The 130,020-nt window shown below is 45.6% G+C and overlaps 2 protein-coding genes across 3 annotated transcripts; one reads left to right on the plus strand and one right to left on the minus strand.

The window, feature by feature from the left end:
* Positions 1-30,915: 30,915 nt before the first annotated feature.
* KLHL25 (kelch like family member 25) lies at positions 30,916-48,391 on the plus strand. 2 transcript variants are annotated; one of them, XM_026036327.1, is made up of 3 exons: positions 30,916-30,959; positions 40,894-42,718; positions 48,306-48,391. In XM_026036327.1, exon 2 carries the CDS (start codon positions 40,909-40,911, stop codon positions 42,676-42,678), a length of 1,770 nt encoding a protein of 589 aa, XP_025892112.1. In that variant the 5' UTR covers positions 30,916-30,959; positions 40,894-40,908; the 3' UTR covers positions 42,679-42,718; positions 48,306-48,391. The 2 variants fall into 2 exon arrangements, with proteins under 2 accessions (XP_025892112.1, XP_025892111.1); XM_026036326.1 differs by lacking the exon at positions 30,916-30,959 and adding an exon at positions 37,595-37,634.
* A 10,329-nt stretch (positions 48,392-58,720) lies between these two features.
* Positions 58,721-121,558, minus strand: AKAP13 (A-kinase anchoring protein 13). The gene is made up of 29 exons (XM_026036306.1): positions 121,450-121,558; positions 114,298-114,379; positions 110,699-110,835; positions 104,580-104,950; positions 95,992-96,175; positions 94,676-94,784; positions 86,540-86,582; positions 85,488-85,593; positions 80,242-80,413; positions 77,644-77,711; positions 76,793-76,859; positions 75,103-75,238; positions 74,297-74,409; positions 73,115-73,261; positions 72,267-72,517; positions 71,537-71,662; positions 71,324-71,441; positions 70,560-70,808; positions 68,641-68,717; positions 67,215-67,396; positions 67,050-67,132; positions 66,567-66,746; positions 65,651-65,803; positions 64,279-64,349; positions 63,800-63,844; positions 62,513-62,563; positions 61,741-62,190; positions 59,824-60,136; positions 58,721-59,386 (listed from the first exon to the last, which is right to left on the minus strand). Exons 1-29 carry the CDS (start codon positions 121,528-121,530, stop codon positions 59,337-59,339), a joined length of 4,215 nt encoding a protein of 1,404 aa, XP_025892091.1. The 5' UTR covers positions 121,531-121,558; the 3' UTR covers positions 58,721-59,336.
* Between the last annotated feature and the right edge of the window lie 8,462 nt (positions 121,559-130,020).

The following is a 130,020-nucleotide window of genomic DNA, read 5'->3' on the forward strand; positions in this document are numbered from 1 at the left end:
GCCCAGTAAACCGAGCACCCTCCAGAAGTGCTTATCTATCTCTACAGGTTTTATGGGATGCCTAGGGCAATTGGATTTGGTAGGAATGAATCCGCTTGATCTCCTGGGGACGCAGGGTACAGCCGTGAGAAAGAACATGCATAAGGCACAGGAGAGCAGCTGGGCTGAGGGTCTCTTCTACGCAGGCCAAAGAGCCTCTGCCAYGACAGCCACAGCAGGACACTCCTGAAGCCACCCAAGTGACAAAAAGAGAAACTCTGACTTCCCATGGATTGACCTTTTCCAAGGCAGAATTACATCTATCAACCTCTCCCTCTACATTTTCTACACACAACATGACAGGTCCCAAAGACTCCTTTTTCTCCTGCTTTGTATCAGTTCCTAGCAGAATTACCATTGCGCAGTTTGTGCTTTTGGTCTTCTCCCTTCCAACGCCTCATAGCCTTTGGTTATGTGGTTCCATTAATGCCTTGCTTTCACACATGAATGCAGGTATTTTGCGAATCTCCTTCTCTCCAGGGACAAGGATGACTCCTTGTTCAAGATGGAGACGCATATAAACAGAATATTTAATGAAATAACTGTAAGCAGTAGTTATATCTGAACAAAGAGCTGCAAAAGGCCCTGTAATGTGCTTTATACTCTCTTCTTCCCTAAAATTGCGCTGCAGGCTATTTACAATTCACAATTCACATATTCCTGCATCTGAAATGTCTTTCTTTCTCACTTACTTCCTGATTAAGTGACAGTGTAATCTCAGCACAGTCTCCAAAGTCACAGTAAAAACAAATCTTCCCAGAGATAACCGAAATAGCTGTTTTATTTATTTTCATTCTTTTGCAACTTAATATTTGCATGTTAAAGTGGTTATTAGGGGGAGGAAAGTCACAGATGCAAATTTGACATTCAGATGTCAGCTCTTCCATAAATAAGGTCAACTGTGATGAGGACACTTGCTAGTCTCCAATTATAGGGCTCTTAATGTGTAAATAGCGCTAACGCATGGCATCTGCCATCAGAGCACAGACTTTTAAAAGAGACACCAATAGTAGCCAACCTGAGTGAAAGTTGCTCTCTTGCTGTTTGCTGGCCTTCTGGCTCCCAAGAGATTAAGAAGTTGACCTGAAAGCAGGTTGAATCACCCAGCTGGGTGCTGAGCAGCCCTCCCGGATCAAGATGTGTGCCGTGTCACCTTCTCCCTTTGCTGGGCACTCTTCCCAGCCCAGACTGTGAGTGTCCTAATTTTATGAACGAGGGCTGAACCCAGCTCAGGTTGCGCTCCAGGCCCTGCCACCTGCAATTCAATCCTTTGGGATAAAGGATCTTGGCCATTTCCAAAGAGGACACCAGCCACTGCTGCGAGGACATATTCTCTCATCCCATCCTCAGGAGCTGGCGGGGTGGATGACACTTGAGTGCGAGGCCCGGTGTGTTGGAGATGGCTGACATGGTCATTGCTGGGGCCTGGCTGACGCGCCACTGTTTGACCTCTCGCTGTATTTTCTCAGGCAAATAGCTCCCTGAGGGGATGTGGGTTTCCAGTTACATAACGCTTGTAGCTGGAGTTAATTGGTGACTCCTTTTTATCACCTCTCCAGTATCATCTGGATAAACTGGCTCTATCACTCTACAGCCCCAGCAATGTGGATAAGGTGACAGAGGCTGAAGATGAGAAGCCAGGGCTGGCTGCCAAATGCTTCTGGGGCTTGTTTTGTGGGCATCTTGGTTTCTCACTAATACTTTTATCCCCCACCCCATAAATCTCTGTTTGCACCAGGTAGATATTTCATGCTTTTTTTAGAGTAGCACAGTGGCAGTTTCCCAAGCTGGGAGGCCTGGCACAACCTTCAAAAAGAAAATGAAAGGCTCCCAAAGCCAGCACAGCCAAGCGGTGTGGGCAGACACATGCACAGGAGCACTGGGACACCTGAGTTCTTTGCCTAGTTTTGCCYCAAAGCTGGCTTAGAGGGGAACATATTCAAGCTTTTTATGCCTCAGTTTCTCAGGAGCTGCTTATCTTACAAAGCAACTAAAACTCTCAGGAGTATCTGTGTAAGATACTTAAGRCTTTTTGAGTGGGAGATATTGTATAGCAGCAAAGGCTTCCTAGTGTCCGTGCAATACCTTGTCTTTCTCAGAACAGGACAACAGAGAGAAAGGCAGTATTGGTTAACATGAGGAAATAACTGACTTCCATATGGTACRACAACTTCCCTTGGGCTTTCATCCACCCCTGCCTCAGTAATCTCCCCTTTATTACCCTTTATATGACTTTCAAATTCTCTGGCTGCAGGGGTTGGCAGGGAGCAATGTGGAGCTGCTCTTCTGAGACAGCTCCTCTGGCTTCCACCAGCCTGTCGACTGCAGGGTGGAGTTGAGAGCAAAAGCTGCGGTGAGAAATCTGTGCGAAAGGCAGGACTACCCACTGCTCCCCAACCTKTGCCCATCCTCCTGGCAGCAGCAACAGGCACCACTGAGGCTGGAGTTACCAAAATGGGCTCCCCAAAGCCAAGGCAGAGCAGGGCCTGGCAGAGCAGCAGGTCTGCAGGGCAGGAACGGAGGGCAACATCAAGGCAGGAACTGCCTGGAATAACAGACCAGTGGGAAGAGAGATTTACAGCTGAATCCTGCGTACCYTAAGCACTTTTAAAGCATTGTTTACAAGCAGTGATTGAAATTGGAAAGGAGGGATTGAAATTTGTCTGTGGAGTAGCTAAAAGAAAGAAGCATTGAGAGCTGGTGACCCCAGCGTCAAGCRGAGCCTTCCAGGCTTTTACTGTCCTCGTTGATAAGGTGTTTAGAAGCTGCTGCCTAAGAGGACAGAGGTGAGAGGCATCTGGATAGAGAAGGAGCACACASGGGAAAGAAGAATTTGTGGATTTTTTTGTTGTTTTTCATTTTTAAGAAACATCAGTGAGTTTTGAACCATTTTGAAGATGCTTCTCGCATCTTMACCTCCCTTCAGTGTCATTGGGAGAGCCTCCCTCAGCACACTTGATCCCAGCCTAAAAGTCATCAAAATTCCTAAAGTCTTACACAACGTAATTTGCTTGGCACTCTCAGGCCCCTGACGAACTGGTCATCATTTGCTCTTTCCCAAATGTGTCCTCTATTTGGCACAATAGTGAGAAAGCAATTTGTTCCTCCTCTTATCTCACTCCAAACCACCAAGGTAGTTAGGTGTCCTATCTTCAGGTAGCAATGTCACAGAGATTAGTGCAGATGTCAAGCGATGGGAAGGGCAATGACAGTCTGGAAGGATAGTTAAGAATTTGAGCATGATTTCAGGCTTCCCCCTAGATCCAGAGCCTCACCTGAGATTTCTCTGTTCACAAGCAAAGTTATCTATGGAGTTACCCCATTCTCTGGGAGAGCAGCTGCCTGGTTAATCTGTTTACTGTAGCCATGGTGTTACTCTAAAAAAGGCAAGAAATGCCAACTTTAGAAAGGAGTAAAAAGTATAAGTGAGGAGTCAAGATGCCCACAAAACATCTCTCCCTTCATGGCMGTAAGATATGCACAGTTGTCCAGTGGAAATCTGTCTTCATCACAACACTGAATAAGAAGTATTAGCAATGTTAAATAATAATTAAAAAAAMCCACCCTCACAAACAGCAGCCTAAAAATAACAAACAAGAGCAGCTCACACCCTGACTGCAGAGCCTGGCTATGGTCTTTGCAGATGACCGAAGAACCTCTTGCCTTATTCCAGTGCTTTTCTAATTAGCAGCAGTTCACTAGCACAAAAGGAGCTGCTAACAACCTTCTGATCACAAATKTCCTGCTTTTGTATTAAATGCATCACAGCAAGTGGGAGAAGGCAATCACATAGTAGAAAATGTGTTAATATACCATRGTCTACTCATGTGTAATAGGATCTGCTTATTGCTCTAGTGCTTGATTTATTTTAGTATGCAAGGTGCTGAGTGTTGTGTGCCTTGCAACTGCTTGAGCGCAATTATTGTATTGATTTGACATGGCAGTAGCTCTGTGTTTAAGGTAGTTTATGTTTTTTTAATTTGCAATTAAATAAAATGATGTCTGCTCCCTAAGATGGCTTGAAGTTTTTTATACTCTGCAGCGGCTGATAAAGCAAACTTTTATTCAGCTTCATAAAACACACTTGTTCTGTCACTCTGAAACACATTAGTTAGGTTTCCTASATAGTGAAAGATAAAACTAAATTACAATTTATTTTAAAATAGGCCAGGTAACAACATCAGTGTTGCGATGGGACTATAACAAAGTGAACTAGCAATATTATACTATTGATAAAACTAATAGTGATAATATCTTATATTTCTATAGCATCTTTCATCTTGAAGGATCCTAAAGTGTTTTCGATACTCACTTGCTCCCTTGTTCAGTCCTGCCTCTCTTTCAGTGTGTACATATAAATACAGAGAAATTTAATTTAAGCCCTCTTCTTCCTCCACTTCTTATATCTTCTTAGGGAAAGGAAGGAACTTGACATCTGTTTAAAATCAAACACTGCACAGCACAACAGCTACAGAGGGTTTGCTCCATCATCCACACCTCCAAAGGAATAAATCTCTGAAGGAAGATCAGTATTGCCCCAGGAAGAACTAGATACCTCTTTATGGTCATAGTCTGCTATAGTCACAGATCTAAGGTGAGGCAGGAAAATAGAAGGACAGYATTTCCTCTCTGAAAATGTGTGTTGTTGCTTTATAGCTTCCATCAGTGACAGAGTCATAGATATGAGCTAGATATTTCTGTGGGTCGGCCCCTTCTCCAAATGTCATAGATGATGAAGGCAGAGGAAAACTCATCTTCCTGCTATGCATACCATAACCATCTCACCTACTCCTCTCACCTCTTACCTCAAAGTCCCACACTTAAATGTGGGAAATTTCCCCATCATGGTYGGCAAGAAAAAGTCCCCAGTTCCCTTGAAATCCTTGATTCATCACCTCTTGAAGCCAAGAGAAGACTTTTTACCATCTGCTGTATCTTTGAATTGATTCCATTTTAATGCAAAGACAACATATATTTGCCACTACCAGATAGTCTTGGTGGGACTATCACCCCAGAGTAGGTTRGTGCCTGCTACGCTAACAGGTTAAAGTTAACTAAAGAACATTTAATTCCAGTACATGTTTCAAGTACAGATGAGGCCTAGTCTTGCTGACCTGTCTCCAGCTGGACTAGGCCCAGAGCTTTAACTTCCAAGAGATGTGGTTGCCATTTCTCCATTACCTTCTTCCTTCCAAAGATTCCTGCGCACATGAACATGGAATGCAGAAACACAAAACACCAGGAGGGTCAAATGTTTCCAAATATTGTATAACATGTCACTCCAACCTCAGATGGTCCTCCAAAAATTCCACGGATTCCAGGCCATCCATTCATCAACCTAAATTGAATTCTTGTGTTTATTGGGCCACATGAAACATGTGTTGATTAGTGGTTGATATACTGTAACTTACATACTAGCGGGCTGAATTTCTGCATCATTTTGTGTTTGTTCAGACAGAAATGGTACAGAAAATAATTTATAAATATCAGGTCAGACTCTGAAAATTGATTTGTTTTGACTGCACTGGTGCCATTTTTACATGAACATTCCAGGAAGCAATTATAACAGAAACGCTGTAGAGACAAATATTATTGAATAAGTCCTCCAAGGTGGCTATTAAATTTGTCATCATGTCATCGTCTGTCATTCAGTCCAGAGAACTGACTTAATAAGTTGGACCCATCCAATGAGGGAACCGATATGTGCTGTGTGACCTCAACGTCTAGTGCAAACAACCAAAGTAATAAATTATGAATATCAAGTATGCCAGACACTGCTCACAGCCAACCATTTATAAGCAGCCTATGGGGTAACAAGTGCACTCCCTTGACTGATCAATTTTTAGGGCAGACAGGACAGGAGAGTTACATCATCCACATACTAGAGAGAAGGGGCCATAATATTTCAGCTTATCCATTTTAAGTAACATGGCATAGACTGTCATCCCTATGCAATGCTCTGTTGATATTTGTGCAGCCTGGTTTTGGAAGTAGCTGAAGACACACGCATCAGGGAGTTGCAACCTAGAGACACATCGCTGGCAAGTTACACCATCTGTTAAAGTATGATTAAAAAACACATTGGCTCTGCAAAGGGTTGGAGGTGGATTGAATGCTCTGAAAGCCAGCTGACCAACATAAATGACTAACTGGGGAGTCAGTTATGTATACATTATTCTCAGTCCATTTTGATCTTCTTGCTTAATACCAGCCCTCTTGATTTTGCAGTGAGTTTGGAGAGCACAAGAAGAACACTTAAGGTGTCCAAAATGTAGATGTCCTTTATTGCAGAGTAAGAGTAAGATTGAGAAAGCTAATTTTATTCCACCTTGTGTGGAGCCTCTATTCCAAACTCCATTATAACAACAGCCTCCTCTATTAACAACCAGTGATACTCTTAAATGACATCTTTTAGAGACAGTAATTTTCCAAATCTTTCATGTTGTTCATAGTTTAAAGCACTTTTGAAGAGACACTTTAAGATTTCATGTATAGTTGAAAAGCATTTTCCAAAAAAAGCCCATAATGCATATGTATTATTCTTTTCTTAAATGAGAACAGGTTTTCAAAATATTGCAGCTTACATATTTTTTGAATTCCTTGGGGTACTAAAAGGTACTACATGTGTGTAGGCGAATGAGAAAATGTTGTCTATAAAACAAGCAAATCAACACAAAACTGATGGAGCAGACTAGCCACCAAAACCAGCTCTGTGAATTCAGGGGCCCTGTGCTCTCCTACACAGTGAGTTGCAGCCAAGAGAAAAGGGAGACTTTTCTTGCAGGACTTTGCAAGCATGAAGGGATTTTTAATTTGCTTTTCTTGCTCCCTTCTTGGCACTGTATGGCTTGGTGGAATCAGCCATTAACCCTCTTTGTATCATGAGAAACAAGGAAAACTCCTTCACCTGTCAGTCCCAGCCTGAAGCCTCAGATAAGCCAGGGAGTTATGGAATGTAGCTCAGTGAAGAAAAGGTTGGAATGAAGAGGAGCACCAGAGAAGCAGCTGGGCTGTTATGAAGGAGTAGGCAGCAGGTAGGAGAACGTTTTTCTGGGTGTGCCGTGTGCTAGGGGTGTCTCTGAACCACCAAGCCTAGCAGTGTGCAACAGATTGCACACACATCATTTCTGTGGCAGTTCCTTTGGGAGCAGAACTTGTATTTGCAAAGAGATCACAAAGACTGGGAGTGATTTTAACCTAGAAAGAAGAGATAATAAAGTTTGAACCTGCTCCTATTGCAGTCACTGGGTGTTTTGCCTTTAATTTTAATGAAAGCAGGCTCAGACTTTAAAGCAGGGGGGTTGGCAGTTAAGGAAGAAAATGAGCTCTGTGGTGAATCCTGACCTAATGCTCTTCTTTTACCCTCATCCTAGAGTGGGGAGAGGATATTTGACAAAGCTAAAAGGCACATCATTTAGCAGCAATGAGAAGAAAGGTGTTATTTTTTAGCACACCTCAGGCACCCTGTGGAATTAGCTGTTGAAGCAGGTCAACAAGTCAAATAATTTGTAAAGATTCAAAGTGGCTCAGATGGTCTTAGGAGGACAGAAAATGACTGGTGGCAGCACAACACCCAGCTAAAAGAGATATGGATAAAACAAGCTGTGTCCTTCAGACCCAGATTGTCAGCCACTCTTGCCTGCAGAGAAGAGGAAGGAATGGCTACTCCTGCAACAGCATGGTGAAAGCAGCCTCGGAGAGGAAGGATGAGACTATTACAGTTAGTTACTATGCTGCTAACTCTGACCACTGTGCCTGTTCTCCTCTCCCTCTTGAGATGCTCCCAGTCTTAGCCTCAGTGGTTAATATAGCTCTTTAGGAGGTAGAAGTCATGTTCATGGGAAATATTTTTATATAGGAAAAACAAATAAAGTTTCATTTGGAAGTACAAAACAAATTGTTTCCCCATATCACATAAGACTTCTCCCACATTAACATTTTATTTCAGAGCAGGAGTGGGATTTTGAAGAAAWCTCCCAGTCATCAATTCACCATGTGTTGGTGGCACTGTTCTGCAGGAACCTCCTGGACTGTCTGTTCCTGGCTGTGTGATTATCCCCGCAGGGTGGYTGAAGTCCCCCGTAAGGACCAGGGTCTATGATCGTGACACTGCTTGCGTTGAGGCCTGTAGAAGTCCTCATCCACTTCCTGGTCAGGAGGCTTGTAGTAAACACCTGCCACAGTATGGCCCCTGTTGGCCTGCCCRTTAATCTTCACCCACGGGCTCTCGATTTGCGCTCTGTCCTGCCCAAGGCAGAGCTCTATACACTCCAGTTGCTTTCTCCCATAAAGAGCAACTCCACCACCTTGTCCTTCCTAAAGCCTAAAGCCATCCATGGCCACWYTGTAGTCATGAAAGCTGTCCTAACATGTCTCAATAATTGTGATGTGACCATGGCCCTACAACTACACACACATCTCCAATTCCCCTTGTTTATTCCCCATGCTGCATGCGTTTACTTAGAGGCATTTGAGTTGGACTCCCAATGTGCCTCTCTCTCTAGCTGAGGCAGCTGTGAGTTGACTATGTGGCCTTCAGTAGCTCTCCTATTTTGCTGTTTTCCRTCTCCAGGCTTCAGTCATCCTTTGCTGGCTGTAGCATTAGGCTGGTGTGAGAGGCAGCAGTGGTTAATAGTCTGTGGGTTGAACCATGCTTGGAAGTTTCTTTAACCTAGGCCTCAGGAAGGTAGCAGACTTCTGTTAGGGGAGAGTCCCTTCTACMTATCAGACCCTCTATTCCCTGTATTGAGGAATCCCCCATGACCATAACCTGCCTATTTTTACCTCTGTCAGTGGTTTAAGTACAGAGGGTTTGCCATTCTGACTGTATTCATATTTTGGAGGAGAGGGACTCATGCCTTCATCYTCCATTGTTTGCCCTTCATCCTTGAGGGCCTTGTTCTTGTTGGATAAGGGTACCTGCTATGGTGAGATGGGAGAAGAAGGATTTCTCTTGCCACCTTGAGCCTGGACTTTTTTTCTATTCATTATAATCCTGATTTCCCTAGTTTTGGCTGGGGGATGGAATCTGTAATTTTTTTTGTTGTTGGGGACTTCCCAGTGCCTGCCTATGTTTTTTGGAGGCCAGAGCCTGGCGCCACCAGTCTGTCTTCCTCTCTTGACTTCCAGCTTCCATTCTTTYGGGCTATTCAAAACTTTAAAGCCTATATGTTAGTCTTAAATGTTTTTCTAGACTTGGGTCAAATTCATCATCTTTAATCCTTGGGGACTGTTGTCCTCTGATTTCTTCACTCAATTGCCAAATCTTTTTCCTTAACAGAATTTAAACATTTCTTCCAATACCAAAGGAGAAACTAAATGGTCAAAGCAGTTAAAAATATTTACTTTAACTCATAAGCTACCAGTGAGGAAGACCACTGTTGTCTGTGCTTTACTTATTTATTGGAAATACTGGCAATCCTAGCAAGAATGGATGCAACTTCAGGAACAGTGTTGCTTGTTTGTAAGCAGGATGGAGCTTTAATGGTCAAATCAATTGAAAAGATGTCTAGTGGTTAGTGCACACATTGAAAAGGCGCTTTCTTCAATTGCACTTTGGATTAACATTTAAGAAATAGGTATTTACTGTTTTTTCTCTGCCAGATTGCAACAGTTCAAAAGCAAGCCATATTTTGACCCCCCCTCCCTTCTTCCATCTGCTCAAAGAATAAATCTGTTGCTCTTGCTTCACGTTGTGAGTTTGACCCACAACAGAGTGATGGTGATGGTTCTCCAGCGTAGGAGCTAACTTGAGTACTATATTCCTCTCCCTCCAATGCTGTTCTCCTAAGCAGAACAGGACAGAGCTGGTTCATTTCATTTTGGGCATGGACCCGAACCCCAGAGAAAGGCTTGTTTTCCAAACGCAGAGGTGTTCAGCACTCAGATTCCAACCTCTGCCTCATCTCTAATGTGAAACAGTTCATGTATTGCTTTGCACACAAAGGGAATATTGCCCAGCTTGACCTCCCTCCAACTTTATGATTGGAAGAATGATACAGAGGAAGCAACATCTCCAGACTAAAACACTGCCAGAAAATTCCCCCACTGAGCATGAAAATGAAACACACAATTGGATTTCAACCAATTTAAAGTTTTGGGAAAAATAAATGATAGACTACAGATACAGCTTTAACCCTCTGATTCATTCTGGCAGCTTGATCAGGCTGGTCTCATTAGCTCCAACATAGCAATATGAAAATCTGAAAATTCTCTCCAAGGCAAAAAAGAGGTCAATGAAGAGGAACCAGCACCGCATGTGAGATGTTCCACTGATGTCACTACTGATGTTTTCTCTGGGAGATTAAATAGGATTTACTTCTCCCCTTCAAGATCTTTCATGCTACCACCAAACCTGGATTTCAGACCTAAGCTTGACTTAACATTGAAGAATTTTTCTACACAGCATCGTCATTGAATACCTCCTGCATGTTCCTTGTGTTCCTGGAGTTCCTAGAGTAACATGTTCCTGGAGTGTTCAGGGATATAAAGTATATTAAAAATAGAAAGTGCTGTTACTCTCTTAGTTACTAAGGCTTAGTTCAGTTCTTCCTGATAGCACAGGTTACAAGAGCCAGTATCCATCTTTTCAGTTGAATTTAATCCGTACAGTAAAATGTTGCATATTAGACTAGATATTTATTCATTTGATGCAGGRCCCAAACCAGGACTAGCTCATGCTGTCAGGCTACATAGCAAGAGTGCCTACTTTGGAGTAGAAGTGAAAAGAAAAGAAAAATTAATTCTCTGGTAAAATTCCACCCATGGGGGAGCTGTATAAACTTATCCAAAGACGGAAACCAAAAAGAACYCAGCTGCGACTGTGATATAATAGTGGAAGAAAGGCAGGAATTTGCAATTAATTTCCTGCAAATCTGACTCAAATCAGGATTCTTAAAAGGTTGTTTTGCCTGACAACAGGTCTAGCTAGTACTGACTACCTCAATCAAGCCAGTATTAACAGTCTTGGCATGGGAGACCAATGGGGCTAGTCAAGAGGAGGCTAAGCCTGAGGACGGGCACCCACATGGCAAGAGGCAGCCCTTGGACTTAGCAGCTGGAGTGGCATCAGCAGCAGATCAGGCTTTAGGATTGGTACAGCATGTGTTGCCATGGGTCATACCTGGGTGCTGGACAGGCGCAGAAATGAAATAACTGTGCAGGAGAGGGCAGCTTTTTGCCTGGACAGAGCAGTGAAACTGAGAGGAACTAGCAGCTAGTGGCTTTTCTCTTTAAAAGAAGAATCTAAGCAGCCCCTCTGAATATTTTTGATTATCTCAGGTCTTCCAGAGCCATGAGTAAATTGAAATTTCTTCCTTAGTGTTTGCCCATTGCCTCTTCAATGGATACAAGCTTCACCAAGCACCCACACTAAATCTGCCAAAACTTATTTTCCACCATCTGCATAGTAATTGCACTAGGAGCTGAGTTTAATATCCTTAAACTCCTATTTCGACACGCTAAAAAGCTCCTGGCGCAAAAGGTGTAAGAAGGTTACTTAGTCTCAAGTTACTGACCTAGGATGAGAGCTCCAAGCACCAGCTTTCCTCTCCCCTCTTCACTCACCTCGGTGGCTCAGTCAATCAAGTACTTGCTGTCTCTTCAGCGAAGAGTGAGTGCACTCACCCTCTTCTTCTTTACTTAGGAGTTCTCCTGAGTCCTTCTGTGTTTGCTGCACGGGGATCAGTTGTGGATATTTTCTTTCCTGCTTCTCTTTGCCGTGGACGGYATGTCCCTTTGGTTGCTCTCAGTGCTTCCCCACATCAAAGGAACAGAGAGCAGAGAGCAGCTGCTTTGCGAGATGAGTTTCACAACCAACCATCTCTCTCTGACGAGACCAAAGGCTGAACAGAGTCTGAAATTTTGTAGATTGGGAATGTCTGTTCGTAGCTAAAAGSAGGGTTTGTTTCTGAGGAGGGCTCCCTGTGCTCCCACCCAAAGCAAGCACCCTTGGAGTCGGTGAGCAAGGCTGCTCTTCTGGCGGGTGAAGGTGGGATGGGAGCTTGGCGTAGATCCTTTACTGATCAAGATGTGGTTCCTTCATATCTGTGAACTACCTGGTTAAGAAAATGGACATGCAAACTTTTTGACAAGTAAATTCAAGAGGATAACTCTGATTTTCTGTCTGAGTGGTCTGGATGATAGTGAGACGTTACCAGCTCTCCCATTTCCATTCCGTGCACTTCTCCAAGGGATTATCTTGGTGTGAGTGGATCACAGTTGCCTCTTTTCCTGCAATGCTCATTGCATGGAAGCTCAGAGACAGGCCCAGCTGCCTCAACATGAGCTTGTGTGCAATTGTGTGGGCAAATGGATGCTATAACAATGACTGTCCTACGACTATTGCTATAGGTTTTGGCCCTGTTTGTATGCTACTGAGAAACAAGTCTGGATGTAAACATATTTTTCAACCTTCCCCAGTGGAAACAACGCAGTGACATAACATGGAAAACTATTCCTTTGTGTGTGGGATCTCCCTTGTATATGCACTGGGCATGGCTTGAATGTGGGATCACATTTATAGAAGGCATCCATCACATTAAATACRGGAGCAACTCCATTAGCACTAGCATGCTGTCATCCTTTATGTAGTCTAGCAACCAGTGGGGAGAACAGCAACCCTTTTGTGCATTCATTATGTGTGGGTGTCACACACAACACCCATAGAAAGCTCTACAGGGAAGAAATCTGGAGTAGGAAATAGAAATCTGCAGAGCAGGGACAATCRGAAAGGAGAATTTGGCACCAGGCTGCAAAATAGATGGAAGGCTGTGCTGTTCCTCAGAGTAGAGGTTAACATAAGCCTTTTCAAAATGCAGCTTTTCTTCTAAAGCATGAACATTTTTTTTTCTGTGCATGGTGAATTCACCTTCACTGCAGACATCAGACCTTACAGCAGATGGAAACAAAAGACTCTACACTGTATAGCACGATTTCTTTTTATAGCTTTTTTCTTTTTTATTAGGCTTTGAAAATTATGCAATGCAACAAAAGCATTTAGTTAAAATAAAAATGTAGTTAGTGTTAAAGTAGGCGATAAAAAACACTACAAAGCTTACACTTTGCTCAAGATTTAATAAACATATGGGYAAAGCAAAAGCATAGAAGGATTTTGCATTAATGCAAAGTATTATTTATTTTTTGTCAAGGGAGAGTTTTTCACTAAATGTTTTAGCACACATCATTACCCATTAGAAGGAAGAAACCTCTTTACATTTTTGAGAGTTAAAATAGCTTGTGAAATGTTACAAAAATAGTGAGTCTCTCATTYTACAAAATCTGTAGTCACTTTTAGTGGCAGGAGTTGCATGTACACATCCTGAACAGAAGATTCCATTTTGATTTGGAGAACCAAGTGCAATAGAATAGCTGAAAACGAGGAGCAGACACCAAAACTGACACAAAACAGGAACCAAGGCAGGTTTCTCAAGTGTTGTAGCTGACTCAAATGCATAACTGTAGAAAGAGAGTAAAAAAAAAGATCAGTGTCTGCAAATGGTCCCTTAACACTCAAAAAAATAATTTATTTAAACTACACATTTTCATCTACCCATCAAGTTAAGCAGTACTAACTGTCTGTGAGCAGTACATGTGTAAAGTGTTATCATTCTGGGGTGAGAGGAGACCTTATTACTGTTAAGTTTAGCCCACTCAGAATTCATTGCAATTCTTAATCACAAGTAACTTCCACGTTCACACAAGCCTTGGGAGCCCACGTTTAGGATTCAGGTCTCAGAAGCCCCCCCTTCACTTTTGCATACAGTGTAAGATTTTCCAGAAACATATGGGAAAGCACATCCAAGGGCACAGAGCACTTAAGCATTCATCTTCCTGGGTAGACTTCTGCCTTCTCCCATCAGGTTATGCATGTACTTGAATTCACATAAAGTGCTGTGGCACAAATAAATGCTGATCCTACCTTTGCAAATTGGAAACGAAGTGCATCTATCTAATATCTCTGCTGATGCAGTGAAGAAGACAGAGGACGGATTACTCAGGGGGTTCCTTTTCTCTTCCAATGTATGCAAATTGCATAATGTATCGGTAGTTTAATATTGGACCAAAATCATTATTATGGAACTTATTGTGACTATCAGGCTCTTGCTAAGCATTAACAAGCCCCCAAAGATACAGTTAAATGTGTCACTTCAGCTTCAAATAAAAGCTTATGGTTTTTAATTAATACATAGATATATATGGACATAGCAGAGGCTGCCATTAACTCTCCTATGAGGTTGGGGAATGGCAGGAATTCCTCCTGGGCTCTGGCTGCGAGACCATAGTCTCCTTTTCCAAACTTGGAAACCAGTGTACAGCCATGTGCATAATGAACAAAACCAGGCTGGGCTCTAGAGTGCAGAGTACACTTAATTAGACCTTTCATTTCATCCATGTCTTTGATTTCAACCTCCTCATTCCCATAATTTGGTGGTTTTTTTTTTCTCTTGTTCCCATCTACATCTGGATCCAAGGGTGACTTGTAGGAGGGCTGATGCGGGCAGGAATTGCAGGGGACAGCAATGTGCTTTAGCTGGCTCATACATATGAACCAGCTGCTGGCTCTCAAAGGAGTAATGCACTGCCAGAAGATGGGAAGGGTGCAGTGCTGGCATCCTCAGGATGTTCATTACTCTCCATCCTCTGGACTGATGCCTCACCTGTTGTATATGGGAACAGGCCTTTGGAGGTCAGAGATCATTTAGTTTACAGGAGGCAAAGATCCACCTTCTAATCTTCACATCCTCTGAAAAACAGCTTCATTTTCATCGAAAACTGACTTGGCTGGCTGTGACACAGATGCATGTCCTCCCCTGACCATATAAACAGGAATTTGGTATCCAGGCCCTCCTTCTTCATGGAAAGTGGAAGACTTGCAACCCTCCTGACTTTGCTCCAAAGCAGTCAAGGCTACTAACCCCTTGGGCACTGTGCCCAGCATGTGGACTTCCTCTGGTCTTTGCAGACCAGGAAAAAGCTGTGAAGAGAAACATAAAGATGGTTATCTTTGATATGAGCTGTTGCTGGAAAGGTGAGATAAGCTGATTACAGAGCACTCAAGGTATAATTTTAAATACTAGAGTACTTAGTGCTCATATCAGGATGCTTCATTGATCATGCATCAAGAGGAAGTAAATACATTAAATAAATGTATTTGAAGTGAAGTATATTGAGCTGGTAAATGGATACAATCTGATAACATGCAAATTCAGATCAAGCAGCAGGAGATGATATTGCTTACAGTTACTATCATGCTGCAGTGCCTCTAGCTAAAGACAGCAGTGGGAGAAAGCTGATCCTGTTCCTTCCCACCTTTGCCATTGGGCTTTTCTAGTAATGTCATAAACCCTGCTGTCTTTCAGATCTAGACTGGCACCCAAAATGAAGGGGGAATTTGCTGTTTGCTCTGATCCCAGTATTTGTGGATCAAGATCATATGTGCTCTTAAGCAAGTTCCTCAGTGCCATTTGACATATTTCAGCTCTAAAACTGGGGAAAAAAAAAAAAAGGAAAATCCCTAGATCCTTAGCTGAAAACAGAAGGCATCATTAGCTCAAACTCTCTAAGCTCCAGTAGGTTACAGACCATTCAGTTCCACCCTAGTGCTTTTGTTGAGTACAGGGATTTGTCCCTGGCTAAACTGACCTGGCCTCAGAACTGAAGAAAATCTTAGATGAAGAAACTACAGCTTCCCTTGAAAGTTCGTTCCRGTGGTTAATTGTCCTCATTAGCAAATCGTATGCCTAATTTTGCATTTGAATTTGTCTGGCTTCAGCTTGCAGTCATTGAATCTTGCTGAGTCTTTCTGTCCTATATTAAAACATCCCTTTAATACTAGCTGTTTTCTTCCCATAAAGGTATTTATATACTCARGTCACCTTTCACTTTTCTCTTTGATGACCTAAAAACCAGAGCGTTGTATGGCTTTCATTAGATGATACTTTCTGAAGGCATTGAGCCACCTCTGTCTGTCTGGATGCACTRCGTCTGATTTTTCAGATTACCTGGTTGATAATATAGGCATTTAGGTAGTAGGATTCAATAACTTAAGTCCCACTTATCATTTCTTTCTGGTGGATGGTGGGACTTCAGGGGCACCTGTTCAATAGATATATCCTCTGTCCTTCATTTTACATTTATTTCTTTTTGTAGATAATTTCTTACTTCATTGCACTGGGTATTCATCTTATTTGTTCATTCTCACTTCAAGATCCCTTTGCAGTCCCTGCTTTCCTGGAGACACTGCCCATACTGTAGGTTGGGTTGTAGTCCTTGCTGTAGGCGTGTTACCTGTCACATGCCTGGGTTGAAAAGGCAGATTGCAGAATCAGTTTGAAAAACAGGTTTGGGGGAAAATTGTGTAAAAAGAAACATCAGAGATGAGAGGGGATGAGTCACTTCACAACTGGCTGAATATTAGCCCAGTTCAGCTGATTCAGCCTACAGCCATATCTCTACCTCAGATGATCACCACTGATCCATCTTGATGTGTTTGGAGGACTCACATGGCTTAAAATCTGCCCTCTCTTATGAGCATCAACCCCAGTAGCTCCAAGCAGGCCAGGAGCTGYGTGGTTTTGTCAGTCCTCAATGCAGAAATTCCAAACAAATTTTAATGTGTGGAAAATACCCCATCCTGCTCTGTATTCCCAAGGCTCACAGGATACCAATGCCTTCCTGCATGCATGCCTAAGTCAACATGCTGCATCATATGTTTGCTGAATGCAAACAGCTAATTAGGAGGCTGACATTTCTGATTGCAGACCAATATGCTCAAAGTGTGGGTATTTATATATGTCTGTATCTATGCTGAAATGGGTTAGGAAATAGAGTCCTTCATACTCTCCTCCATAGAATTTAACTTGTCAGACCAAGAAACCACTTTGGATTTGCTCTGATATCCGTTTAATTCCTAGTTATTTCTCTCTGACACGTGCAGCCTGCTAGTGCCAATTATGTAGGCTTTATCTCTGACAACTTTGCTGCGATATTGTCTTTAATGCTTAATATGCTTAAGTGCTGCCGGTGTGTGTGTGTGTATGTACTGCCCTTTCCCATTTTGAAACCATTGAAACAAAGAAATCTTATGTATGGTATTTTGACTAGGGAATGAAGTTATCATCTATGAAGTCTAATGAAGAAAGGGAAATCTAACCCAGAGAGGAAAATTAGTACCGCAATTTGCCTAAACCTCCATGTTGAGAACATTCGAATGTTTTTAGGGGTGTCTTTTCCTAGGATCAGGAAGTAGGAATTTAATTTAGTCATATTTGGGCCCATTGGTTTAAGCTTCCAAATTTTGCAAACAGTTGCAAAAACACTAAGAACTGTGAGTGGAAGAGATGGGTAATTCATGGAACTGTATTTCCCTCTTCCTCTTCCATCAGTGTCTAGGGATAATACAAAGTAGTAAGGAGAAGGCCACTAATTCTCTCTGAGATTATCTCCAGCTAGACAGAAAAACCTCTCATTGGCTTCCAAGAAGGGAAGAAAAAGACATACCAAAAAAAAAAAAAAAATTAAACCAGGAAGACATTTTGGGAGCATGAGGGAGCATTTATTTTCAGTAAATTTCATTTATTCCAGTTTTTATTCCAGTTATAGTAATAAAATTCCCAGTATACTGCTACTTCATCTATAGTTCATTGAATTCGTCTCTGATAGGCACTTASTTGCAAAGGATCCCTTTCATTATGGGAGGAGAGTAAGAAAGRGATTCTTTGTCTTCAGAAAGAAACCATTGCTGCTTTTGAACTACTTCCTTCAACGCTGATAAAAAAAAAAAAGCCTTTCGTCTCTTTTTCAAGTGCATCCATTTTAAGCTGGAGTCAGAAAGCTTTTCAAACTTAACAGAACTCGATCAAAACTGAGTTTGGCTGGAAACTGTATATAACTAGGATCTGATGTTAGATTAAGCAATCAGGGGAAAAGTACAATGAGGAAAGTTCTCTCACTCTTCAAGTGTTCCTGGGATATTTCAACGCATAATTTCCTGATGGTCTTTCAGAGAATTTGCAGAGAAATTGGAGAAAAACCCATGGGTTTTCCAGGGGGCTGGGAGGAGGAGTTGTAATAATGCTGCTGGAAGAGTCCATGTATTTCAGATCTTAGTGACTCCTTCATCCCTATTTTCTACAACATGGGGTTTTTTTTAAGACTAATAGCATACAGAAAGAGCTAAACCAATTTCCTGTGCTTTTGAGGTAGTTTACTGAACCTTTCTTTAAGAATGGCTAGCACCTATATTTTTAGTGGCAGAAATCTCTTCAGTGTCGAGGCTATAATTTTGTTGCAGATTCTACTGTAGCTTGTATGTATTTACGAGGATGGAGATAAACATATAGTTAAGGTTATCGCCTGAATTATCAGGTGTTTTTCTCATTTATGTGGCCAATTCCTGCACTAAAAAGTGACTCCCAAATCATGGTCTATAAGATAATCCTGAAATCACAACTTCTGAACCACAAGGTATAAACTGCCCTGGCTCAGAAATCCTGCAATGCATTTCAACTAACCCAGAGATGTCCAGMGAAGCAGTGGGTTCTTCAGCTTCAGCTGACTGCCCTGGTCCTGTCACACGTGCTAGAAGGAGACAAGCTGACAGTTAATGTAAGCAGAGATATTTTCTTTACTTTCCATGCATTTTCAGGGAGAACAGTCCCAACTGCAAAATCATGGACAGTGATAAGGAGAGAAAAGTCCTAGTCTATCTAGAGGGGACCTMGAAACCCCTCTCTCCTCTCTCTCTTCCCCTACAGAAAAGATCTAGTCTATCTAGAGGGGTCCTAGTCTCTAGATCTAGAGAGGCTCTGGTGACATCTCTATTGCATTGCTGAGATTTGAGGATAAAATATAGCTATCAAAGGCATAAAAATATAGCTATTAAAGGCATATCTGCACTGCAATCATGCAAGCTTGCAGCAGCAGCTCTCAGTCCATAGGGAGACTGTTTCCAACAACCATGTTCTTCTCTTCCACCCTCCTAGCACCTGTGTCTTRCTGGAGCAGAGCTTGGCCAGCACTGTGGCCACAGCTGTCAATCCAGCTGCATGACAGGGACATGAGTGATGTGCTAGCGGCGACTGCCATCTTGTGGACAGCCCAACCATAAAGCATGAACATCCAACATGAAAAGCTCTAAAAGTAGAGACCATCCTCGGAGAGGACTATGTGAAGCTGTGGACCTGTTTCTTGGCTTGCTTACACCTGCTCGGTGCCTGTCTGCGGTGCAAAGCAGCCAGAAAGGTGACTTGAGGAGATGGCTGAGGACTTGGTGCAAAGTTCAATCCATGATCCTCCCTTCTGCCTCAGTGCAATGTGGATAGTGTGAGCAGGGAAAGGGAGGCTTGAGGCAGGCTATGCTCTAAGCACATGCTCTGTCCTGATTTACTAAAATTAAGCATGAAGGAAAAAATCACCTCTGCTATAGTCCAGCCAAAGTTGCACTAAGTTGCCAAATTTCCCATCTTCCCATTTTCATTTAGTGTATCTTTCACCTACTTCATTAGCTATCCAAAAACACAAGGTTTATAATATATTAATAACAGTCCGCTTTGAGTTTAGGCATGCAAAGAGCCAGGATGCCTTTTAGACAGAGGTACCTCGATGTCACAAAACCCGCAAGGATGGATGGCAAGAGTTCTTACCAAATTCCCACKACCACTGCTCTCCAAGGCTCAGCCAGTCTCACTGTGCCCCCGTATTTCAAGACACATTCCTTAACCTGGAGTATGAGGCCTTCAGCCTTAAAATACACTATTTCAGGTTTTTCACTTAGAGAAGTCCTAAATCTCTGCAATATTGGGGCCTAGGAGGACTAACCTGCTATTTTTCTTTTCTAATGGATCTCACATTTCAGTGGCTTTGCTCAATAAAGATGAGATCCTTAATTAGTGGCACATTTCATAGCACTTTGGCTCCTTTTTGCTTCCAACTGCAATTGTGTATGCACTGCAGTTTGCAGTATCCTCCATTACCAGTGTTCAAAGAGATCAACAGTCATTCCCCACTTAAGGCAGGTCAACATGAAGAAAAAAAGATAAATAAATAAAATCACAGCACAGAAAGKTTAAGTGACACACACAAAGTCATTTAATGAGTCATTGGCACTGTGACACAAGGGAGCTCACTGCCATAATTGTGTAATACATTCCCATCTACTCTCCATAACATCCAAACCAAATTCTACCATCAGGGATATCAGTGCAACCTCATTAAAATCAATGAAGTTGCACGGATGTAAATGAGGATAGATTTTGAGCAACTCTCATTCTATAGCATTTGTAGATCTTTCTTTATAGGCAGCTTAGCTGCAATTTCACTTTAGTGCTGAGCCAAATGCATATCTGATAAAAGCTACGCTGGGCAGCATCCCTAAACATGACAGAAAGAGATCTACTTTAAAATGTTTGTAATACATGCATTCAAGTCTTCTTCCACCAAAACCAGAAGACTTCTGCTTTCTTTGAGGTGCTTCTCTAGTTTGGTTTCAAAAAAACAAAACACTTTCATCTGTAAAAGATTCTTGAAGTCCTCAAGAACTCAGTAAACCTCTGCTGCAGTTTTCTTTGTGAAGTCTGTCTCCCCATCACATTTCCACCCTAAGTGAGCTGGCTCAACCCAACTGCGAATGAGAAACATTTGTCCAGCTTCTAGTGGGGCTAAATTCTCAAGAAGCCCCAGTTACAGACTCCTGCTTCCCACAGGGTTCTGGGAAAATCCTGACCCTGCTGAAGTCAGTTGGAAAATTAGCTTAAACCTCAAAGGAGGAATTAATCCTATGTATCTTCCTCCCTGTTGAAGTTTTTTTAATGTCATTTACCAGGACTGAGGTTGTCCATTTTCCTAGCCAGACCTCTCAGTCTCATCACTGTCTACCTTGACTGCTATCCAACAACACCAGGAGACATGGAGACAGCTTACAAGTCTGCTCCATTTTTAATTCCAATCATTTTAATTCCTCCTTCCCGTCATCCTTTCAGAAGGCATTGGTCCCACTCCGCTGCTTCTTCAGGGTGTTTCTTGTTTTCTCTGAAAGGGTGTTGTGCTGACAAGCTCACTGTGCGAAGCTACACGTTCTTGCTATAGGTGCATTGATGCTTTCTTGTCAGGCACAGAGTGTTTCTTCTGTGCACACCAGCTGTAAGGCACTTTGCAATTCTGTATGGGGAAAATAAGACATTGCAAAATGGTGAAAGCATGTGAACAGGGAGTCTAAGAACGCTATTCTCCCTGCAGCTTCTTCCCTATAGGGAAAGTTAGCCTGGGAATATACAAAATGTAATGAAGACATAAAATGGTTTCTAATGCATGACTGGAATCATGACACAGTTAGCTTGGTGTTGCATTCTGATCAGTGAGATGGCAAGGGCATGCTTCATTTAGCCCCACGGCACTCACTGCGTGATGCATACAAAAAGATAAGTTGAAGGGAGAGCAAGAGAAGGCCGGTCTTCTGGTCCAAAAGACCTCTATGGACCCTGCTGCACTCACAAGAGGGATCCTGAATAGGAATCCAAATAAGCCTGAGGAATATTCATACACTGTTAATGTACCGTGACTGCTGCCTACCAGCTCCAGATAAGTTGGATTAATAAACTGCCTTTCGTTTGTGACATCTCAGCATGAATTTTGCATTAGGCTCAATTCAGTAAAGTTCACAAGTGACATGGTTCCCTTTATGACAATTCTTTTTGATTTTTTTTTTTTTTGCACTCTCATAAAGATGTTTGTGCTGTTTCTGGCAGGGAACTGCCTTTTATTTTGAAGAACAGCTTTTATAACCCACTCATGCCTATAGCATTTTTGAATTAAGTTGGAAGGCAGAGTCCCTAGTCCGTTTATACTATTAACAAGACAGGGATTTTTTCAGTGTCAATGGAAGCAGTTAGGTGCTTGCTTCAATACTGGGCTTGTCACGGTGGAAATTTTCAGTGCACTGGGGATGTGGTTGATTAACACACAATGTAGACATGAGGTGATAAGATCAGCAGACCCTTTTGGACTTATTAATGCAATGCAAGTAGATCATGTCCACCCATTAGGGCTTACATCGTACTCACTGAATTTATCAGACCATCTTCAGGAAGACGTGAAGCTGTTCTTCCTTCAYGGATAAGCAGATGGTATGGCTGATCTGTGCACAGATTCCACGAGGAGAGATAAAAATGGAGGGATGGAGGGATACAAGGAGGGATCATCTGGTCATGAGATGTGTTTATCTCTTGATGAGGAGCTTTAATTAGCTTTCAGTTCTCTCAGCAGCACCTACTCAGGACAGAGATCATGTGAAGGATGGATCTGGATTGAAATTGGGTGATAATGTAGGGTATGRGTTAGGCCGTTATCCAGTGTTGCAGGCTGGGTTTGGAATTTGTTTGAAACCCGTCAAAGTAAGAGAAAACAAAGCAGGGCGGCTGATTTACATTCCCAGACTAAGATGCTGGCCCAGAATCTGTAGACAGAACCCAGTCTTGCAGATACGTATCTAACTGATCAGCAGTTACCTCCTGAACATTTTCACTTATTAAACAGGAAGATGGGAGATTATTGATCTATTAAAAAGCTACGGCTTCACACAAGGCTCACAAGAGTGCACTGATACAATCAGGAATTATCGGCTATTGGAAGAGAAAGGATGCATCAATGCAGGAGACCTTTCTTGGCTCTGGCAACTTTCCAAAAGCCTGATCCGGGCTTGTCCCTTCAAATCATCCATGGACCTTCGCATTACGAGTGGCTCCTTCCCTCCCTCCCCTAGAACCACTATGCTCTGGTTGCTCTGCTGTTTCCATAACAACATTTAATTAATTTAAGCCCCCTGCACAGTGCAGGTAGCGTCTGCTATGCACATTTAACAAGAAATAAAAGCAGGAGTTCAGGCAGCGAAAGGCCTCGCTCCAGTCTCAAGTGTATTGGCAACAGGGGGCTGTGCCTGCGCATCAAGGAGAAGAGAAGATGCTCTAGCTTTTAATTACATGAGAAGTGCACAGCAGATAATTAAAGAGGAGCAGAGTCTGGAGCAGCGTGAGCTTCCAAGCTACTGATCAGCACCATTACCTGATGCACCAGGTCATCTATAGCCTTCAATATCCCCAGAGTGGCTCTCTGCCTGCCCCAGCTGGCCCCACTGTACTCCAGGAGGTTGAAGGGGGAATATTTTGGTTTATCAGATGGCGTACACCACCCAGCACCACTCCCGGCCTCACGGGAGCCCTTCTAGCATCTCCTGATGAAATGCAGTGGAGAGCTGCGAGCTGCAGCTGCAGTTGGACAAGCAGTTCTTGTCATTTATATGAACTGCAGATGTGTGGAGACTTTTTTTATGGTAAATTCTGAGCTGTAAATGGATTGGATATCTGATTTTTTGGTTTGCAGGGGTAACAAAACCCTCTATATTTTTTGCTTTTGCTGGCAGAGCACTTTCACAGCACACTGAATCCAGGGAGCTAGGAACAGATGAGAAGATACCTGCATATAGAGAAATGTTCTCTCCTAGTGCACGGGCTCCTGCTCGCTGTGGTTTCATTATTAGTCTCATTTAGTATGGAAGTATCCCAGAAGTCATCTCAAATGATGTCCCCTTGAGGGAAGACAGTTGGTGAAGCTGTGAAGCCCTGGGGATCGCAGAGGGTTTAGGGTGAACCTCTCTGATTACCCTGCAGCCTCCAGGATGGCTCCATTTCAAAGGCTTCCTCCCTCTTTGTGTTGACTGGGAGAGGAATGAGCTAACCAGCTGGCAAGGACTAGTGTTGGAAATACCATTTATCATTCCCAAAAATCAGAAAACAAAGTGAAATCACAAACTGTGGAAGCCTCATGGATCCTAGAAGGAGGAAGCAGGGATCTGCCCCCCAGACATCTCCAGGGGTGATGATGTCTGGACCCATCTCTAAAGACCATGCATTTCTCAGTGGCCTCAGCTGGTGATGAAAACACATTAAAAGCCARAGAACATCTGTCTCCCCTCATGATATGGCTTTTATTCGTGTCCCTCAGGCTTTCTGGTCTCTTCTGGGAAGACAAGAGAAGCCGTAAGCAGCAGGAGATCCCCACCGCTGTCCACAGTGAGTCTTCAGCACCTGAGSAAACGAGATCTCCAGCTCCCCAAGTTGTGAAAGGGACTTTCTCTGGGTCTCAGAACTTGAGTTTTATCTTGGACTTTAAAATGAACCTCTTAAGAATGTCATTTCAGTATCTCTTGTCTATTCTAGTTGCTCCATCAAGACTTGCTGCCCATTATCTGTTCCACTCCTGAAGCCTAACTCTTGTATCTGTTAAAAGGATATCATTCATCTGATGAGATTTATTTTCAGTGAACAATTTTTGTATAGAGGGTGGATTTGAAGTGGAAAATATAAATATATATAAATAACAGTTCTTGTTAGAATTTCTCCATTTGAAAAAATGAAGAAATTTAAACCATAGGAAAAGAAAAACTAATAATGGTATTTAGAGGCAGCCACTGAACCAAGTTTCTGGTCATCACAGAAATTCAGCAKAAGGTCAGAGGAAATTTTCATTAGCACTGCACCTCATTTTCTTCAGTATTTTCTCTGGTGTGGAGAAGTGTGGGTGGAGGGAAGGGGGGAGCTTTCCCACTRAGAGGCTGCAGTTCCTGCTCTCCCAGGGCCCTGGCAATGGTCTCTTTGTTAATCCCCTTGTGAAAAGCCACTTTGAAAGTGCCTGGAAATTCCCCTTTGGGCCACAGCAAAAGAAAAAAAGCAGCCAGACAACAGACCCCAGGGGCACATTTCTGTAGTAGAAATGACACTCTCAATCTCTGTTACTTCAGCTTTATGAAGCCATTATTATTTCCAAGTACGATATTATTATTTATTGGTACAGTCTTTGGATGTGGAGCGAAATAGAAAGTATTGCAGGCAAGCAGGGCTGATAGGCRGCTGGCAGCACAGTTTAAGTTTAGTGTAAGCGCTTCTGTAATCAGTCTAATTAACAGTGACACCACCAGTGAGCATCTGGACCCCACGGAGACATTGGCAGAGATAAGCTTAAATCCTTCCTTCTCCGCAGAATTATTCAGGAAGGAGTCTGTGCTTACTGGTGGGACATGAGGCCTGAAGAAAGAATAATTAAAGCAAGTCGGTGGGAACAGAAATGTGCATTCAAACACAAACCCGATATTGCAGCGTTTGTCTGGAAAAAGCTTAGCAAGTAGAGAAGAGAATCTGACCCCGCCGAGAGATGAAGCTAATTGCATGAATATATGGATGTGCACATGCTGCATTGCAGGGGAGGTGGTGGGCTCTCCTGCCTGGACGTATTCACAACTCAGTGAGACCAGTCAGGAGCAAACTGGTCTTGCTGGGCCTGTGCTGAGCGGGACGTTGGACCAGATAAGCGTCTGCRGTCCCTTCAAGCTTAAATTATTGTGTGTTTCGACGTTATTTTTATGTGCTGGCTCAAGTGCAGAATAAATATTGGGCAGGATAAATGAAGATTTTTTTWAAAAAAATGTTTTTTCGAGCTTCAGTCCTCTGAATTGTTTGGTAATGTGAGAATAGTAGCACTTTAAAAGGCAGCAGCCTCAAGTCTGCTAACAATTTTATGATCCTTTTTATTTTTTTTCCTCTGGTCTTTTTGTTGCTTCTTAAATTAAACAGCCTGTCAATGACTAGCGGGTTATCTCTAGCAGATGCTAATGCAGCTCTTCCCGTGTAGAAGAACGAATTCAAAGGGCAGTATTTGCAGCTGATTATTCAAATGGGAGGGGAAAAAGACTCTTATAAAAGAAAGAGTGTCCAATTATTTGGCTGCAGCATGGGAGAGCATATTTTGTAGTGAAGTCTCAGACCTTTGTAAGATTTGTTCCTTGGTTCTGAAGCAGAAATTGAATCACAGTTCAGAAGAGCTGGGCCTGAAGGGTGAGAGCTCCATGTGGACATGATTGCCTCATTATCAGGGGGAATATCCTGTCAAGGGTAACGCTTTTCTCTTTAGCAGAGTGAACTCACAGCAGGCAATAGATTTTTTTYCCTCTCTGTCACATATTCAAATTGCTGCTGCAGCCTTTTGCTCAGACCTCAGTATGGCTTTTGCATAAGGCCACGTCCTTGGACTGATAGGACCAGGAATAAAATAGGCTTGGAGACAACATGGGAGGAGACATTCTGAAGAGTGAATAGTGAAGAATACTGAGCAGAAATTACTCAATTTTGAAAGCTCATCTAAACTCCCCTGCTTTCTACCAGCTGCGGACAGAAGGATTTATCTCACTGCTCAGAACCAGAGCCGAATCCTGGATTATTTCACATTTGGTGTTACGAGGCTGCCAGAGACTGAACTGCCCTATGCTCCTCAGCACAACATCCTGCGCTGCCTAAACGGTTCTCGTATGGATTTTAAAATGGAGAGAGTTTGGGCATGAGGCTGGTGGCATTTCAGTGCTATGGGTTCTTGTTCTTCCATCCTTTCTCTGAACAATAGCAGCAACAGAAGCCAAAGGGGGAATTTCCCAAGTTTCTAATGTATGTCAAGCTTGGACCCACACATCGGGAAGAGCACCCTCCAGATGTGGATGGAAAATAATACTGGGAAGAGAATGAGTGCAGATCCGAAATAAATTGTATAGGTGCATTGAGGTAGAATATTTGAAATCTTCTGTGTKTTTATTTTACATATAGCTCTTCTTGTGTGTGCGTTTTTGTTGAGGTTGAGTTCACCTGGGGACTTGCCTGGGTGGTGAGTGACATGTTCACCGCTAGAGGACTCTACAGCAATAGTTAATTGTCCTTTTTTTCTTAAAAAAAAAAAAAAAAAAAACCTCTCTTATTTAATCCTTTCTGATAGAAAGTGCTGGAGTTCTAGACACTGGCCTTGGCACCACCAAGGCAATGTGTCCTCCCAGCCCAGCTCTTGCAACAAGGACATTGCTCTCAGTCAAGGTCAGATTCGAATCTTGGAGCTTGCCTTGTCTAATGAGGAAAAAAGTGGGAAAAAAAGTGGTTCCAGTGATGTCAAGACTGACCCTGAAATGCTGCTCAGCTGGGAAGGAGGTTTCTGAGGTGCTCCTAGGGTCACCTCTCCATCAGATAAGGCCTTGGTTTACAAACACCTCTGTCAGGTCCAAATTAAGGTGCCAGGAGGGGACACATTTAATAATTGATTATTTAATGGGGATAAGTTGGGGAGCATTTTCCAGCACCYTCTTCTTTTCTCCCCTTGCCCTCAGTTTCCCTATGGAGGGATCAGTTAGCCTAGGCCAGGGTTGAATTATTGGTCTTCCCAACTAATTATCCCCACTTCTGGTGCTTGCTATGAAGCTCTCAGCTAGCCTTTCATCTTGCCACGCCTCAGAGAATCAAAGAGCAGGGAGGATAGAATCTGCTTCCAGTTCAGTGGTAGAACTGCTTTGAAACAAAATCTCTGACCCCTTGGAAATGAAATAACATAAACCTTTGCCAATTGCATTTTTATTTTGAGTGGCTTGGAAGGATTTCAACAAGAGGAAATTCTCTGGGTTATGCCATCGCGTTATGCACTGAATTTGGACTTGGCCCAGCGAGGCTCTTTGGTGCCTTCGTATCTACTTCTTYGCGTTCTCCAGGAAGGCACACACGTGGGCCCTGTCCCAGGGACAGGCAACCGTTCCCCCTGAATGCCTAATTAAACTCCGATGAGCATTTCCTATGGAGAGCAGATGCACGTTTCCAGCCCGGCAAACAATGCCATCTGTTGTTCCCTTGCTGTAATTTCCATCCGAAAGTGTGCTCTGCTTCTATATTTAAATGTGAAGTTTCCTGCTGCCAGAAAAAAAGAAGTAAGGTTGTGTAAATTTGGCATCGGAAGGAGAAGGATGAGGGCGAGGAATCTGCCTTTTTCTTGCTGTTGTTGCTGCAGGGAATGTACCTTGACCTAGTCTCAGTGGCAGCTCTGCTGTCTGTCCCCCTTGTAGGACAAGCCAAAGTGTGAACACTTCTATCAAGCTTCCCWCTGCTACCTTGCGTCATCTCCTTGGCCTCAGGAGTGCCTCTATGGGGACTCTTTGGAGGTGTTTTCCTACCTTTGCTACCCCAGCCTCCCTAGGTGAGTGAGAGGTGTCAGCATGGAATTGCTCCTCAGACATGGTGCTGTGACCTTCTCTGAAGGCTCCTGGCATTCACAACGGGGGAAGTTATTCACCAGCAACCTTGTCTGTACTTCTAGCCTCAGGGAAGTGCTGAATTTGCATGGCCTCCTCAGTCCTTGACCAACCTGCTGMGACTGCCAACGCGGAAGCCACTTGGAGTGGTGATTTTTGGGCATCTGTCAACCAGCAGCTGGCTTCAGACCCAGTAAACTGATTTCATACAGACCACTTAGCAGCCATTAGCACTTATGGCATGTTACTGACCAGCAGTGGACTGAAACCAGGCACCTAGAGGGGAGAACACTGAATTTTATTATTTAACCTCTCAAAGAGTTGGTTTTTTTTTTTTTAGAATGGAAGTGCTTTAAGAAAAACAAAACAAAAAAAAAAGTAGAAAAAAGAGGAAAAAAAGAGAAAAAAAGGAAAAGGGTAGTGAAGGGGAAAATATCAGTCAACAGTTTTCCAGTTTATTTTCAAAACACAACAAGTTGCAGGATTCTGTACCCTACTTTGCTAAAATTGCCTTCACATTACGTACATCAACCAAAGGCCAAAGCAGGGCATGGTTTGTTTAATAGTGCAAGAGAATTTCCTCTATAAACTGAAATTATAAACATAGTGCTAGTCCCTTAAATACCCTCAGGGATGCTTGAGGCCAGTATCATATATAAGAAGGTGGTATTAACATCCATCATAAACTAAGCTTCTTTTCCCTACACACTCTTAGTACTTAAATCCTCTTAAACAAGAGGTTTATTTTTTCACAATGCACTGTTAAGTTTTTTCCCTTRCTGTTAACCATGTTCACTATGCTCCCCTGCCTTCCCAGATGCCTGGCCCAGCTTCCCAGCGAGAGGAACTGGTTGCCAGTCCCTGTAGATCCCATGTGCCCATCACCGCAGCTCCAGCCTTATTGCACGGCCCAGTGTTGCTCCCCAAAGCGTTACTGCTTGCACAGGCAGATTTCTTCCCATCAAAGGATGGTGTTGGATGTGGTGTTGAGTGATGTCAGCACGCAGTGTTGAACACAGTGGTGCTGCTCCCTCAAAGCACCAGCTGGTGTCCAAATCCCACCTCTATATCCCCGCTCCGTGTGCAGCCAGTGCCTAACGCGAGGTGTGGGCGCCCCTGCAATGCAGGATGCAGGCGATGCCCCGTGTCAGACACATGGGAGTAGCAGACAGCAGTGTTTAGACAGCAAAACTGTTGCAAACACCCAGCAAGGCAGAAAACCTCGTTGCCTGGCCCTCAGCAGCGTGGTGACCGAGCTGCTGATCACCCGAGCGAGTGGCTCCGCTCATCGGGATTGCAGCCACAGGAGTCCAGGGTGGAATTAGTGGGAGTCAGGATGATTGCAGGGAGATACAATGAGTTATCCGGCTGGAAAGCTGCTGGGCGGGAGATTTCGTGCCTCAGAAGCATCCTTTCAGCTTTGACGGGCAGCGAGCTCCTCCAAGCACCGCGGGCCCTTTAGCCTCGTCCCGAGGCCGGTCCACATGCACGRGCGGCTGGGGACGGGATCCCGCTGCCGCAGTCGCGGTCTGGGGCCTCGGTATTAACAGACGTGACCTCGTGCTCCCGCACGGCGCTTTGGGACTTCAGCGCGGCTGGGTGGAACTCGGCACGCCAAGGGAAAATCAATCTTCTCTTTCATGTYGGTGCTGTTTAACAGATGCATTTCGGAGGCCGCCACACCCTTGTCTTGCACAAATCCCTGTTGTCTTCCCGAGCAGCTCATTAAAGTTATTAACAGGCCCCGGGACAATTTGTGGGCCTCTTAAGAGCTCGTAGCTGGGAAAGCAGGAGCAGCCGAAGGGTTAAGGCGCCGGGTCCGGGTCACGGCACTAATACAGAAAACAGGAGTCTGATGCAGTTGATGTGTGTTTGGTGCAACCCGTTATTTACCAAACACAGAGCCCCCTGCCAGCTTCTGCCCCACCCTGGGCAGGTGAGAACGGGAAGTRTTTTTTAATGCAGCGTTTAACCGAGGTTGGTGTTTCAAGGAATCTCCACTGCAACCGCTCTCCACCTCCTCCTGTGCCCACGCTGGATAAAATTGGTCGCAGCAGCAGCCCTTTACAGGAGTGTCGGTGGCAGTTTCTTCAGCAGGAAGCTTAAGAGATGGGTTTTATCGGGCTGCCCAGAGGCTCCTCAGCGCAGACCCCCAACAGCCCCTCACGGGAGTGCAGGGGCTTCCACACCTTGGGCCCGGATATTCCCATCCAGGATGGATATTCCCATCCAGGTGTCTTTTGAGGAGACACAATTAATAGCTCCTCATGTCCGACTTGTGTATTATTTCTGGAAGCTTGTGATGGAGTACAGGGGGCAAAGGAGTCATGGGGGGGGCGCTGGGAGCATCACTTCCTCGGTTTGCCCCGTGCCCAAAACTAGTGATGGGCTTTTGGGTAGGATTTTAATTTTTTTGGTAGCAGGAACACCAGTCCAGACACCAGATAATTTCAAATTTCATCCTTTTCCCAATAAACCCCCCGCCCGCGGCGCACGAACCAACCCACCCGCGACCCGCGCGGGGTCACGCGGCGCCCCCACAGCCCGGCCCCGCCCCCCTTCCCCGGCCCCTCCTCCCATTGGTCCGCGCCGCGCTGGGTCCCGCCCCCCCGCCATGCGCCGCGCCGCCGCGGGGCGGGGCGCAGAGACCGCCCCCCCGCGTGCGTCACGGGCTCGGCGCTCCCTGATTGGCGGCGGCTGAGCGGCGGCCCCGCCCCGCGGGTTCCACGCGCGGCGCCGTTCACCCGGCGGCTCCTCGGGACCAGGGAGCGCGCGGGGCCGTCCGGGCCGGGCCGGGCGCGCCCGCGGATCGCAGCGTGGGCCGGTGAGTGCCGCGAGCGGGGCCGGGACCGGAGCCTGAGCCCGCGCGGGACAGCGGCCCACGGGGCGCGGGGGCGGCGCGCGGCCCTCCGCGAGGGAGCCGGGGCAGGGCGGCTTCCCACGCGGCGGCGCCCGCTTTGCCCGGCGTGGAGAGCAGCTCAGCACCCTTAAAACCCTGCTGGCCGGCCGGGCAGCCCGTGGGTGCCCCGGGGCGCGCGTGGGCGCTGCCAGCCCCACCCCCGGGCGCCCGCGCGGCGCTGCCCCGCGAGGCAAAGCAAGGGGAGCTGTGGGGTGTTCATATATATAGATATGCATGTATGTGTGTGTATATATATATATATATAATGTGTGTCTATATGTAGTGTGTGTGTGTGTACATATATAATGTGTGTGTGTGTGTATATATATATTATATGTGTGTGTGTATCTATAGATATATGTAATCCATAGGTTATGCCGTGGCAGAGGAGACCCCGTGCGCTGCCCGGGCAAGCGGCTCTGTCGCTCATCGTGTGACTTGGCAGCGCGCTGTTTCCTGCCCAGGTTTCACCCCCTTGGAAGGTTGCCCTGGCCTGGCCTATGGAGGGGGGCAAAGGGCTTTTCTCCTTTTTTTTTTTTCTAGAAGTACAGATACTTTTCAAAGAAAAATCTTAATAAACAAACAAAAAAAGACCTATGCAAACAAACAAAAAAGCCTCAGAAGTTGCCGTTCCTATAGGGAAGCAAATCTGGAAGTCGAGCGTTGTTGCTGYGCTTGCTGTGTGTGGATTCCTCAAAGGCCTCATCTGTGGTTTAAGGGATGCAGCTCCTTGTCTGCAAGGAAATGAGCTGCAGAAACCATGCTCAGAAGCTTAAATTTTTTTTTTTTAATAGTGGCTGCTCAGAGCTGGAAACAGGAAAAAAACAGTTTCCTGATGCTCTGCTGCCTTTACAGGCCCCTTTGCGTTTCAGAGCTCGCAAGCAGAGGTTTCCCCCTACTTTTTTTTGTTATTTTTCTGAGATGCACCCGCTGTTCCTGCCAGGCTGCTTGCTTGTGTGGTGGGTGTTTTTGGGGGCCGGACCCAGAGTCCCCCGTCCACAGCCTCTCCTAGGGAGGCAGCTCAGCGGTGGCCTCCGAGCTTTCCGTGTGGGGAGCCCCGACCTCTTTCCTGCTTTCCCTCCGGCCCCGGGAGGCTCCGCGCGGATCCCTTGTGATCCGCCGGGGCGACCGGCTTGGCCGCTGCGTCACGGGCCGTCGCGCTCGGGCCCTTTCATCCTYGCTGGGACAGACGCGTCGTGTCAGTGCAGACAAACAGCTCGAACCTTTCAGCTGTGTAAACCTCCCTGCTGCTCCCCCTCCTTCCCGCGTCCTGCAGCGCTTGTTTTTATCGAGGCCGCCTTTGGAGCGACCCGCCGTGTTTGCAACGTGCCATGCAGCAGCAAGGTTAGTGGCTGGGTTATTCGCTGCCGCCCTGTCAGAGCCCCTGCAGCTCCCGGGGCTCCCGCTCCCTCCCATCCCTCTGTCCATCTCCCACAGGATCTTTCCTGGACAGGAGCCTTGTTGGGGCCWCTCTTTTTCCCTTCTCCTTCATCGCTGCCTCACATCAAGTCRTACCGGAGAACATGTTTTATGTCCTGTGTCTCTCACCATCTGCTATGGGATATTTATCTCCACAATAGGGCTGCATTCAGCACAGTGCTTGGGAAAGAGTTTGCAGAAGTTCCCTTTGCAAAGGGAAAGTTTGGTAGGGGCACAGGATTCTTCGGGATAAAACCTGGGAAATTTGTGGCAGAAAAGCAGTCGCACTGGGATACAGGAGACTGTTAAGGAGCTACAGCACTGGGAAATGTAAATTTCTGGTCCTTTTTTTTTGTTCATTTTTGAGCTTTTTGGCTTTTGGGAGTGTAATCCGTGTTCCCTTGGGCTCGTCACGCTGGTGGGTTGTGCCCTGGGATCGCCTCGCAYGCTGCCTATGGGGCAGGTGCAACTGGAAGGACGAGGCTGGCGCCGAGTCCCTGATGTGGTTTTGCAGAGCAGAGGTGGCCACGCTGAGAAGGTGCCACGGAGGCAGGTGAAGGCAGAATGTGTGAAACGGCGAATGTGTGAAAATGGGCACGTYTAGGGGTTTGGAACATGCACCCTGGAAGGAGGGCGGCTGGATGCGCTCCTGGATGCTCAAGGAGGAGAAAGGACCATGTGTGTATCTATATGTACACACAAGTGATGATACTATCCGTGTCCCTGTAGTGGCGACCACCGCCACCCAAAGCACCCAAAGACAGTGTTGGATTGGAGCGCACGTGGCCGGGCTGGCTCCAAGCRGCAGTGCCGGGGGGGCCGCCTGGAGAGCGCCTGGCTGGAACAACCCCCCCAGCCCCGGCACGGCCTTTAGCTGCCGACACATCAGTCTGTCTTTGCTGATCAACTTTATAGCCCTTCAGGGGCTGCTAGCGTCACTCCAGCCGCTAAAAGCTGCTCTGTCTCCTGTCCCGACCCCATGCAATCCTGGGAATGTTGCATATCCCGTAACCACAGTCTGCTTGCTGACCATTAGGCTTTGCAAAGTCTGCCAGACTGTGGTGAGGCCGGTTTTGTTCTGGAGCTCGCTCTGGTTTGCTTGGGAGGGACGCGGGGCTGCAGGATAGGCTGGGCTGCTGCAGGGCTTCTGCTGTGACCTGGTCACCTGCAAGCACCCGGGCTGATGCTACCCCAGCCCTGTGTGGTACCCCAGCAGGATAAAGTCCCCTTCAAGCGAGCCCGACAACTGAGCCTGACCCAGACCTCCTGCCTGGGAGAGGAGCAGGGTGAAACGGAAGAAAACCAGGTTAAATGTCCGGGCCCGACATTGCATCGTGCCCTGGACGCCGTCGGTGTGAGCGCGGGCAGCAGGGACTCAGCAGCCGAGCTCTCCGCTTTGCACCTCCGTGCKGGGCGCAGAGTGCAAACAGTGGCAGGATCTGAGCAGGTTCCCTGGAGTCAGCAATGGCAGCGCTTATTCTGCCATTAGTTTGACATAYACCACATAGCCTGCAAAGTCTGGGAAGTGGCATGTGGCTCTGCTTGCCTGTATTTGAAGTACTGAAGCCCTTTTGCCTTTACAGCATATTTGCAAGCTGGCTTGCTTGAAAGGGACTTTATCCTGCCCGGATGGGGTTGGGAGAGATATTGTGATTGAGTAGATGGTTTCTATTCCGCAGCCTTTTTGAGTATTATCTGGGAGAGGAGGGAATGGAAAACTCGCTAGCTTCCTCTGCAGCCCTGCATTCATTCTGCAGACCTGCTGTGATTGATCTGGCAGAATGGAATTTATTCACCAGCGAGCCGGASGGCAGGCCCGGGGCACAAAACCCGGCAGCAGCCGCCGAAATGAATCGCGGGCTCTGAAAAGATCCACTGGGGCTAAGGCGTAGTAATGAAAAGCTCTTGTCTGGAGCCCGAGCTGCGGCTAAAAGCGTGGTTTATCTGGGCTTGGGTAGCGCGGGAGGGTGTGTTGTTCCCAGGAGTGCAAAGCCCACGTGCCGAGGGGTGAGCGTGAACTCTGTTTGTTGCCTCCTTGTAGCTTACGGAGCTGGAGGGAGTTGTGCAGCTGCAGACCCGCAAGTCCGGTATCTGCCTGACAAATAAAACTGCATCTATTGCATGCAAAGCAAACTTCCTACAGATAGTTTTCTTTTGGCTGGAAAGCAGCCTCCTTTGGCTCGGGTAGTTCTGTTCGTTATAGATCTAAATGAGCGTTGCCCCTTTTGCCAGTGCTTTTGCAAGATGGAACAAGAAGCTAGCTCTTTGGTATAGCCTGAAACGCTGCTTTTGATTTTTATTGCAAGTGGCGTTCGGTGGATTCTTGCATTGCCTTCAGGCTCAGAGAGGGGCACGGGGCTCCAGGGGGTCCTGCTGAGCCTGGGACACGGAATGGTGACGGGCAGAGCAAGTTCCCGAGGTCAGATTTGCTTGAGTAAGCAGGCTGAAGATCAGATACGTGCCCGGACCTTCTCCAGACRATCTGATCTCCTGGAGCCTATGGAATTGGTCTTGGAAAACCTCCCAGTTTCAGTCTGAGCCAACAGAGCAGCCTTTCACATGGTCTCTCTGTTTTTGGTGTAGGACAGAATAGAAAATAAGGGGAGAAGAAACAGTAACGGAGGCCTCCCACCCAGAAAGGTTGGGACGGCATTGCAAATCTGGGGTTGGGGCATTGAATTCCCTCTTCCTTTGCTTGCCTGTTTGCAGATACGATGAAAGGAGAGTTTGTCAGGAAGGCCAAATCCGGCCGTGTTGCAGACGTAYCTGCTGATTCAAGGCAGAATTACAGGGTGCATTGCAGGGTGAAAACTCACGGTTGCATTTCCAGCACGTTAGTCATCCTGTTGAGCACAGGTATGAATTTGAATGATACGGGCAGATTGCTGAGCTTGCATTGCTGCTGGAAAACACCCCTTTTCTGTGGAGAGCAGAGCGTGCCCCTCCAGCAGGCAGAGCCCAGAGCAGCGTGTGCCCCAGGGAGGTGCAAGGAAGGTCCTTCGCTTCCYGCTTGGCAGCCTAGTGTTGTGCTCGGTGCCAGGTGCTATTTTTACTCCTCTCATCTTGGGCAGTCTTTGGAAAAAGGCGTTTTTAGTGCTGGGCATTTCTGACAGGTCCCTCTGAGCTGCGTGCTGGTAGTCCATGTGCTGCCCTGCCTGTGCAGGGACATGAAGAGGAGCTGAGAACCTGCTTGGGTCACTTCCCCACCATCTCTGTGTGTTTCTGCTGTTTTGTTCCCCCTTTAAAGCCCGAGCTGCACGCTCGAGTAGGTGACACCTGCCTGATGGGGAGCTCCCTTGACCTTCCCTTAAGGATGCACTTTGGAGGTGTGAGGTTGATGGCGCATTGTTGCTCCGCTGTCTCCTGAACGTCTTTGCAGGAAAACTGCCCTAACGCAACAGTGGGGGAGTTTCCAGGTTCCTAGATTGCTGCTCTGCATGGTGGAAGGAGAATTGGCTGCTCTGCAGGGTGATTGTGCCCTAGCCTGGCTTGGCTGGCCCAAGCACCAGGCGCTGAAGGCACGGGAACACACAGATATTTGGGATGAGCGAGTAAGGGGTGACTGAATAGGCTGAACATTTATCCCCTGCATCCAGGGAGAAGCTGAACTTTGTCTGCATTCAGGGCAGCATTTCACCCTAAAGCACCGATATTGTGAAACCAGAGAGGAAGGGAAAAACACGAGCCTCACGGCTGGCTGGGGGCAGGTCTGCCGTGCCTTTGGCCCATTAGGAGCTTCTGCTGCTCTGGTTCATGTGGATGTACTGATTTATTGCATTTGTATGTGGGCAGGTAAATATTCCCCCTCCTCTGTAATGCTCCCCAGGTCTGAGAGATCACATGGATTGATGAAAGAATAAGGCCCAGAGCAACAAAGGTGCTTAAGGGCTCCTCATGCCATGGGGCTGTTTTAATCATCCACCGCCTGGTACGTGTGGATAGGTGGTAGCTGTTGTCCTTGTTGCTCTGCAGGCTCTGAATTCGGAGCACCAGCTAGGTCCCACGTGGCAGGAAAAACAGAAGCAGACGAAATGAATTGGAATAAATGAAAGAAAGTATAAGATGAGAGCTCTCCTGGGCCCAAAGCCTTTGATCTCCAAATCACGTGGTGAGCATTTAAATTCTAATAAAACCCCGAGCAGAGAGCACACAACGTCCTGTGCATAAGTCACAACAGCCAGAAGAACTGGAGTCTTGTGGGGAGGACGGTGGCTTTGCAGCCTGTACTCCTGCATAGCAGTTTCTTCTAGGACTTATAAATGGAGCCAGTGGCCAACGTAACAGCTTATTTATGTGCTTTAATAATTCTTGGCTGAGCGRGACAGAAAGAAGCTGTGTTTTGCTYGCTGCTTCTCGTAGAGTCTGACTGGCAAACAGCGAGTACCAGGTTCAGCTCATGGGCTCTGGGCTCTTTGTTGGTGCTCAGACAACCATTATGGTCTCGGGAGAATGCTGCTAAATCCTGTCGTTTTGCACTTCTAAGCAGAAATGAGTCTGGAACCCCAAAGTCTCATTAGGGAATGTGGTAATTGCTCCCAGGTATTGTCCTCTTGAAATTAAGCCGTGTCTCAGCTGTCTGATCTGGGAACAGATGCAGCACCATGCAAGTTGTTGGGTCAACGGCAAGCACATGTGAGGAAGCTCTGGAAAAGTCACCTCCCAAGTGGAGAGCTTGGCCGGACCGGCTGGGAATTCCCTGCTGGAAGATCATGGATAGTCTTCTGGTTTAAGGATAGGGTGGGAGATGGAAATCAACCCTACGTAAGCAAATAGTTCCAACTATAGTAAGCACCAACAGTGCTTCCTCTGACATGCAGTTTTCTTGTGACTGGAGACCTGACTGAGGTTTTAAACAGCAACTTGGATTTTATGAGAGACAGAAGAACCCCAGGAGATACTCTAATATTATCTGTACCAGCTGCCTGAAGTGGAGCTTATGAAAGAGCAACCTACAGGCCCATGAGAGAAGGCCTAGGCAATGGTTCAGATAGGAGAAGCATGGCTGTTGTTGGAATGGGGCATGTGGCCAACTCTGGTTTTGACTTCTCCCCTTGTTCTCTTTGCCAGCTTTGTCCTGTCCGGAGCTCGCTGAGGCATTTTCTTTGTAAGCTGAGATCAGAGGGGTCTCTTCTGCCTGGSCCAGGTTTACCCTTCCCCTGAGTTGCTGTCTTCCACGTGTGGGTGAGTGGAAGGATTTTCCAAAGCTTCCTTATCTTGCCATGCTGGAAAAAATCCTGTCTTTCCTAGCTCTGCTATATAAGGGCTGCGGCGAGCCCGCAGAGTATTACAGCTAGCAGAAAACATTGGATAGCTGTCAAAAAGCTGATGCCCTATGCCCTCATCCATATGGAATAAGAGTTATCATCTGCCTCTGCATGCAATAAGATCCTCTAAAAGGCTATGCAGTAGACATTTATTTTTTTTAATAACTGCCTTGCACAGGGGGAAAAAAAATGACTACAGCATGGAGAAATCCCTGACCCAGTTTGTTGAGGTCTTGCCTTCTGCTGTTCTCATTGACGCTTSCTGCCCAAGGGCAGATGCAGCTGCGAGCTCAGATAACCCCCGAGCTCTTGCAGAGCAGGTGGGAGCGTGGAAAGAGACACTGACAGGCTTCTCTGTGCAAAATATCCCTCCAGATAGCCAAAATATCCCTCCAAAATGTCCTGCATGGTTCTGTTTTTTCCCTTTAGTTCAGTAGCTGAATAGGAGAAAGCAGGAAMGTGGCAGAGGTCGAGTTCTGTCCTACGTGCAGCCACTTCTGCGAAGCGCCACAGAGAACATGTCAGGCGTCCAGCCCTATTTGTCACTGCAGTCAAGTATTGCTTAAGTTTAAGTATGCATTTGTGCACAGTATGTAAAGTATAGAAGATCCTTTCAGCTTCAGGCTTCTGAAGTGCAGAAGGCTACCGATTGTGCAAGAAACCCATCAGATAAAAGAGCTGCTGCCTGCAGTTTCTGTTCATCCGATATGTGTGGGATGATGCCAAAGTCTCTGGTAGATTGTGAGCTGCAGGGGGGTGTGGGTGGAGGGAAGAATGAAGCCCTGCTCGTGCCCAGCTCCAGCAGGACTCGAGAAGGAGGCACATTGCACTGTTTGCCCTCAAAACAGGCTCTTTGAGAAGTGCCAAAAAACGCAGGGCAGGCCTTGCCGATGAGATGGCTGCGCACCCAAGCTGAGAGGCTGCCTGAGTTGATCAGGGTGCTCAGCCTGGGAGATCCAGAAGCCGTGACAGGCTTGATTTCATTTATTTATTTCTATTTTTTAATACTCGCAGCAGCTCTGCCRCAGCTTTTATATAGACGTTTCTCATTTCTAAATGACCTGCCCTTGCCTTTCTGAGTAGCGGCTTTTCTATTCTTAGTCTCGGGGAAAAAAAATAATGATGCTGCCTTCCTGTAATCTTTTGTTTGTTTCCCTAGCTGTCCTATATAAATTGATTAATTTTCTATGGATAAGCAAATCAAAGGTAAACAGCCGATACCTGAGCGGAGCTGTGGGCAAAGAAAGCGCTCGCCTTGGCGGGGTGATTTCTGAGGTTGCAGGCCCCGGCACCCTAATCAATAGCTTTTAGCAGACTCATAAATGTTTCATTTGTATTCCTCAGTTCAGCGCTATGGGGCTTTGACATATATTGAATTCATATAACCTCTTAAATGAGTGTCGTGCCTGGGCTGGGCTCTGGAAAGGGTTTTCTTTGGGTGCGAGTGCAGTCTGGGCCTAGCGTTGCCCTCCCTGTCTTGGCAAAGGAAATGAGTTCAGCAGCCACAAAGGTCCGGAGCCCACGGGCCATACTGGGAATGTTGGAGGCTCTGGGCTGGCAGAGCTTGGGAATGGAGCCCCGTTTGCTGGGATGAGGCGGCGTCTGGGAATGTCCAGGGCCACATGCAGCGGATGCCGCTCACTCATCCGCGCTCTGTGTTATCCCTCTGGGCCCCGGTGGCTGTTTTGGGGGGGAATCCATGTGATCCCGGCCTTCCCGGAGGTGATGAGGCAAGGAYGGGGCTGAGCTGTGACCCTGCATGTGCAGGAAAACCCCAGGGTGAGGGGGAAAGGCCCCAAAAGAAAAAATCGGGCTGCAAAGAGCGAGTTTAAAATAAATAAACTTCCCCAGCCGTATCTGCTTTGTTAATTAATGATTTCTCAGGGATTACGTGGCTGAACCCACRGAGTGGGACAGCGTGGGGAGGGGGGCAGCCCTGTGTCTCTGGCCTCAAAAGCAGAACTGCGGTGTTTTGTTTTGGGGCAAGACAAATAGGGAAGAAAAAGGGTATTAGAGAAGGGGAGAAAGACAAGCAGCGTTGGGTGAGAGAGGGGAGGTCCAACCCAGCCAGATACTGTTTCTCACACAGCATCTTCTAGCTTTTTTCCGTTAAATGGGCTGCCTTTCCTCAGAGCCGGCGCCACGGGAAGCGTTTCCTTCTGCGTGCGCTTCCATGTGTTTCACACTGAAAAACCACACTCCTCATGTACGTGTCCAGTTCCTTCCAGGCCCCTGCCTTTGAAGGCTCTTTTTTTCTATCCTCAGGGCAGTTTTGCTACCAATTTCTCCACTTTGGCCCTGGCCTTTTAGTGTGTGAGATACACTGCCTGCATATCCACGTGCCTGCTTTTTTCCCCACGTAAAGATTGGGCTGGCTGAACTATTTTAGAGCAAGTGACTTAGATGCTATCATCTAGATTCTGCTAATTTGACTGGTTTAAAGGCCTTCCGCTCCACAGATATTAATAGGTATGAGGCCRTGCTTAAACAAAATAGTAGTTAATAAAAACATCCTATTTGCATCTTCCTGCACATTTAAAAAGTGCAAGTTAATTCTTTTGTCTTATTCTCTGATTACTGTGTGTACTGCAAAGCGGCTGTCAATGAAGTGTCCAATGAGATTTATCAATCAAGACTGCAGTGCGAATGTTTTGGCTTGTGCTAGCAGCTCTGTATTTCTTAAATAAAATTAGTAACCATTTACTTTTCTTACTTAAGCCTGCAATAATCTTCATGCACTTAGAAACCAAACGTGACTCCTGCCGAGCCAGGAACACACTGGTGCCCTTTGTGCTGGACAGACCCCTCTCTCAATGCTGTTTGTGAAGGAAAAGAAACTCCCCCTCTAGAGGCTGTTGAAACAGCTTACCAGCAAGCCTGGGTTTGGGTTGCTTCACCTTGTTGCTTTATTGCTGAAATCAAAGGGCAGAACTTCCTCTCCCTCTGTTTCCACCCTGCTCGGCCTCAGTTAAACCTCAGGGTGCTGAATGTGAAGCAGGAACAGGCTCCTCAAGGTAGGGCACTGGAGCAGCCCGCGCTGCAGTTTCAGCCGCTGCTTTGTGTTTGAGATGTGCTGGCTGCGTTGTCAGGGGCAGATGTGCTGCTGCTGCTGGCTCCCTGCCCCACATCATAACGACAAGAAAATAATCAGGTATTTTCTGTTTGTTTCTCCGCAGGCAAGAACTGTCATCATGTCAGTCAGCGTCCATGAGAACCGTAAATCCCGGACTAGCACCGGCTCCATGAACATCCTGCTGTTTCACAAAGCCTCCCACCCGGACTGCGTCCTGTCCCACCTCAACACGCTCCGSAAGCACTGCATGTTCACCGATGTCACCCTCTGGGCAGGAAACCGGTCGTTCCCGTGCCATCGGGCAGTGCTGGCGGCCTCCAGCAGGTACTTTGAAGCCATGTTTAGCAACGGCCTTCGTGAGAGCCTGGGTGATGAGGTGAATTTCCATGACAGCCTGCACCCCGAGGTGCTCGAACTGCTGCTGGACTTCGCTTACTCCTCCCGGATCATCATCAATGAGGAGAATGCAGAGTCGCTCCTGGAGGCCGGAGACATGCTGCAGTTCCATGATGTCCGAGATGCGGCAGCTGAGTTCCTGGAGAAGAACCTCTATCCTTCCAACTGCCTGGGCATGATGTTGCTCTCGGATGCTCATCAGTGCCGGAGGCTCTATGAGCTCTCCTGGAGGATGTGCCTGGTCAACTTTGAAACTGTTCACAAGAGTGAGGATTTCAACAACCTCTCCAAGGACACTCTTCTGGACCTCATCTCCAGTGATGAGTTGGAAATTGARGATGAAGAAAAGGTGTTCAAAGCTGTCATCCAGTGGGTAAAATATGATCTGGACGAGCGGAAGGCTTATCTCCCAGAGCTTCTGAAGAACGTTCGTCTGGCCTTACTTCCTTCTGAATGCCTCAAGGAAGCCTTGGCGTGTGAGGACCTGATCATGGTTGATGAAAGGAACAAACTTGTCTTGGATGAAGCTATTCAGTGCAAGAAGAAGATCCTCCAGAATGATGGAGTGGTCACCAGCCCCTGTGCCAGGCCTCGCAAAGCTGGGCACACCTTGCTCATCTTGGGAGGGCAGACYTTCATGTGTGATAAGATCTACCAAGTGGATCACAAAGCAAAGGAAATTATCCCCAAAGCAGACCTGCCAAGTCCACGGAAAGAGTTTAGTGCCTGTGCCATTGGCTGTAAAGTATACATCACAGGAGGCAGGGGCTCAGAGAATGGAGTCTCCAAAGATGTGTGGGTGTATGACACTGTTCATGAGGAGTGGTCAAAAGCTGCCCCAATGTTAATAGCTCGGTTTGGCCACGGCTCAGCTGAGCTGGAGAACTGCCTCTACGTGGTGGGCGGACACACTGCAGTGGCTGGGGTCTTTCCTGCCTCACCTTCTGTTTCCTTGAAGCAAGTGGAGAAGTACGATCCAGCATCCAACAAATGGATGATGGTGGCGCCTTTGCGAGACGGAGTGAGCAACGCGGCTGTGGTGAGCGCCAGGCTCAAGCTTTTTGTCTTCGGCGGCACCAGCATTCACCGGGACATGGTGTCCAAAGTGCAGTGCTACGATCCRGCCGAGAATCGGTGGATGATCAAGGCGGAGTGCCCGCAGCCCTGGCGCTACACGGCCGCCGCCGTCCTGGGCAGCCAGATCTTCATCATGGGGGGAGACACGGAGTTCACGGCGGCGTCCGCCTACCGCTTTGACTGCGAGACGGACCAGTGGACACGCATTGGGGATATGACTGCCAAGCGCATGTCCTGCCATGCCTTGGCCTCGGGGAACAAACTCTACGTGGTGGGGGGTTACTTTGGGACTCAGAGGTGCAAAACGCTGGACTGCTACGACCCGACGTCAGACACGTGGAACTGTATCACAACGGTGCCTTATTCGCTCATCCCCACAGCTTTTGTCAGCACCTGGAAGCATTTGCCCTCATGAGAATTAGGACTCTGGGGCTGAGATCCAGGAATACAATAAGGTAAGGGTCTCTACTGCTAAAGCTGAAACTTCTTATCTTTCCTCAAATGGGTTTCCACACCACGCTGAAGCCAAGGCTCAGGTCACCTTACCCTTTATGAGGAGGGTACATTTGAAGGTGAGAGGGATGTTGTAGCACTGGAAAAGAATACAAGTTCTGTGATGCTAGTCTAGCTCACTAACTGCTTTCTCATGTTTCAAGATGACACCCTCAATAACCCAACAGGCCCTTGGCTCTGTAGCTGTGTAGATGGCTGTGAGTAGACCAGAACTGCTTTGCTCTTCTATCCTAGCTGGTTGTGCCAGTCTCCATCGTTCTGTTTGTGTTATAATAACTCCTCATCTAAGCTAGCTGCTGTGTGTGGGGGTATGGGAGAGCAGATCTGTCCCTGCCGACTCAGTTGGCTTTGACCTTGGAATATGTCTCCATGTGGTTGAGGGAGATGCAGTTTAAGATTTCTAAATGCRTCTACACTTGAGATCTGGAAGATACTTCAGCAGCAAGTGCTTTGGAAAATTTCTCAATAGTTTGTTATTTTTCCTGAGTATTGGTGTGATCCATCCGGTGTTGATGAGTATGTAGGCAAGTAACCCTTGGGAGACCGGATGATCTCTTTTTAAGCTGTGTATTTACATCTTAGTAGGTTAGATGGGTAGTGGGCTGCAGAAGTGGAGGCTGAGAAGCCATGGTGCATTTGATGGTCCTGGTGTTTGTTTAGCATCCAAACAGTTGCTTATTAAATCAGAACTTCTGAGACTTCTATGTGAGACATGAGTGGGAGGGAAGGRGGTTGGTAACCAGAAGAAGAATGTGTTTCAAGGTGTGTGAGAATAAGAAGGTTGCTGGAAACTCACGATATCCTGTCCTGTTCTGGTGCTCTSGTTCTCATTTGCTCAGGAAAAGTGTTATTGCAGAGCAGTAGGACGGGGACAGCAGGCCTGGTAGTTGATTCCTCCTCTCTCGTCCACAGCAAGATGTTTAGCTGTCCATCTGGTTACTGGTTTTGCTCCACTTAGGCTTGCTCATCTGACCGATCTGTGCCAAAACACAGCTGGACAAGGAAAGGCAGAAATCTCATCTTGCATGGTGAGAACAGCTATTGATATGGGCACGTGCATAGTACCATCTTTGCAAGAAATCATAACACCTTGGCAGCCCCTGGTCGCAGGTTTCACAGTGTGTGCAATACATGCTGCCCTGCTTTGGTGGTTGGAGGCTAATTACCAACCAGCTGGAGGAGCCTGGAAGCTCTGGCATATGAGGATGAGATAGACAAGCTTCACTTAGGGTTTTATTTGGGAGGTGGGACCATGGGGAGAGTTCTTCCTCCCTATCTYCACTAAAATCCACTTAATACAGGGAAGAAGAGTTGCTGGGAATCCCTCAGTGAGCTGAAATCACTGCGGTGCCCTGGCATTTCCCAGGGATGATCTTCCCTGATGCCAGCTGGGAACAGATGAGGCTCTCCTGGCACATCTAGGCTTTCACCCAACGTGACCACCTGCTTTTTCAGGCTCTTGGTGGGAGAGTACAAAGCACCCTAGGCCTTAATACTGGTCTTCAGTTTGAGAAACATTTCATTTTAACATGGCCTGGCTCAMGGAGAGGGTGCTGTAAGGGTGGAAAGGGTTAATTCCTCCGATTTCTCTGAGCCTTTCCAGCCCTGGAAGACAATGGCCTTTCCAAATTCTCCTTCTCAGGCGTTGCCTAGCATCTGTCACAGTGGCTCAGTAATCTAATTAACTGCCACTCAGCTATTAAATATTGCAGCAAAGAGTGTGAGGACTCCATCATTTTCAGCTCAGGTCAATGAGGCCTCCCCTTAAGAGCCATCCTAGAGCTGAAAATTAATTTTTCTCTGGTAGCAGATGTGTCTGAATATTAAACCTCAATGCCAGCCGCGCTRCTGGGAATAGGAATAGGGAATATTTTGAGGTGAGAGTTGATTCTCAGCAGCCGAATAAAAGCTGATCTCCAAAAATACACAGCTGTTACCTTCCTCGCCTCCCTTTTTCCTCTGTGTGCAGGTTTTGAATTGCCCAGACCTAAATAARCAGCTTTTGAGGGGATACATAGATATTTTCCCCTGTAACCTGGAGCCTGGCACAGGCACAAGCGAACTTGGAGCTCAAATCTACCAACCTGCAAATAAAGCTGGTGAAAAGTCGCTGTATAAAGGTTTTATCTGCTTTTTGGCTTCATTTCCACTTTTTGGTTGAAAGAAATATTTAAAATATACATGAGCTCTTGCCAGAGAGAATGCCTTTTGACCTCATTTTTATGGATTTTTTTTGTGTTTTTTTTTTTTAAATTTAAAATTAAGTTTATTGTTATGGCCTTGGCCCCTGACAGCTCCTTAAATCAAAGCCTGGAGACTGGTGAGCGAGAGGCAGCTCGAATGCCTCCAACCTGAGCCCGCGCGTTCACCTTGGCTCTGCGGAGAGGGAGCCTGGCCTTGCTGCACGTCTGTCCTGCTGGACTTGGCYGTTTGGAGCCTCCTGCCTGCTCCRTTGCCCTGCTGGGGTTGTGMCAAGGGGTTTTGGCCCCATGGTGTGAGGGTCTGTGCTGCAACACCCCACGTGGGCCCTACGGGCTCCTCCTTCAAGGATGGGCAGCCAGCAGGCAGCTTGGCCAGCCCTGCTCCCCAGGGATCTGCTCCGAGCGCTGGGGCGTTTGGAGGAGGGAGCCGGGCTCTGTGTCAGCTGCACAGCCCTAGCTCATCCCATGGGGCATTCCCCTGAGCCGGAGACAGCCCAACAGAGAAGGTCCAAGGTGCCCTATGGAGATGGGCAAGCTGGGCTGCCTACGTAAAGGCCGGGGCCGTTGCTCCGTAGCAAATAATATTCTATACCTTCAGAAGCCTTAAAACATTGCAATAAAGAAACTATTTCTCACCCATAAACTAGCAGGATTACATTCATACAGGCTTAGAAATCTAAATAATCTGTCCCTGAAAAACATTGCTAATAAAACACCCAGCTGCCTTTGCCATGGAGCGTAAAACCCATCAGCTGGGAGCGCTTCCCGGGGGCCTGGCCCGTGCCCGTCCCAGCTGGAGCTGGGCCCTGCCGGGTGCCAGCTCACCCTTGGGCAGCAGTCCCGCTGCCCCTGCCAGGAATGCGGCGTGACCGGCACGGAGCACGTGCTGCCYGCGGGAATGCCGGGGATCCAGCGTGCGGAGCAGGTTCACAAGTGAAAGCCCGGCCTCTTCCCGCGCGGCGCCGGCAGCCCGCCTGCCTCCAGCTGCTTGGGTGCTGCCTGGCACTTGCTCTGCTCCCTGGGCCTTCTCCAGCTGTGCAAACCTGCACCTGGCCTCGGCTTAAGGCACCCAGCTGAGCTAAAGCTGGTGTTTAGCTCTGCGATGAGGGCGCCGGGTAGAACTGGCTGAGCCAGCTCCGGGGTTCCCACAGGAATTGCAGCGTGAGGAGGCGACTGGTTGCAAAAGGGAAATGCAATACCCAGCACGCTGCGAAGAAAGCCCCTGTGTGTTTATAAACATAAGCAAGACCCAACAGGAGCTTGGGGAACAGCGCTGCATGGCCTGTTCTGTCCCAGACTAATATCAAAGCACCTGAAGTGACAACTGATGTGGGGAGTTTTGCATCTCCTAGGAGGTAATTTCAGGCTTTATCAGGAGCAAGTTCTCCCAGTGCCTGTCTCCGAACGCTATGACCCCTGTGGTGCTCTCATTTTGGGGGTCCAAAGGACAAGAGTCAAAAATGGACTTGAGCCAGAGGAGGAGTGAAGAGTCTTTAGCTGGGATTAAGAGCAATCACTTGAGAGGTGGGAGCCACGGGGTGTGGTGCTCTGCTATCYAAAGCAGAAGTACAAGTGAAGGAGCTTCAGAGGAGCACATTGGCGAAGGGAGAAACRTGTCCCAGCGTGTGCAGCAGTCGGGTGCACTGAGCACCATCCCAGGGCAAGAGGGGCTCCTCTCTGCCCCAGGTCGGACTGAGGTGGGATTTGGCACAGGCTTCCTGGAAGAATGAAAAGCAGGAGGGTCTTTCCTTCCTCTTAGCACCTAGCTGAAGATCTGAAGCGAAGTTGACAGCCAGGGAAGATTAAATGAAGGACCAAGTGGCTGCATCCCTCCACTCTGGCTCCTGGTGTGGGAATGCGGCTCCGGAGCTGAGATGTCTGCACTCCCAGGAAGCCAAGCAGCACGGCGGGCAGCGCGGTCACTGCACGAGCAGGACATGTGGGATCCCAGCCTGGATCCACCCAGCCTTGCCGCCCTGGGTCAGAGCTGGGTGGTGTCGGCAGCGCCGAGCCGCTGCTGCGCACGGCTGCTCCCCTTCACGTGAGCGCCGAGGCGCTGCTCGGTKCACCGGCCTCCCTGCAGCACGGGCTGCAGAGAGCCAAGGCCGGCGGCCGAGCTTTTGTTTCTGGGTCACCTGGAAGCAAAGAGTTGACTTTGTGACGCTCTCCTCAGCCCTCTCGCTGGGTTTGGCTCCTGCAGACGCTCTGCTGCGCGGAGCCCCTTGGGTGGACACTGCAGCACCCACACAGGGTGAGGTTGCGGCTGCTGGACTTCGGCCCCGCGGTTCCTATGAGTATTTATGCGCTGTGCCAGGCCCAGGCGATACTCTGATCTGCCAGGCTGCGGGCACAGTAAACGTCGGATCTGTTCAATGACTCTTTTTCTGATTATTTAATTGCACCCCAGATAACGAGCCTTTTACAAGCAGGGCTTTTCTGCTCCCTGGTTTGGCTTCACTTCCACGTGGAGCAGAGCTCGGTCAGGTTTTACCTTGCAAGAAGCTGCAGGTTTTTGCTGCTGTGCATCGCTCCGCCTCCATCCACRTGCAGAACCCCTCGCCTTCCCTTTGCAAACCCACAGCTGCCTGCAGACACTGTTCAGGACTTTGGTTAAAAACCTCCAGATAGTCTCCCGTCTCCTTGCTGGGCTGGGTGCTGGAGACCTATTACAACCTCGTTGTTGCTGCTGGACAGTCGCGGCCGGAGCCTGTGCGTGGCTCCGGGGGAAACCCATTGCAGGCGCTGCAGCGGGGCCGCACGGGCAGGCGCTGCCTGCAGCCGCCAAAGCCAGTTTATCAAGCAGCGCTGCGAGGGAGTGGCTGGCCTGGGGAGCAAAGTCAATGAAAATCAGGCTTTTCCTACCCCTGGGCAGATGGCAACATGTGCAGTCGGAGCGCTGGCCCCRCGCTGGGTTAGTCAACCCCTTGGAAGCGTCGGTTGTGCAGGTCCTTTTGGAGGAACTGATGGGAAAAGAGGAAGGGGACCTCCTCAAGGTTTTGTTTCCCCTCCTGCTGACTCTGAAGATAGCTGAGACTCCAGAGGCTTCACACCCGTGTCGTTCTCCGGAGGTTTCCTCGGGAGCCTCCCGGGATCTGCACAGAGCAGAGTCCGCTGAGCGCCAGCCCGGCTGAGCTCCCACTCTGTCCTCTGCTGCAAAACCCAAACTCATCCCTGACCCAGCACAAACCAAACCAAACCAGACGCTTTCCACCCACCCGTGGCGGCAGCGCTGCCCCGGGGCCTGGTAGCTGCTGACACRCCAGTCTCTTGGTTGTGTCTCAGCAGGCTGCGACGTGGCCATTAACCAGCTTTGCCTTTTCCTCCCCAGATACCAGAGCGGCCTCCATCTCCCTTGCTGTCCGCCGGAGCTGAAGCGGCGACCGAGCGCCCTCCTRTCCTGCCCCGCTCTCCTCCGAGGCGCCTTCCGCATCCCTTCCCAGCACCAGGAGCGACGGGGGGGACCGAGCCGCCCCACRGGCCGGAGCCACCCCAGGGCCAACCGGTGCCGTGGGGCCAGGGGTGCCGCTGCAGCAGGCTCTGCCTCCCGGCCTCGTCCTRCGAGGGCGCAGCGTGAGGTTCCTCTCAGGTGCTTTTTGTTGTTGCTTTAGGGGAAGGAGGGCTGAGAGATTTTTAGTTATTTTCTGGAGGTGGCGGCTCTYGGTGCCGCAGCGTCCCCAGTGCAGCAGTGTCGCAGTGGAGCTGCTTGAGGGACATGGAGGTTTTTGGGGGACACGCACGGTGGCTGGGGAGGGGACAMTGTTTCGGGGGGATGAGGCCATGGAGGCTGCAGCTGTCCCGGAGCTGGCAATGCCGACACGTGGGAAGGCCGGGCAGCTGGCCAGGCTGCTCGGCGGAGCGGGGCAGGTGCCTCTGCCTTTACACTGTGGAAGGGTCTTTTATCCCCTTCCTGGCCGCAAGCGCCCGTGTTTGGATGGATGGAGGCCGGGCTTCTCCGTGCACGCAGCTGCGGGAAGAGCAGGGCCAGGAGYGGAGCGGCTGGCCGGGATACAGCTCCCGTGCGCTCGGAGCCGCGGCTCTTCCATGGCCCGGGAATGGCCCGGGCTGCTCCTGCGGACGCTCCCAGCTCGCCCTCCTCCACCGGCTCCGGTTAATCCGCGGCCGGACCAGCTGCAGGATGCAACGCGCTGGGAATCCTTCCCGCTGCCGGGGACAGCAGAGACAGCAGAGGCCTTTCTTGGAGCAGGTGCCGCGAAGCAGCCCTGCGAGGCCCCGAGTGACGTTTATTTACATTTTGTAGTGGTTCTTCTTTTTTTTTCTTCCAGCTGCCTGCAAACTTTAATAAAAAATGATGATCTGGGAAACCGTTTGTGTGCTTTTCACAGGAGTCTGTGCTCCGTTCTTAAGCAAGCTGGATTTAAGTATAATAACAGGGCCAAGGAATAATAACAGGTTTGGCACTCGGTGGGGCGGTTCGCAAACAACCTCCTTTTGCAAACAGCCTAGCTGCAATTATTATTGCTTCAGACCTTGGGAAACTGAGGCACGCTGCAAAGTGCCTCATCCAAGGCTGGTGGCAGACCTGGGAATAAAGTCCAGGGCTCCTAGTGCAAATTCCGAGGAGCTGAAATCCCTGTTTTCTGAGCTCCTCCTGGCCCCTGCGCAGGGGCGCAAGGCGGCGGGAACGTCCCAGCTCCGGGAATCRGGCTCTGCCCCACGTTGAGCCTTGCTCCGGGCCCTGCGACATCTCTGCAAAGCGGCTCTCAGCATTTATGAACACCAGGCGAAACAGAAACCTCCAAACTTATAAATATTTTGTAGTCCTGCTAGAAGGCACTTGCGGGAGGAGGAAGCGCAGCTTCCTATGAGGTTTCAGGGTAGTGTTTTTAAGGGATTTGGTGTCTGGCTTGCTCAGTGTTAAAGAAGGCTGAGGATGTCTCTCAGCCCCCCAGGGAGACGGGTGGGTAGCTGCATTAGTTGATATTAGCAGGGCAGATACTTAGGTAAGGATCCGTGGAAGCAAGCTCATAAAAGAGTCCTATGGGAAACCAATTCAAGGCCTAAAAATTGCCATTTGATGAGAGGGAAAGTGAAAGGAAAAAAAAAAAAAAAAAGCGAGAAAGAGCATGTGAATAAAAGCCCTTTCAGTTCTGCTAATTCAGATTGTATATGGGACTCTGGGGCTTTAAAAACAAGATTGCAAGGGTTTGCGACTGGGTAGCTTTGATATGAGCCATGCAAAAGAAGTGCTCTTTTGTATTTATTCTGGAGCTTGCCTGAAAGACAATTCAAAAGCAATCACCAGCTGCTGCGACAGCAGCAACCTGTTGCTAGGGAATTAAATGTGATGCAAAACACAAAGGTTTCTTAGTCAGAAACCACAAAGTAGAAGGGGAGTGGGAGATGGAAGGGGGTGTCGCGCAGTCAAAGCCGCAGCTAAAGCAGTGCCGGTTTTTACCCGGGAGCTGTGGGCAAAGGCATCCAGAAGGGGCCTGTTCCGCCTCTTTTAAAGGAGCTTTTTTTCTCCCTGCTCTGGGTCACACGTGGCTCTGGCAGGGAGTGCTTGGGAATGGGTTGCAGCTGGTACCTTTGCATGGCTTATATGTTCTTGCAGTCTATGCTTGGTGCCGGGTCCGGGCTGGCCCTGCAGGCCCCGGCGGGAGCAGGGAGTCCTGCAGCCTCCTCCGTACGCCCTGGCCCGTCTCCTTGCACCGCGTCCTGCCCTGCGCACCGAGCAGGGCTCGGAGCAGGGCTGGTTGTCTGTTCCTCCTTCCTTCGGAAGCCAGCTCCTTGGCTTTTCCTGAGGGCTCAGGTTGCCAAACTGCCAGCCCAGGAAACGCTGGTCACTAATGTAGTTACTTTCCTAGAGCAGGAGAAATCATTGCTTCCAACTCCCTACAGGGAACTGGAAATTYAAACCGGTCTCAGTCCCTCTTGCTCCAGCTCTGAGCGTTAGTCTCGTGTCCTCCAGACCCGGCTGCAGSGAGCACCAGGCAGGAGACTCCTGCCCAAGGGAAGAGCAGCCGGAGCTCCTTTTTCCCCCCACCTCGCTGACAATCTCCCTTTTCTTTCCATTTCACTACCTCTTCATTGGATGTCGTCAACTGTTGTGCAAAACCCTCAGCGCTGTTTTCGCAGCCCTGTGACCTACTTCGTGGTTCCTTGCTGACTTCCTAGCCGGAATCACGAGCCTTGAGGCCACCCAAGCCATTCAGGGCTTCTCGGCTGAAGAGCAAATCCAATTAGGGGGCAGAAAGCCCAGCTTTCATCCTGGCTCCGACATCTCCCTCCCTTCTCCCATCGCAGCAACACCACGGACGAGGAGCCGCCTGTGCCTGCCTGTCACTGCCCCCACGTTCCTGGCCTTCCTCCTCCTCCTCCTCCTCCTGCACCAACACCCCGCGGCGCTGCAGCCTCCAGGGGCTAACGGCTGCTCCCGGCTTTCCCAAAGGGCCCTGCTAATGACTCACAACTTCCCAAGGCTCTAATTAGACTCTGGTCTAATTAGACCTGCCAGCGTCACTGAAAAGATGAGTCCGGGAAGAGTCAGTGCAATGCAGGGAAGGGAGGACGGAGTGCAGGGAAGGGCGGATGGAGTGCAGGGAAGGGCGGATGGAGCGCCTGGGGCCGGCGCTGGCAGGGACACCGGGCTGCAGCGAGGGCAGGGATGTGGAGCTGGAATACATCTGTGCGAGGGACAGAGTGAAGAGCAAGGTGAGAAGAGGCCCCTCCGAGCCCTCAGCTCTGCCCCGCRGGGACGGAGGGCAGGGGCCACGATGCCATTCACCAAGAGGGAYGGTTTCCACGCAGAGCCTTGTTGAACATGTCCTCGTGGTGCCAAAGGGAGCCCCGTGGTGCTGGAGGGACATGGGAAGGAGCTGGGCGGGTGGTGAGGAGAGAGGCGGCCCCGAGGCTGCAGCTCCGAGCCCATGGGAGAACRGGCGGGAGAGCAGGCTCTGAAGAGGTGACCATGGGGTGTATCTAGAGCTGCTGTGGTACCACAATGGGTGACAAGGAGCACCTTGGGCTTGTCCCAGCACCACACCAGGGTGCTCCCCTTGCAGCCAAGGAGGGTGCAGTGTTGGCGCTAGGATCCTCCCTCCAAAGCAGCTTGGAAAAGCCAGRGGAGGAGCCGTGTTTGCACGGAGAGCACCTGCCTCCAGGTGAGCAACCTTCCCTTACTGCTAAAACCCAGGGCAGCGCAGCCACCGAGCGAGGGCTCTCACACGACAGAGCAGCGCCCCAGGGAATGGTGCCAGGAGTTACGTTTGCTGTCGCTCCATTTATTGCACCATRGCCCTTGCTTGCTACGGAGCCAGGAGGAGGCCTGGGGATGAACAAGCAGGTCCCAGTGTCAGCAGTCTCCATACTGCTGCATTGCTCCTCCCTGCACGGGTAGCCCAGAYCTCTCCAAGGTCAAGGCGATGCATCTCGCGTATCCCTTGCAAAGTCAAACACTATTTTCCCCTGAATTTAAACATGCTCCAACCTTAAACAAATCAGCACATTRCAGCACTGCCATCCTTCCAGGTAATTAGCAAAGCCCAGGTGCCCTCTGTAGTTACTCGTCCCTTTGCTGGTCACCTTGTGTTTGAACGCAAGGCAGCTCATGCTAATTAATTAGGAGTTGCCCTTTTCTTCTATTAGCTTAATGARAACTCCAAGCATGAAGATCCTGTTGGAGGCTCCAGTGCACCTGCTGCCTCCCATGTGGATCCTACTGCAGGGCCAGCTCYAGGACGGGGACTCTGCAAGGCCAGAAAGGGAAATGCAGGTAAGGCTACAGGAAAAGGCGTCACTAAACCCCATTTTAGAAGTTGTCACGCACCTATCCATGCTCTTTGTAAGGCTGATTAAGTGCAAGGGCCCTCTCTGAGCACAGAAACACGTCACTCCTGCTTGGTGATCATCTAAACAATTGAGTCATGAAGAGAACATTCATGAGTCATGAAGAGAACCCAGCATTGCCCAAGGCTGCTGAGGAATAACCCAAGCCCTGCCAGCAGCCTCGGGGCTTCCATGGGCTTCGCTGCTCCTCCTCAGGGGGCCCCTCTCGTTCCCATCTCACTGAGCACAGGGCAGCTGCAGMTGCAGAGCAGGCAGCTCGGCCGATAAAAGATAAGGATGGAGCGACACAAGCGCCGTGCTCCTCTGTGTGGGCWCCCTGACCCGCGGCGCTGGCTCACGCACCCTGGCACCGGCCTCTGGCACCCTCCTCTGCCCGGACCGAGGCCTACAAGCCCTGGGAACAAAACGCTCCCTCTCCCCCCATGGGAGCRGTGGCCCTACGGCCCCTAGGGCCGGCTGGAAGGCGTCTGTGGGGACCTGCGGCCGCTGTGTGGGGGACGCAAGGCGCTCTCCTCCTGCCACCAGGCCTCGTGTCACTGCTGCTCCCCGCCAAAACGGGGCCTGACAGAGCCCTGCGGCCCRAGGCCGCTCGCTCTCGGCTCCGGCATCCAACAACGGGACAGGCTGCGGAATMCATCGGCCAGAAGAACCACAGGCACCGGCCCGCCGCTCACCTCCATGTCCAAGCCCAGCTTTGAGCTGGAGCGTCCGAGATAACCGCCTTGAGCCTGCCTCTTCTTGTGAGGAGAGGAAAAGCCCCATGTATGTGTGGGGAAAAAAACAAAAAAAGTTAAATATCACTGTGGCCAGATGCCCTTAAGCAAAATGTAAACCCTCTAAGAGAGTAAGTTAGGCAGCCTGAGAGGTGTGCGCTGGACTCCAGGGATAAAARGGAAGGGGAACATTCAACTACAGGTAGGGCTGCAGCTACTCGTTCATGCAGCGGAGTCAGCAGCAGAGCCAAAGTGCTGGAAATGAATCAGAGAGAACATTTCAGACTTAAAATCAGATTTATTTAGAGGAAAAATGACTTTACAAGAGGTTGATAACTAAAAAGGAAGATAAATAAAAGCTTGTTACAAAACCTAATGGTTTCTGGCAAGTTACAGAAAAAAAACTGAAGAATTKTACAGTCAATAACCTGCTCACTTTTTACATAATTACAAATTAACATACAGCAATTAGGTTTTACCCTTTTTTTAAAAAAATCTTTTTTCAATTTTTAATTTTTTTAAACTTTTTTTTTTTAATGGGTTCAACATGAAAATGCAAAGCATTTCTTTCTCTCTTTTTTTTCCTTTTTTTTTTTTCCCTAAGAAACAACCCAAAAGCAGAGGCATATTCAGTTATTACAATACACCTCCTCAATGTTTGGGGCATTACTCAAGTGCATTCCATCCTAGTACAAAATAAACACCAGGCTAAACGTTAACCATAGGCGAACTGAACTGGACGTCGATTTTTTTTTTTTTTTTTCTGAGTCAGTGTTTAATATCGATAAGGAAAATAGCAAAATACTTAAGAGCGTGGCAACGATCGATACCTATAGACAGTTTAAATACATACGAAGCTCATAGCTGTATGCAAAGCGGTGAACGTCCTCCTGGTCCCCCCACCCCCCAGGCGATGGAAGCAGAGTACATTTGGGCGAAGCATCGGTGAGAGCTGGGTGGGAAGGAAGGGCAGGGCGCCGGCGTCGCGCTCCCCCGACCCACGAGCCCAAGGTGCAGGAGAGGAGCCCAGTTCAGCTYGCCTATCCTTAATGCTTAGCTGTGCTGTCGGATCAAGAACATCGACCGCTGCCCCTTCTGACGAGCGGGGCGAGAGGGGAGGCTGATTCCAAAGGGTGCCTTAAATTACGCAAAATTCCCAAACCTGGCCAGCAGGCAGAAAAACTTTCCAGGGTTCTGGTTCTCAAGGAATGTTTGGTTGGATTCTCTCAGGTTTTCTCCCATGCCCCCTGCCCAGCCCAGTCCATGCCACGGGTGTCCCAGCAGCTTCCCTGCGACTTTGGCACCTGAGGAACCTCTCCGAGGCGGTGGCGTTTGCAAGGGCTGGGTTTGGGTGGTGGTGCAGCAGCTTTATGGTGTTCTCGTGCTGCGAGGAAGCTGCTGAGACTGCCAGGCTCTGTGGACACTCACACCTGGGAAACGTGGGACAGACCTGCTGAAGCTCAGGGCATCCCTGTGCTCCTCTGTGGTGGTCAAGCTTCCAGAAGGGGGGAAAAAAACCAAGCCACCTGCCTGGGAGGTCTCTGAACAGCTGTACAGCAGTAACTTGGAGCATGGGAAGAGTCTCACTGCACTGCGCTTGGCTGCATCCCCCGTCTCCTTGCTCTGAGTTCCCCCAAGGCAGGAGGAGCTGGAGCTCCCTATGGGAGCTGCCTATGGGGCTGCCCTATGGGCAGTGCGTCCTTGGGCTGTCCCGGCAGGATGCCCCAGCACATGGAGGGACCAAGCGATGGGCAAGCGCCCCGCGGGGAGGCCGGGGTGGCTCCCACTGTCTGTGGTGGGACTGTCCTCATGCTCACACCCACGCTGGTCCAAAGCTTGTCCCTTGCTCCCCTTCTCCCCCGGGCCGTGCAGAGCCAAACCAAAGGCAGCTTTCCAAAGGCATATCCCTGCCTTCAGCCGAGATGCAGAGCGGGAAGCAACTGGAAATCTGATCGCCTCCACGTAAGCAGAGCGCAAAGGGACGAGAGCAACTCCAATTAAAGTGCTTTATAGCATCAAACTGACAGCAAGTCACACGTTGAGATGATCGCTTCATTGGAAAGAGCCCAGGACCAAGCCCTCGCCCAATTCCTTCGTGTCTCAGACTGCTGCTCTCTGCTCCCTGGGGTATCCTGACACCCTCCGCTACTAGTGGTCGCTCTGCTTCTTCATCTGAGACCACGTCCTCATTGTGCTGCTCACTGGACCCCTTTCTGGTGGGTGGTCATGAGGACTGGGCAAAGCAAAAGCCCGTGGGAAGAAAGTCTGATTTTCCCCTCTATGAAACAGTAGCACAATAAGCTTTTAGGGCCTGTGCGTGGTCCTCTTCTCCCTTGAAAATGGGCTTTTCACAGACATTTTTAAACCCACCTGTTCTGTGCACCAGGAACCCAGGGCAGAAAGGGGTGATTTCAGTACTCGGAATGGATCAGGGGGCTGGCCGTGGCAACCAGACCAGGCCTCAGGCTGCGCTGAGGAGTATCATGTTTTCCAAGGAATAACATGTTTTCCAGAACTGCAAACGGGTGCCAGGAGACTGGGGCTGTTCTCTAGCAGACAACCCTAGGCAATGTGCAGGCATCAGAGTGGAACTCCAACTCCAGGAACCAAAGCCAAGAGTATCCAAAGAAATCTGGAGAGAAAAAAAAGGGCTAGAAAAATAAAAACAAGCCTGTACCTTCCTAAAGGTGAAAGGAGAAGGAAGCAGTGTGGGAGTCTCATTCAAATGAGAGCACTTCATTCAAACACAAAGTGAATCATACAGGACTGTACATCCCCCAGGGATGGCGGATGTCTGCCCACCAGAATTTAAGGCAAAACCAGCTTTGATATGCAATATTTCTGCTTGGTATATTTTTGATTCAAACAGTGACAACCATGGAAGATCTTTTAGCAAAAGCAATTTTTGCTTAAGGCACTGAATGCTCTTTTTTATTTACAYGGGTCAGAAGAGATACTTCAGCCTGTCAAAAACTCAGTCCCACTGCTCAGGATCATGTCTCCCTTTTGATGCTCTTCTCAGAGCCACGGGACATTCCCCAGTTTCACAATTTGAAGCTGTACTGGGGAAAAGACAGCAGGATGAAAAGAAAAGCTCACACTGGCAAAGGCTGTTACAGACTCAGAGGAACTTTCCAAAATATCAGGGAACTAATCTCTGTTTATACAACAGTAAATGAGCCATGCACTGGTTTGGAAACCAAAACTTACAGCTTGGTACGTTACTTTTTGCAGATGGACAAATAACAGGGCAGAAGCTATTTYGTTCTATCAGTGTTACTTTGTTATATCAGTGTTTTCTTATTAAAAAGATAACACCACAGCATCAGCACACGCCTCCTTCAGCTCCTTTCACGTTCAGGAGAAGACCTGCCTGGAGCACCGATCAGACCCTCGCCTCACGGGAACATGCTCCGTGCTTGGCTTTGCCTCTAAGGTATGAGAAAACCTAAACAAAATAGTTAAGGAAATGCGCCCATAGCAGGAGGCCTGTCTGAAGTCACCACCTCTCCTTCCAGTTTTGTTTGGGCCCCAAAACGCTCCACCTTAAAGAAAGCTCTCAGCAGAAACCCCGTTAACTCTGGGACTGGTGCAGACTGCTAAGCAGCGCTGCCCAGACACTGTTTTTGTAGGAACCGGAGAGACAGGAGCATTGCATTACCAATCTCTTGGTATAAAAAAAACAAAAAAAAAGGAAGAAAAAAAAATCCCCCAAGCCAATCCTCAAAACAAAGGCAAAATAAAGTAAAACTAAAAAAATAAAACTAAGAAACTAAAAAAATAAAACTAAGTTTTTTTTAAAAAAAAGCTCTTTCAAATAAACAGAAAGATAAATATTCTTGCAAGCCCTGCTTGCAATTAAGAATAAGCACCAAACAATATTAAAAAAAGCAAAATAAAAACAAATCCCGTGTCTCTCTGAATTCTTCCTTTTTCGAGTCTTAATAGTTTAGAGAGCTTGGAAAGCAAGTGGGCTCTTCAGGATCCTGTGCTGCTCCAAAGACCAATTCAAGGACCCATCTCCCTGCCACTGCTGCTGCTGCTCCTTAGCACTGAACTCTGAAAACTGCTGCCTGGGACTAGTTTGTGATCAGCTAAAAGGCAAATTGAAATGATAGTACAAGAAAAAATGTTTTTTTTTCTTTTTCTCTCTTTTTTTAAACAAAAACTGGGAGGAAAGGGAATGCAGTGACACCTTCAAACTGAGCAAACCCTTGTGCTAYGTGAAGCTGATAGCGTCTCAGAAGCCTCTGCAAATCCGCTGGGGGAAGTCTCCAGTCTCCTGAGAGAGTTTGGAAGAACAGTAAATTTGGAAAAACTGTGGCTTGCTGCTCTGCTGTTCCCCTGCTGAGCACATCCATCCCCCTGTTCAGCAGCTGTATGAACACATTGCTCTGGGCATCCCAAGGGCCTCCTTGCAGGGACACTGCCCACCAGAGACCATGCAGCAGTGGACACGGACCCAGCGKGGTGGCCTTTGGAGCTGCCACACGGTGCTTTGCCCACAAGAATGGATTTTCTCCCCAGAAATGGTTCCTMAGTGCACAGTACTGTATAGGGACAGTGGACTATACCTTGGACTAGACGATCTCTAGAGGCCCCTTCCAACCTTGAACATTCTGTATRGGACTAGCAGCTGTCTAGACCTAGGATGTCTTTAGTGGAGTGCTTGGAAATTGCTCCCGGGCATTCGGGGTTAGAAAAACAGCTAGAGATGAGACCAAAATCCAAAGGGATATAAGCCCAGTCTTAACATACAAAGCATGGGAAGAAAAAATAGTGATAACAGAACAGAGACCTCTCAAAGCATATTTTTGGCCCTTTCTCTAATAAGTCATCAGGTTTGTATGAAGAGATGTCAAATGCAGAGATGAAGAGATGCAGAAATAAATTTTGGAAAAAAAAAGAAGAAAAAAAAAGTCTTAGAGAGTAATGGGAAGGAATTGCATAAAAAAGGCCACTTGGAGCTGCTCCCACCTGAACACCGCCTGGCTCCCCAGGGCTGCCTCCTGAGCTTAGCAAACTTCTCTGCATCATTTTAAACACACCCAAAGCCATTCTGCTTGATTGTGGAAATGGCTTAACATTTGCTGCTTCTGCCCCACTGAATTCTTTTGAATTTTTTTTCCCAAATCCTATATGTTTCCTGATTTTTTTTTTTTTTTGTTACTGCTTCCTGGTGTAAGGTACCTTTCTGAATTGAAACATGCCACATCCCACGAGCACAAAAGGGGTGTGCGAGTCAGTGGAGTTACAATCTGAGTAGCAAGGGCAAGATATTTAATATCTATGCGCTCCCTGAAAGTCATCAGGTATCATCTATCCCCACTGGCCGAGCTAAGCTTGGCTGTACAGACTGTAGGCAGATCCCAGGGGATACATAGATACATATATGTATATATACAGTATATCTATATATGCCAGTGTGTACGCACCATTTGTAGAGTCCTAATCTTTTGCTAAAGGCTTGTTTTTGGTTACGTTCCCCCAGAAAAGGGGAATTTGAAGGCACAGACCCCTTAAGGCTACGTTCTCTGATCCCAGCTGTGTTCAGTCAAGGTTTGCACAGAAAGGCGCTGCTCTCTGCGGCGCCGTCAGCCTCCACAGACAGAATTCATGCAGAAACCAAAGGAGAGAGGCCTTTTCCCACCACGTACAGACCTTTACAACACGTTTTATTTAACCCCCCCCCGGTGGCTTGTCGGCTGTAGGCACCAGAAGGGCGCGGGGAGATGTCCTCTGTACCAAAGCTGAGCAGGATCGACGTGCAGAGGAGGCGCCGTGCGGTCCGGCCGCAGCGTGGTGCAGGTGAGATGCAGTCCTGGAGACCCGTGGGGCGCTCAGCAGAAGATCTCCTCGCCCTCCGGTGGTGCTTCTGACGACTGGGAGTCTGCCGAGGGAAACGGGGCGGGAATCACTATGGGAAGAGCGAGGACGGATCGTGCACTCCGGAAAAGCCCAGCCGTGCTGTAGGRCACAAGCAGGAGCACCCCACCTAGAGCTCTGGGAGCAGATGTACTGAAGCGGGGAATTTTCCCCTTGCAAAACTGGCTCCTGTCACAGCCCAAAGGAGAGACACAGCCCCTCAGATAACCCTCTGCTTCCTTCGCACAGGATGACACAGAGAAGCTGGCTTTAAGCTGGGAACTCCACTCACCACAGCTCATCCCTCAAAGTTACCTCTTTTCCAAAGTGACTCTTCTCCATCCCTCAAAGTTACCATCCCCACTCAAAGCTAGACTTCATGGCCTCCTCAAACTCGCTGAGCGGAGGCAAAAGCGAGCTCAGGGGTCCTGCAAACCATCTATGATCAGCCCTGACACTCACCAGATGGTTGGGAGCGATGTCCTTTGCCCTTTTTCTTCTTTTCTTTTTTCTCCTTTGGTTTGGCTAAACTGAAGAGGCGGGTGGGCATCTGGGGCTGTCCTTCAGCCGCCTTGTTAGTCTGGTTTGTTGTGCTAAGCAAATGGAAAGTGCTTTTCTCTTTGTGTGTCCTTGAAAGACTATTCCTTTTAGGAGACACAGACAGTTCTGCATCAAAGTGCCCCTGTTTGGGAAGGGGAGGGCTCTTCTGCTTGGAGGAATCCTCGGTGCTGGGCAGGGAGGGGATTCTTGCAAGCTTGTCATGTAGAGTGGAAACCTGTGAAAGAAAAAGAGGTGTTTTATCGGGGCATGAAATGGGCAAAGAGGAAACATCCTATTTGCTGCAAAAAACAGATGTTTGCAAATAGGCAAACATCTTCCTGGAGGTGCTATTAACAACACCTAGCCCCATTCACCAGCTTAAAAACAGTCTCCTACCCAGGCAAAGCAACGACGATGCTGGCGCTCATCGGGGAGGCTTCTCTYAAGGGCAGCCTTCCCAAGCAAAACATGAAAGTGAAACATTTTCCTGTTTTTTTTTTCCTAATGTTTGTCTCAGGATGTAATTGAGCCTTTATGTATTCAAAGGGAAGATCAAAACACGAGCTCAATAGAGCCYCACCAAACCCACTATTAAGAGCTCTGAAGCATCAGTAAAGTATCTGCTTCCTTTGCTTGATCTACCAGGCTATTTTACCTCACAGCCTTCCCATAGCATCCGTGCCCCTAACATGCAGGTACACGTGTGATGCTGAAGCAGCTCTGTTTTACACCAGGACAGTTCTGGGCTTGGACAGTAACGRGGGCTGGTAGCAGCAGGGACCCTTCTTATTCGCTACTCAGAGTTCGCTGCTGAGCTGCACGGTAAGTCTGTTCTGGCGCCCCAAATCTTTTCTGTTCCACAGTCCACCATTTATAAACTAATTCTGCTACAGCTCAAAGCAAATTACATCAAGAATTAGTGAGTTATAAACAAACAAATGATCAGCAACAGACTTGAGGTTCCATCTCTGCTCAGGTTTTGCAGACTGAGGCATGTTCTCCTCAGCCAAGCTGCTGCACTAATAGAAAATAACCCCCAACTTGCTAACAATGTACTAGCACAGCACAGAACTAGATCTGTGCACAGGCTTTTCTTTCTGGCCTGGGAAGCCAGATACCAGAAGCTTCTTGCATCAGAGCAAGTGACCTTTGCTTGCTAAGCTATGTCGAGGTGGCAGATGTCCAGACTCTTTAGGACAGGGGCAATGTCCATCTCTGCTAGATACCGAGAACACTTTTGGAGGTTGCCATAAGCAYGGACTGCAAACACCAAGGTCCTCCTCTGCAGTTATCAGTCCTTTATTTGTAGGAACTTGCAAGTGGTTTCTGTGACAGCAGGAGGGTGCAAGTAACCAGCGCTGCCTGCACCACTTCTGAGAATAAATTCTCACTTGCACCACAGAGCTGAAGCCTTGCAGTGAGGGCCATCCTGCAGTGCAGTTCACACCTCCCTGGGTTTTCCAGCGTGCTTCTGCACTCTGCCATTTGCCCAGCAATGGCAGAGCAAGTGGGCAGAGCACAGAGGACCTCAGGCAAGGGCTCCTGCAGAGACCAGGCGCGTGTCGCTGGGAGCCTGGATGCACATCGGTCACGGGCCTGCTGCGGTGGCCACTCTTACTGTGCCAAAATGCAGCCCTGCTTATCACGTGCAAAAACACATCCATCAAAAAAAAAAAACCAGACAGTTTTAAAATGCACACCCTGTGTTTCTGGATCCAGATCCGAATCCCATCTGTCCCTGCCCCACCGTGGGCAGCCTGGCAGCCGACGAGCACGGTGAGAGCAGTGCAGAGCTCTGGGCAGAGCCTCCCCGGCACCGTGGCGCTTGGCAGCACTCACCTGGTTGTGGTCAGGCTCCAACTGCGTTTGAGGTAATCGCTCCATGTCTCTCTTGAGCTGCTCCTTTTCCCTCTCCAGCTGTTTCTGTGCCGTACGGAGCCGCTCCAAGTCGAGCTGGTAGGAAGCTTTCTTCACCTGCAGCTCCTCCCGCTCCCGTTCGAGATCCTGACTCCCTCTCTGGACCTGCTTCTCTCGCTGGGCCAGGTGGGCCTCCTGCTCTGTCAGCTCCTTCTCCCGAGCTTCCCACTCCTTCTCCCTCCTCCGCTTCTCCTCCTGGTGCTGCGCCTGCTGCTTCTGCAGGTTGGCCAGCTCCTGGCGCTGCTTCTCCAGGTTGCGCTGCTTCTCCTGCTCGATCAAGGAGTTGGGCCGGGAGAGGCTTCGGGTCAGCGCTCGCTCGCTCAGCGCCAGCTTCTGGTCCTCRATGAAGGTGTCCTGCTGCAGCACCACAGCCTGCGGAGGGAGAGGGAAATCGCTGGAGCCCTCTCTGCAGAAAGCAGCTCCAGGCCCGAGCAGCTCTCGGGGACACAGTGCGTAATCCCTTAGGGGACTCAGTCACGGCAGGTTCCCTGGCACGGACTAGTTCTCACAGCCTCCCACACCAGCTCCCCAAATCCGGACTAGCTCTGTCAGCTGGTGGGCACTGCTGTGCAGGGTGGACACGGCTGTGCAGCAGCAGCAGGCTGCCTGTGAGGACAGGCAGGAGCGATGGGCGCTGTGCGAGCCGCCGTGCAGCTCGGGCAAGCGACACGCAGCAAACAGATGGGGGGCCTACCTGCAAAGCACTGAGCAGCTTATGGAGGTTGGTGATGCTTTGGAGAACCTGCTGCAAGGAAACAAAAGCGTTGCTATTAGACCTCCCTTGGGTGCCAGCACACCAGTAAAGCACTCTCCTTTCCCACCAGGACCCCAYGGGTAAGGCTTATGAGCCAGAGCGTTGAGGCCGTGGCCATCCCTCCATCCCTACTCCATGCTTTCTCACTCGTCACCTGCAACAACTGCATCATGCCCGGCCACACAAGCTGGTCACAGCACTCCCCTCAGACACTCCTCAGAGATGAYTAGCACTATTTCCCCCCCTTTGTTAGCACTCAGTGCAACAAGCTGTCCCTTATCAAGCTGTCTGCAGCTCCTGTGTGCAGCAGCTGAGACCTCACGGGAACTCACGGGGGGTCTCCTCAAACTCTTTCCTGCAGCATCAACTTGCTCACGAATAAACAGAGCAACTGGGATGAAAACTAAGGGTTCATTCCAAGTTTCCAGGGAAACAAAGGGGTAAAAGTGCAGAAGCCTTAAAATGAACCTGTACTGTCTGCTCCCTTCCRCATCACAGCATCCGTATAATGCCCGCTGTCATTAGACATGAGAGCTGTGGCAGCAAAACAAATCTGACACACACAAATTTGGCAGGTGTCGTCACAGAGCATCTGAAAACACAGGTGAACACGAACACATCGTGCATTGATGCAGTGCCAAAGCAGACTACGCTGGGGTGATGCTCCATCCCTAAGCATATTTTTAGCTCAGCTACAAATTTTCTGAATCCTGCCTACCCTACAATTACTTTTTAGACCAAAACAAAAGCCTATCCCAAATCAACCAACAAAACCAGCAGTATGTGCAAGAGTTGCTTGATAGCTAGTATTAAGAGAATGGCTTCTCATTCTGTCATTAATGCTAATTGGGAGTTATGAATGCGTATCAATGAGAGAATAGAAATCTAATTGCCCCAATTCACTGCACCTGCAACATATAATTAAACTCCTTCTATCTGCAGATGTAGAATAAATACAGTCCTGCACATCCTAGCAGTAATTAACCCTTGATGCCCCTAATGAGCACACATCACCCTGCTGGCAAGCAGATGACAGTGGGTGAATCCCCTGTCTGACCATCCAAGGTTAAATAAGTAAGTGACACCGTGGACCCAGTTTAATGTATTTAAAAGTCTGCATGCACTTCGGCATATGAAATAAATTTTCTCCTATGTTATCACCTATTGAGGCAAATTCAATTGGCACTTAAATGAAAGAAACACTAAGGCAACAGAGTCTGTTCTTACCTCATTATTCCTTTTCAACATGAACATAAGATTAGCATTTCCACCCTATGAAAAGATCACATAGTTTTAATATGAATACAAAAAAGACATCACAACAAATCTGTTTTGAAGCACTAATGACAGATCTTCCCATTTGCCATTCTGGGAGAATTCATATATGCTTTTTAAGCAAGCAAAAAAACATATAAAATCAAATGTTAATTTGGGATTGTTTTGTACTGATATGATGAATTGATCCACAGCAAGAACGGATGCAAGGTTATATTTGACCTTGACATTTCAATAATGATGCATAATTAAACACATGTTTTAGTTGATCTGCAGCCAGATGGCAGATAACCTGTGCCACAAAGGAATATTATTCTTTTGACATGATTTTCAAGGGAGGATTTTAGCTGCAACAAAGTGGTTTTAACTACACACTTACAGTTTTATTTCATTTTTAACTTGCTGTGGTACATCTAATTGTAAAGAAATACCTTCTTTAAAATGCTGTCCGATTCTGTTCTCCGAAGGTCCTGAGCATCATCACCTTCCTCCTTATCTCCACCTAAAGGAAGGAACTAGGATTAGCATTGATTATTTCACATTTTAAACCATAGATGAACTTGCTATTGTCTGAGAAATTTAATACAGGAAACGGAGATGTTTTACAAAAGGTCCACAGATCTCTCGACACTTGAAATAAGTGCATGTGCTCTCTGTAATACAGAGCACGTCACTACCACAAGAAAAGGCAGATGTGAATTCAGATTAGGATTGACTTTGGTTTCAAACAACGTCCTCATGTATTTCAGCACACTCTTATTAGCTCTATCTCCCAAACCAGCTTATACTCCAGAAGAGCACAAGTTGGGAGGACATGAGACTAATGAAGAGCAGATGGAGAGCAAAAACAGCATCATATCAGGGTATATTCTTGCAGGTAAAGTTTCAGTACTCTCTGTCTAAATGTAGTTTACAGCTGCTTCAGATACTGTGTCAGATACTGCCATGCAGCTTCTTCCTAACAACTTCTCCATGGCCTCAGTCATTGGAAATGTGTCCCTTTGGAAAGACACTGACTTCTGAAGTCTCCCAAGACTCTTTTACTACTGAATTACAGCCTAATTCAAAAGAGGCTATTTCTACAGCATAGGGTGTGTGCTAAGCCACCAACAGCCCGAGGCTGTCCCCCACTTATCACTGCAAGAGAGAGGCTGGGCCCCAGACAGGCCCTCCAGCTCTCAGTGTGWATATATTTGTCATTACCATGACAAAGCCCGTTGGGAGTGTTGTGGCTTTCCAAGGGCTGTGGAAATCTCTACATATTTCTCATGCCTGACTGTCTGGAGCTAATGCTGCTCCTTCAAGACAGGAGGTCAGATGGGCCCAACGATCCCAAAGCTGAGACAGACACTAGCCCAGCACAACTGACAGTACTGGGAGCATAAGTGAAGGAAAGAGCTAAGAATTTGGGGACAAGGGTGTTTCTGATGAGCGTAGCAAAGAAAGAGAGCACTGGGAAGCAGMCAGCTAAACATCTGACTGCTGGGAGGTAACTGGAAAAGAGAGTTGGAGGGAGAACCCCATATATATGTGTAAAGAAGGAGGGATGATTCTGAGCACCAAGAGAGAGCAGAGTCAGCATTGCAGGTGCTTAACCCTCTCATAGCTTTTTCAATAGAGTTTTCAATAATCATAATCTCTCCCCTGTACATACACTCATCTGCTATTTGATCTGCCTACCATCACAGGAGAGCAGCTGGGAAATCAGAATTCAGCAGCTGCTGGAGCCCTTCTGAAGGGAGAGGCCATCATGACATTATGCATTATTAACACAAGCCAATATGCACAYGTTTAATTACTCACCCTTGGAGGCGTTCATCTGATGACTGTCAAATCCTCCAAAAGTTTCTGCCCGTCTAGGGAGAGAGATGGGGCCAACGCCTCCTTCTTGTTCCATGACCTGCTGCCCAAGGACACAGCCAAGGCTCCTGCTCACCAGGCCTTGCAGCAGTTCAACTGGTAATGATAAAAAGCAACAATATCACTCTTGAAGATCATCTCAGGCTTCCTGAGCCATTTTCCTTCCAACTGAGCTCAGGCCAGAAATTCACACACGTTTTCAGAACGATAAATTACTAGTTCTGTGACAAGGACAGCAACAGTGCATGTTTCCTCTTGTAAAAACTCAGTCTGTTTGGGCTTAAATTCCAAGACCAGGAGTTGTGCAGTGGTTTACCCCTCCCTCCCTTTCTCCAGGCAACCCTGGTGTGCTCTGACTACAGCACTGAACAATTTCTGCTCTCTCCAGAAATCACACTGGAAAGTTGCCCAAGTTTTCATTTGCCAGCAGACTTGCTCGTCCCTTGCAACACCAGGAATGCCTTCAGAATCAGAGCCCACCTCTCACACTGTGCTACCCTGCTGAGAGTGGAGCAGAGCAAAGGACAGAGAGGCCCATACTTCAGACAAGGATAAAATTCTGGGTTGCCCTTGCCCTCAGCTTCCATTCAGTGCATGGATGTTCCCTCTGTTAGGACCTCTTTTCTGGCCTCCATCTAACAGCCATCAGCACCTGCCTCTTTTCCTGATCCTCGTTACCTGTCTTGTTAGCCACAATACTCACAAGTGTGAGCAGCACTGTCTAGCTGTGCTCTGGGTTGTTGCTCATTCGGGAGGAGGAGATGACTCCTCGTAAAAAAATATGCTTGAGACCTGACAGATTCACCACGAGATGGACGTGWGGGTCAGTGCAACAAACGTGTGTCCCTGCCTTGCCCACCTTCATTTATTGCACTTTTCATAATGGCCTCTCCTTTCGGTGCCTCCTCCGTGTTTGCTCTGAAGAGCACTCTGGAGCCTGGCAGGTCCTCCTGCACAGAGCAGTCTGCCATGTCCCTGAAGATCTTCTCCTTTTCCTCCAGCAAGATGAGGATCTGCTTGTCCTTCTGGTGAAGTTGTTCTGTGGCAGTGAGAGGGTGAACAGGAGGAAAAAAAAAAAAAAGAAAGAAAAGAAAGAAAAAAAGATGAAGACAGAAAGTAAAAGCTTTGGCACAGCTACAAAATAATTCTTGGGTTACTGGCCCCATCTAGTGGAACAGCTCTGAAAAACAGCATGAAGCAAGAGCACGCAGTAAACTCGGGGAAAAAAAAGGTGCGAACACAGACGAGGGCAAACAAGGACTGCAGTTATTTGCTGGAGGCACAATTTTCCCAAATCCTCAAAACAATCCCCAGATCTGTTCTGTCCCTTAATGGTGTTTACCTTTCAATTCTCTCACTTTTGTGTCTGACACTCTCTTTTCCAACTCAGATTCACTAGGGACTCCTTCATCTTCATCCTTATCCCTGGACGAGAGAGACATCTCAGTTACTACCATAATATGATCACATGCAACAGCTGTCCCACAAGAACAGCTTGGTATCTTACATGGTGTCAATTGTATCTTGAATGATCTGTATCCAGCTGCTACGCTCTTCTTTGGAGCTGGCATGGACTTCCACCATCTCGGGATCTTTGGTACCCACGCTGATCAGGAACAAACCCTTCTCTTCATGAGCCACTTCTCGTACAATCAGCTTCTTCAGGGAGATCACAGTGGATTTCTGGTCCTTCAGATGGAAAGATGGGTGAGGAGGGCAAAGAAGTACCAGAGTTTTTAGATAGTTTACTAACAATCAAAAGGTCCAAATACCAATGCATTTACCTCTTTCAGATTGTAAGCATTTTTTGAAGCTACTGGTTAATTAAACATTTAAAATTTTAAGGCTAGACAGGTTGTCTTCTTTTATCAGTGCTGTAGAAAACATCACTTCACCGTCTTTCCTCCCAACAACTATTTTAAAATCAGCTGTGTGGTTTTGCACACTCTGCTGTGTTTTGCTCTGTCTCCAGCAGACCTTTTATCTCATCTCCTCCTGCACACACCCTGTACTCTATCTTTAATATCACAACTCCTGGTACTTAGTGAGGCTTGCTAATGTGTGCTTCACATACATTATCTCGGCCAATGCTCCCTAGGAGGGAATGATATCTTATTTTCAAATCCCACAAAAGCTCTGCTGTGCTCAGAACCTGTGAGTGACTAGCATGATGGACAGGATTTTGAGGGAAGACTATCCACACTGTGCTAYGGCCCTTGCATCAACCTGCTTAGCTGAAAGCTTCCCCTGTGAAGAGCACGTGTTGTGCAGTTCATTGAGGAAGCTGGAATAACTCACAGCTGCTTTAAAAATGTTGTTCAAAGGGTGTAAAGAACACAAAGAACCAAATGGCTAAACCATTCTGCAAGGTACAACCCCAACGGGCCCAATTAGGTACTGGATTGTCCCCAGTGGGTCCTACGTCCAGGCCTGGCTTCAAAGCCAATGCTTTTGCTTTCGTGCATTACAAATATATTCCACTGACGTGAATTTGCAAGCTGTTTGATCAATTTACTGCAGTAGCAGCCTTTTCTTTTTCCCCCTTAGCACTTCACAAGGTATTAKGGCAGTTTCTTCTGCTATGATTTGTTTTTATGATGTCCACATTATCCCATTACCTCACCCCCAACACTGCTTCAGTTTGCACAAACTGAAAAGGAGTAAGTGCATCAAGTGATGGGCATATTTTCAAGACCAATTATCCGCTGTGCCAAGGCAGGGCAGAAATGACTGAGGGGAGGTGGGGAACGAAGACATGTTTTCCAATAGACAAGAGTGGAGCCTGCTCAGGAAACACAAATGTTATATGTAACATCAACCTAAATGCTGAGAAAACTAAGTTGTTCAGCAGGAAATAGTTGGCTTCACTGCAGGACACATATCAAGGATCTCTCCAATAGAAAAGGAAGGAGAAGAATCTGTTGAAGCCTTACCAGTGAGGCAAAGACATACTTCTGGTCCTTCTCCTGAAGGAACACGAGCATATCAGAGAGGAGAACAGCCTGGACTTCTGCAAAAGGAAAAGAAGAGCAGGTAGAATAACCAGCTTAATCTTTTTGTAACGCCAATGTCCTGGCTGTTGGGGAACATTAAGGCTGTTTTTGCAAATCCCACAAATGGGACCAGTCTTCCATGCTGCTTAGTCTGCTGGCTGGCAGAAGCAGTAGCTCCTGCAGCAGCAATAGGACCAGCTTGTGGAAACCCCGTGTCAGATCAGCTCTGAGGCAATATCTCTGTGCTATGGAGAACTGCACTTGAGAAACCTGCAGGACTCCTACGTCTGTCTAAGCTGCAATGTTCCTCTCCAGGCACAAGCTATCTAACAGAAAAGCAAAAGCTAAGGACACCAAATGTAACCATCGTCTTCTCAAGCAACTATTATTTTGGTCCCCGAGCAAACGATTTACACAGGAAGTCTTGGGTTTTATGGTTCTCTTGATGAGTGGTTTGCGGAGTACAAATTACCATGCAATAGCAGTATTCGTCAGCTGTAATTTCTTTCCCAGGAAATACTGACTTAAGGAACCACCACTAATTCTGCTTTCAGACAAATACAGCTCCTGCTAAATCCTAGGGGAGTTAAAGGGTTCTGCATGAGATACACGACCTGGCTTTCCTTCACAGGAAAAGAAAGTACAACATGGACTGAACAGAAAATTTTAAATCAGCAGACACACTTTTCCCAAAGTACACATGCAGCTTTCCAAGTCTTCTCATGCTACATCGTCATAAGGTTGTACAGTAACTAGTAAGTGTAGGGCCCCACCTTCATCCTGCAGTACAAAGAGGGTTTTGGAATAGACTTGGGAAATCTTGTGACAGAGATGAAGCAAACAGAACAAAATAATCACCTCATGGGCAATTCCTTCCATTCTCTTCTGGCAGGACATAAAGCATYTTGGATAAAAGAACCCTCTAACTTTTATCAAAGGTGCAAAACGAACTCATTGCACTGCATAACACCAGCTACCAGACTCCATGCAGCCCCAAGTACGATGGTTTAAACAACCGATGCCAGGAGTAAGAGGAAAGAAACCTAAACTTTCTGACAAGTCTGAAACAGAGCATTACCTGCCCTTAGCATTACCATGATCCTAGCTTAAGGTCTCCTTGGGAGATTCAGTGCTTAATTCAATAATGAACAACAGTGGCATGCTTTGCTCAGTAAAGCAGAGCAATTCAGAAAAACAATTATTTACATTATATAACAAACAAAAAGCATTTTAAGAAATCCAGTAGCTAATAATACACACAACAGCAAGTCTGAGGAAGCTACAGGGCTTCCCATCCTCCTCACTTCCCCTTTGGGCACAGTGACAGCTTGCCTAAGCGGCTCAAGAAGTCTGAGAGTAGGAAACGTYCAGGCCCCTGCTCTGCAGTAGCTGCTGGCAGAGGGGATGTCGCACTGCAGAAGACCTTTAGAGCAAAGGAAACGCAGAGCTGCTTGTGGGCAGAGACACCRGGAACTTGAGGTTTGGGTTCAGCCTCAGCATGTGCTTCCCAGAGCCACCGCACATGCGCGTTTAGGCGCGGAGTCAGGACTCGACGCTCTGAGCAACTGTGGCCTCATCATGATCTCACGGCCCAAAGCATCTACTGGTGATCCATTATGTTCTCCTTGAATCACACACTAAGATCCCACTGCCCTGTGAGCCTTCACCAAGCATCCAGTTACAGTGTGGAGAAACAGCTATCATTTCTAAAACAGCCCAATGCCAGGGTGGGAATTGGGTATAAGGTAGGTGGAAGGCTACCATCAAAATCTCTCAAAGCAGAAGAATAAATAACTGCTGGAGATGACAAGTCTAAGGAGGAATCCTATCCCCRTAAGCGCAAGGCAAGATATTCTCACCTTTCAATCGTCCAGCTGCATTTTTCAGTGAAACAGGCCCATCTCGGATGAGCTTTCGATGCCGCAAATCCTCTTTTGCAAACATCTGGCCACTCTTCATCCTCATGATGGACTTGCTATCTGTCCGGGTGTAAATCTCATCAAGGCGCATTTTCTTCTCGTAATTGCTGACTTTGCTATCGACCGCAGCAATCACATCCTTAACCAGGTTTAATGACTGAGTCAAGTCTTGATGTTCCACTTCATTTTCTTTGAACAGAAACAGAAACATCTCCATTTCATTTTGTCCTTGTGTGGATTCTAACTTGCCACTTCTACTCCCGTCCTTCCTTTCCTCCATCCCAWACTCCTGTATTACAACTTCTTAATACTTTCGAGAGACAGATTTACATTTTTGCTTCTTAAAGAGATTCTCACAGCCCTTTCAGATATATAGTTGTGGTTGGGGACTACTCCAATATACTCTGCATACAGCCAGTATATACGAAATGCATAAATAACATATTTCAGCTGTTACCCCAAAAAAACACAAGTTGAGAGATTTCCAAGTCTAAGGCTATTGCTCCATAATTATTTAAAGACAGATTTATGTCAGCTAAATCAAGGAAGCCAAAAAGCTAATCCTTTAAGGAGACATAAACCCAGTTATTTGATTATAGTACACAGTAATGACAATTCTAAGAAAATCTGCTTCAGTTGAAAAGGATCAGGAAACTTACACCATATAAACAAATACGTGCTTAGGAAAGAGGAACTGGTCCTACCTTTGGTGTATTGCAGTATCCTTTGTAACAAGACCGGATACTTGGTGATTCTCTGTGTCACCAACAAGATGCATTCAGGAATCCCAAGGCGTCTCACCACCGAACTGCTCATTCTTTTCTGAGAATCAAAGAGGAATATTTCAGTTCCAGTGTGGGAAATGCTCAGAGTATAGACAGGATGTAATTTTTGCATCATCTTCTATCAGGTCCTACCTTGACAAATGCCTGAAACCGCTTATCCTTTGAGTACAGATCCTTGAAGTAATTCACAGCCTCATTGTGATGCCCGCAGAACTTGCCGTATGTTTTCTTCATTCGCTCGGCATTCTCAGCGGAGAACTGCAAGACACAAGGCACAGAGATTATTGAGTTCTCAGCACAGGATCCCAACACTGCCTGCYGGCCTCTCAAAAAGAACCTTATAAGACCAGATTAGTTCCAAACATGCTAAACTAAGCTATTCATCTCTAGAATTTATAGAGCTGAGTTTGGGATTTCACGGTACTCACAGTGACTTAACACAATGTCAAGGATTGCACCTCTGAGGGCTTAAAAGCCTCCCCAAAAATGTCATGATGGACGAAAAGAGGACAGGAGAAAACAGAGGTGTGGAAAGGTAGAAAGACCCACTCAAAGTTATAAACCAGATCGGTATCTTAGCTAAAACACAGGACTTATGCCAGTAGCTGTGTGCTACTGGCCTACTCTCCAGGTTATGGCTGAAGCGCTCTGCACTATAATGGAACACGGCAAATTGTCATCATTACACCTTGTTCTGAAAAGCTTCAAAGTGCTTAAAAAGCAGAGGCAGATACACGGAGCACAAAGGTGCAATCAGTTGTGATTATCTAATAAGCATAAACAGGAAGGAAGGAGGAGCAAGGACAGAGCGCTTGGTTTCTAGCTATGCTCTCAGAAAATGCAAATATTTTCCAGAGCTCACCTGATTCACCAGGATGTCACCTATCCTCCTGATGACAAAGTTCTTCTCACTTTTGTCTGCCAATGACTCCCTCTTCCTTTCCAGRATCCGCTGGAAGAACTGACTGTGGATGTGCAGCAAGTTTTCCAAGCAGGGGAAGATCTTGTCCACTACGTGTTGATCATACTGCAGCTCCTTTATCATCCCTGCACTGTACACATCATTCATGATCTTCAGGGTGCGGACATGATGCATCTCTGTCTGCATTAGCTCTGCATAGGAGGAGGACAAGGTCAAAAACCTGCTCGCTGTAGAGGACTTGGGGGTACAAGGAAAAGTTGTCATTGGAAAGCTCAGCCACACAAGCTGCTCTAGAGCAGCTTCCAAAAACTTATGGATGCAGAAGAAACACAGAGACAGAGGAGTCCAGCAACAAAAAGTTTCTGACTTTGCTACTGAGATCTGACCATTTCTCACCATTATCTCAATACTGCACTTCCAGCCTTAACATAGTTTATTTTTGTTGAAATAYAGGACGGCTCTCGTATCAAGATGATGATGACATCAATACAATTAGCTAGCTGCTCTACTGTAGCAGGGTATAAGTATCCTAAGTAGATGAGTGAAGAGAGGCAATGTTTTTCATTCTTTCTTTTTTTCTTTTTTTTTTTTTTTGATGGTTTCTGCATAGAAAGGCAGAGCAAGGCTTCAAAGAAAATTAGTTTTCTAAGAATTTCAGGAACAAAACTCCAGTGTCTGAGAAATCAAAATAAATTTTCCTATTTGTCAGCATAAAGCTTCCCAAATAGATAGAAGTACATAAGTAGTTGCTAAAACCAGTGAAAAAACAAAATGCAGGTATGTCTCACCATAAATGACGTCCTGCCGTTTGACAACATCTTTCTTCTGCTGTCGTAGGAACTTGCTGTCCACTACCTGGCTCCAAGACTCTGCCTCCAGCTGCTTCGAATCTAGTTCCAAGTCTCCCATCAGCTGTCCTTCGTTCATGTCTGCACCTTCACAAAGCAGCACAAGTGTTAGGAGGATACAGGTAACCTGTCTGATTTGGGATTCCTGCATATTCTACAGGTTTGGGAGCTCCTTTTGCTATGCCACCAGTATCACATATGTCCTCCTTTCCCAACAAAGAAATGATTGTGCGGAGTTGCACCAAGTAAGGACAATGTTACAAAAATCATCTTCAAAGCTTCCTTGGCCCTTGCACAAAAGTAATTCCGAATTTTCACACAGGCTAAATTTCAACTCAGATAAAAATGGATCATTCGTGAGCCATTAATCTGTGATAGAATGGCACAATGATCACCACACAACGTGCTCCTTCAGAGCTACGTGAAGTCTGTACTTTCAAAATTAGAAAGGTAGAATTAATGCAAGTAGASTTGAATGCTACATATGTTACATAAATAAATACATGTAAGAAAGATTGTCCATTTGTGCAGAAACTTAAAAATCTTCTTATCATCAGCATACCCTTGTTTAGTTCTCTTCAGGTACATACTGTAAAAATATCGATTATACTCTGGAAAACTTCATGTAAAAAAGATTAATAACAAAAGTAGTAAAAGATTAATAAATTTCATGTAAAAAAAAATTACAGCTGAGAAATTAATTTAATGGAATTAACTGACATAATTTTTGAGAGCAGAAAGCTAAATAACACCCTTCCTCCCTCCTTGCTATGAGGGAAAAGAAGCACCACCTTTTTGCCATGAGAAAGGCAAAAAGGTGCAAAATACATAACTGAAATGGATGGGCCAGAAGAACAGAGGAAGGAGGAACTGAGCTGAACTCCAAGTAATGCAGCAGTAATGGATACCTTCCATACATCTTCTCAAAATTCAACAAGCTGATGAAACTACTGTGTGTGGCCTTGTTTTAGTTTATCACACCAATATTCCTGTATTACAGTCTTTGCACTTTAATTGCCCATTAAAAGAAAAACTCATGCTGAATCATAAAAAGGGACCTTCAGTTTTTGGAAGGCAGCACTGAGGCCTTGCTGCTGTTATATGTGCCAGGGCATCTCTTACCCTCATCGATCAGCGACTCCATCGATTCATTCACCCGGCTGATTTTATGTAAAGAGTCTGTGGACTGTGAGAGGAATTTCCAAGTATGTATTAGGTTGTCATCATTGCCTACTCTGTAGACAAAGGAAAACAAGAACTGTAGTTGAGGACATCAAATCCCAGTCAATAACCTTTTCAAGACTACAGAAGAAATGGCATTTTAAATGCAAATARAAAACCAAAGTACGTGTTGCTTAGTAACACGAAAATGTACTTCTATTGTTTTCTAACAACTATACAACAGGACTGACATGCAAAAAGATCTAAATTTCCAAGTGATGGTGCTTCTTCCATAACGGATCACAGCTCAGGTTTTATGGTCTGGACAACTCCTTTCATTACTTTCAATTTTTATACTGTTACTTTCCCTCATCATTTCCTTGGGTTAGGCAGGGGCCAGAATGCAATACAGAAAGCTGTCCAAGAGTCTTTCTCACTAGCTCTGAGCAGGAAAAGGAAAATAAACTGAAATAAATTTCATCATTTCTTCCTGGAGCTCAGAACATCTCTGTGAAGCTGCCGTGCATGTAGCAAGGCCAGCTGAGATGCCTTTGAAGTCACACCATGGCTAAACTAACCCAGACAACTTGATTGGCATAACAGCTGATGGGATCATAATATAGATTATAAGAATATGAGCAGTTTTATGATTTTCTGATCCTCTTCCCTATTGGTAACACAGACCATATTATACAAACCCATTTCTCATGAGATTCCTTTTTTTTTTTTTTTTTTTAAATCAGGGGATGCACAGGATGGATCCTTACCCTGCAATGTTCTGTATGGAGACACTCTTGGAAAGTGCTGCAGGCTGCTGTGACCTCCTGTTATTGAATATGGAGGTCACGGTGCTTTCATCAGGAGCGAGTATGGCAGAGCGCGGGCGCTCCTTGGGCTGGGAGCCTAGAAGGGAAGAGACAACTGTCTTGTTAACTGCAACAAYGGTAGCTTAACGAAGCCAGGCTCTAAAATTCATATCCTTTTCTCTACGGCAGACCCTCAGTGATTAGAAGCAGTCATTACTGCAGTGAAGTCTGAGGTACCTGACTCTCTCAAACCACTACTGTGCTGTACATTAACATAAGGCAGGAATAGAAAGTCATGAACTTTCTATTCAAAGCAAAGCCAAGCCATCCACTTTGCAATTTTGCTCAAATAGAAAATGCAAATATTAGTTCCTCAAATATCTTTGAACAAATTCTAGGTCTCCTGCTCAGGATTAATGTGGTATGATTGATGTGAGCCATCTGAGAAACTTTATCCTCTTAAGACACAATATGCTTAAGTCTAATTCAATTCTGCTGCATAGTAGGAAAACCAAAGACAAGGGCTTATTAACTGTTATCTTTTCTGTGATACCATCACAGCTCAACAGGTTCCAGAGAGGCTGGCACTGAATCCTTCTTACGGAACTAAGTGCTGCTCTTTCTCAAGAGGGAAAGAAAAACAACCCCTCGGTGGGGCCCTGCACTTAAATATAAGATGCAGGTGGAACCTGCAAGTCCAGAAACGCACACTTGGGCAAGTGAATTTAATTTTAATCCACGAATAATCACATGTATCAAGCTACTATTTTACTTCTCTGGGCAAGGAATTCCTGTAGTTATATACATCTTCATGCTTCTGGTCGAAGCTTTTGAGCAAGTTTTTACTAACCATACAGAAACATCAATCTATATCTCATTATTTAAAGATGAGCATCAATTTTCGCCTAATCTTTCCATCTCAATTCAATTTTTCCCTTCTTCAGACTGCTTTCTGGTTTGTAGAGTGGAACTTCTGAATTTCTGATAAAACCCACGCAGGGTACATCCCACCACACAGTGCGGGGCCACACAGTGATCTCCAAGCAGGCAGAATCCAGGTTGTCAATCCATGGTACTACAGAATCTATAGGGGCTGTTTCATTTTCATTTTTTCCCCTCAGTCACTGTGGGCAGCTCTACAGCACACGGTCTATCACCRTGCCAGCATGCAGCATTTGTCAGTATCGCCCCTGTTCAAAATTAACTTTTCTATTTTTTATTACATGAAAATATAAGAATATTGAAATATATACTTTAAACAAAGATCCCTTCAACTTGCAATCTTAGCTTTTTATGTTAACATAACATACACAGGCGGATTCTTTTCAGTGTCAGGCACACATGAACATAAGTCTTCCAGATTTTGTGGGCTCATCAGCTGCAGCCCTTGAGGAAGCCAGAACAGTCAAGCAGCTACTCTAAACCTGACATGGTTTTACATTTGCTTCAAGTTACTTCATGCAGAAGTGGCAAAACCATCTGCACAACTGCAGCACAGCTCCTGAAATCCGAAACACTGCTTATCATGCCCAAGGGATGCTCCCAACCCTGTGTTATTAAAGGTTTAGCTTTGATAATATGGAATATTCATTCGTCATAACAGTTAAGAACAGCAGCTAGAGACCAACATCAAAACAGAAAATTTACTTACTTTTGTTTCTCATGGTTACTGTGGGTAATGAAGAGGTATCATGTGCCTGCAGCATCCCTTTTTGTGGCTAAAAGAAATGGAAATTTACTGTAATTTCTGCTCTCTTTTCCCATCGGGCCATGCCATGTAACTAAATTCAAAAAGCAATGTTTTCCTGAAACCTCTCAGAACAGATTGGTCCTTGGGTATACACGGATGGCATTAACTCTCATCAGCTGCAGTAGTTGCCATCAGTGAAATAGGCAAAATCACAGATGGAGAAATGTGCAGTAAATAGTAAAATGAAAAGAAAAAGGACTGATATTACTTAGGAGAACAACTAAAAGTCACAGAAGAGATTTTCTAATTTTCCTCATAATTGCATTGATTACGGATTCATCCTTGTGCTAGYTTGCAGAACCATACCACAAAAGAGATTCCCCACATTTAGGTAAACGTGAATTCTGTTCAAGCCACACACAAAGATAAATCTCACATAAAAACATACTACCTAATAAATGTCACGATGCATTATATAGTCATAAATGCTGCATCGCAAAACGTAGCATTAAGAAATTAAGAGGTATTGCACCCGTGGGTGTTAGACAATCCTGCATTTTCCCAGTGCTTTCTTATATCATATGCTCCTCCAGTGTTTTTACCACAGTTGCTGCACTAACACCCTCTTCTCTTAAGTACCTGCCTAAGCACTAAGAATTTGGRAGATTTAGAGAAATGATTCACTATAGCACAAGGTCTGGCTCTTCCAGACGAGCTGGAAAGCTTTGCACAATACAGCAGAAGACATTATACATCTTCATACCCCAGTGTTTAGACAGTTCTCCCTCAATACAGTCAACGAAATCTCTTACCTTCATTTTGACCTTTGCACAGGAGGCAAAACTCTCCTTACAGCCTTTGTGAACAATTGCATTGCAGTCTGCAAAAAGCAAGAAAACAAGACACAGAAAGAAGATCAGTATTTGCCATTTTTGTATTTTGAACTGTTATCCTGCATAACTGAACTGCAGCTTTCAGTCATCAGTGCAGTTTATAYGGGTAGTTGCAGATGCTGACAACCAGGCTGCTTTCCAGCATAATTAGCTCCTTATTTATTAATGTTTCCACATGGTTTTCAACAGGAAATTCTGTTTAAAAATGAAGGCAAGGCAGAGCTAACAGGGTCTTAAACAAAAACAAAACACAACAAAGGGGTTTTTATTCTTCTGAAAGCAAAGTAAGGGGGAAAGAAGATGGAGACAGAAATAGAAGCCAATTAGGTTCCCAGTATTTTCTCTGAAAACACTAATATCTTTCTTATCAAGGCAAGTATTATAGGATCCAGAAGGCATGAAAAGGACAGGAAAATTAATTTAGATGAAGTTAGACACATCATAGACAGGATCTTTTTTTCCATCTGTTACTGTACTACAAGATTATCAGAAAAAGTAACAGAAGCATCTGCCAGGTAACTGTATTTGTGAGACAGGCACCTGTCTGCTGGGAAGTAGACTCAAGCCACTGATTTTGGCTAGAAAACACCACACAAACAGCACTGTGCTTTAGCACCAGCTTTTGCTGCAAAAACGCTAGGAAAAAACAAACAAACAAACAAAAAATCCACTTAATTTCTTTTTCCTCAGCCAGCCAATGATCTATCCTAGCAGATTTCTGTGAATCAAATTTTTCAAAGATTAAAAGAACTGTCCTCCCTCCCATAATGAAATTCAGGATCTTCAAGAAAATCTGCTGTTCTGTTCACTCCTGAAAACACAGGTTAACACAATTCACCAATTATTATATTCTAAATGTACAGTTCTAAATCGTCTTTAAAAGAAATATGAAATGAAAACATTCCAAGCCCAAATCCACAAAACAGTCTCACTTCACTAAAAATTGCMAAACTAAGAAAAGCCTGCTTAATAAAAGCTCGCAATTGTTCTGACATTTGGAGAGACATAAAGGCAAGGACACAGGGCGTTGCTATTTTGTAGATGTCCCACAACTTCCTGTGCAAAAGAGCAGAAACCCTGCGTGCAAACAACCCCCTTGAGAACAACAGAGCGCCTGTAGCTGCTTATCAGCCATGTTCAAGGCACTCAATAGATGATTTTAAGATGCCATGTTAGAACAGACCACTCACAGATGCGAGTTTAAAAACAGTCTGGGCTCAGACCAAACTTTCTTTGGGATGCTCATTTTCCAATCAGTACAGAAAGCTTAAAATAATTTTCTGTTCTGTCTTTAAAATTAAGAACGCCTTTATTAAGTTGTGTGCAGCTACAGGTCATTGTGGGAATACTATAACTCATCAGAATATAAAGAAGGTATCAGGATAAATTTCATTTTTCTAAATGGTTTGAAAGGTTTTTTTTTTTTTCTTTTTAAGTAGAGTGGGAAAAGGGCAAGGATGCCGCATTTGAGAGTTTATGGTTTTTAGTATTTTCCATCAGCATGAGACAGAGCATGTCTCATGCAAACAACTTGGCTGAAATCTCTCTCTTTCAGGAAACTCAAAGCTGCCTCTGGAGATTCAGCTAGCTGCTCCTCCCCCCTCCCTCGAGATGTTTTATATACTGGTCATTGATCAGAATCAGCAGAGACCAAGGCCTTTGTTTCAGCCTGGAGAGATCCCGTCACACTGTTCCTGTTGCCTTCAGGTGAGGAGAAAAAATATTGCAGTAATAACTGCATTATATTATAATAGTGAGGAATGCAGCATCCTGAGCTGCAGTGGGAAAAATAGATCTTGGGCCTCYTTATCTTGCCCAGTTTTGGCTTGCTACGTGAAACAGCCCTTGTTCTGGTCTTGACCACACAGTCTGCTGACATGATGGAGTTACTGATAAGCGAGTAAGTGTCTGCTAAGAAACCAGGACAAAATCACCAAGYCCAACAGAAACCAGCTCTGGGGAGACCAGCAGCTGCCTACAGTGTGTTGCACGTGGACAAGCAGTTGTCATTTAATCCCAATCCAACTTCATAAAAAAAGGGGAAAAAAAAGAATGGATATTTTCCTTGTATATCACCTGCTCTCACCAAGTGCTCAGGGAAGCAGCATTTCAAGAACTAAGCTATGCAAAGCAACACATCATAGATGGACAGGACCTTCTCTTCCTTAGGGGATATAAAAGCCACAATATCTGCTGGTTTTCTTTGTCCCTTATCAGGTCTATCAAGGTGTCTTGGCCCCAAGCCATAATGGCTGCTGAAGTAACCAAAGTTCTCCAGACAACCGGCACAGCTCGACACAGAGGGGGAGACCTGTTGCAGGACACAGTAATGTGGAGGAGACCAAACTGGGCTTGCCAGGAGGCTGTGGGACAGTACTATGTGCAGCATTATCTCCAAAGTTTCCTTCTCTCCCCAAATCACAGTTCTTCAAGAATAACAAAAACACAGCATAAGGTCCACATTTTCCCTACTGGATTTAATGAAACACCAAGGGGAAAATAGGAAAAGAGACTTACTTGCACAGTAGTACGAATCCTTATTGAAAGGTTTCATACAGTGGTAACAGGTTGCTTGGGCTACAACAGAGGTTGCAGTGAAGAGATGTCCGTTCAGCAGCTTCTTGTCTTTTTCCTTCTCCTTGGACTCCTTGTCTTTCTCTTTAGTCTTCTCCTTCTCTTTCTCCTTTTCCTGCTGAGAGAAAACGAGCAAAAGCTTTGTCACTTTGGAGAGGTTTATTCTCTAGTTACAAATTGTGCAGTGTTTGCCCTCGGCACTATGACAATATYGATCCGTGCACACCTTAACAACAGTCATGTGTCCACATGGCTCTCTGTTAACTAAGTTTCTGGCCCTGTTGGTGCTGGGTTAACGCRGTATCGATTTCCAGAGCCCTCAGCACAGGCAACGTGAAAGCAGAGACGGAGCAGGGTCTGTTCTGAAGGCAACTTTTTTTCTTCCACCCTTCTCTGCACGTATTTGCTTGGGTTAATGACTCACCTATTGCAGCGACTTCGCTAACTTCAAACAACGAACATCTGAACTTCAACACAGAATTAATGTCAAGGCCAACATAAGACTTGTGTTTAGAGGCTGGATTTTTAGTGGAGAAAGCCAGACTCTCTATGACAGTAAGACACTGATGTCAGACTGTCGCCCCCTCACTTTTCTCTGTGACCAGTGGGGACAGCATTTTTCAACAGCTACAGCGTCACACGACCTCAAACGACTGCATGAATCCAAGAGGCTGTGGGGGGAAATGATCTTTCACAAACTCATGAAATGCGGCGTCACGGAAAGGCAGAGGAACAGCAGCAAGACCGTAAGAGACCGTCTCATCCTTCGGAAGCCGCGCTTCAACTGGGCAGCTCTGCAGGCTTTGGAAGGACAAACCAGGGCAGCTGCCTTCTCTCATTTTTAGCAATCTGCCCCTAAGAGGGTAGCTTGGGTGAGATTATGTTGCTCCCTAACAAGCCACCGTCTGAAACTTGTTATAGAAGCTCCAAAATGAGTCCTCATACTCTACCTTTTCTATCTCTACTTGATAGAGAAAATTGCTAAATGTTAAGTTCTGAATACATCTCCTGCAGTATTCCCTGGATTTGGCATCTGCTCAAACAGTCTGTCCTGTGATTTCCACAGAAAGCTCCCCAGAAATAACTCAGATTTGAATATTACTGACTCCTTGTCCTTACATGTCCCACCCTACCAGGACACTCATCACACAACTGACRTCCAAATTTGTATTTTAACTAATTTTAACCAACTGAGGATTTTGCGGTGTCTGGAACCAGAAGCTTAACCAGAAATGAGCGAACGGTTCTGAGAGGTAATTTTTTTGCCTTTTGTTAATTATACAGCATGTGTTCATTGCTTAGTGTTGTTGCAGTAGAAGCCCAAGTATCAGAGAAGGGCAGAGCAGCCTGTAGCAGCAATGGCCATGAGGCAGTTACAGGCAGTAACGAGTTCTGCAGGCCCCAAGAGGGACACTTGAGCCTCCAATGACACAAGTAATTATTAACTCATCATCAGGTTGCCCTCCACCCACAAATTCTCAGGGAAAAAGCCAGGATCAGTCTTTTCCTGCAAAGCCTTAATAAACAAAAATGCTGCTTTATTTACTGCCCCCCCCCCTGCTATTTTGTTCTGCAAATAGATGAAAACRTGACTGCAGGATGGAATAACCTTGGCTGAAGCAGAAAAGCTCCAACTAAGGGTGCTCTGTGGCACACAGACGAGTCCTGGAGCCATCAGCTCTGACCAGGATCCTGTGACCATCTCACACCAAGCTCTGTGCAACCACCAACCTGCCCAAGTTTAACCAAATCCTGCCTGAAAAGGCTCACGAATTAAAACTCTAAAGTTTCATTCTTGGCAGGTGGCACCAAACCGACACCTGGAGTTTGCTCCATTGCCTGAACTGGAGAAGACTGGATGCCCTTGTGAGAAGCTCACCCCGTACTCCAGGCAGATCTTGTGGCTCTCAAAAATGCTGCAAAGAGTTTTACTATCTTATCCTTTAAATGTATCTGATATTCAATGTAAAGTCCAGTAATTCTAAAGGCTGGCATATTAATCACTCTTCAGAAAATCACTGTAAAAAACACTGCCATTAAAGCCAAACTGCCCCAGTGAGAAACAGGAAATGGGGCAGCACCTTTGAGGGGCAAACAGCAAGCTTAGGTGTAGGATGCCAACCTCAGAGATGGTAACACTGAAATGCAAGGCTCAAAACGAGATATATTGCAATATAATAGCTCGTAGGTCTTAAAAAAAAGAAAAAAAAAAAGAGCAAAAAAGAGTAGTTTCCTCTTGTATCAGAACTGCTAACATGACTTAAAGATCCACTTAAGCAGGCATCTGAGCTGGATATTGAAAACCTGCCAACAAGGTGCAGGAACAGCCAGGATGGGGCAAATCCCCTCGGCCTCAGGGCCTGGAACAGCCGCRCGGGCACTGCAGCCTCGGCTCCCGCCTGGACACACCCGCTCAGCTCTTACCTCCCATTCCTTGAGTCCCACGAGCCTCACYGTGATGTGGGGCACTTCGCCCAATCTACCCCACTTCACGGACATGGTCGGGGGGCGCGCGGCTCCGCGCGGGCACTAGCCCATGGCTGCCGCAGCGAGACGCCGAGCGAAAGGAGGCCGGGCTGCGGGAGGCCACTTCCTCGCGGAGGCCGCGCTGCCGCTCGCAGGCCCTAACTCGGGGCGCTGCAAGGGACGGAGGCAGGAAAGGAGGGAGGGCGTTTGTGTCTCGCACGCCGTCTGCGGGCAGCTGCAAGGCTGCAAACGCTGCAGGCGGAGAGGCTGGGGATGAGCCGCCTGCGATGCTCGCRACGGGCAGGGAGGGATTTTAAGCGCGCCACAAGGTTGCTATTAACTCCRCAGGGAACACGGGAGCGCGGCCGGCGGATCTCGCAGACAAAGAGGTGTGGAGAGCTCACCCTGCTCCGCAGCTGGCAAACCCGCGCCGCCTGCGAGCACCGCCGGGCTGCCGGGCCCCGGCGGAGGCACCGAAACGCTGCTGCCGGGGTAAAGCTGCCACCAACTGTGCAAGTCGGGCTCCAGAGAAATTAGTCATTCTAGGCAAATTTTCTGTCATCATTTCCCTGAATCTCTTGACCAAAACCAAAAAAAAAAAAAAAAAAAGTGTACTTTCCTTCCTAGTGGACAGGAAAAGCTTATTTTACACTTTACATACATGGGAATCCATGCACATGGAATGGATTTGAGGAGAGATTCACTGACTAATCCCCAAGTAACACTAAATGTCCACTAGATATGGATAAATTCACACAACGTGTATCAGTAATCCCCATTCCACAGTTAATATTTCATGCATTTTTTTTAATACATCTTTTTACATTTTTAAAGAGTCACTGCCATTGGGAGTGTTCTCTAAAACACTTTCACAGCTAATTGTGGAAAGCGATGCTTTTCTGAAGCCAGGTTTGGCGAAAAGCAAATTTTGTTTGGAAGGGACTTTAAACTTCTCTCTAACAGCTCAGACAAAAGCAGAAACCAACTCCTTCCTGTTTGACTTCCTCTTTCAAGGTTTGTTGTTTTTCTTGTTAACTCTTACAGGTTTTATCTGCCATAACGCTTCTGCAAATTCAGTGTTCCCAAGAACATTTAGGCCAAATGGTTTAAAGGCAGAGCTGAAGCTGAAGCATTTCAGAGAGGAAAAGCCAGAATATTTAGTTTGGATGATATTCTGTCTTGCTATGGTAAAATCATTAAAACCACTGTGTGTTGCAGTTTCTGTAGTGCCCATCATGGCCGTGGTTTTTAAGTACCTCTGGTTTAATCAACACTTTGATGCAATCATGAAACCACCAAAATTAACAAGAYAGCACCTATATAGCAACAAAAGTGGAGCAAATATCTCCACATACGTTTGTCATATTTTCTTACCTCTCCCAGCACGACCTGTTTATGTATGTTCAGTTCCTGCTCTACAGATTGTACAGGCAAGTGCCAGAAGCAACGAGCAAATCCCTAACCATGTTAACAGGCTGGGCACAACGATCCCCAGCTGCTCGTGTGTGGATTGCTCAGAAGTTTCTATATAAACAGATTTTTGCACATCATCCTTTACAGCAGAGAGCAGCAGCTCAGCAGGGTCGGTGCCTCGGGCACGCATTCACTGCAGAGGTTTCCATCAAGAGGAACCATGAGCTGTGACCACTCATTTCATTACCGCGATGGCAACGGAAGGTGACGCAATTTAAAAAGAACATTTACCAAGAGGTAATCGTGCCATTACACTGTACAAAGCCAGCTAGGCTAAAGACACACGACAGCTGAAACAGCCAGGGCTTACATTGGGAAATGCTGAACTCAACTTGGCTCATCGCAGCAAACTGCTCCCCTATGTATTTGCTTCATCCGGCCCTTATTCTATGACAGCCACAGTACTCACTGTACCCCCACAGTGTGTGTCCTGTTTGCTAATTAAAGTCAGCTCAGAACGTTTCATTAAGCTTCTCAGGGGCTTTCCAATAGCATGAGCCAGCATAGGAACCACACATCAGTTAGCTATATAATAAAAACAGCATACTGTGAAGTAAGGCAGCATTTATCTCCTGTCCTTTAAACGTGGTAAAGGGATGTGAGATTTAAGTAAAAGATCCAGCTAAACAAAAAATGCCTAAAATATATTAATTTTGAAGGGTCAATCTAAGGCAACAAATGCTAATCTTTTTTTGAAATATTTAGTAATAATGAAACAATATCTATATACAGGAAATTCAGCTGTGCAGACTGGTGCTGACTGCTTCAGCAAATGAAAGCCTATATTTTCAACAACTGCTTCCAAAATAAATATTTACAATAAAGTACAATAAATATTGGTCATCTCTAAAGGCCATGGTCTGAGCACTCTCTCCACCAGTGCACAGGTACCTTGTGCAAAAGGTAAAAATAAAAGGGAAACACAATATGCCCTTCACATCTAATTTATCTTTATAGCTCTTATCCTTGTTTTATTGTACTCCTCTGGTTCGGTAATAATTAGGCTTTTACAAAAGCCACCTTGCTTTATATCAAGGTGATAGAGGAATGTTTCTACTTCTCATCTCAGCCCCTCTCCAGGCTGCATACTGAGAACACGCAGGTGCTACAGGAATTGCGAGCAGGGATGCTGCAAGCACTTGGAGATTCACAGAGGGAACTGTTGCGGATGCCTCCGAGCCCGAGAAATGATTATTTACACAAAGAAAAGTACCRACAACGTGGCTATATAAATTACAAGTAGCACTTACTTTGCTCTTCTTGCTGCTGGACATTTTATTCCTGAGGTAGCTGAAGGTGCGACTGACTTTTGTTCCACTTTTGCTAGAGGGGACACTGGTGTTCTCTTCAGATATGCTAAAATCAAACAAGAGAAGAGGTTGGTTTGATTTGCCTCCTAAAGCATCTATTAAATAAACTGATGCTTTTTTAAAGCACAAATGCATTTTTACTCCTCGTTTCCGTATAGTGTTATATGAAAGATGATAAAGTAAAAACAAAATGCCAATCAAGCCTTGTCACATGTTGCAAGATATCCTCTATCTATTTTTAAGTAATCTTCACTCTCCATCCATGCCATAGCACCCTCTGCTGCTCCAATGGCCAAATAACTACTAAACTTCTGCCAACAACACAAAATTCATATAAACCAAAAGCAAAATGACAGAAAGATGAAGTCAGAGTGGAAAACAGGGCTGAAAACAGATCAAGAGCACCAGTTGTCAGGAAGCACACCTGAAAGTATCAGAAGTGACACTAGAAAGTAAGGCACATGCCAGACACCCAGCTCCTTTGGTGCCACAAATGCTGCCCCTCTTCCACAGGCAGGGAAGGGCTTTTAAAGCCAGCACCCATCACAAAGATAATCTTCTTGCTACAGCTTGCAAGGATGYAAAGTACCTTACAAAAACACGATCAATTTTGCCTCCATTCTAAGAATACAGAGTKAAGTGTAAGGAGTAAAAAGTACTTGTTAAACTATAGAATATAACTCCTGCAACACCAACATAATTTAATAATATATAATATGAATTTTTATTGTCTCTGAATAAGCACAAAGCCTTAAGAATTGTTCACTGTTAGAGATAAGGCCCTCAAGAGGCAATCTTTCATATTCTGTGATATAAAATATTCTTTAGCTTTTACAGAGGAATGGATCTTCACAAGTCTCGACACTTGCAAATGCAACAGAGGGTCACTGGAGCTGGGAAGGCTTTAGTCTTCCAAATCTGGGCACACTGCAGGAGTTGCCAGAGGGTATTGCAAGCCTAGGAAGAGAGGGTATCACCAGGAGATACCGTACCTTTGAAATGAAGAGTTGCTGGGGCCGCTGAACTGCCGCGTAGCTGGAAAAGATGAAGGGATGGGAATTGAAACGTTAGCTTGCAATCTTAGCTCATTGCTTTTAAAAACATAGGTTAGAAAATGTTTATCAGCAGGTGAATGCTTAAAATAGATATAATTTGCTAGAATAAAGACCATTCCCCACATCCTCAGGTGATTTTGAATTAGACACCRAGGTGAAAGACTTCTTAGTAGTCTCATCATTCATCAGCTGCTAAGCAGATGATGTGAAACTGTTATCTTTGCTAGCAAACTAGGGTATATGATTCAGAACTGCCAATTTAATGACAATAGATATAAATGAGAGCCATTCTGCCACAATACTTTTATTTATGCACCAACAGAAAGAATCTATTGTGCAACATATCCGAGTTTCATGTATAAAACATTTTTGCATGATAAAATTATAGTTCATTTTCCCATCAAAATCCTGAAGCACTTCATAAAGAGTAAGAGAAACAAGAGGAGCCTTATTCCGTTTTCCACAAACCGTCTCAGACTTCGAGCTTAGTCACACAAAACCGAGCTTGAGGAAAGTCTGACTTGCTAGAGGCAGCTGAAGCGCTGCCAATGACACAATTTCTTTATACAGCAAGAAACCTGCTTGCATAATGCAGATGGAGCAGAGCAGGGAGCTGATACCATTTCCCAGAACCATTCAGGAACACTGAAAAGAGCTGATCCAAAGGGGAGAAGATTCTCAGTGGGGTAAGTGGGTTTGCCAAGACTCTAAAACCCCCCTCGCAAACATTATTTACACAAGAAGCAGCTTAACTGATCGCTTTCTTGGGCTTCTGCCTATGTATTGCAAGAAAAGCAGTACTTTGGCTTTGACTTGTGTGAAGATGTTAAAGCTATGGGTGAATGCAAAAAGCCGCTTGGCAACAGAGGAAAAGACAGTCCTTTGTCCAAAAGTAGTATGAGCATTAAGAAAATCTCTACAATATTATGCCTTATTATTCTAATATACGTATTTTCCTACATGCTGATCTGAGTCCTGGAAAAGCCGGAGAATGAAATATCAATTCTTCACATTGAAAAACCTAAAGGATTGGCATTTCCTCATTACTAGCTAAATCTTTCATCTAACTAAAGATCTAGCTCAAATATATCAGCTATTAATACTAAAACATACATTGAATAAAAAATATTCAGTTTTATGCTGTTTTGCTGTTTATACTTTTTTTTTTTTTTTTAATATATGTATATATATGTTGTCTACCATCTAAGTACAGAAACAGGCCACACAAGGAAGTTACAGACTTCTGATTTCTGTCCCTGGTGAACAATCTGCCAATTCTGCTTCATGTATCTGCACTAGTTTGCTTTAAGCATCCTTAGTTTTTTCTTTTTTTTTTTAATAGATTCCCCAGTTTAGCTGGATCTAAGCATTTCACAAACCTTTCTGGTTCTTCGCAGTTAACAAAGTGAGAAAAACAAAAGGAAGCAGAATGAAGACTCATCGTAATTTGTTGTTTGCTTTCAGCACCTTGAGAAAGTACCTTGCCTGGGGACTTTGATTTTGTGCTATTTATTTTTCCTGTGATAGTGCTTTATCACAGAAATGGGGGACTCRACACTGACAGGCAAAACAGATACAGACGTTAATCAAGTTGAAAGCCTGTTTATTGTTTTGAATTTTAAGTTACAATATTGCATTATAGGATCAACATGCAGCTACAAGCTACAAAACCCATGAAGAGGAGCATAAAATAGAAGGTAATTTCTCACCTTCTGGATTTTTTTTTTTTAGGGTGGGAGGCAGCAAGGAAGACTTATTTCTTTTGCTTCATTACCAGGTTCAAAACTCCAATATGAAAACCAATCCATGGCCAGATTTCATAACTCACAAAATAAGTTAATTCTGTAGGAAATTCAGACCTGCTATGTGTGTCCAACGAATCTGAGTTAGCAGCCAAATTTTGGTGTACTTATTTGAACAGCATTTGAACACTACCCAACAAAATTATTTCATATGGTAGCTGGAYTTGAAGTAATTCATCAAGGTTCTTTAGGAAAAAAGACACAGCAGGACTAGCAGACTGCAAGCAGAAAAACAGCCTGCAGCTCCTTAATTCTGGCGGTAATTAAACTTCTGGGTGCCAAGAAATGAGGAGGCTTGAAAATAACCATCTACCATTTTCTAAACTGCACAGCCAGGCTTGTCAAGCCATCTGAAATCTGCATCTTCAATACCCAATATTGAACAAACTAACCCTCCATACTCGAGAGAAGCAGCTGGGGCATGGACACATTGAAGAAACATGATTGAAATACAAGCTTAATCGGAGGGCAAATGCATCCAACTTTTTACGAGAAATGAACCCTAAAGACATGGAAAAAACTATAAGGTCCAAGATTACTGCATGAAAAATACCCATTGTCAAAGCATCTTATGAATAGCTGTGGTGAAGCCAACCTTATATAAAGTGACCACAGCACCCTCAAATAAAACACATGCAAAGAAGGCAACTTTTTTGAGACAGTATCAGACATCCCTAAAAGCTCATCTGTAACAGCAGCACTGCTGAGGAACAGCAGATAAATACTGCCTAATAGAAACAACTGAAAAAGTTGTTAAACCCCGAACTGCCTATGAGGACTTGTCAAGTGGTGGGCTGGTTACAAGATAAAGTAAATGAAAATATCAAAACAGGTCGCATGACATGACCCCAAAGGAGAAGACGACTTTCTTGTACCATGAAGCAACTGCACAATCAAGAAAGGAGATGGAAAGGAGAAGCAGATACCTACAACAGTATGCACATCACACAATACCATGCACAGTGGATGGTATGGAGAGGGTTTTTTGTCTCTTTTTTCAGTTAGGGAAGCTACTAAAACCCACAGGGCTCGAAAGGAATATCCCTCATGCCAATACGGGCACCAAGATAGGGGCAGGTTTCATTGCAAATCTTTTATTAGAACCAATACAGTCATTCTGATTTTTCACTACAGATAAAAGACAACCATCTTCTCACTTATCTTATTTCAGCATTCTAATAAAATCTATGAAAGAGACAGGAAGCACTGTCAGTATCTCTTATGTGCCTATTAAAAAAAGAGGAGGATAATAAATGATCTTAATTCAAACTTGGCTTTCTCTGCTTGGCTTTCTGCTAACAATGGAGCAGGGAAAAAAAGCTACCATATAATACTCTCCATGCCAAAATTATTCGATTAATATTGTCTAGACCTAGATAGTGAACACCTTGGAGATTTAAGGTGTTTTCTCTCCAATGTGATGTTTTATGCTCAAGACAGTAGCAGTAAAGTCGTAACCAAGATTCTCAGACTTCAATTTTGGGGCTTCTCTCTCTCCTGCTCTCACCAAGCAACGAGCTCTTGCACATGGAGGGCAAGGATCTCTGTCTTCTCTTAAATCCATGTACTGCAATAATCTCCAGACTATTATTTTGCTTATAATAAAAAAGTAATGAAAATATCACCAATTACAGCAGTAGATGATAGCACTCATCAACTGGATAAGAACCAGCACTAACTAGATGAGATGAAGGTGCTGATGGACAAAGTATTTTGGATTATAGTTACAATCCTTCTATTCTGCCCTTTGTTAGCATTCACATACACAACTRAGATAATGCTGTTAGACATCATGCAACAGGGCAGTTAGCTTAATGTTTGCAAGGTAAAACTGGAAGGTTTAGAGCAGAAACCCTGGTTCCCCCTTGCTTTCACCCATACTAGCTGCAATGCACAGAAAATGATTACTTACTATCCAGCTCCTCCTCCTCATCACTGGAAGAAGAGCCAACAGAAAAGAGAGTTTTAGACTTAGGAATGAGCGGAGAGATGCTGAAGGAGAAGGAGATTCGTCTGGATGGTCGAGTCCGTCCCAAGGCTGAGAAGTGGGTTAACAGTAGACATTAGAGCATGCTTGAAAATGCGTTTAATAATAGAAAGGAGAGGAAGGAAGCCAAAGCAAACTAAAACCAAGCAAAAGAAACGTCTGCAAAGCAGCTGGCTTCTGAAAAGGCACAAGCAAAAAGAATGCAGGATGTGCAGACTTCAGAGGATGCCCTGGTTTCAGTGCTAGGTTCACCACTTCCCTTAGCTTTGCTGGTATCTTCCTGCAGGAACTCTTAATGAAGACGTGCATGTGAATAGTTGKTTTCCCAAAGCAATAAGTTAGTCGGTCTCTGGTCAAATGATATCTGTTTCACTGGAATAACTGCCAGGGAATCAAACTACAGCAAAAACCGGGTATTTGTTTAATGGCACTTTTCTCAGTTAAATTAGCCCCTGAGGTCTGGGTGCAGGTAGGATACCCTTCCTGAAATGTTGACCTTATTCATGTGGACAAGTTCTTGACACTTGCACCCCTAAAGACACTCTGTTTTGCTCATGTTAGGCTTCCAACTTTAAAGCTAAGTGGCCTAAACTCTCTTTTCTTCCCAAAAATAAAACAGAAAAGAATGAGCATCTCTTCTGCTGCCTTCTTCTGAAATTTGTAGTCCTTTTTTCTAGGACTGTAGTCCTTTTTAAAGAAACTGTTTCAATAGGGGAAAAGATCCTTTGCAGCTTGTTCAGTCCTCTCCACGWAAGGAGTCTGTCAAACAGAGTGCCGAATTCAGCAGTTTGTGACATAAAATCTCCCACTAACAACAGAATAATGAAAACAATTTCAAGTATATTTTCTCAAATATGTTACTACTCTTCTATTTATTTCAATATGTGAAATTTTATTTATCTGCTAGTACTGCTAGCACCTTTCCAGAAATTCCTGGTATTTGCCCATGGCCTCTCCTAAAAACTTTACACATTAAAAGGGGTTTACTTGAACTGCTTTGTAAAAATCATTTTTAAGAGAGTTTGCAAGGCTGTTGCTATGTAAATAGAATTATTTACAAGTATGGCTTTCTCTGAAAAGAGATGTAGAAACCTACCAACCACTCTGCTTTTAACTGAAATTGCTGCATAATTGAATAAATAGTATTTGAGTGGTATTTTATATGTTTTCTTAGAACATGTCTGATTCTCTAGCAGATGTGTTTAAATTTTTTTTCAAACTAAAAATCTACAGCACACACATGCTATGGGCAGGCCACATAAGCTATTATGGAGATCCCTGAGGGGATCAAACCTTCACATCATTTGACCCAAGACAGCAACTTCCAGCCTGAAACCCAGCACATGTCCTCTTGGCCACATACAAAGAGCAGCTTTTGCATTGCTGGTAGCTTAGAGCAAAGCTGAATTCCAAAAMCAAAGATATTAGCTGAGAAATATTCATGCAAAGCATGCAACGCCAAGCAAATCTCTCCTAAAATTTTCCTTCAGTCATTAGTAATAAGCAGCAAACTCCTCCAGGGATTGACTAAAATTGTGTTCACACTTATTCTAACTTCATCACCTAATGCAGCACACTCCTAGAGAYGGACCCAGCAGAAGACATTTAAATTGAAGAATTCTTAGTAAGATTCAGATGCCCATTTTGTTTAGACTGTTTCCACCAGAGCTATTCTACTGTCCCAGGACACGACTGGAAAACACCCTTTTCTTTCTTCTGCAGTCTAGTCTGTATCTATTTAGACTAAAAGTCAAGATGAACAATAACACTTCACTGTAAATAGAACCATGTCCTCCAGCACAGTTCAGTTCAACTTCCATTTTGGCRATTTTATTTATAGCAGTTCCTGGCTTTATAACAATGCTCCACACTGGAGATTTGCTATTCTAGAACTGAAATCAATCTTCCAAATGCTCCAGCCAACAGCTCTTGTGACCTCCCTCTACGAAATGCTAAAGCAGCAGCAGTTGTGAGAGGCCACAGCTACTTCTGGAGACAAGGAATGAAGTGTGGGCTAGAAACCCGTTCTTGGAAGCTGCTCCCATCTCGGTACCTATGACAATACATCGGAAAGACAAGGGAAAGCTTTCCATATATTTACTCAATTGGATTTTATTTTTGAAGCTTTGCTTTGTGCATGTTGCTTTTTTTTTCATCCAGACATATTTGCAAGGGTCAAGGATTATTATTACTTTTTTTAAACATCTGACATAAAATTATGCAAGCGAAATAAAGAAACACAGACAACTAAAAGTTTTCCCCAGAATTTATCCCAAATACACCAAAGATTTAGTCTTGCATGGCTTTTAGGTATTCTGCTTAATCCATGCAGAATCCATGACCTGAATTTCCGATGCGAGTAATGCTTTTGGATGCTTCCCTCAAACCACCTTCCTACGAAAGAGAGACCTTGCAGAGGTGTCACAAATCAGCTACTGAGAAAGGCAAGCACACAGAAACATTAGTCTTCTAAGYATCTATGTCCACAGCTAAAAGATGTCCTTCTCAAACCACTACAYGAACCTTGCTAGTTCCTCCACAGTATCCATAGATACTTTAATACTTTCTCTTTTTTCCGTTTCTCACAAAGAGACCATTGTGCTTAGGCTGGCATTAAAATAGGAGGATAATCACCTTGATGGCACTTTTCATGTGGACTATGAGACAGAAAAATTGCAGAAAAGTTGGAATTTATCTGGTCCCAAGATGGTGGTACAAATCCTGCATTGCTGTAGTCTCCTCTGCGAGGTTCCTCTTTCCTAAAGGAAAGTCTCCAGCAAGAGGGAGGAAAGCAGCAGCCTGCCAGGCTCCCTAACCACYGCGAGAGCCTGTTTGCTGGAAATTAGCTGAGTTATTTATAGTGTTTGGTTAGCAACCAGAAGCACTGCCAATAAATTGGTTGCTTAAAAAAAATAATTAAGGCCTTCAGCACAAGGAGGAAAGAGGGTGCGCCATCATATAGAGCAAAATCTGATCTTTTCATGGGATAAGTTTGCCAGTGTTTTGGTTACTGTTGCTGGGGGACACATTCGTTAGGCCATGCTTATTAATCACAGAAGATTCAGGGCAAAGAATTGAAGTGTCTCCTACATAGCCCAGTCTCTGTGAGCTTCTTCCAGCAAGCTTCCTAAATGACTAAAACACTTTTCTTTAAAGTAGCTTTTCTCATTAAGCTTTGCAGAAGCGATTTTTCAATAGAGCTCCATTTGCATCTGATGCTTCCATTAAAGTTTATGTTTTGGCATTCATTTCCGATGCGCAGTACCAGACTGAATCTGCATGGCAAAACTCATCAAAAACACACAACCAGCAAACAAACCCATCTGCTAACTCCAGTGRGAGATGGTTGGTTTCCTGACCACAAAAACAAAACAAAAAAGCTGGTGTTTTCATTTGTGGGACGAGGAAGAGCGCTAATTGCAGTGTACAGACAACCATGACCCTGCACCTATAATTGCATGCAAGAGCCCAGAGATGGGTATTACATAACTGCAAGAAAGCAGTTTGTTAAGAAAGAGGAAAAGATCAGAGACCGTTACTGACCAATGAGATGTGATCGAAAAAATAAATCTGTTTTTGGGGTGATATTTAAGAAAATGAAAACATGTGCAGCATGGCCTTTCCTAAGCACATGCAGCTGCAGCCTTCTGAATGGCTCAACKGGAAGAATAAACCCTGTGAAGCTGCAAAATTAAATGCTTGTTGTTGCATCAATTAAGCCAAACTAAACAGAAGAACTCCACTTAATAATTTTTTGTTATTTTCTTCAGGAATGTGATTCAAGAAATTATGCCTGTCTGCCTCAAAATAATTATTTCAAAATACAGAAAGAGCAACAAGCTCCCTCAGTGATACCAAGGCATGCATTCTCAAGTTTCTATATCTCAGCTTTCAAAAATCCAGAATTAGGAAAGCTAGAAATCAGGCAGGATTTATCTCAATAGCAGAGGAAGCAATTCTGAAAGGATGTTAAATTCAAACAGAAGTTTTCTACTTCTCAACAAAGTCAATAAAWCATAGTTTTAATACTGGTCTAATTAAGAATAGAAAAAAGAAACAACAGAACTAATAACATCAGAGAGATGCCACCAAGAAGGAAATAAGGATACAAACTAAATAAGATCTGCCTATCTACCCACAGATCCATGCAATAGCAAGCATCTATATTTCACATGACGCGTGAAAGAAAGAGCAGGTACTAATAGTTCTGCCTTGGGAAGGTAGCAAGAGATGCTTAATAATACCRTATATGGAAAGGATAAGGATAATGGAAAATTTACTTACTGTCCAGCACTGGTTTACTAATTGCCATTAGAGACAAAGATTTGGTCAGTGGAGAAGAAACAGCAGAAGCACAGAAATTAAATCCTTGTGGCTGTGATCTTTGATTCATCTGAGGAAAAAAAACAAAAGAAAACCACTGAGCAAACGTGTCAAGCTCAATAGCTTCGTGCCCATTATGGGTAACAGTTCAGGCCTCGTGTTGACTGAAATTCACACTAAAAGTCAAACAGCAGAAAACTTAAACAACCAAGAACACTTTTTCCTGAATGAGGTAATAGGTGAGAAAGGCAAGGACTACAGAAAATAGAAGTGGAGCTGCAGGAGTGAAATGCAACATTGTTCCTAGAGTGAAAAACCACTAATTACTGAAGGAGCTGGAGCGGGGCACTGTTTCCTTCTCAGGCAGGCTATTACTAAATTTATCTTGTTAATKGCCTGTTGGCTCCTGAAACTATCTTCTCTCTAACCTAGACTTTACCATTCAACACGGTAAAAATTTAGATGCTCAACAGGGTGCTCCCCAAAATGTCTTTCCTCAAAGCATGAAACAACGGGTCATGGACATACCAGGTCTTGCTGGTCACATCTTGCASAACTCATTTAATGCTTTGATGGATGGCTGCAACTCTCCTAGGTAAACAGACCTGCTGGCTAACTTACATTGCTGATATGTACCTAGAAAGCATTACTGCTAAACCATTGAGCYCAGAAACATCATTAAAACATCTAACTCTACAATTGCTTCTTTAATGAAAACAACAATAACAACAGAGATTCTTAGAATATTTAGGCTCATCTGTCCTGAATACTTATCATAAACTTCTGCTTGAAAGAGATCACACTGGATTTACACAATATTCCCTTAATCTTTTGCTTAACTATTGCTTATAACAACATGCCTTTTGGATTTAACTAGGCCTATGAAAGCAAAATTTTCTTTATTTTCTTCAACAGTACGAAAACAAATCTGAAAACTTTAACTCAACACTTGGGACTTGTAAGTATTACAGATCTGCAAAACCTGCATAAACATTACCTGATGAAGCCTTAAAATACCTTTACTCACAGTGTCACTATAGCCATGCTAGAAAGTTAAGTTCAGGCAATTAGTGGAAGAAAACTGGCAAGTTCCTTATTCTCCATCCTTTTACGGATGTTTATCCAACATGTTGACCCAAATGATCAAGTAGTTAATTTGACCAAAGTGGAAAATTTCTGTATCAAAGATGAAGACTTAAATAATACTAATATATTAGCATTTCATGACTTTGACTTAAGAGTTTTCTAAAAACCTATTAATAGCTGGCCAGCTTTACCTGGTGATCATAGTCTCTGACTTCTCCCTGCTCCAGTTCTTCAGTGAGAGACACCAGGGAGCCGCATTCATCGCTGGCCAGCGGACTTCGTCGGAGATCTTTGGAGCTCAGAGAAGACGTCTCCAAGCTTGCTGAGGGCTTCTTKTTCTCACCAGGGTCCCCAGTAAGGCCTTCTAGGCTGTAACTGAAGAAAAAAACAAATGGGTTAAATCCCAACCTGTTCTCACATTCTACTGTCTTCCTTGCCATGGGGCCTTCAAGCGTGCAACAGAATGCAATCCCTAGCTGAACCATAAAGGGAAACACTTATGTTATTCCTCAGTGTTTTACTTCTCAAGGACCAAGTGCAGGTGGCAGTGGAGGGATTTGTCTTTACATCTACTTCAGAACACAGAGTAGCATCTTTGTGTCTCCACTGAGATATTAGGGTTGCTTGGGAATAACCATGCAAACTCCTGGGTCGTTAGACTTTTCCGTATTTTTCTCCTGATTGACAGGTGCAGAAGAAAATCCAGGATCACTCTTTGAAAGATGGTGATATTTCTACATACTCCGTTTTCTTGGCTTTACTAGTTTCCCCTTGAAATATAGCCACCCAAATTGAACTACCCGCTTTGCCCAGTGCTGCCTGTACTTGGAAAGCACAGGCACGGAATAAGCCCAGGACTGACTGCAACATTCTTCTTTGCAGACCATCCTCTCAATCTGTTTAGCACTTGTCACTGCAAAGGCTTTAGCACTGATAATGCTCTTCTTATGGTGAAAGCTGGTTTCTTTTTCCTTTATTTTTAACCCCCCTAATTCAATAAATGTGTTTCCACTAGCCAATCAGTCCTAACATCATTTTCTTATAAAGCTAAGTCTGTCCAGTAAAGCTAGACAAAATCATTTTAAAACTAAACAAAATAAAAAACTCTTGCTTGCAGAACTGGCAGATATTACATGTTTGGCCAATCTCTGTCTGTAGACAGTTGCTGAGGACAGACAAGTGATCTCTACAGAAAATAATGCTAAATGCACTCTAAAACAAGGTTTCACATGTCGTTATTGCCACCTGATGTTCCCTCACCCTGACCCTCTGCTTCTGACTTTCCTCGTCACTGTGGCCAAGCATTGACAAACCCATTGCAAGTCCAGTTTGGGGTTAAGGTGCCAGCTTACAGATTCACCTCCAGATACGCTAGCACATCTATGTCAGGAGGGTTTGGTTTGAAGCATGGCCTACCCTAAATATATGGACAAATCCATCTCAGCTTCAAGTAATCATGAAATTTGAGTCGCCAAACAGCCAGCATTCAAACAAATTTAAAATAAAATAAAATAAAATAAAATAAAATAAAACAAAATAAAACAAAATAAAACAAAATAAAATAAAATAAAATAAAACAAAACAAAACAAAATAAAATAAAAGCCTCTACACCTTAAACCAGAGTTGTGTTTTAAATTCAGGTAGACTTGCACAATAGTTACTAATGTTCTACATTTCATTAGAAGTACTAAGCGGTTGATAAATTTATCTTCAAAGCAAAAACTGCAATAAAACTTGAGTAAGAAGATTTACTAAAGACTTTTTCATGTTAGTTAGCGTGAAAGAGACTGGCTGGGGCACTTAGAGTTTAATCTATGTTATGAAGATTTTAACTCAACAGTCTTTTATCAGTAGCAGATTTTATATAGATTATTCTAAAATACCTGCACAGTGAAATCAGTCCCCCTTCTATTGATTATCTAGGACACAGGAACAATTTTTAATTCTAGCCCAAAGTAACTATGACATCAAAGAAAACAAAACAAAAGAAACAAGAAAACATGCAGCTTGCTGTGACACAAATAACTTTGCTCCAAACTTCAAATATTATTATGTTGCCCATCAATTTGCCATCAACTGGTCATACTGGCCTTGTTAGTCAGGGCATCTAGACCAAATTCGAATCCATTCTGCAACTTCAAGTGCAGATTATCTTCTTTTTAAGTACCTAGTCGTCAGAAAGAGTTGAAAGGCTCTACCCACAACCAGCAAGAAGTGCCAGAGGAAAAGAGAAGCTATCAAGTCTAGGAGACAGACCCGCAGTTATATTAATGCGCATTATCAGGAAAAGATCTGACCTGTAAGCATTAATCCCAACACTGGGGCTTTTTACAGACGCTGCGTATTTTAAATGTCTGGGAAATTTCCATGTGTGGCTATCAGATCGTTTTCTTCACAGAAGGTTTTACATGATTAGCCTCTTTGAAGAAGAAACTAGAGCTTTCAATTCACAAAGAGCAAGTCTGTATGAACTTAAATCCTTTATAAGACACGTCCAGAACAAAGCAGCCCTGAATCACATTAACTCTCACTTTGATTACTTGGCTCTCACATTTATCATTCTGATCATCGCTGCTGCAAAATACAGGGAAAACAGCAACTCCAACCCAACAGTGCAGCTTCTTTAACACTCAGGCCAACGGAAAGCAGCCACCTTCACCTGCACCCGTTTTTAGAAGACCCGTTTCCAAGCCTAATTGCCAAAAAAGCAGCCAAAGCAAAAACACACGTGCACGCTGCAGCCAGAGCAGTGGAGAAAAGGCCTAGGCACGAGAAGCTGACAACACAGGCTTTGCAGTGCTCCTTTGCTGCATTCATAGAGTGCGATTATACCGTACCTTCTACAATTAAAGTCAGGAGCCATGGGAATGAACTGTACGCCAGAGGGACACCAGCTCAAACTGGGAACATCAGGGAGGGAAAGAAAGGAAAAGGGCTGTGATTATTGGACTGTTATGGAAAAGGGTCAGTGTTAAAAGACTCTCACTCACGCTTGTCTTTAGGATAAAACACACTCACGCAAATCACCGCAATAGGTAATATCGATTTCTGGCTGTCAGAGCACACCAGATTCCTCCAAATGATGGAGGTCCCTGGTCACCACTGAATGGGTGGAAACGCAGCTCAGGCTTCCCTCAGACTCATCCCATCAGTGGGTGCTCAATGTACTGGACAAACTGCTCCTCATGAGGAGACACGTTTTGAGGGAAAACAGGACCAAACACACCAAAGCCAAGTTTGCACTAGGAATCCCATAGCTRTTATGTTAGTAATAATCAGCATTTTTCCAGCATCTCTCAGGTTTAAACCCACTGCTGTGCATGTTTTTTTCCCACTACCTTGTATCCTTTCCACAACATGACAGCACAGAAAAAAAATTAGGAGGCTTTGAGGGTGAGAATACCAAAAATTGCTACTTGTTTTATCAAGGATGTTAACTGGGTGAAGACACATCTAAAGGACTCTGCACACYACAGATCAGGGTAGTCTTCATGAGCAGCTTTCAGCACACTGCCCTGAACACTCTTCGTGAAGACAAACTTGCCCATAACATTCCAATGCTTCAAGGGCCATACAAAACTACTGCTCCTACTAAAACACATGGTAGAGGAAAGTATTAGTGAGGGATGGGGATTACATACTTTCTTGAGGTCATAAAAGAAATAAGCCTTCATGGTCGCAGTACACCTATCTGCATGATACACGCTTCCAGCAGCGTGTTAGGAAATTACTTGAGCAGAAGTAGGTGAGGACTAAGACAGGAACACAGGGAGGGATCAACCCTGCTCCCTGGCCACCTGCTTACGGCCACAAGAATGGGCAGCTAGATAGACTCTGGTCTCATCCATTGGAGGTGCTCTTGCACTAATTTCCTTTCACTGATTTGGTTGCAGGAGTCAGTAATTCTGGTGTGTACTTAGAAATGGAAGGAGARAAAAATTTCCTTGTTGAGATCATGCAACGTTTACCCTCAATAGTGTATTTGTAAAGGTGAATCTGTTCCTGACTTGCCACTTTACAGTGACAATCTGAAAGCTCAAGCAGCAGGGAAGGAAGGTGGATGACAGGAGAGGGGGGAGATGGAGGCAGAAAGTGAGTGCCCTGCAGGAGGAGGTCTGAAGTGGTGGGAGATCTCAGAGAGGGACAAAGACCTCTTGGCAAGAACTATGGAAAACAGAGATTTACAGAACCATCATCCTGCTGATGAGCCACCCACAACCAATTGGCAACTCCATAAAAACGGAGCGGAGGTCATTGTACAGCAGAAGAGCCCTCTATAGAAAATGTAGCCTTTGGAGGGGCGGTGTGAGGGAGAGCTRTTATATACAACAGCCTTGATGAGACTAGAAATTGCTGGGATCAGCTTCAGGCTGTCACTCTGCAACAAGTGTTGGAGGGGATGATATCAAAATGCTTGGGAGGCCAGAAAAAAAAGGAAGAGAGAACGCTTATGAAAGAATTATCATAAATTTGCAGAAATTACTAGGTATTTCCCATTGCCTATTTGCGACATAATTCTTGACGATGTGTCTAAGTTCAGTGTCTCAGACTTGACTCAAGACTCCTCTGTTGGAACTATGTGAGTATTAACATAAAAATAGCAAAAAGAGGCTCATTTACATGAGCTGGGAAGCACTGCACTTCTTCCTACAGAGCGGGGTGGGATGCAAATAGACTGGCTTCAAAGAAGTCAAAAACCATGTTTTTTCTTGTGCCCTTCCTTTTTTTTTTTTTTCTTCAAGAGGCCTCCCCTGAACTGTATGGCACTCCTCGTGAGCCTGCATTGATGCAGATGCATGGTAAGGTCAGGGTGACATTTTTTCCGTATGTGAAGATAGGGATGTTTGTTTCCATATCTAGGTAGCCTAGAGCAATACTCCAGGTAATCCCACCCATTTCAAGACAAAAGAAATATTCCAATAATCTGACACAGGAGGGCRGGTGCAGGCTGTGGGCGATCGCAGAGGTTCAGCCATGGAAGGAGCGAAGTTAAACTTAAGTATATAAAAGTAGGCCTCTAAGTCAGAAATTCTCCTTCCTATGTTAACAGATAGCTCTAAGGTTAAGTGTATGAAAACCTTACAGGAAGGACATGGAACTGAAAGTTAACCCTATGGAAGGAAACAAGGAAAAACATAGAGAAGCAGAAATGCTTATTTTCTATATATTTTTTTAGGAAGATCGTTTCAAAAACAAGAGTCATCACCATCTGTGATGACCATCTGCAGGGGATTCTCTAACTTAGAGCTCCTTCCCTCAGGTGTCCACCCTGCAGGGCTTGCTACTGGTCTCTGACGTGCTTTAAATAAAAGCTGAAAATATGTGTTCAGCTAAGCAATGATTTCAATACGACTTCAAATCTTACATGTGGAAAAGCCCCACGAAACAATGCTCAAGCTTTGTCAAAGCACCAGCACAGGGCCCTGCGGGAAATGGCTTTCCCATGTGCTCTACAAGTCATAAAAATTGGCCCATGTGACAGTAGGGAGGGAAAGTGGCCCAGCTGGATGCACAACTCCATAAAAAAACTGCCTGGAGAGGCAGGGACCAGCCTCACATTAGCTGACGTGATGGTATGGGGTTAGTAGACATTCAAACATAAAATGGTTAGTGAAGTTAGTTGGCTTTGTACCTTCTCCTATGAATGGGAGGCTTCTTTATACCATCCCCCAGAACTCGCATTGAACTGAAAATGAATCATGGACAGTGGTCAGCAAATCGAATGGAACAAAACGAACAAAYGACAGCTGAAGAATTACTATCCCCAACACACAAATAACAGATGGAATGGAAATGCTACAGAAAATACAAAATGAAGTACTAAAGGAAGAAAAGAATCTCTCTCTCATACCAATTCTTTTTTTTTTTAAACAATAAAAAAAGGTTGAACAGGTACTGTCAGTGCTGCAGCCCAGCTGCTGCCAAACCCAAGTCAGTTTGAAGTTTAGATTAGGACAAACTATTTGACAGCAGCTGTTAACAACCGTGATTAACAATGGCTTCAGTTTTGCAGTGTTTGGTCCGTCAGAGAAAAATGCAGCCATTTCTTTTCCCAGCCATGAACATTAACAATGCTGCACTGTTGTTAAGAGAGAGATACTTAACATCCACTATGAATGTGAAGAATTAGCCAAGGATGAACATCCCTTTTGTGGCAGCCTTGCTGGTTGTCTTTATGTCTTTAACACAAAATGAAGACATAAGGACTGTCCAGTAAGCAGGTATGAGGAAAGAGGTGTAGAAGGAGGGAAAATTCTCACATTTTGAGATGGCTGGATATTTAAAATAGTTTCTGTGAAAAAGATTTTATGTTCCGCCTCTTACCAACAGAAAACCTGTAACACCAGGAAAGATCATATCATACAAAATGTGGCTTTCAGGTGGGCTCCTCCGTCCTACACCAGCAGCTCTGTTGCAGCCTGACTCAGCTGCCTCCGCAGGAGGAGAGACTTTTGAGGGTTGTACAGGGGCTGGAGCAGGCTGAAAGCTCCACATTTCCATGGGAATCCCATTTTATTTGGCTCATTTAGCAGCTCTTGTAAAAGGCACCGTGAATCCCGTCCACATCCTGGCCGTGCAGTCCTGCCCCTCTCCTTGGGTTGGTTCTGGTGGTGATTCCACCTTTGTTGGTCAAGCTGCTTCTCCGTTAGTTTGGCAAGCTGAAGGGGCACAGAAGTGGTGGGCGGGCAGGTCTGACAGGACAGACCTTAGATAAGGCTTGYACTTCACGTGGCTGCACTTGAGGTTTTCACAAGCCAAACTACAGTAAAAGCTATTCCCCATTAACTGGAAAGGTAGACACGAATGAGAGAAATGCCCAGACAAACATTCCAACTTTAATCTGCATAAGGGTCACTGGTATGGGCTTCCCTCCTGATATACTTCATGCCCACTAAGCAACACAGTCAACACCACAATAGCCATGTTTGAGAATAGAGAAAAAACAAATAATTCGTATTTCTTGGTATCAAAAGCATGAAAAAAGCAGGAAAAAACAGCAGCTAAGACCCATACAGCTTTTCTTTTCTAATTAATCTGTGTGACAGCTAATCTTATGAAGTGGCAGCTGTATCTGAAAATATATGAGAATAATTACCGTTCCTTTACTCAAATTATCTTACATTTACAATAGATGTAGTTTCCCACATCATAAATTGCCTCCAAACTCTGATGTTGAAGAACTTAACTCCATCTGTTAAGTATTAGCAGTAATTGCTAGCTATGCAGCTTATTACTCTCAGAAATCCTTACATAAGAGGTCCTACACTTAAAAATAAATCTTTCTAAATGAGTTTATRAGCTTATGGACTCACGGTATCATAAACCAGCTTATATATCTGCTGCTGGTTCTGTTGTAGCTTCACACGACAAGTATTAACTTTATTCATTTAAATATCACCTGGGGACCCAGAATGAAGTCGAAAAAAGGTGGCAGTAAAAATGATAATAAAAGTAAATAAAAATCCACCTTTCACTCTGTGTTACCCTGCAGGTTCCTTAATGCTTTCTGGCATTAGTTTTAAATGCTGAAGGGTTTATAACCTTCCTTTAGCAAGACGTACAGCTTCTAATGTGTGTCTGCACTTCAAAAGGGAGATGCCCGGCTCCCACGGGATCATCCCAACTGCCCAGTCGCTATTTACAAGTGACCCACAGTCCATGGCTGGGCTTAACACATTGCTCAAGGTTCAGTTTAGCTGGACAGGTCCGTGATGCAGCGAGGAGGCAGCTCCCGGGGCAGTGCTGGGTCCCGCCGCAGTCTCCACCAGCCGGGATCTCGCTTGGAGCCAAGGGAGGCCACGGCACTGGACCCTCCAAAAGCAGCTGGTCCTGCCTGCTCCAMAGGCCAGGCTGGTTTTGTCCCCAGCCGCCTCCAACAAAGCCGACATACATACAKATGTATATATATATATWTTTWATATGTATATATACTTTTGTATGTCTTGGGACAACTCAAAAGCTCAGCTGTGCCTGTATGTATGAGGCATGGCACGGGTTGGAGAGCTCAATGCTCCTGGGGGTCTTGCTCAGGTAATTTTTTTGTGCAAATCTTCTACTTCACTTTTTCCCTTCCCCAGCGGAGATAGAGGGATGAACAGCTCTAGAAAAGGGCACCGTTTCTTCTCATGGTCTTCTCAACTTCTCATGCTTGACAAAAAATAGTCTCACTGTCATTCTGCTGTTAGGATCTTCCCTACTGTATTTTCTGAAAGAACAAAACTGAAAATGGAGACTCTTCCTGGGCATCTCCAGGAAGGTGGAAATGTATTTTAGGTGGTACTGCCTATGAGAGGCTGAGGTGAACCCAACTCTTTGAAATTTATCAAGTCAGATGGGAACTATCGAACTCACAACTACCCCAAATTGAGCAGCCTCTGTTTAATACCTCGAAGCCCATACTGCAAGTCAGAGCAACAGCAGCTGTATTTATTTTGTGGTCAATGAGACTTCACTCTCCAATAATTTCTTTAACAAAACCCTTCATATAGAAAGGGGCAGCGATGATTCAAATGGAAGATCTGTTGGAAGGCATTTCCATCCACTTTAATAAGCTTTGAGTCATTCTTTCTATACTCTGGAAAGCTAAAGTTACTGTAGGTATTAAGCACTTTCATCCTGGAATTTTATTTAAAAAAGTATGAGATTCTTTTCACTTCACTGCTTGAAAAAAGACACACACACATCCCCACTTCTCTTTTTTTTAACCGTGCCAAGCACAGAGCTTCCATGAACATGCACGAGCAGGTGCAAAGCCAAGCCAAGCAGCTCTTCACTCACCTCCTCTGGTTTATTTCTGCTTCGTTGGTGGCGTTCTTGCCTGGCCCCCAGCTGTGGCGCCGGAAAGGGGACAGCGGCCGCATGGAGGTTCTCAGGACGGAGGGATGCGTGGGCACGTCTGTTATGCTGTCCAGCTCTTCTTCCGTCTCGCCCGAGCCAGCGCCTTCCCCCTCTCTTCCCTCCGTGGCCACCATGTTAAGGCAGCTTCCGTCCAGACTGTACCTGTCCTTGGGCCTGATGAAGTTCAGCGGCGGTGGGAAGGGCAGGGAGGTGTCGCTGCCCAGGGAGGAGTTCCTTTCCAAGGACATGGTGTCGTCGGCAGAGGAGCTGGAGCTGGTGACATCGCACACCGACTGCTCCTCTTCGGGATGCTGTGCCAAAAGGAGAAAAAAATTAAAGAAAATTAAAAGKGAAGCTCGATTAATGCAGTTAACCCTTTAAATAAATGCAAATATATTTATTTGTGAGATTTCTTGGTTGAGAGCGTGAGGCAAATTTATCATTAGGGAAGGGAGATATTTTGTTCTGGTTTCAGATTAGGTTGAAGTACTCCCTGCTGTTACTGTCTCTTCCATCTCCAGGTTACCTACAGCGCAGTCTGGGACTCCCCAGATGCGCCTTAATCTTCCCTTTACAGCATTCCACGCTACACAGGGAGTCCTGCTTCCAGCAAACAGCATCTCCAGCCACTTCTACCTGCAATCCCCATCCCCAGCCACTTCCCATTAAGCAAACTAAATACCAGGGTTTGCAGCATTTTCCAAATCCAGCTATAATTAAGAAATACCGTTCCGTGGGATCAGCCACCTTGTATTACACTCTTGATTCATCCTGCAATTTGGGGYTTCGTTTGCTCCACAAGCAGCAAGCGGAACCCAAAGTGGTTCTCCCTGGCAAGGGGACACGTAGACAACACAGCCTAAAAGCAGCCTCTGCTTATCCCGTGTTCCCTGTGGCTAGTAGAAAACCTGATGCTCACGACAGCACCTTCGGTCCGAAACGGTGTTTGCCCCCTGGGACTGACGTGGGAAGTTTCAATTTATTCTCCTGCAGAGCTCTGCGCTGCATCATTTAAAATAATAATATGCAGAGCCATCTATCAGATCGTATACAATGGTGTGTTCACCAAAGCCGGGGCAGGTAATTGCCTTCAAATCGCTGGCTCGCCAGCTCTTGGTGCTGCATTTGGCCAAAAATGCCAGAATATAAAGTACAATTCTCGGAAGGGAGGCGGGCATTAGGAAAGCACCAGGGATGGGGTGAAGGGGAGCTCCGGCCACCCGCCGTCCTCCGGGCCTGATCAGTGTGCGCCAGGGACCCTTGTTGGCATGAACTGGAGCTAAAAACTTCCGATTAAATCAAAGAAACGATGTGTTCAGAGGGGCGCCTAGTAAAACATTCCACAGTTGTAAAAAAAGCCCGAGTTCAAGTCTGGCTGCCTATTTTTTCGCCTTCTTTTCACTTAATAGATGCACAACAGTGTTAAGACGGTTTAAGCAGATGCTGTCACACTATTTCCCCCTTCTCATCCATCAATAAAGAAGGAAAAAGCAGCACTCCCAGCATGATACTCAAGAAAAAACACACTTTTTAAACACTACACATTAAACGATACACTAAAAATACACCCCTTCCAACGCATTCATTTCACAAGAGGAGATGTCAAATATTAATGGCAAATTAGTAGGCGGTAATGGTAAACTTAAACTGCAAATTTAACATAATGGGTTTGACACTCATCTAAAAGGTTAAAACGAGGGAGGATGAAGTGGATGCCCTGTAAAGTTTTTGATTATATATGGCAYGGTGCAAGATAATCTGATATTTGTGTGACTCATGGTGAGAGCTCACTGAATTGCTTAAATCCAGACAAATTAAGTAGTCATTATGGGGATAATACTACTTCAGAAGAGGAAACAGTCTGCTTTGCTTTCCTGAGACTCAGGAAAATACAGTGAGACTTGAGGGCAACACAGCAGGAGGAGAGAGGAGGACACAGCACTGGTGCAGTGCAAGGACAGGGCACTTGGCAAACATTACAAGTTGGATGCAAATATAGTGAGAATATTGCAGAATATCAAGTTATATATTTGGGCATTAGCTCAGAGCAGAGAGAGGATTTTTTTCTGCCTTGGATAAAGTGTACTGTCTAAAGCTCAGAATGAAAAATCTCTTCCTTTGCAGGGATTTCGGTCACTACATTGGGTTTYGATCACTAAATCACAGTTTGAAGAGAAATTTAGAAGTGTGAAATACGTGTGTGTGCTGTTAGACTTGTACCCAGAGCATCAGCCTGATTACAGAAAGCACTATGCAACTTGCTGCCCTAATTTATTACTTCTAAAATATCTGATCTCATTTAAATGATGTCTTTCTGAAACAAAACAAAATAGCTGGGACAAAGAAGCAGGACTCTGGAAAATGCCAAGTCTGACATATCTAAGAAACATCTGTACTGAAGACACCTCTGAAAATAATTAGCTCTCTGGCCAAGTGCCAGCATGTCTGCTTTGCTGTTTAATCCTGTGTGATCTTTAATTTGTTCTTTTCCTACAGAAAAAAAAAATTACAGAAATATTATTTTTTTTTCAATTAGACCAGCTGCATTGCACCTCAATGCATTCAACTTCTAACTATGACCATAARACTTATTGCTGAGAAAAGCTTTTACAGACATGCTGTCAAAACCAGCCTGTATTTAGTAAGAAACTGTAAGGAAAAACAACCTAAGACCCACAAAGAGCGTGTGCTCCTCTTCATGAATAGGAGTAACAGAAATCACTAGGATGCTGGAATAGCGAGGAAATAAAGTAAATTCGTTAGCTAAATCACCCCCCCTTTTTTTTTTCTGGAGGTCTCCAGAAATGGGTTTAAGAAAAGGTTAAATGAAAATTCTTGGGTTCTGAATCTTTGATTAAATCAAAGATTTTCTTAATGACAACAGGCAAAACACTATATAATGTAACAGAATCACTTTATTCMATATTTACCTATAACTCCATGTTCTCCACAATAGTGGCCACCTGTTAATTATTTATCGCCATTTTTATGATTTGGTTTGGACCAGAATGTCCTTGTTGGAAGATGCTCTGTTCAAACATTTACCCCCCTTTGSCTTTTTCTTTCCCCCTTTGAGAAAAAATAATTCTAAGAAAAAATACATGAACACATAAATCTTTCCTATTTCCTTTATCAAACCAAAACAAAGGCCGAAAGCAAATGTGAGCTCCAGCCCTTTCTTTGACAATGAAAAAGAAGTTCCTCACTTCCCAAGGGGGCCGCTCCCGTGAATCACTTCCCAAGGGTCGATTCAAAAAGGTCCTCACAATGCTGGAGTTTGGTGGCAGGGTAAGAGCTGTGATGAGCAAGATGTATGGGCTACGCCTCAGGAAATTACGAGATGCTGGTGAGAAATGACCTTCTGCTGCATTAATCACTCAGGTCGCGGGTCTTGCAAAGCCTGCACAGGCGGCTGCTCCGAGAACGAGGATGACGAGCACATGGGAATAAAGCTGGGGAATGATGTCCAAACCATGACATTTGCTGAGCCCGAGAACACGCGTTTGCAAGTGATTTCTGTGTCTCGACAGCCGCCTCTGAGGTCTGAAGAACCAAGTCAGGATTTAACCCCAGAGTCTCCTGAGCTTGGTGTTCTCCACGTCCATGTCCCTCCAAGGAAACCAGGGGCCACCATGGAGAACAGATACCCAARCATCAGGACCAGCTTAAGGCAGATACAGAGCCCACAACACAGCCCAGCTCATCTGTGCTTAAAATCTATAAATTCCAAGTGATTTTTATGGAAGCAGCAGATTTCACAGGACACCCTGGCCAGGCAATGGCTTATGCCATCAGTCTCCTGTGACAGTTAATTCTAGATTAACAGCTATCCTGTCACTCCTGCCACTATGCAAGACTTTTGAATGGAGAAAGTGTGCTGCATAACAAAAATACTCTAAAAGGCAACAGCGCAACTCTTGGCAAACGCAGGAGAAACCAGAGCCTGTAAGAGCAGGTGGCAAGAGCAAGAATCGAGATACTCAAAGACTTGACATTTTCTGTTCATAAACATGTCCTCTCTCTCCTCAGTTTAATAYGAGAACTGTACTATTTAATACACTCAGAGATAACCAACTACATCCAAGAAGTGCATCTAATAAAACTTTTGAAAAGAAAGATTAAATCCAGCTCTTATTTTAATGGATGTTAAAAAATACTTTTAACACTCATTTCCACCAGCTGTGCTTTGGAGTTTAGAAAGACTGAATGAAAGAACAAGCTCGCAAGGCTTAACAGACACTTCTGGTTTTATATAAATAGCTGAGAAAAAGGTACACGGATGAATTCTGAGAAAGGAGATGAGGAATCAAGCTGAGTTAGTCAGCAGAGCAGACAGAGAAAAATGTGACTGAGGTTAGGATCAACTTTGAATAATTTCCTAAACTCGGCTCATGAACCTTTTGAACTTTCCTCATTTCTAGATGCAATTTGCATTCCACCTCATAAGAGCACTGCAAAGGCTGCCAATTTAATAAAAGATTTCCCTTTCCATAAAGAAAATAATTTCCTCGCTCTGTCCCTCCCTTTCTSCATTGGCAATGGCGATCTGAAGATCCACTTTCCCAGCAGCTCTTTCTTTTCCTCATGGCACTCCTAATACGTTGGAACATCAGTGTTTTCTAACTTTTGAAGGTCTTTTTTTAAATCTTTGRAGAAACAAACTTCTTTATCCATAAGAAATGGAAAAAGTCAAAATTATGTGTAATATATAATCTGCTGTGTCTTCACAGCACTCTTACCCATCTCCTTACCATCATTAAACCAGACTCAAATAGCAAAGTCTTTTGCCTTAACTCAAGCCAGTCTACACAAGGAAACGGAAGAGAGTGCTCCACCAAAAGGCCTTGTATTCCCAAAATCCAGTGTCCCTCAGCTCTTCGAAAGGAAGATGGGAAAGGGTGAGGCTGGTGAGCTTTGTGCCCTACCACATTTGCTCAGGATGACTGTACTGTTCATTTATAGCACATGAGATCACTTAGTCCGGGCTGTGGTGTTTCCCGTCCCGCTGGAAAATATTCACCATAGTCTCATTGGACTTAACCAAGGAGAACTTTGGTGTATTACATATATTTCTCTGAAAGCAAGCGTGAAAACTATACCCAAATTTCAGTTTTTCAGAGCAGGTAAGTTTCAGGTAGCTAAAACTATGCAGAACCTAAGCAGAAGTTTCCATGGAGCTTGGACCAAAGTCCAGAGGTTGACTACAGTCAAGTAGGCTCATGCCCTGTTTCAGTCTGCAGCACTGTACTCTTTCCAGAAGATTTTTTCTAATCATCTCCTTATGGCAAGAACTATCAATTATAAGCAAGATTGTTAAAGACGAAAACCTGGTTCAGGCATCACAGATGCAAAAAGCAAGGCATTGTCATTGAAGAGGATGATTCTGCACCACCGTTTGCACCAACCCCTCCCTCCCCTTCTCATCTGTAAGCAACACAAAGGGTACAGAGATGACTAAGGTTAGCAGTGACTTCTGTTGTTGATGCTGAGCTAACTCAAAAACACGTTCTTGCTACTTGCACGTAAAGCAGCATTGGGGATATGTTGTCTGGGCAACACAACCATTCACTAGAATCGGCCTTAAGTATTTAGAGTGAGTGTTTCCTTCCTATTAAGGGAGTAGCATTGAACTGACAAGAAAAAATAGGTTCTTTTGGAACTTGCAGTATGTGATTTTGAAGGTGCCAGTGGAGAGGTCATTGCTTTCAGGAGAAAAGATCTGCACTAACTAAAGATGGTTCTCACACCACCTGTGCTATCCCTAATGACCTCACAAGAAAACCTAACTTTTCAACTCTTTCTCTAATGTCACATTTACTTTTGGACAGTTAAAATGACTTTCATCTTTTTAACATCAGGGACTTGCACACTTTTTGGTATTCAGCTGCATGTAATTGCAGATTAGCAGATCCTTCAGACGGATTCTGTTCCACAATAATCGCTACCAGGTTTCTAGAGAAGGAAGTCACCGCCAAAACCAAAGTTAACCAAGCTTGCAAAATGGATTTATAGAATCTGGCCTCAACTTTTTTAACCACATCCTACCCAGGCTTTCCTACCTTTCCAAAGACGATGTCTTCCATCCCATCACCAGGCAAGGGAAAGAGCTCAGACTCGCTCCCGGACTCTCTTTTAAGGACTCCTTGTGCTGAGGCACAGACGCTGCTCAGCCCATCCTCCAGGAAGCTTTCACATTCTAAGGGAGCAAAGCAGAAAGAGATATAACATGATACTTTCCTTTACACACATACACAAAYCCAGTCTTACAGAATCAGTAAATTCAACGATTTAAAGATAAAGGTAAAAACAGCTTTATAAATTTTGTCCATTTCCCCAAAATGTGGCTGCACATTTTCAAGAGTTTATTTTAAAATTAAAACGCCTTYTTAAAGCCTTCTTAGGCATCACTGAAGCAACCTGTATAAACAGAAACTCTCCGTTAAAATGCCACGCACACTTGTAGCTTGATGCACCAATAAATATACTGCATATCAAGTATAACCTCATTGAGAATAAGATGTTTCCCATTGACTGCAGCAGCCACAAAATTAGATTCATACTCAGTAAATGTAAAATTAAAAACAACCAGTTCCCTCTAACTTTTTAAAGCCAAGGTGGCTTTAGTGCACATCAGGACCATCTGTTGATTCTTTCCCCCATACTTCTGGTTGAAAAAGCAATAGMATAACTTTCATGGCCAGATTTACTTTATTAAGATTCACAATTAATTTATTTTTAAAAAAAGTTCCCCAGCTCCAATTACTGCTGCCATTTAAACATAAGCATATTGCTTCTCTCTTTTCTTATAAAGTGCTCCTAACTGTTTGGATCCAGGTAATTAGCAGCGTGGAAAGAGACTAAAGCTCTTCAGAAAATCCTTTCTCTCTAAAAACCTGAACAGAAATGTATTTGCATCAATAACGTCTGCTACAGTCTCATTTTTTTTTCAGCCTGCAGGCAAAGACATTAATGACAATTTTGGCAATAACTGAACATTCTTTTCTCTCTGCTAAACCCCCTGCCTTTTTTTTTTTCCCTCCTTTTCCTCTTTTTAAGAAAGGTGCTATTTTTCAGTGTGCTCTAACCTAAACAGATACCACCACAACATGCTCAGGTCCCTGGAGAAGAGCCAAGACAATAAAACGTTGCTTTGTTTTTAAACTGCATCTGACAAACTCGATGCTTGGCTGTGTCAACAGCCAACGCAACGAGCACAGATCTGGGTACGGCAGCTCGAAGCCACCTTCTTCCTTTCGCTATCCCTGCCTGGCCCGAGCTCGGAATTGTGCCCAACAGCAGCTGGAAAATCCCAGGGCTGCCCAACGCCTCTGCTGTCCAGCCAGCTACACRGTGGCTCACGTTGGTACAACCGCAATCCCAAATCCATCTGCCTGGGAGAGACGGAATGCCGGCCGGCTGGGAGCTCTCGTGGAGAGTGAGAGCAGTGGGAAGAAAATACGGAGGAAGAGGAGAGCAGTGCCGATTGCCGGGCGCTGCCGGGAGCGGGGCTCTCCCAGCGCCTCCGTCACTGGGCTCTGGTTGGAAACACCATCATTCCAGAGAGGAGTTTCCATGCCACGGAGCCTCGGAAAAGCAGTTATTGGACGAGGTGCTCCTGTTCCCTGTGCCTTTCCCCCYGTTTGGTAAACCTGGAAAATCTGAACTTCTTTTCCATAATCCAGAGGGATACAGGAGGGGGAAGAGAAGAAGGTGAAAAGAAAAAGAGGAAAAAGTGCCGAAGAGACGGCACAGCGGGACGGGAGCGCGGCCAGGACGCCGGCGGTCCAGCTGGCAGCGGCCGGCGCGTGTCCGCAGCCCAGACTGCAAAACAAAGGGGCTGGAGCCACGTTCCAGTGGAAAACTAGCGGGGACGCTCCAGATGCACCGCCGAACGGATACCTCACCCAGGCAATAAATCACCACGGGGGAAGGCCCTGCAGGAGCAGCAAGGGGATAGCGCAGGCTGGAAGAGGAAAAGAGGGCATGAAACAAAAGGGTAGGAAGTTGGGGAAGGAAGATGAGGAGGAGGTTGAAGAGGGGAAGCCCCGCACACGCCTCCTCTCATCTGCCCTGGGAGCTCCAGGGTATCCAGGCTCCAGGGCTGAGTGGATACTTCACTTATTTTGAGTTATTCTGGATTTTTTTGTGTTTTCCATCATTTGGGTGGGTTTCTGCTGGTTGCCTTAAGCTGCACAACCTGGAGCTCCTTCCCTCGCACCTGCAATCCAGCAAGGTTGGGTCATTCCATGCTGATATCTACACATGATAGATGTGCATCTTAACCCTTAGCCCCTTGAAGCATGAGGGACAATCTGAAGGTCAGATCTATGTTTTAAGAGCATCCCTGCTCATATAACACATATAATTCTATAATATTGCTTTATACACTTAGCATAAAATTCATATTCGTCTATCTGAATATACGATAACATATTCATATGCATACATGGCAATTTGCAGTTGCATGGAATATATTAACTCTCGCCTGAAGAGTAGATGATTGTACTCAAAGGTAAGTAATACCTCRGGAAGCAAGTAGAAAAGAAGCAACGTGCAATACTGCAACCTGCCTTCTAAAACACTCCTGAAAATGCTATTCATTGTGCAYGACTGTCCCAAGCATACCTTTTATCTTAAAAGCAAAAAAAAAGTGTTTATTTCACTTTGATGGAAGCTGGAGCTTTTCTCTAGTACGTATCTCTCAGGTCACGCACCTACAATATCATTCCTTAGGCTCTACTCTGACAGATCAGGATTGAATTTCACATCCACACATCCTACAGTGATTTAATCTGTTTTTCTTTCAAATGTCTTACATAAATTGAAGGAGATTCAGGTGAGACCCCCACTCTAATTGCTGTAAGGAAAGCAAAGAGGACTCGATGAAGAGTCCAAAGTCACTGCTAATGGCCCTGATAACTTACTCCACTTTGTTTGTTTTAAATGTCCATAATTCAATGAAAGGAAATGCTTTTTTTTCCCCGTTATCTCTGACATCAAGTCTCTTTGAGGCTTGCCAGGCAAGGTTTTACTGTCCCTGTGGAATAGACAGGGGACAGTAGCCAGCATCCATGGTAGTGAGCTCACCCGCACTGATGGGCAGGGTGTGGGAAAGATGGCTCTGAGCAGCCTTCCTGCTTCCTGAAGCCTGGAAATCATGGGAACTTTTAAAGGGGGGAAAAAAAAAAAAAAACCCAACACTTGTTTGGATCTAAATATGGCTGTGGGAGTCTAAGTTTCTGATTTTTTTTTTTTTTTTTTTGAATCATCAATTTTGGCTAGAAATCATGTCTTTGTTCCCAGTCAGATCTTTCAGTTTTATTAAAAATAAAATACTGTCCAAAATACCTTAAATGCATAACCACTCAAGAAGGTAACATGCCATACAAGTCACTCTAAGTCCAAACACTACTACCATGAGCTAACAGTGACTCTATAGATTCATAACACATTTTATTTTGTTTATGTGTTTTTCCCCTGAGGTTTGAGAGAGAAGAGAAGAGCAGAGAAGAGCAGAGCAGAGCAGAGMAGAGAAGAGAAGGAAAAACATAAGAAAAAGTGAGGAGAGTACTTTTTGCAAGTAAAGCAAATCCCCAGGTTGCTCTTGTGCTCTGCATGTAGAAGGGTGGGTGAAGCAGCCCTGCAAGACACAGCTCACCTGGAGACTCGCGGGCCCTCCTGGGCTCCAGCAGGGAGGAATCCGGGCATGGCTCTAACGAACACCAGCTCTCCCGGTTAATCTGAAAGAACAGAAAACACGAAATCAGGGAAAGCCTCTCCCAAGGTCTGRTTAGCCTCTTCTAAAACATAATTCTGGATCAGTCAGCAGCTATGTAGTTACAGGCTTAATTTTCTCACAGTAAGAAGAATCTTAAAAGTAAATTATAACGTTTTTAACACCACTAAAGAAATCAGTAACATAATCCAAAAGCTTCATTTCTCAGTAGAATGTATCATATCAAGGTGGCTTATGCCCAAGGCAGGTGCTTAGAGGGAGGATGAGCCAACGTTTAAGCCACTTTTGCAGGATGTAGGAGACCTGGGTTCAATTCTCAGTCCCACTTGCAGTGTGACTGCAGGGAGAATTTGCCTTGGTGCATTATCCACAGACCAGCAATTCCTTGCCATCCACATTGCTGTAGTGATAACTACTTTAAAGACAGAGAGGAGCTCTGATAATGGGGGCAACCAAAATACCCAGGACTTTGCAAGAACCAAAAGCACTTTGTTCATTTGTCTTTACATGTTTGYATGAACTCCGGTGATGATTATGTTAGAAAATGTTAGAAAAACCCATTTTGACGCTACAACACATCACATGGTTTATTTCAACATCAGCTCTTATCATCTCACCCTATCCCTCAGCCTCTCCGTGACTTCCAGGCTTTCAGCACCGATGACTGATCCCCTCTCAGCYCTCCCTCCCCGCGTGTTGACTCGGCCTGGGTTCATTTTTCTTCACTTGGGATGCTTTATGCAGCATCTTCCCTYGGAAGCTTTTCTGACTGCCCACAGTCCTTGGTCCAATGCAGCCTGTGTCTCCCTCTTTTTATTTTTCCCCTGTACTTTTTGCCACTTAACTAGTTTGCAAATCTCCTAGYGAGACAGCTCCATTTCCTCTGCTCCCTGTCTGATTATCGTCCCCCTCCATGTTCTCCTTTGCTCTCCCACGACACCAAGTGCTTCTCCTCTTCCTTTTTCCTTGAAGGAATCCTTGGGTCCCACGCTTGACCCGAGTGCCTGCTCTGATTAATGACTCATGACCCACGTCCTCCTCCCCTGCGCCGCTGAGACCCTAGACCTCATTATTTCCCATTGCTCTCTGGAGTTCCCTACGCCTGGCTCGTCCCCCTCGCCTGTCAAGTGCCTTGGTGACCTCCTCCTCTTCCTCCCCATCTCTCAGAATCAACACTGTTCTCCAAGATCCGTCACCTCCTTTCTACAACACGATTTTTCTTTGTTAGGTTTTGTCCTCCTCCATACTCCCGGGATGATAAAGCGGGGCTGGAAGGGCCCTTGGCAGGTTGACTGCAATGAGTCTGCGATGGAGAAATGCAAGGCAGAGACTCCCGGGAGGGTGAAATCCTCCTGCTCTAGTGGCGGGAAGCCTTCAGTGACACCCATGACACCCTCCTCACCTCCAGGCTCGTAAGGGACAACTTTCCTTGGGCACGTGGGCACCGAGGGGCACTTGCCATGAGCTGCCCCTTGCCGCTGCTCTTCAGGTCCTTGCACAGACAGGCAATCAACGCCCCATTAGACTGATAACAACCACGGATCCAAGATCTGTGTGTTCCCTGCTCCGCTTCCCACACGCCCATCCTCATCCCACCCTACCAYCCACCAGCCCACTAATACACAGGCCTTACACAAGGGTGAGGAAGGACAGAGGCGGCACAGAAACAATCTGGAGACTGAGGAAGGTCTTCACAAGCCATTACCAAGTGAAATAAAGGTGCTCAGTGTGAACTGCTGCAGAGACATGGGAGCCTGCGCTCCACATTTGCTCACTGGAGGAGCTGCCCTGTGAGCAGTGCCCAGGAGGGATCTAGTCTCTAGCAATTAAACTTCACTACAAGATTTACACAAGCTTTTCGGTCAGAAAAGAGCACTAGAGGTGGGATCAATAAATATCACATTGATATCCTTCTTCCAGGTCAAAGTGGAACCTGTATTGAAGCAGATATCTAACATTTTCTTGAAGGCAAATTTAAAGGTTCGTCGTGAACATGTAGTGGTACAAATGTGAAATTGCTTGAGTTCACACAAATGAAGGAACCACCGTTTTGGATATAAAACCAACTTCTGACTCCTTACTGGTTTGCACCTTCCTTTCTCCTAAGCTGAGTCTGACTTTTGTTACCTTAACCTATACGTTTCCACCCAATTTATGGAAATTTCTCCCAGTTTATGCTGATAACCAGTACCAGAGAATAATCAAGTGTCCTTTTCAGCAAAGCAGCAATTGGTAGAAAAAGCAAAAATAAGAAGACTTAAGAGAGTGTTTAGAGCCTATCAGGTGATTGAATAAATTAAACTAGGCTGAATTTACACTATATTTTTTTTGCCTTTAATAGAACGAGTTGAGTCATTTACTGAAAATGCATTATAGACATTGGCATTTTTTCAAAAAAGATTTGAATATTTTTCCCATTACCCAGCCAGTTCTATCCTCTGCGCTGTGGCTTTGCCAAGGCCTGAAAATGTCTGCTTTTCTCTACAACAAAAAGCAACCAGAGAGTAACACTGTGGTTTAATGTCCCAGTGCTGCACATGTACCTGCCCGTGCACAAAACAAAGCAATAAGAAGAAAAGTACCTTAAATAGCCCTTATTTGAGAATAATAGTTATTATTACCAAAAGACAAACAAAGGAAACCACTACTATACACAAGCGTTCCCCATGCCAAAGAGACCAGACAGGATTTGCGGGAGGTTTACAGCATGCTCTCAGGAAACTGGGTGGTCCACATGGACTTAAAACACAGTGAGGACACAAGCCCTGGCTCTCCTCTGGCCTCGTCCTCCTGCCTGTAGTTTGGGAAGAAGCTGCAGCCCGCAAGGGCTGTGCAGGAGATACAAGCACCTGAACTCCTCAGGGTGGTCAGTGTACAAGGGGAGCAACCAGAAATGGATTTCTGCAGAAATGGGATTTTACAGACCCACGGGCATCATCCGTAACAAAATTATCCCCCGTTTTGCCCCTGTGCTGCTAAGTCTGTAGCAGGACGCTGGGCCGAGGGCCACGGAAGACATGAGAAAAGCCCAAATTGCCCCTGTGCCCGCATGGATCACAACTGTTTGCTGTTGGCACAGGGAGGACGCGGCGGCGCTCGGATCCTTGCATCCTTGGAGGAGAAGGAACCAGATAATTTTAACTTTCGTTTCCCAGCAAAACTCTAGAGATTCATTTGCCTTCCATTTTGTTTTAACTTTGCCCTAATTCCACAAGTTTCCGTTTCTCTCTCTCTTTTTTTTTTTCCAGCTTTAAACTAAATTCTACCTTGCAGCTAAAGAAAGATTCTAGTGCAGGAAGGAAAATATTTAGTATAGCAATTTTAGCTTGCTTGCAGTATCATTAAGCACTTGTATACCGCACTCCGCACTAATTAACACTAGGGAAGATTAGAAATACCCATCAAAGAACAAAAATAGCACAAAAAAGTGCTTTACTTTAACTGCAGTCATAACTTTATCTAACATACAGGAATAATACAGCAAAGTGTTTSTCAATTTTAATGCAAGTCCTATCTCCTCTTTCTGTTCTAGAGGATTTCACACAGAATATTATTTTCATTTAAATAATTTCTTCACGTAAATGGAATTATGCAGGACAAAGTAACAACCCTTGCAACTTTGCAACTATTTCCATAGAGACTTATCTTCCACTCTAGGGATGCGCTACCTCCAGCCTTTTACCTTACAGGTAATGACCCTGGTGACATCCTGTTGGGACCCCAATTACTCAAGCAGGTCCGAACTGGCCTTACCCACAGATCTATTTTATTTATGTTAAATGTTATGTTTCCAGGGCCTAAATCTACATGCAGACGAACTCAAAAGCTCCAAGCAGACCATTGTGTCGATGCTGTTTTCAGTATTAAAGCTGAGTGTCGTTTCAGGGCCACAACACTCAGGGAGCCACTGCAGAGTCCCCGGTCGACGACAGCACGTCAGGGTGTGGGGCAGAGGGAATGAACTTGCTTGTGCACCAAATAATCACAAACATAAAGTGCACGGAAAACATTAAAAACGCATTCTAAGMGTGATAACATACAATGGGAGAAGCCTAAGTTTCCCTGTGATTTATGCCTAGCATCTGTGTGAAGCAAGAAGACAAGTGATCCGAGGACATTTCTGGACCTTCCCAACGCAGCAGTAGCTACAGCTCAGCTTTTTGTTTAGGAGGCTGCAAATTCCTGCTTGAATCATGGGCGCAGGATCCACTCCAGAGGAACAACTCCTGTGGTAGAGGAATCAGAGCAGCCTCTAACGGGAAGCTGAATAACGTAGCCACACGAAGCACTGATAATCCCAGCCCACGGATTTCCAATTTGCTTTTTTAATTATTTTCTATCCCTGGGATGGTTTCAGCTTCAGCAGTGCTCTGATTTTTATGGCAGAACCAAGGCAGGAGGAATGAAGCCAAACTGTCGGGTCATTTCTGCTTCACGCCGGGTTCCCTGTACCCTGGCAAATCACCGTGGTCAGCACCCAAATGCAGCACACACACAGTGCAGCAGTAGCAAASAGAGCTACAGAAAAGATGAAGTTCAACCTCCATCCCAAAGGCTAACACACCAATTTACTTGCTGTTCCTTGAGCAATGCTTTCCTGCATGGGAAGRAGGAAGAAACAACTGTGAACTCCCCAGGCTGCTGATGCTTTTTTGGTAACTTTACAAGCGATTGCTACAGGCACACTCTAAACATGGAAAATTTTTGTCCTGATCCTTCAGATGTGCCCTGCAAAACAGTCARTAGGAACCAAAACCCTTTTGCAAGTTTTCTAAGCACGGATGCAACGAATGCAAATAAAATTCCATCACAAACATACAGTAACTGAACGGCACAAGATCTCCTTTGTTCCCATCTTGTTCCAATTCCCTTCTCCACCACCTGTTTTTCTTTCCTGTCAAGCTTATGGAGTCCGCCACCTTAAAATAAGGCAAAGAACATATTCATCCACCACGCAAATAAAAGGGATCTTGTAAGAATCCATCAACAGGACAACCCAAAGGCCGTTGGGTGCTCAGCAGGCATCTCGTTAMACTTCAATTCAGATCTACCAGTCCTAATGGGTCCTATTTGACTTTGCTATTTCGTAAGGGCATTTATTTGCTTCTCAGTCCTTGCCCCTTCCGAAATTCTGCCACCAAAACAGTGATCTAGATGAAGTGCTGCTTTATGTATGTCCTTTAATTCTTAAGAGGAGGAGTCATCCCCGCAGCTCCCTGCTTAAGGGTCTGATTCAGCTCCCATGAACGTCAAAAGATGCGAGGGCCGCGGTCCGGCGCTGGCTCGCGTCCCTCCATCATCAAAATTGAATTTAAACAACTGGGTATGCTACAGAAAGCAGGATAAAACATGAAGACCAACTGCAACTGAAGATAAAAATCAAGATTATAACAATAGCTATCATTAGCAGCCCTCTATTTAAAACATTTGCACTATTTATGGCCAGTTTTCTGCGAAGCAATGCGTGCCCGCATGTACGGACATTGARTCATATGTAGAACAGACAGCACAAGCCACAGTTTTGAAACTCAATTAGGAAACTACTAGTGGGAACTAACAAGGGCCATATTTTGTTCTAAAATCTAAGCTTTGCTGAACAAAAACTAATTTGAGGAAGCGATGACTTCAGAAATACTGAAGGCARATAATTATAGTGAATTACATTTCAACCAGGCATCCAGATGATCTTTACAAAGAAGAAGATTGTGTTTTTTACATAAGCAACCAAAGTTGTCAAGGGGACCGGCTCTTTTCCCAAGTATAACCAAGTGGTCATTTTGCAGCACACAAGCAATAAACAGCATGTATATGATATATCTACATCTTTTAAGCACTCCCAGGGGTGTCTAGGGATTGAGTCTCGTGGGTTCCCAGTGTGCTACAGACAGCATCGTTAATGAGACTTGGAAAATGTCAACAAAATCCAGCTGATACAGAAACCAAGCTGAGGTTTTGGGCCCCGGAAAACAAAGGACACCCTGACTAAAAGGAAAATACTTTCATTCCTATATAACGCAGGTTAACAAGGACTACGTCAATTTTAGTGTAAAGGGACCAAGCCTCATTCAAAAATGAAATATGAGTACTCCAGAAAACCTTATTCTTTTTTCATCTCTGCTTCAAAACAAAGATCATGAAGCAAAAACCATAAAAAATGAGGCCACGTTATCCCAGAGCAACCCACTGAGAGAGGAGGGCAGCAAGGGAGGGAARGAAATTCTCTCCCCGAGCGGGGCTGTCTCAGGCAGCAGCTCCGCAGCCGCTCTGGCCGCTTTCCCATTCCATGCACTTCGCCAGGAAACTGCTGGAGCTGCAGAGCCGTTACGGTGACAGAACATTCCCAGACTGCCACCTTGCCATTTGGTGGAGCACTTGCTAATTTTAGACCAGAGAGGAGGGAGCACTCGGACATTTAGCCAGGAGCCGTTTCTGGCTCGCGCTCAACTCAACCTTAAGACAAAACTCAGATCCACCCTGTAAGATAAACAGCAACATCTTCAAGCACCCCTAAACACRGAGGCAAACAGAACTGTCGGGAGGATCCATCCTGCTTTTGGGGGCAGAATCTGTCTTTCAGGAAGCACACACACAGTCCAATGCAGACAGTGACCCACAGAAATACAAATCCTTAGCCAAATGGCTACTTGCACACACACAAAAAAAGCACCTGCAGAAGTCTGCAAAAATGGATGGGACTGTTTAGCGGAAAAGGATGAGGGGGACAGGCAAGACAATCAGGGAGACCTTTCAGAAGGAATATCCCATTATATGCTACAATAGGGAATTTGGTGGCAGGGACAATATCAAACCGTTAAATGCCAAAAGTTAACACCCCAAAACCTCTACATGCTGAGCAGGAAGAACTCCACCTGCTCCCCATCTCCATAGAGCCCAGCTGCAGGTATGGACTAGAGGRACAAGTTCAAGATGAGGAAGGAGCAGGTAAAGAAGCCCAAGCAGCAACACCATACCTTTAACAACACAACACCTATAGTCCTGTCCACCTTGGAAGTGCCACACATACCTTTAACAACACATCTACAGTCCCGTCCACCTTGGAAGCATCACACATACCTTTAACAACACAACATCTACAGTCCTGTCCACCTTGGAAATGTCACACAGGCTGTATCGCCTCCTGTGGCGCTCGTACATCTTGTCCAGGGAATCGCGAGCAGAGCAAGACGTGAGGAGCAGAGCCCACCATGAACTCCAGGGTCAGCTCCTCAAGGCAGACGCTCCAGACCGCTCGGAGAAGTCCCTGTGTCTCAGCGCTCTCTGAATCACGTTAGCCTGTCCAATTCTCTCAACAGGAAAAAGAAAATCCCAGAGCTGCGACGGGTTGATAAAGTCTTCTTGGAACAGASACTCGCTTATGTGGGAGACGCAGGAATTTAGAGCAAACAAAAGATATTTTGAGAGAGCTTATATATGAGATTTTTTTTTTGCAACTGCTAAGAATGGTTATCAGCCTTCCTGCTGGATTAATAAGAATAAAACTAAAAAAACAAAGTTTTCCAGACAATCTTGATATCCAAAAAGCATCAGAATGAAATTCTTGAAAGGAGAGCAAAAGCCAGATGTGCACAGCTGGAACCCTGACACTCCAAAAGGGGAAAACAAAAGGTAGGCTCAGCAACGGTGTGTCTAATGCAGAGGAAAAAATAAACAAAACAAGCGCCGATCAGCGTATCCAAAGTAAATACTGCTGTCACCAACGGGTCTTTCTCTTCCAGTGTGCCTGGATGTGACAGAAACAATAACAAAGCACAAAAAAAAGGTACTTGGCTCCTGTCAGAGTCAGTCCGCTCTTCGCCAGACAGGAGGGCTTCGTTTTGCATTAAGCTGCAATTTCTAATGACAGCACAGGGCAAACGGAAAGAAAATAATGAAATAAAGCCACTCCCTCCTGATTTGGGCTGGGACGTCACCACTTGCCTTTTTAGTACTGCAGCAGCGTCCTCCGAGCTTTGCAGTTGTGGGAACATGATTCATCTTTTCAGAGAGAGGGAAAAAGAGGAGGGGGAAGGCGAGGGGGGAGCAGAAATCTTCCTTCTCCAGCTCCCGGCACCTCAGGCTGCAGCCGCTCCGGGTGTCTGCACAGTCCAAAGAGGTGGGACGGGAAGGCAGGGATTTCCAGAGAGGGAAAAAAAGACTGTTCTCCCCTGTCCCCCAGGCCAGGTGAATGACAGACACAGAACTGACGTCTCGCAGCTTTCCCCGGACAGGAATGGAAACTCATGATTTAATCAGTGTGGAGAGGATGGAAGAAAAAAAAAATCAACAGTTTTCAGTTTTCTCTTACGTTTAAAACACAGAAGGATGAGCAAAAAAGGCCCAGTAAGTTGCTCTGGGGAAAAATAAAAACGCCGGCGCTCTCATTTACTTTAAGCTGAAGGCTTTTTGTTTGGTTTTGCCTCTGAAAAGCAAAGTTTGGGAGCCGTTTCGCTGCTCTCGGGTCTCAATAGCTCATTCACATGRCCGGCCCTGCCACATGGCTTCCTGTTTGCAGCTGCCCCCTCGCAGCCCCCTGCGCTTTCCACCCCACCCCGACCTCTCCAGGGAGAAAATCTTTCCATACTTCCCTGGCCTGAGACGTTCTCTCATTCACGGATTCAAAAGGGAATGGGGGCGGTAAAGAAAAAAAGAAGAAAGAAAGAGAGGAAAAGGGGAAAGGGAGAGGTTTTTTTTTTTTTTTTTTTTTTTTTTTTTTGTGGCTGGATTTAAATGCGAGATTCGTGCCCAACTTGCTGCTTTGCTGGACAGAAGGATGGAAAGGGAGGAAATGGTTGAACCTGCCTTGCAAAGCAGGGGCTACGGCCGGCGGAAATGGCAGCAACAAATCAACATTCATTCAAGTGCTGGGCGAAAAAGCCACTTGCAAGGAGYGCCCGGCAAGCTGGCACATCTCCTGCTGTCGGGATTCGCTCCATTAATGGAGTTTAGTTAAGGATTTCTGAGTCTTTTCACAGAGCCCCTTAGGGGACGGCTCAATGGCCTAAGTCCCCTCAGTTGTATAAGGCAAAGCTTTGTAAGCGCCAGTTCTGGCAGATGACTCAATCCTGCATCCTTCCGAAACAGATAAAAGCGGCTCTTCCGCATTTGAATGCGAGCGGATTCTTCCCAAGAAAGCCCCAAAATCTGAAATCCTGCCTGCTGCGAGCGGACAGTTCAGCTCCTCTCCATGCAGCACTACCTGCTTCTCTGGTTAGCAGCGTATGAACTGACCCCTATATGTGTGCACTGAGTGAGAAAAAAAATGAAGAAAGGGGTTTTGTACTAATTCAAACTACTATTTAGGGTTATACTGCACAGAATACCCCCAATCTATATAAAAAGTCATCAAGTCACCCTGCGAGTGAGGTCATCAAGTCACCCTGCAAAAAAGGTCACCTCTTCCTAAGGCTTCTCCTTAGGGCTTGGGAACCGGCCACTCTTGGAGCTCTGCCTTGGGGCACTGCTACTGAGCAGGTCAACACAAGCTCAAGGAGCCACGAGCTGCAAGTGTTTCCACTTGTCCAGGATGACGACACAAGGATGCTCTTCCCTGCCAGGTTTCTCACCCTGCTCCACTCGGTTCCAGTCTCTCCCTGCCAATCCTGCCTCCATCTCCACCATCCAAGCAGCTGCAACAAGAAGGTTCTGCTTTAGGAGCCTCTCTTGCAGCAATGACGTCCTGGCTCCAGACCCCAACCAGCGACTCTGCTTCTCCTCCATAACCACCAGGACTTCTGCTTTCAGTATTAGAGCACCCATGAAATGCGGTAGTGCTTGGGGGACTTGCTGGAGCCACCCGTTTTCCCCCCCAGTAATGAATCCCGGCACTCATGTGCCCGTGGAGACGAGAACCCAGCAGTGGCTGTGACCACATTCCAGCCTGCAGATGCTACCATATAAGGCTGGGATTTCCTCAAACCTAAATTTACAGAACAGGAACCTATAAACAATGTTTGTGAGTTTAGTTCAGGTAAAGGAGCTTGCAGCAGTCGCRGTGCCCCAGCCTTACACGATGTAACGCTCAACACCTTGTTTTACCCAATACAGATTTTTTTTTTGTTTTCCCTGCCCAGGAAGGAGGCAGGCTTCGTGGCCCCGTGCTCCCCAAAAACGGCCGCTGTGGCAGCGTGAGGATGGAGCAGCCACCACCAGCCCAGGCCCGTGAGCTCCTCCACACCTTCAGCCACCGCATGGAGCGATCAACACAAGCAACCAAATAAAGCACCATTAAAAAGAAAAGCCCTCCTAGCTCCTCTCTTTTTCTTCTCAATTAAAGCTTCTGCATCCCCTGTTTTGCTCTGGGAGTTCTGTTGTGGTTGCGTCCCTGACTCACAGCCAAGATCAGGAGGCCGGTGACGTCTGCAGACACCCTAAGTCCATCTCCTTTTCATTTCCAGACTTTACTGCTGGGGGAAGGAAGAGAGGAAAAAAAGAACAGCAAACCACCCCAATATAAACAAATAGGAGACACTGTGCCAGACACACTCCCATTTGGGAGACCACCGCCCTCCGCCCACATTAGGATGGGCTTTGACTGCCTCCTTCCAGCCTTGCAGTCTTGTCCTCTGGATCTTCTCCCCTGCACATCCGCACAGTGCATGCGGAGGGGACGCGGGACACGCACGGGGCAGAGCGAAGCTCTCCAGACCCTCCCAGGCCTCTATTTAAGGTGCTGCCCCCGGCACTATATGTATGTTTACATAACATATAACACTGATGTGGTCACAGACACAACGCAGCAGACAATTGGAGGATAAACAATAAAAAGAAAAACAAAATAGAGCAAATAATTCTCTCTCTCTCTCTCCCCTTCCTGTTCTCCTTCTATGAGAGCTGCTCAAAATGGAGCAGGGCCCCGAGCGGCAGCCCCGGCCGTTGGCTGCTGATGCGACAGTTCTGGGCTCCTTATTGAAAACATCTGGAAATGCTGCAGGGCTTTGAGCAGCCCCGGTTTGAAACCAACCAATCGTTTTGTATCCAAACCAAAGCCCAGTGCTGCAGATTTCAAGGGAAGGGGAAAAAAGAAAAGAAAAAGAAGTGCTCAGCTGCACCATATGATCTTTAACTCATCCAGATAAAACTCCTCCTCCTCCAGCCGCTAACTGAGCTCTTAATGACAAGGAAATCATGGTTATGCCGAAACAGACAGTACTATTGTTATCTGTTTCAAATTACATTTGCCATCGAGTTATGAAACACTGAAAATGATGCAATCTGCAGAAATACTGAGGCTTTTTGACATTCTGAACCGTGGCTCTGATAGGAATTAATGGAGACATACATGGAAGGGAAAAAAAGAGCCGTCTCTTCAACAAGTTAAACCCCACTTTTTGTCACTAGAAGCAGAAATTAATAGTCAGACTAAAAAAAAAGGGAATAAGGACAATTAAATTGTTCCTTTCTTTTTTAAAGACAGCTTTTTGCAACGTGTTTTAAAATTTTTTCTGCTTCTGGCACTTGCAAGTGTAGACAAAACAAAACCTTTTTTTTTCTAAAACTAAATAAGGGAAAAGAAATGTGCGCTAAAATACTGCAGAGCCCGCAGGGGAAGCGCCCAGCCGGGAAGGGCCCGCTCGCTCCTCGTGGTTTGAGGGGCAGGTCGGCACTGGGGAAAACAGCAACGGAGACGCAGACGGCAAAGGCGGATCTGGGGCGACCAGACGCCTGCACATCACCGAGCGCTGACGCTGCAGACGCTTGTGAAGAGTCTCCCATGTTTGATAATGTGTTTTGCATTCCCACAGCAGGATTTGAGGAGCAAGCAGCCTTTTGAGATGGATGGTGTCCAAGGAGGCCTGCCCTGTCTGCGGGATGACGTTTTGGTGAGGTGTCACCTCCTGCAACAGCCCAGCTGGTCTGTGCACCACTTGGTGGCATCCTCTTCTTCACTGAGGTGGCCCCAAAAGCCAAACCAAAGGCCCGTGAGCAAACTATGCAGCACTCGCACAAATGGAAAATGATTTTGGCCACTTATGATTTTGGATGCCCCAAGAGGCAGAGCATGGGAACAAGCGGAGCCAGGGAGAAGGACGTGGATGTGTAGCCCTCAACGTGCCATCACGGGGAACTGCTCCCCTGGCAAACACCCACTGTCGTAGCGGGAAGCTCAGCAGAGCAAGCAACAAAATTCATCATCCTGCTCCTTCTCGCTGAAAAGAGAGACCTTCTCGAGACTGCAAGGGCCCAAAGTAATCATTGGGCCAAATCTTCTACAGATCCAGTCCTGTTTTTTCAGTGTGGACAGCCTCTGCTCTTCTAGATATTCCAAATTTAAATCATTCAAATCTTCATGCAGATCTTTGGAAAGAGAGTTGTTTCCTCACTGAGTAATATCATCTTCTGGAACAACCCGACCAAACTGCATTTTATAGCCAAGCAAACCATCATTCAGCTGCAGTCTGTGTTCCTGCTCAAAGACACAATTGTCTGATAAACAGTTTAAGGGCCGCAAAGAAGGAATGAGAAAGATTTGGAAAGCTGTCAAACGTATGGATGTGCAGATCACATAACTTTATGAAAATAACAAAAGCACCTTGAGACCTTCAGCCATTTCCTGACCTTCACTTTCCCAATCATTTCTCAGAGACTGTGTACACTTCTCAGGCATTTCTGTTGTGGAAAAAAAAAGAATCTTTAGAAAAAAGCCAGAGCTTTTGTCTGCTGCAGAACATGACTGCACATCCTTTTGGAGGAAGTAAACTGCCCATCTCATTGCTCCCAAATGGTTACAGGAGAAACACAGCCCACGCAAGAGATTAGCAACCTCTCAGCTGATTTTACATCACTTTGCAACATATAGTGCTGCCTTTACCAAAAATAACCGCAAATCAAGATGTCTGGCTGGCTGAAGTGCTGTGGGATCTTGGACAACGGTACGGATATTTATTCTGCAAGTTATGAGAGTTGAGAGAAACACTTTTCACTGTCAAACACTGGATCTTTTGTATCATGCAGCAAATTCCAGCGCCCTGAATACTAAGAGGGGAAGACAGGAACGTGCAAGCTGGGAAGAGTCCCCCAGCAAGCTGTCCAACAGCACCTGGATTACAACCTACAGAACCAAGTCGGCATTTGAGGAACAACATGCATCTCCCGTGCAGCCTCCGGGACACCGGCTATCCCTGCGCACAGGCATTTCCCAGCAGGGTAAGAGGTTTCATGCTCTGCAGCTTGGGCAATACGTGAAAACACTGTGAGTCTTTCTGTAAGGAACCATAAGCCAGTTTTCAAGCAAGATGCCTGGACATGGAGCGTTGCTTTGGTTTTGCAGCTGGCTCAGCCCAAACTCAAGCTGTGTTGCTGCTGAAGGGGTCCCCAAAAAAGAAGTCCTCCTTTTTCTGACCTCATCCAACATGCAAACCGAACTAGCTCAGCTTAGGTTTCACCCCATGCTTTTAAATTGTTGATAATTAGTGTGGGAATTTTACATGCAAATTTTACATTCATTGGCAAGCAGCAGTGGCTCTGCGGAGTCTCCTTATTCCCAAGGGCACAGCTGAAGCCTGCAGGTCTACTCGCTCATGTTCCTCCCCAAAGAAATCCTCTGCTCCATCACAGGTTAGGGGATATGACACTTCTGAGAGCTGATGGTTAACAGAGAGTGAGAAAGAACCTTTGCTAACGTCCCAGCAACCCAATGAGTGGTGACGGTCACTGAGCTGTCTCTGAAATAATCTGCTAGTTATGGGCTTGGTCCCCTAGGCACCTACCAAGCAGCAGCGAGCAAAGCAACTACGGGAAAACACAGCTAACGCAGGATTTTCTCCCAGAGAAGATACACAGGTACAAAATGTGACTCTTCAGAGGGATTACGCACTGCTGCGGCTCTTAGCAACGCTGCCAGCTGTGCAAATTATGGGGGATCAGGCACCGTACCTAAAGGCAGTGATACAGCTTTGGGGTCTGCAAAGACAAGGACATAAATACAACTGTTTAAAACAGTGAATTGTATTTATCAGAAATTTCAGCCACTTAAAATTGGTTTGCACAGGTACCCACCAACTATCTGAAGACCTGCTCAGTCCACACGCCACCCAAACAGAGCATCCAGCAGCTCCTCCTATGGAGGAGCTGGACTGGGAGATCATCGTGTTTGTCTCAAACACGAGAATAAGGGGAGGTTTCATTAGCTAAAAAGTTGACATATTCAAATCACACAGGATTTTAAAATTTTTTTTATAGCATACATAATAAAAAAAACACATTCTACCAACATTGAGATAAAGAGCACAAGAAAGGACTGATTTACGGAAGTAAATACATACTTACACTGCAATATACCACAGTAATAAAAAAAATGAAAAAGCAAAGCCTTATAATTTAAAAGATTAATAATTAGAATAAATTTTCTATGCAGGGAAAAAAAAAGATTGTATCCCATTTGCAAGCCCAGGAAATATCGTTATGTTGACCTCAGAAACAAAGACCTGTAGCTGTGACACCAGATCAGATCAACGCAGCCAGATCCAGCCTGCAAAGCCTGGCAGCTACAGGAGATTTGGTTCAAGGAAATCCTCCGTGGGTGCTTCTATCTAAAGAACTACGTATTTAGCTGAAAAGGGACACAGGATAACACATTACATAGGTGAATTGGCGGGTAAGTCCAGCAAAAATGACGCACGGAATTGGTGAGTAAAATTACTAGACAATAAAAGTAAAATGACACATTTCTAGCCAAGGAAATTAATTTCACTTGTACCATTCTTTCAGGCCTTCAAGTTAAAGCCACTGTCGTCAAACTGAAAAGTAGAGAAGGGCCATTCAAATGAATAAATCATGCCAAAAAGTGATTCAAGCTTCCCTCTTCCCCTTTTTCAATCGAAGTGCCCAGGATTTGGTCCCTGGGAATTTCACGCGACCCAGTGCATTGTCCTGGCCAGGCGCTCTTTCAGAAAGGAAAATTTATCTCCTCTTGCATCTCCTAACTCAAAAATCTGCAAGGGGAAGTGGTGGGAAAGCAGAGCACCATACAAAAGCACCCACCGTATTTCCAGGTCGATTTTTTGCCTGGCTGCTAAGGAAGGCAGGGAGTCGAAGACACGGTGGTATTTGCTTTGCACTTCCAGTTTTTCTATTTGCTTTGTGTGCTCAGACCCCACCAGGAATTGAAAAGCCCTGACTGCGGCTGCGACCCGCTCTCCCCAGCGGCTCTGGACCCTCCAGCTCACCCTCCTTCCTGCACTTCTATCCCACCAATATTTTCATACCCTCTCTGCATGCATTTGGAAACTTGAAAGAAAATCCAACACAAACTCTGCAAGGAGGCATTCTCATTCCAGCTCCTGTCTGTGAGGTCTGCCTCAGGACCACATTAGCATTAATTTGCTCACTGTTTTATCCATTTCCCCGGCACTCCGCTGTAAGGAATATTAAACAAACATGTCTGTGCAGCACAAGAGCCCAGGAAAGAATTTTGACCCTGCAGGGGAAAAAAAAAATTCACTAATTTTTACGACACTTATATTTCTGGGCTAAAGATGGCAATGAAAGTTGAGGGTTCATAGAGCCCGTGGAGAAAACTGTGCTGTATTCCAACATGGTTCAACACTGCTATAGCAGGACACGGTAAATTTGTTTTCTCCTTTTGCCATGTAAAATATAAAGGTATTTCAGGAGATAAAGCATATATGCAATTAACAGCCAGAGATG

The sequence above is a fragment of the Nothoprocta perdicaria genome, unplaced genomic scaffold (assembly GCF_003342845.1).
Source record: "Nothoprocta perdicaria isolate Ctin4 unplaced genomic scaffold, notPer1 scaffold_176, whole genome shotgun sequence".
In the NCBI taxonomy this organism is placed as follows: Eukaryota; Metazoa; Chordata; class Aves; order Tinamiformes; family Tinamidae; genus Nothoprocta; species Nothoprocta perdicaria.